Here is a 124,453-nt window from a genome sequence, read left to right as displayed (position 1 = left end):
TTTTACCATTTTATAATTCCATTTTTGCAATCCCGGTGGAAATGTTCAACTACGTGCACAGTACGATGCACAAAAATCATACAATTGCTAGCTGCCGTCGGGCTTATGCTTTGGTCAAAACTATGTTATACACGATACGTTCATTAGCAGTATCTGCACTTTCACTTTAGTAGTTAGTTCAGGGTTGAGTACGTCGGACTGTCATTGCAATTTGGGGAAAAATCAAACAATTATTCTGCTTTTTTTATATCGCGTGTTTCATTGGAATAGTTAATTGCAAATGTATCAGATTACGGAATAATCGAGTGTATCGTCGAATAGACGCTGGTAATGAATGTGTCCATGTGGCTTGTGTTTGCATTGTTATCGTTTCTAGGAAATGGTTATACATTTCAGCACCTGCCACCTGTCTTTCGTAAAACATTGAAAAACATTAACTGTTGTAACACTTAGCGCAGAGCGCGTACTATTTCCATCAACCGTGTTGTAAATGGCTTGCAATACGTCTAATAGCACACAAGTGTACACAAGCTTGCATACCTTCAGGCGCCTGAGCAAGTAGCTATTCATCCCGAACAGAACACAGAACTAGGTGTCGGTAGGTCGGCCTCTCACCACTACAAATGCTCTCATAATAAGCTTCCGCTGTTATGTTTAGCGTTGAACACTGCATTGGACAATCTCGCCATAGTGGCAACTTGTTCACAAGCACAATATTTGCTTTGCACTTAGCTTTAGCGCCGAAACAAACCCCATTCCTCAGTCGGATTAATTTATGCTGCAGCATAGTAGGCAAAAAACTAAAAACCAAAACAGATAACAAAACGCTCAAACACGGTTTCGAGTGATGCGTTTGGTAGTTATAATTTAAATACAGCACGAACTGGCCCACACCGGAGGCCAACCGCAAACGGCTGCCAGCGGCACGCCGGACGACGGCTGATAAATCAATCAGCACAACAACACGCACCATGTTTCTCACCTCATCACAGGCACGATCAACTGTGGTACATTTCGTCGCTACCGGTGCTGTGTTTTCCTCGTTTCCCCGGCGCTGCAGCAAGCAGCAGGATCATTCGGCAGCATTCCGGCCCGCACAGCACAAGTGGCATAATTAATTTCGATCACACGCTCGCTGCACTTCCGGTTTCAATCACGGGCGCTTTTCGAGCCCGTTCTTTAAGCTGCTGCTGCTCGCGTAATTGAATATTATGATAGCCCTGTAGCCCCCACCCGAAAGCAAACGATTATTTGCGATCGGCACAAATGGAGCTGCACGGCTGGCCCACTGCTCGTGTGTCGGTAAAAAGCAGCAAAAAGAAGCCGTACGCAAAGCGCGTGTAGTGCGAGGCAGCAAACTGCGTACCAGTGCGCGGCATGTGGTGCGTTAATGCTTAGCAAAGCCTAAAATATGTAAACACCTGGGATTAGCCGGCCTCGAAGCTGGCCAGGCGTCAACGCGTGGTGTCGTGGTTTTTGACGCGTTTTTACGCCTCATCACCATTTGCAGCGGTTGGGAACAGCGCGAACCGTGCGCCGTTTTGCGGCCGTTTGGGGGATGGCGGTAGCAGTCGCCTAGAAGAGCCTTCAAACACATACACCTGCACCAAAACACACACATACACACACGCTACTCATAGCAAACAGACGGCAACAAGCAGCGGCACCGTGTGTTCTCCGGCGCGGGCCTCGATAATCTGCCGGTAAAAAGTTGAGCTCGATTTAATTAAAAACGAAGTTTAATTAATTTTCAAAATCTATAAAGTGTCACTTGTCACGCGGTGCCGTTTCGGTTGGTGGGTTCGGAGGCGGTGGGTAACAGCACCGGTAGCATTTTAGTGTGTGCGGAACGGATGATAAACGGTCCGGGCGAGGTCACACGGTTGCCCACGGTCGGAGCGTGTGATTTTGACGCATGTCGTCTCGCTCCTTCCCGCAAACCGGTCAAAGTTTCCCGTCGTCCTGCACTTCCGGGCTGCACGTTGCCACATTCGTCCTGGGCTGGACCCCATTCGGGCAGGAAGTCAACCGTCGGGCCACCGTTTCGTCGCCCTAATCCCCCGACGCGGGTGGGTGTTGGAAAACTAACACAAACTGACCCTGTCTGCGCCCACACTTTCGCACCGTCCCGGGGTCTGTGGCTTGAAAAGTCTGTGCCGGGGAGATTTCCGGGGTGGATTGAAATTTGCGATTTCAATTAAATTATTCACCGACAGGCTGGGAATGTGTATGGGGACGGGCTGGACAGGCAGTGGCAGTTGTGCGTGACTTGCGGTGGCATAATTATTTCTGATTCGATGCTTAGTGCAATCCTCGGGTTGCCGGACTGATACTGCAAAGCAGAACTGTCGATTGGTGTGTGTGTGTGTGTATTTCGGCCTTTTTTATTTTGTATTTTCACTAGAAAACCAACCAACAGTTGTGCGTTTGCAGATTGTGCTATCTGCTTTTAATGGCGGTGACTTGTTGGAGTATAATGCGCTTCGGTTGGCTCATGGCATGACACAAAGCCCAGCCATTCGAACAAAGCGCTCGATTGTCCATCTCCCGTACCTGACAGTATGTAATGGTTCAACTGCAAAACTACCTCACCAGTGTTCGATATTTAGCCGCGAAATGCAACCTCTCAATGAGACCCCAACCTGCGGCACGAGAAAAACCTCAAAAATTCATTTGCCCCTACCTGGCCACTTCGGTCGCACGGCTCTTCCGTGAAAGCACAACATTTACACGTGCTTGTGACGCGAAAAACCGCATCAAACCAAAGCGTTTCGTGGGTTCGCTTGCAAAAGTTGACACCGGGGACTGAAGTGTAAGCGTTGTCCGAATTGCGGTCGGTTCGGCTAACGACGATTGCATCGCGGTTGCAGGTTAGCGCACTCGGGGTTTCGAGCATACAACGCTCTACGTTTCATTTTGTTTGATCTTTGGATATGGGACAAATCGAAGCATTTTGATCAACGCGCTGTGGTTGATGGTGGGAACAGTGTTTCCATTCTCAGCGTTCGTGGTACATGCTGGGTTGGGAAAACAATTGTGTGGTGGTTTTAGATCGATTTTGGTTACAAGAGTGCTGCAATATCAGGTCTCATGTAATAAGGATAAAAGCTATCATCTTTTATGCGTATTTAATTAGAAAGAGTTCCAATGGAACGAGTTAAAAATAAATTAACAATGCATTGAAAATTGCACAAAAAAATGTATAAAGTGCCTTCGAAACATTTGCTTTGCCTGGATGGTTTTACCTCTTTACTTCTTTACTTCGTTACTTCGTTACTTCTTTACTTCTTTACTTCTTTACTTCTTTACTTCTTTACTTCTTTACTTCTTTACTTCTTTACTTCTTTACTTCTTTACTTCTTTACTTCTTTACTTCTTTACTTCTTTACTTCTTTACTTCTTTACTTCTTTACTTCTTTACTTCTTTACTTCTTTACTTCTTTACTTCTTTACTTCTTTACTTCTTTACTTCTTTACTTCTTTACTTCTTTACTTCTTTACTTCTTTACTTCTTTACTTCTTTACTTCTTTACTTCTTTACTTCTTTACTTCTTTACTTCTTTACTTCTTTACTTCTTTACTTCTTTACTTCTTTACTTCTTTACTTCTTTACTTCTTTACTTCTTTACTTCTTTACTTCTTTACTTCTTTACTTCTTTACTTCTTTACTTCTTTACTTCTTTACTTCTTTACTTCTTTACTTCTTTACTTCTTTACTTCTTTACTTCTTTACTTCTTTACTTCTTTACTTCTTTACTTCTTTACTTCTTTACTTCTTTACTTCTTTACTTCTTTACTTCTTTACTTCTTTACTTATTTACTTCTTTACTTCTTTACTTCTTTACTTCTTTACTTCTTTACTTCTTTACTTCTTTACTTCTTTACTTCTTTACTTCTTTACTTCTTTACTTCTTTACTTCTTCACTTCTTTGCTTCTTTACTTCTTTACTTCTTTACTTCTTTACTTCTTTACTTCTTTACTTCTTTACTTCTTTACTTCTTTACTTCTTGTAAAATTCTATCTTGCCCTGAAACTGTTACTCTTTTTCGTTACGTCGAAATTATCTAACACGACAGTAAAGTTTATGCTCAACCGAAACAACACAACAAATCAAATAAATATACACAACTTCCAGCAGAGGTGGAATGAATTATTTTCCTACCCTTCTGCCACTTCCATCCTCATCCCACATGCTCGCCATCATCAGCCCAACCCTACACTCTCATTATATGAAGCACGATGGATGTTTGTTGATCCGGCTCTATTTGTTTTCCTGCTGGCGTCGACGTTGACCGACCGAAGGCTCGCAACCAAGCTGCAAACTGCAACCCCGGTCGGAACCACCGGAACCATGTGATAAATTTTATTAGCTCGTAATGAACAGAACCGTACCGCATAATCACCATCGAACAATCGGCCAATGGCGCCATCGGTAGGCAGAGCAGATGCCGATTCAAATCCCGCACTGCCGGCACGCAAAGGTCTGTGTGTGCGGGATTGTGTACCGATGTCATTCTTTTGTCCGTTCATCCAGCCATCCAGCGCAAGACAGATGACAGACCAAACCGGCTGCACTGAGCCCGTCTACGTTTTCCATTGCCATCGTTACGCAGCTCGGCGTCAGCACCTGCGTACGATTTTGCACCGGAGCTCCCGGGTGCAGGCCCGGATGGTGGATTGCGCATCCAATTAATCTGGGATTTCCTGTCGAACCCACGCGTACCCACCCACCCTTGTAGCCAGATTTTTCCTTTCGCAAACTCAGCATCAGCACGTCCATCTAGCGTGGACTACACGGCAATGACCAGTCCAGTCCCGCACGCACCGGCAAAGATGCAGCCTCCTGGCGCATAATCCCTCTGTTGCACCGCTGGGAACATGAACTCGGGAGTGAGTGGGTACAGCATACAGCCGTGCTCGGTGTTTCGGTTCGTTATTGCGCCCCACACACACACAGCGGCAACCATGCGGGTTGCGGGTGTGTGTGCAGGCGTGCATCCGTTATCAATTTCAAGCTATAATGATATTTATTCGCGTTATTTTATTATAATTAATTAATTTCACAAACTGCCCCGACATGGCGGCTTCCGCGAAACTCACACCAACTCACCCATAGGGCACACACACACACACACACACACACACACGGACATGGACATTTTCCATGCGGATGCACCCGGAATGCGGGTGCAAATGAAAACAACGACCACCGTGTCCCGCCAGCTCGCCAGTGTTGACGGTGTTTGGTTCGCGTGTTGACCTTCGTCCTTCTGCACGCTGCCCAGCGCCCGAGCTGACCGGGCTGGGCTGCGTCGGGCTGCGCGGGTTTCGATAAAAATGGAAAACAAAAGCCGTACCAGCTGGGAAATGATGGAAAACGGGGCTCATCATTTTCGTGCTGGCGCTAGCTAGCGGCGGGACGGCGGTCGGCCTGAGCATGACAGGATTATCGGGGACACAATTTTAATGAACGTCAGCCAGTGTCCGTGCCCCGCAATGCAAACAATCGGTTGTAATTAATGATTGTTCATTAAATGGAAAATGCAGATCGGGCTGTTGTTGTTGTTGTTGCACCTGAGCGTTCGGCGGTGGAAGCGAATTTTAGGTGAATTCAGTAACCATGAAACTTGTTATAAATGTTATAAAAGAATGTTTTTCAACCGATCAGTTGTGGTTTGTTCGGTGTTGTTGATTATTTAGTTTACTCATTTGTGAAGCTAATTGCATACCTTCAAGGGGTTTAAGGCCACGTTACGGGAAAAGCAAATTGATTTTGTACATCAAAAATTTGATGTTCAAGTCAAACTGTATGTGCATTTTGTTTGTTTGTCAACGCACGAATGTACCGTTTACCCTCACATTAAATTCCTCAAAATTCGGAGAAGAAGTAAAAACAACTTTACGCAAACCTGTTTGAATCCAAGTTGTGATTTCGTAGAAAATACTACCCGTAAAAATGTCTGTGCAAGTTTTTTTTTTAGTTTTTTTTTTTGTGAGAAATACGCCTTTGCACACTTTTTGCTGGCCTTGAAAGTTACTGTTTCTTGCGGTTGGTTCCAGGAATGGTCGTTTGCGGAAAAATGTGTACACGCTGTTTGAATACCGGGAATTCATGAATGAATCATGTGCGGAAAGAGAAACATTTGTATGAGATGTGTGGTTGTATGCCACACTTTATCTAACTTGTGTTAGATCATACTTTTTACCTGTAAGTCATTTTAGAGTAGAGTTCATATTGCGTTCGTAATTCATATTTTAGTTTATTTGACTCTGCAGTTACCTAAGCTCTGCCGTATTAGTTTTAAAACACAGCCTTACATTTTTTTTATGGGAAAGGTTTTATGTCTTTAAAGTCGTTAAGGTTTACTTTGGTTCAGCAAAATCACAGTAATATTTGGAAAATGGTGCTTGGTGCTCAATGTGCAACAAACACTGATTTGTTTTTATGTTTGTCATATGAAGACCATGCTTCTTAATCCTGCGGGGTATTTTCCCACTCCTTGCTCTCCCATCCACATCACGCGCTGATTGATAAAGCTGTCAACAAACGTATTAAACACTCACTCACGCACCCAAACGCACGACAAGCGCCGAAATTTACCACCCACTCGTCGCGGGAATTTAATTAACGTGTCAAGTGAGTTCGTAACCGCTTGTCTAACGATCTGTTTCGAGTTTAACGCGTCGGGGATGGTTGGGGAGCGGCGAAGGATGGCGAAGGTTTTTGTGTTCGTTCCTCCCCTCCCCGTTGAGGAAAATGGCAAACAAAAAACAAAACACACGCACCCCCCCCCCACCAAATCAACAAGTACCTTTCGAACAACAACACTTGACTCGGTGGATCGTTTCGAAATTGAAGCACCGTGTGCGGGCGAAAGGGCGGTCGTTGCGCGGCACAGGCGTGACTGCGGGTGCTTAAACCAACCAACTTAATGTCTGTTTTCGTTTTCATTATGCTGACTCTCGACGGCGCTTCCTTCGCACCATTTAGTTAGGGGCGGAACAAACGGGTGCCCGTTGCCTTAACTCATCCGCTACGGTTGCACATTATCGATAATAAAGGTTTTAATAAAAAGGCCCTCACCTCCAAAACGCTTCCGGAGCTGAAAGTTACGGTGCCGCACCAGTTATCTGCACACCCGTTTAGGTTCTTCGTCTGGCAACCATAACCATTTTCGGCGGACCACCGTCATCATCATCGGCACCATCGTCATGCTCGTGAGTCAAGTGAAGTGGTATTGTATGGAAAGAAATGTTTCCTTTTTTGTTGTTGCATTTTTTTTCTGTTAATTTCCCTGCGGCACCGATCGTCGAATCCATTTCGGTTCGTAAACGAACCAAAGAAAAAAACACATTCTCGGTGTCGTTTGGTTTTAAGCGAGAAATTTATACGAATCTTGCGAAAGGCACAGTGAATCGTTTGCGTTAATGGTCGGGGATAAAAATAAAGCATTTGCCGCATGCCACATGGGTTGTGGAGTTTTTTGTTTTGTTTTTGCCAGCCCCATTTTATTGAATGAGTTCTTGGTTCGTGATGGCTACCAGCAACCGAGGAACAGCGAACGCGTTTACTCACAATATAACGTGGTAGGTGAATTCGCACCTTGTCGTTTGTCAGATTCACAAAAGATTCTGAGTAAAAATTCATTTTCCAGCATTTCAAAGCACTTGAGAGTGTATAATACCTTCTCGATTTGTGCCGACTCATTCTGTGCGTGAGTTGCGGCCCACAGACACAATCAGCTTCCCGTTTGTCGTAATCGAGGTAGTAACTTTGCTCAGCAAGTTGATGGTATCGTTGCGAGGGGGGCACTAGTGAACTTTGATAAGGACATGATATAGATGCCCGAAAAACAATGCTGTGGAAAATGAAAAGCCGCTTGTTTGTATTGCTTCAGATTCATCGCAGGAGTGAGGTGGAGAATATTCATCTTGAACCCGATTGTAACAAAATGATAAGCAACAACCGCTTGCAGGTTGCCGTTTGATTCGTGCCGTGAGCTGTTACTTTGCTTAACCCTTTAGAAGGAAGCAGAATTAAGGCGAGTGGAAAATAGTGGAAAATATGTGCGTTTCCCAATAAGGGTCGAAATACTGTTGAATCAAAAGGTTAGGCACAAAAAAGCAAACCAATTACAACACCAGCTGTAGAGCTTTCAGCTTTGTGACATGCGGATTGCATACTGTAAGGCGGATACCTTTGTACAAGCAGTTACTTTTTATATTTGTCATATTTGCGCATGATTTCAGAACATTTAACGAAAAAAATATCATTCGAATAAAATTATAAACATCAGAAAAAATATTTTCTTAAAAAAAAAATACTTTCAACCAACGACACCGCACTCAACTACTGCCATAAGGGTTAACGTGACGCTTCAAAGATTGAAAAGGTACAAATAAGGGTCACTGGCTTTCACGGCAGGGCTGGGGAGGGTAGGGGAAGGGAAGAAGCAGCGCTAAAAAGCGATCCTCTCATAAAGCAAGAAAATCGCCGTGACGGAAACGACGTGCGGTGAAATACAAATAAGGAACTCGAGAGCGCTCGTTCCACAAGAATAGGCAACGATTTTCATCAAACCAGTCGGGGCAGCAAACAAAGAGGCACTGAGAGAGTGAATGAAAAAAAAAAAACACCACAAAAACAAATCATTCTCGAAACCGTTTCCAGCGCGGCGGGGGCAGGTTAACGTCAAACAGCTTGGGACACGCAATTTTAGGATTAATTTGTGTCAATCTACGGCAAACAAAAACAAAACTGCGGAAAATTGCGCCACCGCCACTCACATTCGCTGCCTCACGCACACACATACACTGCGTTACACGTGTGTGTGTGTGTGTGTATGTGAGTATGTTTGTGCGCACGATGAAAGCCGTTACAAATGGAACTCCACCAACACCCCCTGCCCCCCCAACATCAATGCGAGAAGCAACAATCCTTGAGAAAGGTCTTTATTTCGTCCTTCGTTCATCGTTTGAGGTTCTTTTTTTTCAGCTCAACTCGGGGTCGGCGTTTTTTCACTTACGTTGGCACTGTTATCGCTTTGCTTTGGTCGATGAGTTTCCTTCTTTCGTTTCATTATTTGCTTATGTCGCGGGAACGCACCTAGGCGGCGTGTGGCGCGTTTTTTTTATTATCATTCTTTCGTTCTCTTTGTTCAACCGTGGCAGCGGCGGGGCAACCGAGGCAATGCTGAACCCGCGCGTCACGGTGCCAGTGGAGGAGAAAGCTTTTTCAGCTTTCGGCTCAATAAAAAATATTGCCTCGTTTCGCATTCTACTTCGCGCCAAGCACTTGGCTTGATGCCTTTGCCGTTTGCTTTACGGTTTCCAGCGCGAGAGGTAGAGCGAGCGAACGATACGCCCTTTAGCGAGCGCGTTTGCGAAAGAAAGGGAAAATTATTTTTCCATTAGTCTGCCCATTAATAAACCGTTTGGATACTTTCGCTTTGTTTTTCGTCGGTGATGCTTTCGTAACCGTGCAAAGTTCACCATCGTCATTCAAGGGAGCGGGGCGCAGGTTCCTTCCCTATCCCTTTCGACTTCCGACTTTCATGTGTTTCGTGTGGAGGTGCGTTAGGGAGAAACGATAGAAAATTAGCTTGCGTCATATTTTCCACCAAAAACCGGGTCGTTTTTATTTGTTTTAAGTCATCCCTTTACTTCCCATTCGTTACCGTGAGCGGTAAACTCAACCTGGGGGGCGATATCGGAAGTTGTTCCCCCGCTACGTCCCGGAAAGGGACTGAAGGCACCGAAGGAAACGGAACACCACCGTCGCCGAAAAGTGGTGGAAAATTGAAACATCATCAAAGTGTTTGGTGTAGGGAGTCGAGGTGCGAGCGTGCACCATGGCTAGGGATGAATAGCACACGCTTTGCATGATTTGCCTTACGTTTCAGTTTTTTTTTAAGCTTCAGCACTCCACTCTTACCACAAAGGATGTAACAGTGGAAGTCAGAACGGGTGTCACGGTGACTTTTTACTTTTATTTTACAGTGTTTTTTTTTTCACCTGCTTTTAATCGGTCGCAAGATGGAAATTCTATACCATAGGGAATGATTGGGGAACGTATTTCGCTGAAAAAAAAGAACCATTGCTACCCTATCAAACACTGTAGACCCACAAAATAAAGCGAATGTGTTAGAGGATGGGATGATTTTTTGAGTGTGCATAGCAAAATCGTCCCCACGAACCGTTTCGAGTCAATAATGCACCAGTCAAAGGACCGCAAACAAACCATCCCCCCAGTACAATAACCCTCCTATCAGGAATAGGTAGACAACAACAAAAAAACAAAAACAAGATAAATGTGATATTTCTGTTTTATGTTCGGCTGGTTTGCTTTATTTCTGTTTGGTTGCAATTTTTTCTACCCCCAAACCAAACCGAACCCAATTTGACTTTGTATTTGAACGGCTATTTCTGGCTGCTGGTTGCCAACGGTGCGGGTCAATTGAATTTCTGCAACAAATTTGCGATGGGATCGGCTCGACCTTTTCACAAAACGCTGTGACAGTTGGGGGCAAACGCCGGAGCCCAAGGGTGGAGTTTGGTCAGGAGAGGTTAGGCCACTCCGCTTAAGGCGATTGCGGACGGTTACTGGGAATCGTTAATTTCATTAGGACCCGTGGCGTAACGGGTGCGTGGGAAAAAAGCGGATGGCAAGCGTTTCTTTGACTAGATACAAATTGATAGCAAACAAAGTTATTGACAAAGATTTCCGGGACCGTATTTGTCCATTGCAAATGGAGCGATTAGGGTTGAAGGAGGGGGTGCGATTGAGCGAAGGTATGCGAAGCGGACGCGTTTTAGTGGTTAAATATTTTGTACCTTTTTCAGAATACGCCAACGGTATCGCAATCAAGCATTTCGCTGGCAGTGAATTCATCTTAAAGTTACAAATTTAAATAAATCATCATTACTAATTGAAAATTGACTTTTTCAATAGTAGATTTTAACGTGGAGTAGTGTTTGAGAAAATGCTGCACTGAATTAAGCAACGCCTAAATGTAGATAAATCTTTGAAGCGTCATCGTTCTTTACAGCTCTAGGAAGCAAATATGATTAGGCTTATTGCATGCATTTGGGCGTTGAAAGTTAAATAAGTTTAAAATTTAAAGACATCAAAAACTTTAAACAATGTAAAACTCAAAACAATGTTCCTTACCAAACCCGTAACCATATCATTCTTTGTCTGCATACAGCCCATGCTTCAGCAACCTGTAGCCTACAATCAGCGCCGATGGAACCGATTGTTCACGTACACAGCTCCCACTCCGGCGGTCGAGTGTTACGATCTTTGAAACGCCAAATCAGCACTGCCATTCAACCACTCATAGCTTGTTCAATTTGCATGCCTTTTTTCCCTCAATCATACAGCATCAATTCTACTCTCTGCCCGTCCGGGGCCGGGTTGAGAAGAAGCTTGCCTTGAACGTGGATTGGAATTTCTTCCCAACCGCTCGCGGAGAGGTAGCAAAGGCAGGGCAACAAAAAGGAAAATCCCGTGTTCCAGCTAGCGCACAATAAATATCAAGAATGCATTTATTTCACCCACAAACTCCCTTGTGTGGAGATGAATCCGTATTTTTCCTGATCGGATGCTGATTGGATTTCCTTTCGATAGATGCCTTTGCTTGCAATTTCCGTACACTCCAGAAATAAGCAAAAAGAGAAACGGATGCACACGGCACATCCAGGCGAAGGTGATGGAAAGTATGAAAAATCATAGAATGTGCCAACTTCACACTCACATGCACTGCTGCAGCGCGGCTTTGGAAGAAAGAATGCATATGTAACAGTACTGTACCATCGCTAGGCCACCAAACGATGAAGGACTGTGCATCGATGGCCAATGAGGTGATATGGTATTGCGTTTTTTGGCCCTTGTGGTGTTTAGTTGTTTCCGACTCTTGCATTTCTTTTCGGAAAGAGTTGAATTTTCCATACACACTTATGATTGTGCAACGTGGTGTTGTCTAGGTTGGTCTTCAAATCAATCCAACGATATCAAACAGGATAAGCAAGAGAGTGAAAATAATGCTGCTGCGTAATGGATTTTTCATTCTTCTTAAAGAACGTTTGAAAGAGAACAAGAGTAATATTTGGGATTTTTTTTCTACTACAACCAATTTTTGCTTGCTACTTTCGAGAGATGCTGTTGGCATCTAGAATGTGCTAAACTCCAGCTGTATTTTTTCTATGATGGCTCCATTTTTTAGCTGTTTTGAAGCGGCAAAGCTGTTCCGAACGGTAACACTGCAGACATTTAGAGGGGAAATACTCAGCATCGACTACTTTTATGTGAGAACAGTCTGAGGAACAAGCGGTAAGATGGACAGGATTGTGCTCACGAGCTATCTTTCCCCGAACCGAGCTCACTTTCGCTTGATACCATGTGCTCGATGATCGGTCCGCCCGGTGGAATAGCATTTTTGCACCTTACCATTTTGCAAAAGATCGAACCGGTCCTCTGAACCAAGCACCGAGCCGTACACTCCGGAAGCGGAAGGAAGACTAGCGTCCTGCTATCGGCATGCACCAGCATGCTTCAAGCAAGCATCATTTCCTAACCGAACACCATCTTTGCACTTTTCTTGCGGAAACGGAACACACCGACATCGGTAATATTTGCTCCTTTGCGAGAAGGGCATGGGTCGCTACCTGTTCCCGATAGCAGAGCATCTGGCACGCCGGTGATAGCTTGTGCAATCGGAAAGAGTTTCACCGTACTGCAGCTGTTTCATTGACTGGAGAGGGTGAAAAATGCATTCGGATTAAAGCACTGGCTACAAATGGCTGATGAAGTCGATAAGCCGGCACCGGCAATTGAGGTGAGGTGAGGCGGGGATTTCTATTGCCAAATGGTTGATTTGTTTGCTGGCAAAACCGATTCGTCGAATCGATTTGCAGAGCTATTTGTTGCACAATGTGTGCACGATGTGTGCGCTGGGAAACTGGGAAAGGTAAACTTTAAATGTGCTTCCCGCTGTTTCTAGAGCTCTGTATCGAAAACAGTTGGCATGCATGTGTTGAAGTGTTATCTATTCAATTTTAATTTTAATTTTTGAAAATGAATCATGAGTTTGTAATCATCTGAATAGAAACTAGAAACAAATTTATTGAACGAACACAACATATAATGAGTCTAAGGCAATTATTAAGCACAAACTCAATAAAAGAATAAATTTGTCATGCAAATAGCATACTTTTAGGAGTAGTGTTGCTACTCTTCGGCAAGGATTTATTTTAATTAAATTACAATTTATCTAAGAAATGTTCGCAAGCTCTGTCGATTTGTTGCTTTACCATTAAAAATACACAATTGGACGCCATGTCATAAAAAAAAAAAAATATGATAAGAAACATTAATTAAACTGGGAAATAATCGCAAGTCTTTTTACTTTCCTTGCAGCGTCTTTGAATGAAAATGAGCAAAGTGTCCTCGGCGTGCTCAAAGCGTCGCCATACTTTTGCCACTGGTGCGGTGGCAAGTGACAGTGCTATTAGAAAGCCCGGTTTTATTTATTAGCCAAACGAAAAGATTCTGCTGGACAATTGGAAAAATAAATATTGCTGCAGCGTACTCAGATTGTACCATTCAGAAGCGGGGAAAACAAAATCCGCTCCGTTCGTCTTGCGAACGGGAAGGATATTATTTTTATCACCACCAGCACCCGTACCATGCCCGCTGGCGCTGGTACCATTGGCTGTTTATTGTCCGGCTAGCACGGGCCAGCCCTCAAATAAAACCAACCCGGCAACGGTCTAACCGTTGGCACCAGTCGAGCAACGAGAAGATGGTCACGGAGCACTGGAACGTTTCATGATTCATTTGACCGGTTCGTTATGTGTGTGTTTGTGTGTGTGTGTGTGTGTGTTTTTTACTCTTCTGATCTTGCTTCTTCTGTGTAGTGTGCTGTCTAGCAAACGTGAGCAACTTTACCACTACCGCGCGGCTGTCTTCGTACCGAGTTTTGCGCTGCAAACGCTCTCCGATGGAGCAGCCTGGTGTTTCACCGTGGTGAACATTTACCTCGAGCTGCATTCGGGTCGCTCTTTTCGTTCCGCTCGTTGCGGGGCAGGCGAGGGAGGAGGAAAGTGGCGAGCGAAAAAGAAAGAAAGAAAACTTGTTAAAAGTAAGCAAGTGTTCGTGCTAAAAGCTTTTCATTTCATTTCACGTTCCATTTCACTTGAGCTGTCCATGTCAGGGCCGGGCAGGGTTCTGCAATGGCGGATAAAGATGGCGCAAAAGTGACCTTCTACTAATGCCACACACAGACACACACTGTAACGTGTGGCATCGCGGCAGGAAGCATACAATGTCGAGGTGTAACCGATCTGTTTGAAGTCCTTTGGAAGCTCGAATTGAAAATGTAACAAATGAAATTTACAGTCCCATGTTTTTGATTTCGTAATAATATTCTCGCTTTGTGGTTTGACACTAACAAAATGAGACGGTCGCGTAATGGAATGATGCTTTAAAGAGTAGTAGCTATTTTAAAATAAAATTAATTAGACGTGTGTCTTACGGGCTCGCCCCATGCAAGACGCAAGGCAAGCCGCAGGACGGCGTTTACAAAAGCTGAAATGTGCAAACATCGTTGATGCACTCCATCCCACTGCAGCTCTCCACCACCTGCCGGGAAGCAAGCATCAGCGAACGACCTTCTGGACGGGGAAGCAATCTTTCGAGGTTTACTTTCCTTTCCACTGGGTAGGATGGGTCACCGTTTTTAAGTAGCGCTGCCACCATACATGCCCTGATTTTTGAGTTCGCTGGGTGTGTGAGTGTCTGGCAAGAGCCCTTTGAAATTGTAACAGAAACGCTGTTGCTTGCCTGGCCCGGTGCAAGGGAACGTCCGACAAGGTTCTAGCACCGGGCCCTGACGGTACCAGGATCCGGCAGCTCGTACCATTTTCACCACATGCTGAATTCCTTGACCCGATTGCGGCGGAACGGTACAGTGCGGTACACACCCACGGCATACACACAGTGCCGGGGACACACACTGTTTGCTGGCTGGCTTGTCGGACAGAGCAACATTAATTTAATGTTCACTACATTTCTCGTGCCTTCATCACGTTTTTCGCGCTGTGCACAAAGAACAGGACCTTTCTAGCTCCGTAGCGTACTCTCTTTTGTGTGTATATGTACCCCTATGTGTGTGTGTGTGTAGTTTGTGTTGTATTCTTTTCTCTCGCGTTCGCTACCTTACCAACGTGCGGCATCAAAGTTAATTTTTATTATTTTACACTATACTGGAGCGAGCAGCGCCACTCGCGCTCTTGCTGCTGCAGTGTTAGTGCAGCTTCGCTTCTAGTCGCCTGCGCGTGCAGCAAACCGAAACCCGACCAGCCGGGTGCATATTTGCTGTGAAAAACATCATTTGCTAGTGCGCGGTGATGCTGCAGCAACCACCAGGCGTGTTAGCGGGGTGAAGAAGAAGAAAAGGCGTAACCTTGTTGTTGCAGAAGCGTTGGTTTTTGTTGTGGAAGCGTTTGCTGTTATTTTTGCTCCCATCCCACACTGTGGCACTAGTTGTTACTGCTGTTACGCTACGATGCGCCCGGTATGTGTGTGTGTTTGTAGTGCTTTTCTTTCCTTGTTGTCTAACGCTTCCACAAGGCCAGCGGTGCCCCACCCTTCAAAGGTAAGGAAAGTTGAATTATGACCGTGCGTCTGGGTGGACGGACCAACCGATGCGCGTACTGCATAATGCATTTTCCGGCTGGCCATAGATTACGCGAGAGTCATAACGCGGCGTACCTTTTTCTTTAAATCATTAGCATGCCCGCTAGATAACACGGCACTGCTCTCGGGTTTCTCTCGCGCTCTCACCCTTGTGCCACCTGTAAATGTTCGTTATGACGCTACGCTGCCCTAGTTTGGGCGGGTTTGGGGCGCCAGGCTGTGGACACGTTGATGCCAACCGGATAGCGAAACAGCTGACATTTAATTAATGCTACACTGGCTACCACTGGCAACGCGGAATAACGCTGTCTGTTTTTGTTTATCACACCTTCTGTGCAGTGTTGCGGGAGATTAAGAAGGAATGGAAGAAGAAGAAACAAAATAATAATTGCGAGAAAAATGGAACATCTGTTTAATAATGGGTCGTTGGGAAAATATGACCACCGTGTATGTTACGCCAGGTTCTTCTCATTATCTACACCGCATAGCACCGTGCGGCAGATGTATTTGCCTTAGAGTATGCAATCTGTGTTACAAAAGGTTTGTTTAGTGTAATGCATTCGCTAGCTTTAGCACACATTGGAAACATTCATTTGTGTTGTAATGCATTCAATGAAAGCAAGAAGTACTGAAAACAGATTGCTGGATTGCTGGACTTTGCTAGTATTATCTATATTTTGAAAATGGTTTGCCAATACCGCAACATTAAATGTACTAAGCATTGTCTACATTTAGGCGAACTTGCTGCTTACGTTGACACGTGGCAAACGGTCAGATTTTAAGGAAAACCGGGGCAAAATGATTGGGTGGTGCGAAATAGTACCTTTATTATTTGTATTTTTTTTTTATATTTTTTTTATAGAGACTTAAACTAGAAAGAAAAGTTAAGCCTTCATTTCATAAGCCTATAAGAAGAAGTTTATATTAAGAATTTAGCCTATTATTTGATAAAAGAAAGCCCAATTTATAGATGATTCACGTGAAAAAGTAACTATTTCAATTCAAAGTGTTTATAGTTAAGGCTTGTAAAATGTTTCGCTTGGAGCAAAACGGACGGTATGTTTTGACAAGAGCAAAATATATAAGCACAAATCGCTACAATATATTTGCTTTACCCAAAGAAATTTAAGCTGTATGTAAACCCTATCGACAGGAATAATTACTGACAACACGTGTGTTACTAAAATTTTCCAGCGATGTACAAAACTATTTAACAAAACACTCTAATACAAAGCATACATCTCTACCCTTTTATTTATGCCTAGATGCAAGAGCTTAAACTAAAGCCTAAAGTCCAATGATGTGGTCCGTTTTGCCACTTCGTTTTGATGTTTTTTGACATTTTGTGAATAACCATGTTGCCTCATAGCGAAGCTATTTTACTATTGCAGTGTAAAGTAGTTTACCCAATGAGATACAGAGCAAAATCTTTAACAGTTCCATTTTGCTCGGATTCCCCCAACAAGATTAATGAACCTTTTTTTCTTACTAATTGTTCTTTACACGCAAAAAAGTCCTTTAAATTAACATGGAATGCTAAAGCTAGTGGATATTTCTTATTTAAAAATAACTGATGATTTCTATTGGATTTTACTTCATAAAACAGCGCTATATACTGTAACTCCAAAGTCACCACAAACACAAATCCTTCCGTTTACCTGCTGTATTTATGGCTCTCCATCATTCACCAGCGCTTGATGTAGCCTCGCAAACCCACACCGACTTTGAAGGGTCGATTTTCAATTAGTGTTAATTGAGAATTCTCACCCTGGGAGCTACACATTGCACCGTCGCCATGGTGGGAAAGCCCATTATCTATCCCATCATCGATCCCCTCCCTGGCAACGGGCTACTGTTACAACGCCCCGAACGCTCACACGTACCCGGCTGGTGCTATCTCGATCTTGAGATTAAACTATCATAAATTTAAAAATTTCCCCATTTTCCATACTAACCATGCCTTACCAGCTCCGAAAATCAATTAATAATACCACCGTTGTCAAGAAGAAGGCTCGTGTTTGAGAAGTTAATCGAAACGGCAACACTGGAACACACGAACCAACAGGACAGGCAGAATGGAGAGGAGAAGAGGAGAAAAAAAAACACGAACACAAGGCTAACTGCATCGAAAGGACCCGAATGCCCGACTGCCGGTTGAAGGAAGGAAAAATTAATCAAATAAATTATCGCATGCAATCTGCTCCCGGGTGGTGTCCCCGCTTGCCGCGTCCCACCGCACGCTTCCACGCAAAGTCGGAAAATCAGACACGCAGCGCACGGCAGCGCGGTGCGGTGCGAATGTGCATGTGTTGGAAAGAATTTCGTTCGTTTTTCCGCCCGAGCTCATCCGTTCAACGGGAACGAGATTGCTCATCCATGCACCAGAGCTGCCCATTGGCAGTAGCAGCAGCAGCAGCAGCCTGATCTTCACCCGGGGCAAGCAGTGTGTTCGCTTCGTCCTGTTCCGTAATGTCGTTTCATTGGAACGCCGGGGCAAGATGGCGTAAAAGTGTAAAAGAAAAACAGGGAAAATTGCACCGTGTCAGAAGGAAAGAAGCGACCGTTGAACGGCACACTCGGGCAGTGGAGTTGATGTTCGAGGCAAGATGAAAGGAAAATTATGTTTAGAAAGTGCACCAGTACCAGCGGGTGTGAGTGTGTCCATCACCATGTCACAGACAGTTTTATGCGCATACACAGTACAGGAAGCATTACGACGACAGTGGAGAAGTGGTAAAGCGGTTATTCGATAAATGTATGCCGTTGAAGAGACCATCGAAGATTTTCATCATCCTCGGGGCAGTTTTCACGTTCCAGATCTTGCATGGGGAGGAGCAGCAACGGGAGGGAAGGCAATCGGGCGTGGCAAGAAATTATGACCCTTCCTCGAGCTGGTATGCTGGCGCTGGTTGAGCACTGGCTCGATGGAAAACCATCCGACAAGCTGCACCAACTACCACCACCACCACCACCACCTGCTTGGATGAGAAATACTTTCTCCAGTGTGCGCAGCATGATTGAAAATTAGTTTCCGGTCAGTGAAGATTTATCGCAAATTGAGCCGCCACCGAAAAGTGTTTCCAGCCAAGTGTTGCGGAAATGGATTGGTCTTGGGTAGCGGAAGAAGCGGTGGGAGCGGCAACAGGCTTAACACTGCCAGCACACGATTATGCGATAAGAGTCTTTTTCTCCATTTTTTTTTTTGCTCACTTTAGAGAGTTCATGTTTAATTACCCACTTGGAGACTTTTTGAGCGTTTGGCTAACAATGGGTGCCATTTTGGGTGCAATCAACGTTGCTAAATTGGTAGAGATAAGTGTTTTAAGATAGTATTTGCTACTTTGGAGAGGTTTTTTCGAGAACAATTTATGAAGATTAATTACAAAACAAACATACCCTTAAAATATGTTTCCAAAAGGATGAAAAATATGAATCCATTTTTTTTTTACCTAGTTAGCCTTATATCCGCTTCATTTCCAACTGTTGATAAAGGGAAGACGTCATAAGAAAATAGATGTGACCAATCATAAGAAACTGAAAAAATTAAACCCGATATCATTGCGAATAGTGTTAATCATTAGTTTGGGAAACGTTTTGATGCTGCATCCTCGTGCTGTGTAGATTTGAAATAGAAACCATTGTCCTGCGTTAACTTTTCTAACTTGAAATAAACCAATTGGAAAATATGAGAAGTTCTGTATTATTTGTTTTGTTCTGTAATGCTCTCGTCGTACTTAAGCAACTAATCAGTTCATTGCGATTAATTTAATCCCAAGATTCTCATTGTCATCAGTAGAAATTAACATGTATAAAGTAAAAACCAGTGCATTTATGTGTTAATTTCCGTACTCTGCGTGCTTTCCAAATGCCACATGGTTTAATTCTGCATTTAACCGTTGATGGAATTGGGCTTTGTACCGAAAGAAGAAAAATAGAAACTTTGTTTTTACTGTTCAAAATCCCTGCCGAGTTAAAACCTGCCAACACATCGTGCACCTTCCCTCCCACCCTCCGAGATTTGCCACACCAAACTCTATCCAGCTCCGCTTACACAATCGATGGAAGAGTGTGGCGTTTGTTGGCTGATAAAACATGGCAGGAATATTTATGTCTCGCACAGTCAGCGCTGACCAAGCATCATCCCGTTTGGCAGACGATAAGCGATCCACCAGGACTCTTCACTTACCCCACCACCAAGAGAGTGTAAACCAAAGAGTGGACAGCTTCCAAAGTTCATATGGTGTGAGGGAGAGTGAGAGAGGGAAAGGGGGAAACGATGGACACAGCCACACACATACATGTACACACGTAACTACAAGCTTCTCGGAACAGCGGCCAACCAACCGACCTACACATGCTGGGAAACTTGTGCAAACGGACCAAACACGAAACATATTCTATCGGTTACAGACACACACACACACACACATGCACACACACATACTACATACACACATCGAGATACACACACACACTTACAACCATGCTCACCGAAATGCATGCAAACACCGGTTTGGCTAACATGGTTAAAGTTTTGGAAAAGTTCCGGCCAAGTTGGAGGTTTTACTTCCACCGCAATCCCGTTCCTTCCCTTACGCGCCATTCAGCGCTCGCCCCAGGAGGGTCTCCCGTTGCTCCTGCTGTTCATCTCACATTGTGCGTTTTTGTGTGTGTGTTTCGTTTCGCCCGCTACCCGTCTACCCCAAGAGTCAATGGTCCCTGGCCGGAATGGAGGCAGTTTTCAGGTTCAGTAATGATCAAAGGTGGTTTTAGTGGTTGGCTGCGTGTTTTCTGTGCGCACAAGGTGTGGGAGAGGGAAAACATTGCACACACACACACACACACACACACACTCACGCGCTTGCCTCCCGTTGCGCCCGTACGCTGTGGTGTCCGTCGTTATTTTCAATGGAAAAACTTTTCTCCAGCCGCCTCACCTTATGCCAGCCTCGCTCGCCTGTACGTATTACAGTAAATTGGGTATCCTTTGCGTTTGCTTCACTCGTTTTCGTGTGTGTGTGTGTGTGTGTGTGTGTGAGTGGTTTTTTTTCACCCAGCCCATCAGGGCTGAACATGAACCAACGGACGGAACGGGTTGGAACGAGCGGCTGCGGTTGGCAAGCGATACATCGGTGTGAATGGGTTTCACCCGCCCGCCGTCCCGTTTTTCTTTTTGGCCTGACCTGCGAGGTGAAGGTGATGAAAAAGTTTCACTGTCCAGTGATGTGGTCGTATGTGTGTGTGTGTGTGTGTGTGTGTGTGTGTGTGTGTGTGTGTGTGTGTGTGTGTGTGTGTGTGTGTGTGTGTGTGTGTGTGTGTGCAGAACTGATGAAAGCAGAACGACCACCGGACACAGACCGGTAGCGTTCAGTGATATGACCTTCCTTTGCTGGCTTGATCCCACCGGTCGCTATGAATTTCGGGATCTGGATTTTCTGCCATTTAGAAGCACATTCTTTCTTCTTCCTGGTGCATGGATGGGAAGATTTGAAAATTAAATAACGACAAACGTTCCCCCCCCCCCCCCCACTTCCTCCCAACGGTGGGAACAGATTTCTCAGTAGGAAAGTTTCAATTGAGTTACTATCACCGGTGGAGGTCGAGCAGGACATGCATGCGTGCGGGGCCATTATGTTTGACAACACGGGAGCAAACTTTTCCGTCTAGACACCCCCGGATGATGAATCAAAGGTTATGGCGAAGCTCGTGAAGCGTTAAAACTCACCGGTGCAGAGAGGTGTAAATTTGCCGGTTTGTGGTGCTCGTTGGAAAACCGTTGCAGTTAATTACAAGATGGAGCAATTTATTCCATCATTAGAGCCGTCGGTGCATTCAGGGAGAAAAGTATTTGTTGTGAAAAAGCTGTGATCATTTTCAAGATCATCGTGCCATAGAACTAGGGATGTCATAGCAATACCAGGTGTTTACTTGGCACCGGCAACAGTGTGGTTGCTGGTTGCTAACCGACCCGGGGGAAGCAGTTCACCAGTTAAAGATGCTGTCGCGACGGTCGCAGCTGAGACTGTAGCGTATCGTTATATTTTATATTTTATATATTTATTAGCCGCGTTCGAGAGGAAGATATTTGGAAGGGGTTTTCGATCCCCAATGGATGGAAAGAGTACGGAGAAGGCGCTAACAACGCTACTACGAACAATACGAGCAGTACTGTGATCTCACTGTCAGGTAGCGCATCAAGCTCACCATGTTCAGGAGGGCATGACATGGCCAGGAGAGCATGAAACAGGACAACTCATCCCGTAAGGTCTACAGGGACAAACGTGGTAGGTCACAAGATGAAGTGACAAAATGACGTCAAGGCGTACGCCATTGAGACCGGGCTAATGGATTGGCAGATACTCGTACAGCAGGTCAAGACCGCAAAGCGGTTCTAGTGCCGGATACGTAAGAATGTAAGTTTCCTATGGAGGTTTGTCGTATGAATGAAACAACATTGAATATGTGTATGTGTGTTTCACTTGGTGTGATGGATGTACTAAAGCTCGAACTTAATTTAATTTATATTAATGTTTTGACAATAAATAATAATTATAATAAATGGTGAAAATAAGATTCTACTTCTCAAGACATGCGACACTCAACTGTCTCAATGTTCTATGAAGGAAGGTTTACATTTACTATATGTTGCTCTTGCAGTATCGATTAGTTAGCAGTTCTTACCTGTTTTATAAAATTATCAAATTAAATTTGCACTGTTCCTATTTTGTTTTTTTTTTTGGAATATAACTCACTACACTTATCTTCACTGTTTAAAAAAACCGAAAACTGCACGCTTCCGGTAATTAATACAATGCTATGTAATTCTTCATCAAAAGCTCGTTGAAATGACGCACAGCAAACACTCCTACCTTCTTCTCACTGCCAAATGTGAAACCACACCAAAAATAAATTCACACCAATTATTCAATGTTCCAAGGATGTCCACGTGTTTGCATGCTGTTCGTTTGTGTTTTGCATTGGTTCGCTAAAAGCCGCAACTCTACAATGTTTGCCAGTAGCGCCGACTATGCATTTGTTTTATGTTGTTATGCTGCTATTTACCCGGCACAGGCACATGCCATGATCTCCCAGAACGAGGATGAAATTCAAGCGAACGAATTACGAATCACCCACCACCACCACCCTGCTCTGGTGGTCCACCCGACAGTTCAACACTTCCGGCACGGGTAAAACCACACCGCACTCTAGCACAACAACAACAATCACGCCTCACGTACGCGTTGCGAAGCGGCCAAACGAAACACGGAACGCACAGCACGGCGCAGGCACACGCAAAACTACGCGAGCAGACCACTCGAAACGGTACGGAATTACCATTCGAAGCACAAATTTTCCACTGACAGCACGGTCGGACACGTTCGCCGCCGGGACCGAGTGGGCACTTTTCGCGGCGCTTTTTCCGGCTCGCTTCGGGTGTTCCGGCGCCGCTTGGCTCGCACTCGAAGCGTACCGAACGAAATGTGCTGGCCGGCTTCGGCTGTGTTGTATTGCACACGCTCACACACACACACATATACGCATACAAATCTGCCGGGCTGTGTGTCCTGTGACGTGCGACAAGGTTGGAGCATGTTGCATTGTAGCACTGGAAGCCGTTACGGCTGCGTTACGGTGCGTTATGCGTTGCAAAGGATCTAACTTTCCCCCCCGAGGGAATGTTTCGCAAGGCGCTCAACCGTCGCACATGTTGCGCAATGCAATGCAAGAGCTGTTTTGTGCCGTTCTGCTGCTCTCGAGCGGAATTTCCCTCACTCTCTATTTGTGCATGCAAAAATACAGTTCGTGAAAATGAGCAGAACCCCTACTGTGGTGCGGGGAAATCAAACGATTCAACAAGTTGGAGAACGGTTCGCGTCGGAACGACCCTTCTCATCGCTGATCGGGAATGATAGGCGCTAGAGACATTATTAGCCACACACACACACACACGCATATCTACGGCAGCTGGCAAACAACGGTGATTTCGAAGAGAAAATTGATATATTACCAAACCGCCCAAGATGTGGGAAATGCTGGTACGACAAAAGGCAATGGTGCGTCTTTTTGTTTCCGCGCGGTAGAACAAACTGAAATCGAAACGAAGTTTGTTTGTAATTCCCGTCTGCAAACACAGCTGACAGATGATGCATTGGAAGCTGGCTACCAATGGAATGCCTAGAAATAGAACGAATGTCTTGTTTGACCACCGATATGTTACCAGTTGTGCCTGAAAGTCAGTAGCCCTGGACTTACAATTGCATGACTTCAACTCAAATCAGCTTCAACGGGTCTGTGCTTTAACTTTAATCGTTTAATGTTCGAAATCGTTTTTCTCTTCCTGTCCCTCCCGGCCACTAATTACAACCTTTTCGCTTAATGACTCCATCGAATGTCGCGCACGGAACCGTACCGTCCGCCCCGATTCAGTCACTGCTGCATTCAGCCAATTTCCTGTACACCGGACACCAATATTGGATCAATAATTGACCATAAAATGAATTAATTTCATGACACCAAGACAAAAGGTTTGGCTCGCCGAACCGGAACGCAACGAACTAATTTCATTTTATTCTCCTCCTTAATAAGGCGCTTCAATGTTTACTTTTCCATTAGGCTCTCGCCAAACGGACGCAAGCGGATCAACAAAGGGCACATTGTGGGTTGAGGCGCATGCTTCGGGTAGCGGCGGCGCTCCATCGACACGAAACCTCAAACCGAACCTTCTCCCCCGGCTATCATCTGCTTTATCGGCGGGACCACCATAATGATGCGTGTTATTGCGACGAGTCATCAAATTAATTTTATTGATCGAATACACCATTTCACCTGGCGCGCGCTTGCTGGGCCGAATGAGGCGGGGGGAGGGCTGGAGTTTGGGAAAAGCGAAAAGGGCAAAGCTAGAAGACGGCAGGACCTTTCGCAGTGCTCCAGAGTCGTCGGTCGCCTAGCAGTTTGGAGCAGTCGCTTTCGGGCGAAGGAAAAAAAAAGAAAAGATCACAGATACCAGAGTCGGAAGGAAGCAAAAGAATCCTCCGTACAATGCCGTACCCATCCATCAGTGTCAATCATTGCAAAGGCAAAGGCCGACCAAACGGCAGTGCGATTTTTCGTAAACGTGGAAGATACCGTGTGGTAACACCGTTCGCAGCACACCATCTTATCGTTGTCAATCACGGGCCATACCGATTCGCACCGGCCTTATGATTGGTGTGTCTAGGTTTCGGGTGAAAGCGGAATGAATCAGATTCCTGCAGGAGGCTCTCCCGAGACTGCAGAGCTGATTAATCGTAATGGATTTTGCATTGAGGGCAAACCGGGTGACGTGTGGCGTTACTGTTACTGCTTTCTCGGGAAAAGAAATGAACATCTCTCCGTGAATGGGCCGAGAAGCAATCACTTCGGAAGAATTCTGGTGTGGGGCTTTGGTTCTGATTGAGTGGAAAGGTGTTTACCGTGTATTTATATGGAGCTATACATGAAGCTATTTTTACCAACGTTATGAATTGAGAGCATTAATTAACCTGATGAACTATTTAGTGGCAAAATACTGGTTTGTGGAACTCATGGAGGTAATCCTCTTATGGAATATTCAACTACGACCTACAAACCGGGTATGGTAATTGAATAAAAATTATCCTACAACTGTGCACAGAAAGAGTTTCGTGAGAATAAACACAACAATTTTCATTTATAATATGAAAACGTTGTTTACAATATTTATGTCAATAAAACAAATTAAGTAGAATCGTGACGTCCATGATAAAAAAGTTGTTAATCTAAATCCAAATTGCCGTACTTGGCGTCATACCTGAAACAGGAAATGCTACACTTGAACACTTACAAAAATAAACATAAAAAGTCACTAAAGTCATTGAAAGGAATAAGTTATAAATGTTATAAGATGTCTGATTAATAAAATTGTTTGTTTACAGTACTTGCCGATCACGTTTTTCTTTTCCCAAAAGGTAATGTCCCGTCGTGTATATGTCCAATTCATGTTTAGTACAGTTATAGTTCATATAAGGAAAATAAAACGAGTCGTTAATGTACAATCCTTATCAGATCAAAAGAAAAAAAAAAACATTTTCAATGTAATATACAGGTCGATGCAAAACTCAATCTAACTCCACCAATTTAAAAAGTTTTTTTAATTCTTGATGGCGTAATTTTTGGTCGCCTAGAATTATTCTTCATTGCAAAATTTTTGGTTGCTGAATTGTTGATCGCATTATTCTTGGTCGCAAACATCGATCCATAGAACGCAGTAGAGACGGCTTTTATTTTTATTTTATTTTATTTTAACCTCTGTGTTATTATTTTCACCAAAATATGACGTACTTCTTTTGTCATACTGCCAGCAAGAGTTTGACATGCCTGGAGTACCGCGCCCTCTGTTGGCGTGTAGCGCAAGCCATGTTTTGAAAACGGGAAGGAAATCACCGTTTCGTTCGTGATGAGTATTTTGGAAACGTGATGTCGCATCGTCCTGCAACGCAGCTTCTTTTTGTGTGTGTTTCGGTTAAGAGATTTTTATACTCTCTTCAATGTTAAATGATAAATAAATGTCGAAAGATAGCTGATGATGTAACAAATCAATAAATAAAGGATTCAAAAGATAATACAATCAGTTCATCAGACATTGCAGTGTTACCTTGCGCACGCATTTCTTTTTAAAAAAATCATATTTTTATTTTGGACGTTTATCTTCAAGATTTAAATGCTGTAGCATCACCAATGTACGTTGAGATGCTAATTTTTAATTTTATTTAAATCTAACATTATTCATGTCGCATCCCAGCACTTGTTGATTCACCGGCACCTGTCAATGCAAACCATCCTTCACTTCTGCAGCAAACGCGACGTACTACACCTTCCCCATCGAATGCAACATCACACAGCGCAGTGAGTTCCCGCGTCCTTAAGCGCAGGAGAGAAACACTTCCACCACCGAGGAGCATCATCTATCTTAAGAGAGCAGAAGAGCTCTCGAAAAGCGTGCGTTTCGTACGAATAGAACGCCTATTAGCGCGAGATGAGGACGCCTCTCAAGAGATAAACTGCCACGTTCCCCAGTTTGCTCCTCACGCAAAGAGAACGCAGCCTCTCCCGGGGTCAGCTTGGCAGATGCTCTAGAAGCACACTGCCGCAGCTTCCTCGACTGGAGTGCGTACCGAGCTCGTACAGCAACGAGCTTCTCGAACGAGCGCGCACTGGCACCAAAAAACACACAAACATACTCTCGGCATCATCCTTCCGGAGCGCTCTCGTTCACCGAAGTGCCGAAGCAGAGCGTGCAGAGCACGAGGCAATCGCGCGCAGCCACGGCAGCACCGCAGCAAACGGCACGGCCAGCAGGACGCACAGGACACGGCCCGCAGAAAGCAGCCCGATACGCTCCCACGGTTCGCATCGTACGGTTCAGTACGGTACAGGCCGAAAGCGAACGAGGACGGTTTTGGACGTCGTGACCCCCGCCAATCCCTTGTGGTACAACGCTGGTGAGGTGAAAGCTTGTGGTGTGCTACGCGTACAGTCAGTGCTGCTAATACTGCCCCGGACTGTCTCGGTGGTGCGTAAGCGTTTTCCCCCTGTTCCCGGGGACGTGGGTGCGTACGCAATGGCTGCAAATCGTTGGTGCGTTGTGCGGTGTTTCTATCGATTGATGTGCATTTTTGATTACAGTGTGAGTGAAAGCTGTGCGCTGTGGGTGTAAGACGCACGGTGCGTAGTGGACGGTGCAAAGAAGGGTGCCAAAGCAGAAGGAAGTGAAGCAGCGAAGAAGGAAAAATACTTACACGAACGGGCTTGAATTATCTTAGTGCGACCACGTGGCTTCGCATCAGTTCGTTGCCATTACAATTTCCGTTCGGCCGCTCGGTTGTGCCCGTACATTGTTGCCGTCTGTGTGTACCACCACCACTGGGGGTGATATAGGCCCTGTTCCTCTCTGCCCGACGATTGAGCTGGTTCGGGCTGGTTTGTGTCGGGGAAAGTGGAAATGATTGCACTGATGGTGCCACTGATGGCGCAGACGATGGTACCGACGAGGCCGCTGCTGACGATGCAGTTTTGTGCATAATTTAAGTGAGTCCTCCAGAAACCCCACCCGCCATCCCCACTGGGTGTGTCGACGTCTGTGAGTGTGTTTGTCTCTGTGTGTGGCTGTGTACGTGTGTAAGGTGTACCGTGCCCTTGTACAGTGCTTACGGGCAATCCTTGTGATTGTTAACATCGTTGCTTGCGTCTTCAAATTACACTCTCGTCGAGTGCCGAGGTTTTGTGTGCCGAGGACCAGTAGTGGCAGCATGGCGGACAGGGGCACGGCCACGCAATCGTGATCGGTCGGTGAGCAGCAGAATTTACGGCCGATTCGTGCCTCGGCTCGCTGCTGATGGATTAGCTTCATTGTGTGAGTGTGTGTCGTCCCGGTCCCGGTTCGCAGTGTCGTCCTTTTTATTCACTCTTTCTGCACGGACGCAGCACGAGTTTGTTGCGAAAGCTGGCTGCACCACGCAAACCCACCCGCCATCCCGTCCCTGTCAACAGCGTGAGTGGGTGATGATGAGCTACTTTAAAGTGTGCTAAAGATAAAATTAAAGCAACAACAGCACCAGAGCAACAATAAAACACAGAGGAGAAGGAGAAAATAAAAACACAAGGGGCGTAGTTCGAGTGGGGTTTGACAGCACATCCAGCGCAACAGCGGGTCAAGTGTTGGGTGTTGAGTTTCGATACATCAAACTTTCAAACCCAGTGCCAACGATAGCGTCGCGCGTGTTTCCATCACACACAACCACACTGTCCGTCCAGATGTAATTTCACACTCCTCGACCCACGATCACTTGTTACCCTCCCCCCCCACCCTCGCCTGCCTGCCTTCTACACCGTTGAGTGTAAACGAGCTTCTTCAGAAAAAAACACAACAACAACAACTGCAGCAACAAACCAACACAAACACACCAAAGCACTCATAAAGCAGTGGGTAAGTAACGAACGGAGGTGATACATATAAAACTACTGATTACTTCACTTTTCTTTCTTTTTTGGTGCCTTTTCGTTGGTTTATGTGTACTGCACTGTAATTTACCGAAGCTCCATTTCGTAATTTAACTCACTCGCGAGATGGGACGGAACGGAGCGGTCCGGAGATGACACAATTTGCGGGGATTGGGTTTTGAGTGAATAGCTCACTGGTCTGGTTACGTACTTGTTATGATTGTCTGCTCCATGCTTCTCCTTAAAGGCTGGATTACAGCTCCAGTGGAATTGAACGAGAAATTTGTGTGTTGTTGGCAGTTTATTGCAGTTTATTAAATATTGATCAGAATATGGTTTACAAGGGTTACCAGGTCAACTTCCAACAAGAACTGATCACATGTTTATGACAATACTTATTTACTTATCTAACGCTACAACCACTTTGCTGTATTGGCCTGCCTCAGGAGTGTCCGAAATCGCTCATTCGGTCTCGTGCCTTCGTCTGCCAATCCGTTATCCCGGCATTAATGGTGGACGGCGCAACGCCATCTCGCGACCTCAGTTTGGGCCTTCCACGCCTCCTCTGTCCTTGTGGACGGCCTAAAAAGACTCATAAACGCGTGGACACTTGTTTATTGACCTGGTAAACCCTGTATTGTACACCAAAAGAAAGGAAATTCAATTCCCATAACTAGACTAGATTTAGACTATACAAAATATTGAAATAATGGATTAAATATATTTGCTTGTGAGTACCTACTTTGTGCATGGTGACAAAAATAATGGTCGTGCGGGGAATCACAAGAAAATTGCTTATTGCAACATGCTTTACAGTCTACATAGTTGGGAAATTGAATATCTTATCTTTTGGTGTACAGTACGCCTTATTCTGATCAATAGTCAACGAAATATAGCACAAAAAATAAACAAACTCACCTTTACTTTCACGCAAATTCAAAATCGACCTTAAGATGGTCGCCTAAGGGTCATGGAGCGGAGCATTGAATTGCATGCTGCACACTGGCCTTTCTTGGGCAGTTTAGTTTAGTGCAAAGTGAAACTTAAGCACAACATCTTCTAAACATTTCCACGAAAACCCGCCATTAAACATTAGCCCTATCGAGCAAACAAGTTTTAATGAAGTGTGGAGAAGAACGTTCAAAAATATGTTTTCTTCCTTTTAAAGGATAGGAGGGCAAAGGTTTTAGCTTAACAATCGAACCATTTATGAAGGCGTTTGTACATTGCTGGGCTTTTAGTGCACTTCTTTGTGAGGTTTCACAGGCAAAACTTTCTTCGGTGAGGATGAAAAAAAGGCTTCAAACAGCATTAAACTTGGGACACACTAATCACTTTACCCGGCTCGAATGCAATCGGTCAGGGTTGGCCCCATTCCCCCGGGTAGCCGGTGATTGAGTTGTCCGAACCCCCTTCTGTCTGGTGGCTTGAGCCAGTCCGGAGTAGAAAATACTTTTCACCGGTGCTGAAATTTCTACCGAAAGCATCCATCCAAAACGGCTTGGCCCCCTGCTATAACCCATCTCAATGCCATTAACGCTCAGTAATCGATGGATGCCAATCAAATGGGGGGTGGGCCGCTCGGATGGTGAAAGTTAATCGAATCTTTATCTTCATCATGTGGAGCGGAAAATAAATCCAGCCTTCTGTTCTGTGTGGGTGAGACAGCTGGAGGGGCAACAAAGGGACCGAGGAAACCCTTTTTCTTCGCTCGGCCTGATTTATCACGAAAAGGTGTTCTTTCAATATGGCCTTGTGAAGGAATGGAAAGAGTAGGTTTCTTTCTGTTTGCATCATAAGTAGAGAGTAAACTTGATTGAAATGTGTTGCGATTGGGGTGTAGAAATTCTTTGTTCAATCAAACGCGTTACCATTTGTTTAGCACACGCCACTACGTTAAAGCTTTAAATGGCAAACCCTGCGCGGCAGTTACGTTCGAACAAATTACATCCAGCAAACGGATCATCTTTAAAGGCCCGCATCCCGGCCGCCCGCCAATAAACCTGCCACCAAACGGTGGCCCCTGTATCCGGCGGCCTGCGAGTAAATGGTAGCGCAAACGTGGGGAGTTTATTTTCCCACCCAGCGCAATTTATCCACTCGCTTTACCCAGTTTGCCCACAGCGCCCAGAGTGGGCGCATCTAGGGCACGCTTTAAAAACAAGAGCTGTTTACCCAACGAGCTCCGCGTCGGGCCCACCTGGTGCACCCTTCGGTAAGCCACTCGAGCCGCCCCAATCCTCCAGCGGTCCCAGAAGGGCTCCTTGGGCGAGAGCCTCAGCACTGCTAAGCACTGCTCGGGGAGTATTCGTTGCTTCCGCATTCGTTGCTTGCCGCCCCGTTTGCACCATTCATTCCCGCGTCACCAAACGGCACGGCATGATCTTGAGGCGCCGTCACTGCCCGAACAAACACACACATAGCGGTGTTGAAATTCTCTTCACGTTCCAGCGTTTTCTCTCTCTCTCTCTCTCTCTCTCTCTCTCTCTCTCTCTCTCTCTCTTCTACTGTTTATTGCTTGCAATAGCTTCTACCCCTTCCCAGCCACTGGACTGGCCTCATCTTTTATCTTTATTATCGGCATCCTGCGGAAAGACTTTCGGGCAAGGTTTCACCTCCTGCGCGTTTCGCTGCCGGAATTTTGTCCCCACGGCTGGCGCTTCATCGCTATGAGGGTACGCTTTGGGGGGGGAGACTTTCATGCGGTGACCATTTCACATTCCAATATAGTGAGGAACGGTGCCACAAGGACAATCCTGGGCATGCGATTTGCCGTGAATCCGTTGCACCATTGGCCTGCTCGTTTTTTCCCCCTCTGCCACACTGATTATGAGCGAATCTCAGCGCAACGGAAGCCGAAATGAAGCAAAAAACCTCTGGCACACTTCCGAACGATGATGACAAACGGCATCAAATCAAGGACACGAAAACGATAGTCCCCTTACGCCCCACCATGCTGACCCCCGATTATCGACGGTGCGAGCAAAGCGATTCGTTTGCGGGAAGATGGTTTAAAGATTCCACCGGACGACTGGACGGCCCTTACGATGGCTTATGATTTTGTGATTTATTTGTCGCCCGGGTCAGGTGATGGAGCAAATTTTTGCAAACCATGTTTTTTGTGATCCATTCATCCCGCCCCTAGTGCCAGGGAGGCAGATAAGCTGAGACCGTGCCAGCGGGGCTGCGCACGAGAACGGCAATCAAGCCCGAAAGCGGCAAAGGATGTCCTTCGATGCAGACGAGACACCAAGCACCGTCGTTTCGGTCCCCTTTTTTTACATTCACCGCAAGCATTTCGAGCCACGAGGGCAAAAAGGTCCCCTTAATCGTCTTTCTCCAACCGGGTCCTTCCCGGCTTAAGCCTTCCGCTCCTCCGACCCGTTCCACTTCCCCCGCTGGATAGATTTAATCCGGAGCGGTTGGTTTTTGTATAACAACAGCGCCAAGCCACAGCAGCCGAGTTTGTTGTTGTTTGTTGGCCGAAGGGACGGGGAGCGGGCGAAGGACAAAAAAGGGGTTTTTCTCCCATTAAACTTTTTTATGTCAGCCTGCAAAACTCGCCCCCACCCGGATCGGACGACCGACGTTAACCGGACGACACTTTCCGGCTCTTTACGCTGATGGGGCCTGAAATAAAAATCAAATTACTACCCGTGCGCGTTTTCGGACAAACCTGGGCGGCGAGGTAGCCGCTTCCTCCTTTTTGCTGCCCCTGTTTGCCCAGGATAGCTCTTAAGCCATGGGGATCCCTGTTCCCTGTTGTTACTCTTCATCCCGCCCGGAAGCTCGCGCAGAAGCTCGGTCGGTATGCGGTAGGACAACCTTCGCAACGGAGAGAGAGAGAGAGAGCACTAAGCGCCGGGGTCGTCCTAACGCTGGTCGTAGAAATAGAAAATTATGATCGTCCTTGGCGTATGGCACTTTTCGTGGCGCTTTGTCTCCCGTTCTCTGCCGGCTTCAGCGCTTTACAGCGACCGGATGAACCGAGCGAAGGGGCTACCGTTTGTTTTGTGTCCATTTTGTGTCTGCGTCGGCGTGTGTGTGTGCGTCTCAGTGTGTGTTCGTGCGGTTGAGATTCCTCTCGAACTTCCAGGCCGAGACCCCCCCTGCAGCCGATTATAGTAAAGCGGTCGATGTTGTTTTTCGATTTAAGTAAAGTGCCACCCGGCCCGGGCCGGGGGTCGTGTCGTGCTGTCGGGAATATTTATATTTTAATACTTTAACTTTAACACGTCGTTACTGGCGGGCGGAACTCGCGCGTGGGGGATGGAACGGTGGGTTTTTGGTTCGGCGCTAAACCGGGCGGCACTTTAGCGGCAGTTCATTTTCGAGCTCGGTGAGGCTGCATAATAATTATTATGATGGGAGCGATGAAATTGAAAACAAACAACTTTGGTGGCTGTATTTGTGGTTTATTGACTGCAGTAAAGATTTAATATACACCTGGGTACATGCTAACCTGCCGTTGGTGCGTCGATCTTTTTAAAGCACTTCTCGCACCGCTATGTCCTGAAAGTGCCGAAAAGTATGCAATTGGTGTACATTTCGTGGTATGGCTACTACGACGTTTTTTTTACGCCTAAAGCTATGCAATATACTACACCGCTGGGTTCGGATTTCAATTTGGAAGCTCAAACATGATTCATGAGTTTACCTTTACCTTCACCAAGTCATCTATTTACTGAGTGCAACTTTATGAGATGGGTTTTTACAGGAGGAGTGGAGCAAGGTCCAAAACCCTGCAGGGGTTTTGCGTGTAAAACATTCAACATCATTAAACAAATTTAAATATTGTTCATCTTTTCCCCTTTTATGTGTGTATATAAATACTGTTTCGCTGGTTTCCTCCCACACTGCACAAGTAATCATTTTTCTCACTGGCTAACCTTCCCAGAAGGCTCACTACACAGGTTGCACTGAATACGGGTGTGCTACCTGTACGGTGCCGCAAACCCCGCAAACCGGCAACAGCTCGCCGGCCAGCTTTTAACATTCCACGGGCGAACCGTGCTGCTGTTCATAATGCATCCCACGTTCCTTCCCCTTCCCCTCCGCCCCCTCCCTCCTCCCTGCTGTGGACGGCCATCCGTGAATAATTAATGAACGATTTAATGTATCGAACACGGCAGCGATAATAAATTGAACATCATAAATCTCAACCTTTCACCGCTTGGCCAACCAAACACCGACCGATAAACGCGGACAGGCCAGTGTCGACATGCCCCGACGAAGCGTTCACGTGCCTCGTGCGTGGTTTTCAGTGTACGGTGCAACTCTCGGCGATCAGCTCGTTTGGGGATGCGACTTATTGCAAAAAAAAATCAACTTGCTTTGCTATCTCTCTCTCTCTCTCTCTCTCTAACTCTGTGGCACTCACTTCAACGTGTACAAGATTGCAGTGAGGTTAAAGAAAGCAAACAAATATAGTATCCTTTCTTACTTTCGATCCCCCCGGTCACACACACACACACCGGCAGATCGGGTGATCCATTATCTTTTTCTTGTACTGTCTGCAGCATAGGGAAAGCGCAGCAGCTGACTTTTCCCGACCTGAGCAACAAAATTCACCACCGGAAGGGACGCACCGGAATAGGGTGTGCCCTTTCATCTTACGGTGAGCGAAAATTAATACCTTTTCACACTTTCCACCGTTCGATTTATGATGACGCAGCTCGGAAGGTGATAAGGCAACGGTGAGCGAATGAGAGTAGCAAAAAAAAAAATGGGAAGCTCGCTATGGCTTGAAGGGATAGCTAATTTTATTCCTTTTTTTTGTTGGGTTACCTTTTTTTGGTGCTTGCGAGAAACCACTTTGGCTTTGTAGTAAAATCTGTTTTCCTATCGGCGCGCAGTGGCTTCGCGGAGGGTCGTATTATTTTGGGACGTTGCGAGCATATTCGTTAAAAGGATCATCTCATTCGATCCCCTCTTTCTCTCTCTCTCTCTCTCTCTCTCGCTCTCTCTCTCTCTCTCTCTCTCTCTCTCTCTCTCTCTCTCTCTCTTTCTCTCTCAAAATTCGTACTCGTTAGCCTTTTAAGAATGGGGACGCAGGGAACACGAGCCGCAAGAAAAAGGGTCCGCCGAGCCGAGGTTCGACCTTCTGCTTTCTTCTGGGGTCATGTTTTCTGGGCGAAATTAATCTCGCACACCGGCACCGCGCACGGTGTGTAATCATATTTCATTAACTTTTACCTCTAATTTTGCCAAATTCCATGTCCCGCCTCGGAGACGGACGGACCGGGTCGGAGCCATCGCCATCGTTAGCGGTGTAACCGGGCCATGACAAATGATTCCCTACTTTGGGCCTGTGGTCTGCGCTTTGGTGTCGTGCCCCTTTTTTTCCCCGGTTTTCTTCACCCCAACTGCGGGGCGCTTTTGGAAACCACGGCGTGAACAAACCGCAAATTTATCGCACTCGGCCCCTTAATGGCAGTTGGTGCACTAATTTTAACCACCGGCAAATGCAACCCTGGTCACACATTAAAAAAGCCACCGATCGGTGGTGCATCCCCCGGTGCCACCGTGCCCTGCATGTGGTTGGAACGCATCGATCAAAAATTGTGGAAAGTGGGTTTGCAAGCTTAGGGCTGTGCCGAAAGCGCACTGGGCCACAGTCCGGCGTCGGTGGACGGAGCAGTTATTTAATTTGGCAATCATCTATTTTACACACACTCCCACCGGTTGGTGCGGGGCGCGGTAAATAGGTGACCGGAAATGAAACTTAATTATCATGCTAATGCATGCAGCCCATACACAGACGCCGTTGTGTGCCAGTTTGTTTAGCGCACTTTTTAACGGGGCAGGATGTGGTAGGATTTTCAATCCCTAACAGGCAGGCTGATTAATAGACTGCATTAAGTGAATGGCCCTGGGTGGGGCCCATTTCATGTGGTTTGAAATGGGTTTTTAGGGTTGCTTTGTTTACCGAGCTTAGCGCTGGTATGATATTTCATCGATTTGCGGGTAATTTACCAAGAGTTTGGGAATGTGTGGTATTTACGTGTGAAATCATTGTTCAGCAGAAAATAGACTTAAAAGGAAAAAAAAACCAGCTCAACTCTTTCACTGCTTTTTAGTTCAATTTGATACTGTAAACATTCATTTATTGACAGAACAATACCACAGTTCAATTCATGGATATATTATCACAATAACCAAATGAGATACACGTTAGTATGCAATTCATCGACGTAAAAATAATTTAAAAAATGCAAGTCAATCAAACCAACATTACTACGTTCATCCATATGAGCGTTGTCGCTGGTTTTAATACATCACAAATTATGTATACGGTTTCACTCGGAATCCTGGCATCATTAAAACATGCAACAGTTTTGTTACTTTTAATGAGTTTCATGGAATGCTAATGCTTCTTGTTACTCATTCGGGGATGAAAATATCACGTTCCGCTGCCACCGATCTAATAGACATGCATGCTGCATTCAAATTAATGGATTGTAATGAGTAAATGCTCCAGAAAAAATGCTAGTGATTTATTAAAAGTTGCGAACAATTGTATACCTCTACGAGACTACTTGTATGCTATACATATAATCGGTTTGGATTAAAGTGGCACTTCCATGACGGCTGCCAGCAAAACATGAAGTAGGACAACTAGTATATTTTACAGCTGCAACGTTGGGTGGGATGCTAAATGGCATGAAGTTTAACAATGCTCAAAACGCAACCTTAAGAAGAGGATGCAGCATTTCATCAACACTATCAGCCTTACACCGGCTTCTTTCTTACAGTACGAGCAGCAGCTTTATTCAGCAGCTCTCATCAGTGATGCCAAAGTGTTGTGCTGAAACATTCTTCAAGCTGACTTTTTCCAGGCCCTCGAAGCAAAGCACGTGAAACCAATTACCCGGACGGAGCAAGTCTGTGACGCATATGAAAAGCATAAAAGCATGTGCAAAACATACAACATATGAGCAGAGCACACAGCCCAGCTTTCTCACACATTCGCGCGAAAGTCAGCAGGAAAGGGGTGGGGCGGGTGCAACTTTTTACCATCGCGAAACACTTTCCCCCTTTGTCAAACGGGGAGGGCGCATGGCCGGGCGAAAATGAAGCTAATTTGTAGCAGCAATGCGGCGTACTTTTCACACAAAAACCCAACCACCTCCCCAAGTACCCCAGTACTGCGAGGCCCTGCCCAGACAATGTGCTCTTCCGGCTCTTCAATTTATCAGCATTTTGTTAAATGTTGTTGAAACTATTCTTTTCCACTGCTTTACACTTGCCGTACGCGACCTGCAGCAAACGGCAGCAGCAGCAGCCCCGTTAAATGAACTAAGTAATTTGGCGACCCCGCGCCGCTGCAACCATCTCGGTCGCCACCGGTTGGCACGGCTCCAACCCATTCGCTTTGCAAGACGCTCGCCACTCGGCGAAGGCCGCAAAACATTGCAAATATCTTAATTTGTCTCGAAACGACAGCAGCTGCAGACACCAGGGCGCAAAGTTTTGATGCCGGTGCCCCGGCAAAAATTCGTTCCGCACAGCAAACCAACAGCAAGCCCGGGTTACGCAACCGCCCAGGGAGTGGGGAAAAGGGGTGCTTTCGCTTGAGACGCCGAATCGCGCGACTGTCTAACATTCTTAAGCCCCGACTCCACCGGTGCACGGTTGGCTTTTGTGTTACGGGTGCCACGGCTTCACAGCTTTCCACTCGGCCCAGAGCCGATCCGACGGTTCATTTACGCGTGGGAGCGCCCTGGTCGTCGTCGTCGAGGTGTGTGTGTGTGTGCGGGCGAGTGCGAAAAGTGTCAAACCTCGTGTAGCGCCGGTGGCTGCAACCTAACCTCCTGTGAAGGCTGCGGGTCGTCGTTAACAACATGCTCAAGTTTCGGTTGCCACCGCAGCAGCGCCTTCGACGAAAAGTTCTAGTTTCAAAAGTTGACGCTCGGAAGCTCTTTAACGGCGAAGATCTGCCTTTAAAATAGGCAAACACACACACAAACACACACACACACAACAAGGAAGAGAATGTTGGGTGCTTGTGTGAAAGCATTGCTGAAAAGCCCACACAGCAGCAGCGGAAAGCCATTCGTTAAAGAGGCTGGCATTGTTATTGTTGGTGAATTTTATTATTCAAATTATGACATTAAAACCACCCCAAACAAAGCATATCGTACCCGCCGTCTGTGTGTACCGTATGTGTGTGCGTCCGTGTGAGTGTTGGCGTGGGTAGCGTGGGAGCAGTGAAAAACGGCCGAAGCCTATACGCGAGTGCAGAAATGGAAATTACCAAGGAGAGTTTCCTCCCATCGGCTAAGCGTCACACATTAACATTGCCGCCCATGGCGCGGCGGGCCTGGGGACGAGCATAATCGTTCGTTACATAATGTCGTTAGCGCCAACGTTTATTGCGTTATGACACGCTCGATGCTGCGCTCCGATCCGGGACACACAGGCACACTAAGGGCCGGGCTCATGGCTGGTTTTGCTCTGCCAGTCTCACTCTCCGTTTCGCGGTTTCTCACTCGCAGTGTGGTTGGCGGCAGGGTGGACGGCAACCGGCTGACCTTTCTGTCCATTGTGCGGAGTGGTTTTTGTTTGCAGCATCTTAACGAGCTGTGCAGGAAGAGATTGAAGCGTTCTGAAGCGAGCTTGCAAATGGAGTGAAGGCTTCGACCGGATAGACTCGAGTAGTATCCGCTAGGCCCTGGAGGAGATCGACAATTGATCATTAATTTTATATCAAATTATCACTCGCCACTATGAAACCATTAGGATTGTCCGGGCGAGGTGCGGCTTAGTATAGCGATGCATAAGCTATCATTCAATTTGTGCTCTCATTGCAAATTCTGCATCGTGTTGTGTAAATGAATTGGCTGGAAAAAGGCGCCTAAATGTATGCAATATTACAGATAAACTCCTCAAGCAATGCATTCTGCATTACAATATCTTCGTTTTAGTTAAAGGATTAATGTTAAAGTTGAAAGAAACTAAAACCAAAGCAACAGATATTTATTTAATTAGAAAATAGCTCACGTTCAATTTAAAGTGAACTGTCACCACTATCCGGTGCGATGCACTTACAGACTCACAGCACCGTGCTGGATCCCGCGTTCAGCGTAGCGGTTTATGAACTTCCGTTGACCTACTTACCGTCCCGCCCCCTGAACGTCAATTTCCGCACTAAGCCCACTGTGAAAGGTAAGACAAATACATCAACCATCGCATCGATCCCAGCACTTCCGAGCGAACGAAACCAAGGGCTACACGGCTAACGGGCAACGGTGCTACACCGTCGTAAACAATCGAATGCAGCCTGCCGTTGCTGTCACGAAAGCTCTCTCCACCTACAAGTGGACCCGAAGCCTGGCCGTTGTTTATCTTTGAGAATTGCAACCAAATTGGTGCTTCAATCCGTCGGGCCCCATCAGCACGACCACCAGTTGCCCAAGAAGCGGTTGTATTTTCTTACGCTTGGCAAAGCTCTTGCGCCCCAACGAATCTGAGTTGCTGGGAAAATGGAGGCTAAATAATAATAAATAACAAAAAAACTACAAAATATTGTCTCCTCAAGCTCGAGGTGGTTTCTGGATGTTGATTTTGCTTCGATTGCTCGATCGCTCGCGGTGCTTTTGCATATACACGGTGTACGCGCACCGTAGAGTTTCTGTCGCCCTTTGCCGTGTGCGGTTTGCATACTAGGCTAGGCGCTTTCACTCCCCATCTTTACCGGTACCTTTTTCCTCCCCTGCTTACGGTGACAGGCAGCGAGGCAGCACTGTTTCTTCACAGCGACGTTTTCGCTTAGTCATCGAAATATTCCAACCTCTCGTGTCGTTTCGAAGCGTTTTCCACCGAAAACTCCGGATGGTGCGCGCGCGTTTCTAGCGCTGTTTATTTACACGCGGAGCACGCCGGGCGGAGGCCCGAAATCAGCCCGAAAGCAGTCCAACCATCGGTGCGGGGCTATTTGCTTTCCATCCCCGCCCCCTGCCGGGTGGGGCGGCTACGTTTGGTCGCACACGGAAGCTGATAATTTGTGTGTTCCTGTGGCGTTTTTCCACGAAAATGCTTCCATTTCCATTGTATCACCATGCCGTTTCAGTGTACAGCATTCCATCCACCCGAAGGACAAACCTGATGTGGTTTGTTTTTCTCTCTGGTTTTTTTTTTTGTTTTGGTTTTTTGCTCGCTCCTTATTTGTAGGCTCACAGTTCGCCGAGGTTGAGATGTCGTCCTTGGGAAAGGGAAAACATTAAACAAAGCAGCAATAGTAGAGGAAGTAAAGCAACAGCGCCTGCCTACTCCAGCTTGCTACTTCGAACGCGTACCACCGATGCGATTTTGCTTTCGGGGAATGCACGAAACGCAGAATCAAGTTCACCTCCCAACCCGGACGGTGGTGACGATGGTTGTGTTTTCTCTGTGTGTGTGTATTCGGTGATGTGGAAATCGTATTATGTGGATGATGAAATTGAAATATGTTTGCCAGAAACCCGCAAACATTCCCACACAATCCCACGGGTCCTTCCTTGGCCGGCTCGCTGCTGAGGCGAAGGGAGCGTGAACACACCAGCACGCCGCGAGACCCGAATTCGGTTGCGGCAAAGCAATTTTCCGTCACGCGGGCTAAGATGATTTATAAACTGCTGTGTGTGTGTCTGCCTGCACTTACTCTCCGAAGGGCGGGGCGGGGGGCGTCTGGTGACGTTCGGGGAAGCCACGTGGTCGGGGCAAAGGGATATCAAGGGAAGGGGACTATGGGGCGTTGAATGTGTGAACATTAGCGCTGTGTGACAACGTTTTATCCTTTGCCTAAGAAAATATCCTTCTGAAGGGTCTTGTTTGGGCAAGGAATTTGTGTCAGTGTTTTGGTTGATGAAGAGGAGGGATGTCGGGGGAAGAGGATGGGAGGGGTGATGGTTTTTGGGTTTGGGTTTGCAGTGTGTAGAGAAAAGGAACGGGCAGATGGAGCGCATGTTTGCTTGTCTTAAACGAGGAGTGCTCGTGTCTCGTGCAGCACACACAAGCACAAACCGGAGATGGATCTGTTACAACGGCAGTAGCGTTACAGCTAGTGAAAGAGAGAACGATGCTATTCCCGTTTTGGTAACATTATATGTGTACCTTTACCCAAATCTTGAGCGTTCGTAAGTCGGAAGGAAGCGGGCATATTGTGTAATTACTTAACAGCACGCCAGCAAGCTCAGCTTAGAAGACAGACCCACACAGAAACACACACACATGCAACCCATAGAACCCATACAAGGAACCCGGCCACGTGTCTTGATTAGGTGGTTGTATATCAAGGCGCAGATTTCAGTGTGGTGCGGTGTTTGAATGTTTGCGGATTGACTAAAAGAAGCATAATGGATTATTATCAGCTTCGTAAGTGTGTAAAAAGATGTTTTTAGAAAGATATAAAAAAGGAAACTAAGTACAATACAAGTATAGAGGGTTGTCGTGTAAGACATATAGCTTTCAAGTCTTAATTAATAATCAAAAGGATCGACAGCAGTTGTCAAATGCGAAGTCTGTTGCTGGAACATGAGTATGATAAAAAATTGTTTACACTTGATGAAGATTCGTTTAGTACTAAAACATGTATTTTGCAACTACACTTTATAAATCGGCATTTTCCTCTTTACATTGCGGCTGCTGCTTGTGGACAAGCATTAACAGCTGTTGTCAAACTGATGCTCTACATGACAACGAACCAGATGCTAGAAAGAAACCTCCTCTCTATTTCACCTTCATGCAAAGTCGCTTTGGTAATCAAATTACATATATTTAGGCGTAATTCAAATACGGATTGCATCACTAGAGTCCTAAGCAACGTCACTCTAAAGTATGCAATCCGCATTACAACATTCAGCGGGATACAAAGACTTTTTGGGTATTTGTAAAGCTATTAACGACTTCGAAAATTGAGGCTACCGTTGCTAAATGTTCCTTTTTGTGAGAATAGCTCATACAAACTTTTTCAACGAAATGTGTATGAATCATAGCGGAACCGAACCACATGAAACCACCCGCTCGCCAAAGACAAACGATGGGTTCTGCGATACACGATTCCTAGGAAATAGATCAAACTTCAGGGTATGCGTAGCAGCCGGCGGAAAGATAAACGATACCGGCTTTACTAACGATGTCCCCCAGACGCCAGTCCAGTCGATGTTGGCACTCTCTGCTTACACGCACCGCTCGTCCTCGTGGACTCACATGATTCACTCTACCTGATGCTGTCAAAATAAGCCAACATTTCAATCCAAGCTTCGGGAAAGCCCGCTTTCCAAATGTTCTGCAACCGTATCAGCACTACAAGGGCTACCCTTGGAAAAATCTCCCCCATCTACTGTACAAATGTTCGTTTGTGATGTGATATCTTCTGGTTCCGGTGGTGACGGTTTTTGATGCACCCACAAGAAGCCGTCCTCCGTGTGTGTGTGTGTGTGTGTGTGTGTGTGTCAGTGTGACACTCGTTACCCTCAATCCGCACTAAGGACGCATTGGCCGGACCTCGGAGTCACAGTCGGTCGGGCGGTTATGTCTTGCACTTCTTTGATATCCTGTTTCTCGTAACGCCCAGCTCATCACTCTGTAAGTGAGCATTGCGTCCTACTTTTTCCAGCACTCTCCGTTCCATCTCCGTTTTCTCGACCCCCACACACTTTTTCTCCAACTTTCCCCTCCCTCTCAGACCATACGGACTGTGAAGTGTGTTGCGAATGTTGCTGCAATGTACGATGGCATTTGCATTCCGCAAACGATCCAGTGCAGCACAAACACGCAGGCACGGGCTACACGCTCGCCTAATGGGTCCCCCGAGCATGGGGTATCCTTTTACCAGTGCTTCGGTTCTTCAATTCACACACATACATCAGTGACCCGATTACACACCATCTGGTTTGGGGCCATACCGTACCAGCACGCTCGGTTCGTACAAAAGTCCCCTCAATTAATGTCTACCGGCCCTACCCCACAGCTTCCCACGCAGTCCTTCAGTCCCTGGGCGAAGATTCACCCAGCGAGTGGAAAGCATTTGCATACATGCCAGAACCGTTAGCTTTCCATTTGTTATGTTGCGCCATGGTTTCGTCGTTCCCTTCGCAAAGGGAAAAGAACGTGTATCGAATGCACCGACCGCGTGTGTGTGTGTTCGTTACCCGTTCTCTACCAGGGGACGTAAGTGCGAGCAAGAGAGACACCGAAAGGCCGGTGTCCCATTAGGGTCCCCAAATTTCGTCTCCCCGGGTTACGGTTGCAATCGTCAATCCCGCCCGGAGCGACGGAAGAAGGCAGGAGTCAGCCGAGAAATAGTCTATTGCTTCATTATTTACTCACGCTTGGCACGCATTCGAATTGGTGCATCCTGGTAAGGACCACCCTGGTACGATGCAATAAAAAGGGGGAAGCAAGAGAAAAAAGGAGAGAAAAAGGGCAACCAACACGCTCGTCACGACCCGTAGCCATCGTTCTGGCGCCTCACGGCCTTACGATACGCTCGTTTTCACACACACAAACATACACACTGCCCCGAAGAATCATTGATGATTGCATTCAGCCACTTTTTGTTGTTGCTGTTGTTGTTGTTGCTACTGCTGAATGCATGCAGCAGTCGAGCATGGGGAAGGCAATACAGCGTCGGGCAACAGGAGCACAGTGACGATCGGTAACGGTGAAAGCGCTCAGCCCCGGGAAGCTGATCCGCAATGGTGCGATATTGCGAAATCCATGCGTCGTTTGTCGAGCAAGTGTCGCCCACTTAAGCACCCCCGAAAACCCGAGCCCGCGCTGTGGCGCACCGAGTACATTCTCTGGTCGGTGTGCATCGGTGCAGTCGGGGAGCGTGCTGTTAAGTAGATTGCTATTGAAAAGTGATATGTACCGGGTGCCGAGGCGTGCGTCCACTGCAAGGAAGCGGTTTTATTTTGCAACTCGAGCATGTTGAGACATTTTTTCTCCCTCCCCGGGAGCTTATCATGGGATCACGAACATCCTGGCGGTGACCTACATTTTGTTTTTCTTCGCCCTCAATTGTGTTTCCGTTATCTAGCGCTACTAAAACAAGGAATTATTTCTTGTAAAGAAAAAAAAGTTAAACCCATCATTCCCCTACCATATCAGTCGCTTTAATCGGCGGATCGTGCGCTGCTAAAGCCATCACCGTTTGTGCTTCCCCACTGCTAAGCGGATCGGTGTGCGGCAGGGCGTGAAAAACGCTTTCTATTTTTCCCACGTCCGGCAAACTGACAATCCCGAATGGGCGCCTTGGCATCCCGCCGCGGGCGTTACGCTTCGCAAAATTAATCGATTTATTGTCAAACATTTCGCATCCGCTACGCGCCCCGGCTCGGGACTTTTAGCAGCAAAACCTGACCTCCACGGGGTGCTGCTTCCTAGTACGTCTTCACACACACACATACACACACACACATACTGTCAATGATCGTCATGGGACACATTTTTCAATTCCCAGCGCCGTGTCGTGTTTTGCCGGCAGGGGAACGGGAAACGGGCCATTTTGTTTGACATTTTGACCACATTTTAAAGAACACAGGCCAAGTGGCAAAGCTCAGGCAGGAAGGTGGATGAACTTTCTTGCCATCACGCTGTCACTTTGCTGTGCTCGGCACTGGAAACACACATACACACGCACACATACAAACAGACTCACACATCGGGATAAAAATAGTAGCCTGAAGGTGAGAAGCGGAAAAGAAGACGGATGGAAACAAAATCAACACCTAAATGGATCAAATGCGATAATGTGTTTTTTGGATTTTGTGGTAAGGCTTCTATTTCTTTTTTAAGATACAGGCACGCACAAGGAAGCTGGTGGCTGCTGCCCACCCCCGTAAACACGGCTTAGGTGTCCGTGCGCTTGTTGGATGGGCAAGAGGAGGCGAAAAAGTGCAAAAAACGCAGAAAATAAAACGAATCGCTCCGTTTCGATGTGATGTGAAAATTGTGACCTCGGGCGGACATTCTTGTGCGCTACGAAATGGTGCCTTAACTGTGGGAATGATTTTTTATTCTTCGTCTTCTTCTTCACGCAATCATCATCTGGTCATGGTTCATCGCCTCCGGTCACACTTACAGTCGGGTGGATGATGGTTCCTGTTAGACCGTGGTCTGGTATAACTGTACACTTGGACGAAGCATGTAGATGGAGTGAAACTGTACCATTTAATTATCCGCTCTATACAAGGACCAGTTTGCCGCTTTGTATTTGTGGATAAATACTTGAATTGCGCCTAAATGTATGTAATTGTGAGCAAATTAAATGCATTCAACCATTTAAAGCAAAGAAAAGCATCACATTGTATACCTTTAGGCGTTAAAACACACTTTTCAATGCGACTAGTCTATTTCTACATGTATGATATGCAGAAACCCGTCACTTTGCCAACTGGTCACAAATGCATCACACAGAGCACTGCCTTAGCCTTGCTATCTGCGCTCGAAAAACACCAGAGATCGTTCCCAGCGGCTCCCCCATGCTGGTAGTCCACTGGTAGGACCGTCTTGCCAGCACGCCATCAGCATCTACCATGGTGTGCGAAGAGGTCCCGCGCAAACAACCGGAATCAATTGGATTAAGTGTTTTATGGGTTAATCGATTTTAAAATAGAAACTTGTCCGAACAGCCCACAGCAGCAGAATCGAGCAGTTGGTGCTGCTGCTGCTGCTGGCGTCTCTTGGCAAGACGAAGCCCGGAATTGCAATTTGGAACATCTTCAGCATCGTCAGCACCCAACGTGTGTGTGTGTGTTCGATGGCATTGATTGATTTCCTCATACCTCCTCATCTTTTCACACCACAACGTTTCACACGCTCGCACACACACACACACAGTCTTCCATCTTCTACGCCGAGTTCGTAGCCCGCAATCAACAATACATCGGACGCGTTTATGCCATTTCCCACTGACGATGGCACTTGAACGTTGATACCGTGCCGTTCTACAAGCTCCTCTTTCTTTCATCCAACGCTAGTTTCTCTTTCTCTCTCTCTCTCACACACACACACAGACATCCACAGAAAGGCACAATATTTTTTACCCATTTTGTATTGTGTATTACCCCTTTTTACGGGGCTCATCTGCGCTCCTCATCCAGCCAGCCAGCAAACCGGTTGGCCGCATTGCTCGAACCGCTCGAGCCGCTTGCGAACGGATAATTGGAAGGATTCCTTCTTTCCGGAAAATGATTCAATAAATTGTATGATGATTGAAATGATTGTCGCTGCAATTTTCATCAGCATCAACCGTCACTGGGATAGGGAGTGCAAGCCGGGGAGGAGAAGCAGATACTCACTCACAAAAAAGGGAGAAAAAAAATCCACACAGAAGAATTCGGCGTCAGGAATGAACGGCCGATGGCCCGAAATTGAATTATAGTTCGTAATGCAGAGTGCAGTTTGCCGCGCCTTTCCTTCCATTCGGAGCGTTTTTATTCGATTTCATTCACATTTCGCATGCCGCTGTGGATAATTTCAACGTTTGGCAGTGTGTGGGCGAAAGTGGTTTGCTTTTCGTTTCGCTATTTATTATTTGCTCGCATGATGAATGTTTGCCGGAGGGTTTATTTTATATGTGCGCGCAAAGTCAGTCGACTGTAGGCCATTATGAACAGGCAGGGAAAGCGTGAGCATTAAATGCTTTAAACATTAAATCGACCTCAATAAGGTAACTAGCTTTTCTCGATATGGATTTTGCCATTGAAGCTTTTACGTTCAACATGATGATGATGGTGTAGTTTATGAGTTGAAACATGCATAAGTATGTGAGATTAAAAAGGACACTAAATGAATGATCATCATATTCATCAGAAGCATCGTTCACATTCTAATGCTTTTTAGTGTATTAAGTACATTCATCTCATTCCATCATCTGTTCCCATCGGTCCCAGGCCCTACTGCTCTTGGTCCATTTCCGAAGCTATCGTTTTCATCGGCACCTCAAAGCATCGGTCAAATCTGCCCAACAATCGTTTATTTAAAAAGCAATGCGAATGAATGCAAACATATCCACTGTTTGACAATGTTTGGTTATTTTTGTGTCTCCCCTTTCCCACCTGTCCCAGCCCTGTGACAAACCCAGGGTTTCCTGGCAAAACCCGAAAACTAATCGTTACCTCGACCGTTGTGTGTGCCCAAAGTATCACCCTGACTCACAACGCTGTCCAAACAGAATCTCCAATCCGTAAGAAAAACATGATCCGTATGCTTACCGCAAGGGGGGTGGCTTACCCCCTTTGGGTGGGAGATGGGAAAATAGGAAAGCTATCCCCTCACACCGTTTAGCGCAACCCCAGGGGTGAGATGGATTAATCCAGCAGTGAGCCCACCCGCAACCAAAGCAAATGCTACCGGGAAAGAAAAAGAAACAACCCCTTGACTTGGGTTTTCCAATGGGCGGCAAATTCATTGGTGACGAAATGAAACGAACCATTTCAGCTGGAGGCTTTCCCCGCCCGGAGAAGGTCAACGGTGCGCGGAAGGACGCAAGGGAATGAATTTACTCATCCGTGCTCTTACCTTCTTTGGCCAGGCCAACCCTTCGCCCAACCGCACTGTCCGATAAAAGGGCAAGGGAAATGTGTTCCGGTCAAACAGTCAAAGGCCAACGGCAGACCCGAACGCTCAAGATTGGGGTTTTGTTTGAACGATTGAATCCCGGGCCCGGTACCGGCGGACATTGAGGTTTCGGCTCCCCGGGTGTTGAATTGGTTCGGTTTCGATGTTGATTTTCTCCCGTGCACATGTATACACAACCCTAGGAAAACTAGGAGGGCAAGGTCGGTGAGTATGCGAGGCTTGCGATTGCCGTTTCTTTCCTGTAGCTTCTGCCCTGTGATGTGGCTGGACTGGTGTTCTTCACCACACCCATATGGGATATGTTCAGATACGAAATAAGGACATATCAACATTAATGTGGGTTCAACCCTTGGCTGATAGAAGCTATGTCAGAGGATGCAATGTTTTGTACAGTTACACTTACCGACTTTTTTGCACCTTTGGGCGGACATTTGCAGATGTTTTGTTTACTCGCCATTTGCTGCGTATCACTTTTTCCATAGTGCCAAGTATGAATATGAATAAGCAGAGCAGCACAGTAGATATATTTTTAAGTCGTACGAGTTGACGACTCTACCACCAGACCCGCCAACTTTTTTACACTCTACTAAAACCTCCAGCATTGGCAAAGCATTTTTTGTATTTTAAATTCCATCAATTAAATATTAGGTTGCTTGAATGAAATTTAATAATGTTTAAAACACTGTTTCAGAAATCAGGTTGAATTTTGTTAACAAAACAATTGGCCTAAATTCAAACGTGTATGCCTTTCAGATAAGAATTGATGAGCACTGTAAACAATTGATGCCTTGGATGCCAAAACTGTGACACGCTGTCAAAAATGTGTGCCTAAGAGACAACAATAGGAGAGTTACGGCCAACATTTAGCGGCAACGACTGCAATAGGTATTTTTTGTTTAGCTGATTGCATACGTTTAGGAGATCAAATCATCGTTTCTGGTCGTCGTTCAGATCGTTTCTGGTCGTGCTATAATAATGCATACTTGCAGGCGTTTTTCGCTAAAATTTATTCAAACAATCAAAGGGCAAATCAAATCCGCTTAAAAAAAGGTTTCTCATCCGATTTCCAGCAAAATACCTTGAACTCCACAAAAATTTGACTGCCATTTCCCGTTCACGAGAAGTACCACATGCACAGCATGAAAATCACGTCATAAGTTTTCTTGGATGCATTTAAACATAATCCATAATGCGTCCCCTCCCGGGCTGTATTGAAAGCGGATAATCCTTTATCAACCATTATGGAAGCTATATTTTAATTCACGTCCCCCTCATTCTCGTTTCCATCCCACACGGTTGCTCCAGGAATGGAATGGATCGATGCCAATTCGGCACAGTGCTGTATCCTGCGGTATTCTGCTTCGTTTCTTCCCCACCAAGGGGCTGGCGCGCTCACACGATTCCCCCGAATTTGCTTCAATACCATCCATTACGAACCATTATGGTGTGCCCGGGTCCCGCCATCCTCCCCTAGCATGGCACCTCAACAATCGAAAATCGATCCTGGCTGATTGTCGGTGAATAAGAAGCAAAAAAAAAAAAAAACAACGCATAACCCTCATCCAGCCGCAACCCGCACCGTGAGCGAATGCGCTGCCAAGAAAGCAGCCACGAGCGCTGCCTCCAGCAGCGTCCGAATAGGCAGCACTCTTTGCGAACAATGAATAACTGCGTCTAGCTTTGACATCTAATGCATAACAGCATTATTTGAATCAGTGTGCGAAAAATTTGAATAATTTATGGCATACATTAGCTTATCCGTTACACTTGCGTGTCATATCGCGTGTGCTTTTGCGCGGGACGGTGGGGGTGGAAGTGCGCTAGGGGAAGTGCCAAATGCGAACCGCGTACGAGCCAAGGAAGACGAACGGACGCTTTCTGCAACAATATTTGGTACGATGGTGCTGCTTTTTCAGTCGCTCAACTTCCCCCGCCACGAAAAAGACGAACTCTCGGATCAAGTGTCGTTCGAACGAACGCTCCATAACGAGGCCATTATTTCTCGGAAAAAGCACTTTTCTCACACATTCACCTCGACCGGAGCGTTGTGTGTGTGCGCTGCCAGAGCCTACGCAGGGAAGGGAACGGCGGAGTGCCGGCAAAAGCCTTTGCCCAGGTCGGCAGGAATGTTTTGGGCTGGAATTTGACTCAACCATTGCCAAACCGTTCCCGCTGTCAGTCGGCCTTTCTCTCGTGCTCTCGTGGATGCTGCGCTACTGCGCTGCAACGTTATAGGGCACCAGCCAGGACCGACCCGTTTTCACAGGACACACAACAGCACGGGGGAAAATTGTTGCGGTGCTGCTGCTGTAGGTCGAATCGATCGGTACGAGAAAACGCAACTCAAAAGTAAAATTAATCAACAACACCAAAAAAGAAGACACTCCGGCCTAGTTGGAAACTCCGATTTCAAAGGGGGCCGATGAGTGCGAGACCGACGAGCTGGCACTGTAAAGCCTTGGCCAACCTCAACATAAAGGGTGTTAGTGCGTGGCTTTTCGATGGAATTGTGTGACTATTTCTGCCCGGCCGTGAGGCCGTGATTCGGTCGACTTTTCTTCCACCATGTTCTCTCGCCCTTTCCAATGCTCCCAAGCTCTTTTGAGGTAGGGATTTTCGGGCAAAGAGGATTTCGATAGTAGCACGGCCACGTTCCGCTCATAAAACGCCTACTTCCATGGCAATGGCTCTCGAGGTCCCGTGACAACCAATGGGTTGAGCAATGGTATGTACCTACCCACAGACACGGGCGAGAAAAAAAAACACTCTCACACACACACACACACTGTGTGCCGTATTGTATGGCGTGCACTCACACAGCTGCGCAAGGGATTACAAGTACGCGTGAGGATGAAAATCGAGCCACTGTCCCCGGCTAGGTTTGTTTCGGGGAAAAGAAAATCCTTCCATTTGGAATGCAATCACGAAATCCGCTCGTCCCGCCGTGCCCCGACCGAGGGGTGAGTGCTGACGTTGCCGTTCCCCGCAGCGTGAAGGGCTCTCACCCGTAGCTGGCTATTGCTGCCCTTGCTGCTGCTGCTGCTGCTGCTGCTGCTGCCATTACCATCTGTGCGTGATGTATTTATTCTCCATTTATGACAATCGATCGCTGATCTCTGCAATGAGCAAACCGAATGGGCAAGCAAATCCGGCGCCAAAGTACCAGCGGATCAACGGATTGATCCGTGTGTTTTTTTCGTCTTCTTTTTGCTCTGCGTCGCATTTATTTTCCATTCCCTTTTCCCACCAGACCAGCAGAGCAGACGCCCACAAAACACTTCCACCTCGTAAGCGGTGCGAAGCTGGGCGCACCTGCTGCCCATTGCGAGCGGTTCGCTTTTCCAATTTCGTTTGCGGCTGAGATTGCGACCGGGCACTAGAAAAGAACACCCAAATCCATAATCATAACAATAGTCATCAGCATCAGCTTCCCATCATCGTTCTCGTCATTCGTCGGGATCGGCCGTTGGGGCTCTCCAACCTCCGCGTGTCCCGGGCAATCGACAGGCTAAAGGACAAAAGTGCTTTAATGGCATCGTAACGGCCGGTTTGGGTTCGGTCCCAGGGCCATGGTACAGGTGGTTGACTGGTATCGGCTTTCCCACACGGGCTTGGGCACGCACACACACCGAAAAGCAAAAGGACACGGCAAAGCACCTCACTAACTGGCTGGCTAAACGAACGCCTACCGTAACTTGCGCTTGTGTGTGAAGGGCGATGAAATTCTTATGCCCAGCGTGCGTGACATGGGACGGTAATGGCGATACGCTCAGCACCGGTACCGCGCACCGTTCACCCCGAGATTGATTTCATTTGCCACAATTTGTAGCTCTCCCGTTGCGCTTTGCGTAAACGGCTGGTTGGAATCCATCAGGGGGAATTAATTTTCTTAGCCGGAGGCGGGGCGGCCAGATGAACATCTACCAACGGATCACAAGCAAATGATCTTTGGCTACGGTGAAAATGGAGCATAGACTTGGAGAATATCCTCAAGCAAGATGCTGCATATTAAACCCTGATGTTATTCATCGGAAAGCTTAACCATTTTCGCACGCAATCTGAGATAAATATTCGTTATGCTAAACATTAATAAATGCAAATGTTCATTTGAATGGTTCTTTAAGTTTTGCTTTTGCTTTAATGTTAAAAAGTATTTAATTTTAATCGTATGCTCGCAACAACTATAATTTGCACATCATTGAAGCAGTAAATTAAGAATTAAGAAAACCTGTGAGTTAAAGCTGTCCACAATGATCATGAGGAATAGCACTAATCGCCTAAATATAGGCAAAAGCAATCATTCAACTGCATACCTTCAGGCGTGAGCTTTTGAACAAGCATTCGTAGAACCGCCGAGTGCATTGCACAATGCCTATTAATGTCCTCTGCAAATACTAAACTAGCACCGTTTTCAAGTGTGTGCAATTTTTCTTGTAACAAGATACCATCACAACACTTTCCAAACAACAGCCAATCCACCTGACAATGTAATCAAAGCAAATCCCAGCTGCTAAACTGACGGAAGAACATTTTTCGTTCCAGGAAACGAGCCAAAGGACTACTTAATCACTCAACCGAATCCGGCCTGAGCACGACAAATTACAACCGGGTAAGTGGTAAGAAACATACACCTTCTACACGCGTGCGACGGCGTACGCTTACTGTTCGTTTTATTTGTTTTGTTTGCTTTCTCGTCACATTCCCCCATCGCCACGCTCAGCGACAAGCGGCGGCTTCACGGGCGAACTGATTTTGCATTTGACGCATTCAGTGTAATATGTTACACAAATTATCTCCGTTAAAGAAACATGAAAGCGCCCGGACCGATGACGGGGCGTTCGGATGTGTGGTCTGAAGCAGGCGGCAAAAAGCAGGTCATACACACTCACACTCACTTGATTGGCACACTTCATCAACCATGGCCCACGGGGGTGGAGTGAATTCTTCGACCCACACTGTACCGCTTCCTTGGCTTGTGAATGCGACGTTAAGAGCTGACGGGTGCCGTCGCCGCCACCAAGAAGAAGGACTCGTATCGTAAAAGGGCCGGGCTTCGGATGGAAATGACAGCATAATGGCACTCTAAATTGGCTCTTTCACGCATCGCAGAAAAAGCCGGAGCGCTTCTTGCTCGTGCTAGATGATGTGTCGGCTAGGCGAGGCGTCGCCGGGTGACAATTTTGAAGCCAAGCCGCACCAATATCGATGGGCGTGTGTGTGTGTGTGTGTGTGTGTGTGTGTGTGTGTGTGTGTTGGTTTCTACCAAGCAGCAAAGCTATGGCAGTGCAAGCTGCCTGCAAGGGGGAGCAAATTGATTGATAAATGAATCTAATGGAAGCTGTGCGTCACTGGCGCTGGTGTGTCTTGTCGTGTGTCTTACAGCCTTGGACGTGTGGCACGTTCTTGGCATATGCAAATATGAAGGACGCAGGGCTTGTGCAATGCATAAAAAGCGCTCGCTGCCACAAGAACGTAGATAGTGTGTCTTGTGTATTTTTGCGTTTTTTTTTGCCCTTCAAACTCAGAAGAGTAAAGTATTCCTTCGTGTTTTTTCTTTCAAGACAGCACACCGAACCCCTCGGTAGATGGAACTCTTTTTCCAGCGTCCCAGAGGGAAGCTTTTTCTTGGCAGCGTTTTTATTTTTGCTTTCTTCTGGTGCTCTTCCATCGCAACGCAACAAAAAAAACCATAAATCACCCAGGAAACGGCACAGGAGTCTGAGGACCTCACTACCCAAGGGCACTGCACACCAGTAAAAGATAAGCAAGGGGGGGGGGGGGGGTGAAAGTTTTCACCAAGGGCACCCGGACAGTTCCCCGGAAAAGCCTGGTCGATCGAGTTCAGTGCTGCAGCCACAGCAGCACGGTCCCATTGATCATGCCGATATGCGTGCGGTACATGGGTACAGCTTCGTCACTGTAACTTTCCATGCGAAGAACAGCCATAAAAAAGCTCGAATCCAACACACACACAAAACAGGTCAAAAAACCAACCACCAACACATCGCTATTGTTTTTGTTTGTTTGGGTCGGGTTTTGTTTTGCTACACGCCCGCTGGCAAACGGCACAACAACCGGGCGAACTTTCATTCCCATCCCTATTCGGTATGTGTGAGGATGCTGTGAGAGAGTTGCTTTTTTAGTGTATGCGTGTGTGTGTATATGTATATGCTTGTGTTAATGTGTATGTGTGTGTGCGTGTTTCCAGTGGGAATTGATGAAGAAGCCTACAGCGAAGTGATTTATCTGGTGCCAAATGGTGCCTGTTTTGTCCACTTTACCACCGATAAAACAACACAATATACAAAATAAAAACCAAACAACACACCATCGCTACAGTGTTCGTTACGCCTTTCTCTTTTGCAAAAAAAATGGACCCACTGCCGCAAGCCAATTAAGGATTGCTGACTTTGCCGGCTGTGTCATTTTGTAAACTCCGGCAAAATGGTTCGGAGCGAACGGAAACTGGTTGGCCGCAAAAAAAAACACGCAGAAAAACAAGGAAAACAACAGAACCTTTTTCATGAAAATATTTCCTCCCCGAAATGCAAACCATCAAAAAGACTGGCTGTCTGGCGTGTCGCAGGAACGGATTGATGAAGTGCATTTGTGGCCCCGTTTCGGCATTACTTGTTTGTTCAATGGATTGCTGTTTGCACAGGGAAGTGTTTCGACCGTTTACAGGTTGACGGATTGTTTGCGTTCTGTTGTCTGTGGCATGCTTAAGTACGGTACATTTTGTAGAGTTGTGGGAGTTTTTTACGTTTCCTTTTTTGAGCTTAAACCTTGAAAAAACGGTTAAACCATGTTTGTTTCATAAATACATTGAAATGGAGGCGCTTGGTACTTTGTAAAAGGATGCCCTTTCTCATGGGGGAACAACAGAGCTAAGCATAACACTTTTATTTCCAATAAAAAATAAACAATCAACACGTTGTCTAAACTTTTACAATCACTTTCGGTGGACTAAAACTATTGATCACTGCCATTCGTTTAACATTCTTCCCGAGTAATGCTCCTCCGTTTCGATACGTCTTGCACAAACACAAACAACAATCGCACACATACGCAATTTCCCTCCCAACACAAACATTCCTCCTAACTGTGCACAAACTTCTTCTCGCTGTCAATCACATGCGCTGACACAAATCGAATGCCGGACCCGACGCCAAAGCACAAAACGTCGAATGGATTGGACATGCTGTTTTGCTCATTAATTTCCCATGCTGGTAACGCGCGCGCGACATGCCTGTCAAATGAGCTTGCCGTATCGTTCAATAAGCCAAACAAAACCGCCAACGCAGGGGAGGAGTAAAACAACAACAACAACAACAACAACCACTGACAGCAAACAATTCAGAAACAAGATGTCCCTTGGGCCGGCAGGGCAGGGTTGTTCCGAAAACAGCGGATGAGGAACAAAAAAGGGCAACACAAAGATGGTCGAAACTTTTTCAATTATCACCATTAGACCTGCCAGCGGGAGCACGACAGGGACGCAGTTGCAATGCCATATATAGGGTCAGGGGGGGGGGGGGATGATGCGCGTGCCAGCTTCACACAAACACAGAAGCAAGCAAGTTAAGGGGTTTGTGCTTTTTTTCGCCTTCGCTTTCTCTCTGTAACGCACCTCGAGTCGATGATGAACTTTTTTTGGCGCACTCCCACGCTACACCCGTTTCGCTAATTGAGTGTCAGTCGCACGAAAAAAAAAACAGAGGGGAATGGGGGGAGTTTGGCGTGCCGTTCGCCACACGGAGGGAACATTATTTTGACACAACTTTCATTGCGGTTAAATCATGACCGCGCAAATTTGCCGAACCGGACTGTGCTGTGGGGGCAATGAATGGGGAAGGATTCAGAACGATTGGTTGGCTGGCCAAGAGGGTGGGTGAATGGGGCGTGAGGGTAAAATGAAGAATGGCGCACAAGTCCTAGAATCATTTTTCCCACGGGCCACGACAGTACAGGAGAAAAACTCGCCCACGGACTAACTTTTGACAATGATTGGTGGATTTTTCTATCAGCGTTTCGCGCCTGTACGACTGGCTGGACTGGTGCAGGGGAGGTGTGCCAGCAGCGCCAGCGGGATGTAGATGCCTATCAGCGGGTTGAAAAAGTGGCGCGTTTCTCGCCACAATCTTTCGAGATCAGAGTGTTGGTGAATAATGTTGGAAGACGTTTCCCCGTTTTCAACCTAATCGGAATCGCGCCCGGATAGGCTGCCTTTCCAGAGCTGAACTAACCCAAAAGCGCGTCTAAGGATGACCCTCACGATCTTTTTAACCCTCCGTCCGCTTCACCTTAACGTTGGTTTGCAAAGTTTTGATAAGATTTTGTTTCTGTGTTTTGGGTTGAACACAAAAAAAATGGAGCAAACGTGCGTGGAATACAGTTTTACGGTAGTGGTGGTGCAAGAGCTTCCTGGCCCACGGTGGGAGTGCAAATTTATGCTTCCCAGTTTTGCAACAAAGCCAGCAGCAGAACGGTGCGACTTGTGACGTAAAAGTTACTTAAGTATGCAGTTTTCCGACAAGAAACTCTTAATTAGCAAACGAATACAAAAGCGTCCAGAGTGGCGCTGGCTTCAAAGTGGTGGAAACGAGGGAGGGGGGGGATGCTTTTGTGACCCAAACCCACAAGTGATAGGGTGCGTGTGTAGGAACGCAAGAAGCTGAAATAGAGACAGTGAAAGAGAGAGAGAGAAAGGGAGAGATGGTTTACAAAAATTAAAAACCACAACAACCGGGAGCATAAATTGAAGTAATTATGAAAGGCTTTGTTCAGCGCAGTCAGTGTACTATAGCACAACAGCTCGTCTGGTGAAAAAGTTGATATTAGCATTTCGCTACGTTCGGGCACGGCGTTGAATAGCTGAGTTATGTTCGCGCCAGTGGTGTTGCAGCAGCAATTGCATTGAAATGCATCATGTAATTAAGTTTTCAAGCTTTTGCCTCACAATTAAGGTCTCAGGAAAGAAACAGGGGAAAGAGAAAGAGAGAGAGAGAGTGTGTGTGTGTGAGAGAGAGAGAGAGAGAGAGAGAGAGAGAGAAAGAAGAAAACAGGTAGAAGATGTTAATGTAGATGATATGTCTTATAACGAAACTGTGTTGAGTTTATTGCTGTTGCTGGGGCCCTTCACGATTCTGGTGTTTTAATTTATCCCAAAGTGCGTTAATGAGATCAGGTGGTTCTAGAATCTAGAATCTTAGTGTATATAGACTAGTTGGTTTCATAGCATTTTTTTATAACCAAATTTTAACGTCACTTTTTGACAGTACGGGTGAAAACTTTTGCTCAAACAGGCTTTCTGGTAACTTGACTAATGCACAAAACGTTTTTTGAACCTTCTTTCAGAAGTGGAAGCGATAATAATCAGGCATGCAAATGCATATACCTTGGGATAAGCCCACCTATATCTTTAACACTCTGGGCGCTGTGTGGCTCGCTTTGGAATCACAGCTTTGTTCACTCTCCTTCTCAGTGATTGGTCTCTCATGAACTCTCAGCAGAGCGTGTTGCAGCGGGAAGAATGAGAGAGCGCACATTGCCGAAGCGGCATCGTACGTGAGGATCGGAAAGAGAGTGAACGATCGTACGTCTATGAAACGCTCTCATCGCTCTCTTATCTTGTACTGTGTTCTCCACAGAAAGCTAATGCAAAATGCCAGCGCCCAGAGTGTTAACCAACTTTGACAGCTGCTCAAAAACTGCCTTACAATGCAAACAGTTGACAGGCTGAAATTTCACCTACGATCTAAAAACAGAAAGGAGCCCACTGCATGTTTAGCTGCCAACATGTTGAAGCGTACTTGTTGAAGAATCTAATAGAATCTTAATTCGTTTATTCACGATTAAACCTTATTTTCTATTAACCATGTTTTCAAGAAATATCAAGAAATGTTGCGTATGTGATTGTCACTATAACGAAAGGCCATCGTGCAAACGGTTCAGTAGCTGGTTTTATTTATTTTTGTAAAATAATTATATATTACAATTAATGTATTACAATTCGATTTTATTAAGATTTAATACTTTTCATAATACCCAGATACACGCCATCAATGCAGATCCAGGGCAAACCGCGATTTTATACCAAAACATAGCGAAATTTTCGCGTGTTTATGCTTTAGATGGCAGAGTTTTGCCACTACATTAATCATTTGATTCTGACTGAAGGTTACAGTTTTGAAGCTTTTTGAATAATGTTTAAAATTCGACCAAAAATGGAAAATATTTTGCATTTGGTAATTGATATATCAAACCAGTACAAATAACTCAAAGAACTATCAAATTTATAAAATCGCGTATTTGTGAATCCGCCTCTACAAGATATTGCATATTTTTGGAACTACCTGTAGTCACAACTTTATCCGTATTGAGCTTATTTCAAGAAAACCCCTACAAAAACCATATTGAATGGAAGTCAATGCTATAAACGTAAACATAAACAAGTCAACGCTTACTCAAAAGGCCAAATAATCTCTTTAGTTTAGCACAAATACTGATATTCTATGACCCGTCCCGCATCTACCATCATCCAACCAAATGGGCCCTAATTAACTGGAAGCTTTATGCTTTTTCCGCAAAAAGAAAACAACAAAGATGCTTTTGTCCACCAACTCGTTGAACGCAACTTTGTTCTCTGCTTTGTTCTTGGCGCGCACACACTCACACACGCACGGCCGAATATTGACTTGTTTGCTGTCGTATTGCTTTTCTAACATATTATCTCTGTTCTGTTTTTTACCCCCTGCCTGCCTCACTGGTCTATAGCACAAACACACACACATACACATACACATACGCACAAGACAGAGCAGGGGTGATTTCGCACAAATTCATTGTTTTGTTTGCTGTTTGGTGCACTAATTCCATTTTCATTACACCCAAACCAACAGCAAGCCAATGAGTGAACGTAACAACAAAAAACGTGTGTGTGTGAGAGAGAAAGAGAGGGCGGCAGAATGAGAAACACGAGTGGCAATAATTTATTGGTTATAAGTAGTTCTTTATGCGTGCCCGCGTGAAACTTGGTCCTCCGTTTCGATGCGTCCGAGCAGCAACCATACGATGGCCATATGATTACCGTCACCGGGCACCAGGCTGCTCCATCGCGTCGTGATCTTTGAGCAGAGCAACGAGCAACCCACCCAAGGGAAAGAAAGGGGAAAGCATTATGCCACATTCTGCCGACAGGCGGTCCCATTTCCACCTGCACGGTCAGTCAGTGCAGTGTATGCGTGTGTGTGTGTGTGTGTCCCCAATCCGCTGTCCGCTGGCTGGAGCGCGTTGATCGGCGCGAGGCAGCAGTCGGAAAACAGCAAAACTTTTGCTCTCCGATGGGTGAAACTTTCTCGTCGGCTCATCGGCCCCGCTAGCTCCGATATCGAGCGGCCAGATTGTGTGCGGTGGAATTTATTTTGCAAAAACCGAGGGCAAATCCCAGGAGAAGAGGTCAACGAGCGCCAGTGGGAGGATGGAAGGGAAAAACGATCTGTGGGAGAAGAAATTATGTTAATCCTATTGGATAAATTACGACGCTTTATTCGCTGTTATGTGATTATACGATGGGCAAAGAATCGGGCCAGAGATAAACCCGCATTCGTCCCTGAGGGGAGGCAAATGCGGACGGAGCGAGGAGGAGAAAGGAGGTTGATAGGAGGGTCGGGCTCGAGAGGGATTGAAACGTGAAAATCAGAACACAAATAGACTATGAGTGACGGTGGGATTATTTAATACAAGTCCAACGGTTTCAAATTGTTCTATGTTTTTGGGGGGGGGGGGGAAACGGTGCAAATTGAACTGAAAGCTATTCCAAAGCATATTTTCACTATTGTTCTTTGATTTAGAAATCGGCATCGGAAATCGGCACTGTTTGTGTCACTCATGTTGATAATTTCCAACCGTCAACTTTATAAAGTTTATAAAGTATTTCACAATTAAGTAAAAAAGATAACAAAAAAGTCATCCCAATTCCCACTGTGCCGTCGCCCCGTCACCATATAAGCATCCAATGCACGTGAAGTAAAGCAAATGGGGGAAAAATACATCTGCTAACGAATAAAAACAAGAGGATAAAAACGTTCCGTTGCTTCCATCCCCACCAAACCGTGGTGGCTTTTTGGTGCTGGCCGTTCTTTCAAACCACACACCAAACCAATGGGCGGAAGGAAGCGCTCGGAGGGGACAGGGATTCGATGAGGTTTGTGTTTCCCTGTGTGTATGTGTTTTCCCTCCTCTGCTGTTGTTGTCGATCTGTTAGCTCTCTGCGTTGGCTTTGGCCCCGGGAATTAATCGGATTTTCTTCGGCAACATTGTCATCGTCGCCACTGCCGCCCCCCCCAGTTGCCGCCAGCTCGATACATCTTTGTCTTGGTGATAGCGTTGCCCGGCCTCTGTCCTGCCCGGTGTTGATTTCATTTCCTGGCCTAGGCCTTTTGCAGGTCATCCCACCGAATCGGGACCTGGACGGTGCGACTGTCCGGACGGGCGAATGCGGCGTTGATCTGGTGTGGTGGTTTTTTTTTTGTGGGTGCTTTTTTGTTCCGAGGGCATTATCCTCTGCCTGGCCATTATTTATTACGGCCTGCTTACGGATCGCTGAACGCACATCCACTGTTGGGGACGAGAGCACGCGTGTGTGTTGGTGAAGAGAAGCGAGTGAGATGGTGCGGCGAGTGCGGCGGCGGTCGAATCCTTGTTTGGGTGTTTTTATTTTAATTTCTTCTGCTCTCGCCTTAATGTGCTCGTTCGTGGTCAGAGACGATTGGCTGACCGGCTGAATGGCTTAATCCCGGGGTTGGATTATGGAGCGGGCGATCACCGGGTGGTACAGCGGCGGAATCCAAAAGCAGCGCCGAGATCGGTTCGGTCGTAATCAAAAATAAAAGCCAACCAAACCCAGAGAAAGCCCCTGAAATGAAAAAGCATGCCCTCGTACACACACATACACACTCATAGACAGGCTCTAGCAGTCGTTGATATGGTTTTGGGTTTGGGAGAAATTAGATTTTCCATCGGCGTGAGCTCGGCGTTGCCCACCACGAAGGCGGTCGGGCGCAATCTTGCCGACGCAATCGAACGGCCGGTCGTAACTTTCAGTGGCCGTACTGGGCGATTGTGGCTTGTCCTCGAGAACGTGTCGCCGGCTTTCCGACCGCACGGGTTCGGGCCCAGCTTAAGATCTTAAACCCCGCCGCCGTAGCGGCAGGCTTTCGAAGAAGCCAAACTTTAAGCTACAGTACGCGATCGCTCGGAAAAGACCCGGCAAAGACTCTCAGGCCGAACCGGCTGACAAGCCGTCGATGCACACGGCTGTTAGCGTGCTTGTTTGTGTGCAAAGTTTTGCCCGCCGGGCTGGCTGGGGAGGAGCTAAACTTCATTAGACGGGAATTAGATTGTGATCACACTCGCGCCTCCACGCGGATTGTGTTAATGTGCCAACGCAAAGCGGACCGCGGCCCCTCACTGCTACGTACGGAGCGATTGGAAAAGATTACACACGGCCAATGATTGGCCGCTGCGAACCAGAACGTTACGCAGTACGCCCGGGCAGGGTGGGGTAGTGAAGCAAATGGGGGAGTTAATTAGCTGGAAGTTAGTGCCGTTGATGACACGTCTTGATGTAAGACGGGAACGCGATTATGATTTTGAACGGAGCGCAAGCAAAAGTGAATCGTTCTGCTTTGGGAGAGCGTTCCCGGGATTCATTTCCCGGAAAACAATCAAAATCCGAAATGAACAAAGTTAGTCGCAGGCGCTTTGCTGTAACAAGCAGTGGATTGCTTGTTAGCAGTTTAATTAGCGATTGCTCTCCGGGACCGGGCTTCGTAGTGCATAGCTCGATCAGTGCTAGGTGAAACTGGGAAGGAAATGGGACACTAGACTATGGTCGAGTTTATCGAAGATGGGTTTTGTGGTAATAATTATCACCCGAAATCAAAATGTAGCAAATGTAACAAAATGTAAAAATGTATTACCACAATCATGGGTTACGTCATGGGTTCAAGTCCCAAATGGACCGTGCCCCCTATAAGATGTAAGACTGACTATCTTGCTATGGTTATCAATAAGTCACTGAGAGCCAAGTTTCCCTAGTGGGTAGGCAAGCCTTGACCGACAACGGTTGTTGTGCCAAAGAAGAAGAAGAATTACCACAATACTTGCATTTCAATTGTTAAATTCCATGTTGTAACCACTATCATTCTGAAGCATGTAATGTAGTATCATGGTACATGGTATTTTCTACTCAGCGCCGTTGTTATTCGATTATGTTCTAAATTATCCTGTTTCGTATTGAGTTAGGAGCCCATTTGAATTCTAAGTACACTATTCAGAACGTTTTGTGTTCTGGTGATGTGTTAAGGTTGGATCAAAGCATTTCTTGCAATTTAAAAAATAGAAAGCAAAACTTTTATAGGTATTTCCCTTATAGGGTTTTCTTGTTGGAAAAGCGTATTTCTGATTGGCATAAACGAATATGACTGTAGCACATAAATCGGACTGTTTCTCGCCAATAGCTTCAGTTGTACTTAGTTTGAGGGCATCGGAGACTTGCTGGAATGAATCTGTAACTTTCGATAACCAAAGCCAGTGGGGGTTGAGTTTTTATCCAATCAGCTTACTAGGATTTCTTTACAGTCAAATCCTCTGAATATGATGACTCTAGTGGCGTTTGAAAGGGGGAAACGCTCGGAACATTGCTTCAAACCAACGCTGACATTTGTCTATGGGAGTAAGTTGCCAAATTGTTGTTTCAACAAGATCAATGCAAAACATCGCTCATATTTTCAAACATTCCGTAATCCCTTTCAAGCAAAAGTTTCCAAGTGTCCATTATTAAATTTGTTTTTATAATATCCATTTCGCACCCCTCCAAGCCGTACTGATCTATCGTTTAACAGAGTTTCTCCTTCACTCTGTCCTCCGTTTCGTACACCCATGCATTGCCAACGAACAGCGCTGCTTCCATCTCGAACCAGAAGGATGATCGCACCCAGGCACGGGTGCACCAGCCGGCACGCTCATTAGTCATGTATTCATAAGTTATGTGAGGCCACTTCACTTATCCGCAGCCAGCTGTCTAGGAAGCCGGCACGATGCAATTCCCCAAACACCAGAGGACGACGACGACGACAGCGACGATGTGGCGCACCATCTGCGCGCAACTGTATGAATGTCTCATTAGGCAATCAGAGAGGCATATTTTAATCTAGCTTCTGCAGTCCCTCCCGCTACATTCCGCAGTACAGAGAGGGCATCCAGTAGGAGCAACTCACCCAACTACTAAGATACGACAGCCTAGCGGCAAAACCGCGTTCGCTAGCAAACCGCGCCACATTCAATGCGCACAGATTGAAGCACAACATAAGTCTTTATCGCCCTTCCCGGAGTTCGCTTTTGACGACTTCATTTTTCGTATTAATTTTGCTCCACATTTTGTTCACCCCACTGGCACTGTGTGCAGCAAGAGCGGTGGGAAGCCCGTGTTTTTCGACCTCATCACTTAGCCAAAGATTTGTCACGCAAAGACGACGTGTCGGGATGGTTCCCGTCGTTTCACACGCGCCCTTTGCTGCGCGCAGGATTTTCGATTCGAGTTTTAATTGAAAAAGTTTCCACCCATTCCAGCCATTTCCTGTGCTGGAATGTGGTTGCCCTTGCCGGTACTTACCTATGTGTGTGTGTGTGCGTTTGCAAGAATTTAATGTGTGTGGATAAACCCCTTTCGCTTCTGCGTTGCTGTACGATCATTTTTGTCGTCGGTTTGTATGCTCGGTTTGTCATCGAATCGGTTTCAGGGGCAGAGCTGTACCGCACGCGGATGGTTGTGACAGGAGGTGGAATAAAACAGCAACCACCTACCAAGCGCTCCATCCATTTCAATCGTCTGCGGTTGCAACCTGCTCGCGCCGTGCCACTGGGAAAGGGGAGGGAGAAAGAAAGCAGAAAGCACACTCAATTTTAATCACACACACACACACATACACTCAAGCACCTTCTGGGTTTAATGTACCGGAAGGGCAACACAAACCGCCGGTTTGTTTGTATGTGCTCGGTGCAGTAAAGCTCTTCCGCTTCCCTGGTTCGGTCAAAGTAAGCGGCGCAGTGCCGTTTGCTATCGGGTTGCGGTTGTGGTTTTTCCGTAAAATTTTCTCCAGCAGACCCGGTACTGTTCCCTTGGATTCACGAAGCGAGACACACACACACACACACACACATACACACACACACTCACACACACTACCCTTTTTTGCAGACCAAATAGCCCCGAGGGGTAGCACACCTTTCTTGACCCAAGGTGTGAAATACCAAGAAGCTCCCGATGACAAACTTTTCCCGGGACATTGGTGTTACAATTTGCTACCAATGAAGAGGAAAAGGTGCAGATAATTCAAAACTCATCGGGTGATGGAAACGGGAATGGGACGAGAAGGGCAGGTAGTGGGAACGGTCCAGCATTCAGCAGGTGCGCCTTCATTCGCTTCAAAGTGTGCAAGAATGCACCGGAAAAATGGGTTGTCTTGCCGGCGGTAACCGGGGACTGTGGGAAGGTGATTGGACAAACCGTTCAACCTCGAAACAAACTTCCCTTCATGAAAGGAGCGCGATGGGACGAGGTAATGGTTTGTTGAAAGCACTAGCTCAGGGCAAGTTGTCCGATGACAACGCTCTAAACCGCTGATCGTCTGTTAGCAGGAATGCGAGTGTAGCGAACTGAATTTAATTTCATTAATGCTTGGTCCAACTTTTCATCGCAACTTGTCGAAATGTAGCTTGTGGCTGGTACTATTTTTGTAACTTCGGAGATACGAAAGCATACACGCTCAAATAGCTCTACAGAGCTTAACGCATACCAGTAGACACATAACAAATAAATCAAATTAATGTTTTTGATTTGAAACTGCCCAACAGAAATGAGCACCCCGAAAGGGACAATCGCAAAATGCAATTTCAACGCTTTCATGAGATTTCCTTTACACACACGCCACCCCTTTGCACTAGTATGCACTCGAGCAACCGAAACCCGTAGTGCAAACGCCGTACGACAAACGCAGACATTCGGGTCAATCAATGCAGGGCGATGTAGCTCGAATGACTCCCAACAGCGCATAAAAGGATCAATCAATCACTGACAGTGCGACCACCGGCAGGAAACGCGTCGCTTCCACACGCGCGTTGCCCACACAAATCGGCAGTGGTGATGGGGCGACTATCCTCGCAATCAAAAGAAACCCCATGAAATACATTCAACTACACCGTTTGGCCATGTGTTTGTGTGCGTTTCTTGGTACTGGAAGCTCAACTTCAGGTCCCGTGAAACGCCCCGCGTATGGGGGAAGATGAACACGTGTAAGCTCCAAACGTCAGTCGCAGGAACGGCTGAGCCATTTCAGTACCGGAATGCTCGGTAGTTTGCAGTGGGCATCATCATCATCGAGCATACGCGTACGAACAGACTGGCGGGTCTGGCTCTCCTTCTTTCTCTTTTTGTGTAGATTGAGCTGGAATGAACAACCTCTTGTTGGTTGGTTGTAGCACCAAACCATTGGAGAATCGGAGAGGTCAGCAGCTCAAATAGGTCGGGATGGAAAGTAAAACGGAGCAAAAGCCAGTGCTTAAACTCAAATGGTTGGAAAAATGCTACCACTCGCATTGCTGTGGTGGAGACTGTTCCTCCACTCCCTGCTACAACTGGAAAAAGGGGTGCAGGTATCTATTTGGGAGAATTATTAAACGTATCTTCCCCATCGTTGCGCAGGTACTCGGAACGATAAGATGAAAGGTAGTGTGGCTGGTGAAAAAAGCTCATCGTACGTTGCATGATGGAAACAGTTGTTCGGAATGGTCCAGCCGTCTGCCAATGGTTGGCAGTTGAAGGGTTTGATTTAAATTTGCAGACGAATTTCCGAATGAAAAGGTTTATTTTTGTGAACTGCTAGTTTAACCTCTTCCACAGATTGGGGTGGGTTTTAGCTAAAGTAAACAAAGGCCTGGTTGTGTGGTTTTGGGGGCTTGAAAGTGAACAATCCATAAAATTAAGCCAGAATAACTATAACATTTGAGTGCCATGTCGTGGAGTGATGGATTTAATACTACAGTATCGGACATTAAGATAGGACCCTTTTTTTTCAATGCACCGTGCACTTGTTTTGCCACGTTACTCGTGTTTGTGTGTGTGTATGTGTGTATGTGTGTGTATGTGTGTGTGTGTGTGTGTGTGTGTGTGTGTGTGTGTGTGTGTGTGTGTGTGTGTGTGTGTGTGTGTGTGTGTGTGATTGTGTGTGTGTGTGTGTGTGTGTGTGTGCATGTGTGTGTGTGTGTGTAGTAGTAGAAAGTGAGTGTGCTTTTTAATGTGTATTTGCAAGTGCGCGGGTTTGTGTCTGAAAAACATAGCTTGCCATGATGTCATATTGCGTTGAAATTATTCTTATTATGTGTGTTATCATGTGAAACATTGTGCGTTTACACTTGGATAAAAACTAAAGTTTGCATCGACAGCAGCCCTTGTTCCTCGGACGAAAACGCAGGTGTGCTGTTTCATGAATGTGAATGCGACACCGGTGCGAAATGGACACACGCACAATAGCAATGAACTCGGCATTCTCTCACAGGTGTTTCTCCAGTGCACGCCATTGAAAGGCCTTCGTGCATCTCTGCGTTGCACGTTGTGTGCGAATGGTAAACTTTGTGCGTGCATTGAGCTGGCGCGCAGTTGTTCTTTTCAATGGGCGTTTTGTTTCATGAGCGCGGCAGTATTCTGTTCTCGATTTTGAAGGGAAGACGCTTACTCGCGTACTCGTTGATAGTTTTTATCCATGCGATGTTTTCGCTGCTCGACAACGATGTAATTCATCGCGTATAGAAGTAGAACGCAGGCAGAGCACGGGAACAGCCGTGTCCAAGTTTTTAACCAGCGCGTTCTTGACGGTCCAAGCAAGCAATGTTAGTAACAATGGGTCGAGGTAAACGTTGTACCGATTATCAGCGCCATATGTAAAAGCGAATGGCTGCTGCTGGCATTAAGCGCAAAAGGATCGAGTTCGTAATGGAACGATCGCGCACTTTTGTGGCAAACGCGCTTCGGACAACCGAAACGTGCTTAGACAACTGAAACGCGCTTGGACAACCGAAACGCGCAAGTCAACCGGTCGTCCTCAGAAGACCACGGCGAAAGAAGACCGTAACATTGTTAATATATCGAAAACACACTGATCGTGAGGGCGGTGGTCCTGCTTATCACACCAAAAACCTAACCCAAAACACAAAAAAGCTACTTACAAATCTATCCGAAACGACCTACTTGTGAAACAAACACACACATCAATACACATTCAAACATACATCCACACACACACACACATGCACACACACATACACACACACACATACACACACATACACACACACAAACACAAACACATACAAACCACACATAAACTTGGCCCAACGGGTGCACGGTGCGTTAAAAACCCAATGCCCTATCTTTCTGTCCGATACTGTACATTTAAGTTAATTCAATTTGTTGCTACGCCTAAAAGTATGCAGAACGGAAAGCATTTACTTATTAGCGTATGCAACCCGCGGAGCAAATTCGTGTTTTAGTTAGCAACGGCTTTAAAGAATGAATGTAAAGCTATATTCCTTTGCAAAAACTAAAATGAAACTTTTTGTTTAATCCATGAAAAGTATTTCATTAACATTTTCTAAGGAAAACTCTAACACTACGCTACAAGCATTGGCGTAACTGTAACGTTCCCCGTGTTAAGCAATCAATTCACGGCACCATTTTTTAAAGATCCCAAAAACCAATTGTCACTCGTGTCTACCCACTCCCACCGTAATGAAACTTTGCAATTAAACCTTAACCTTTTTAAAGCCATCACCGAACCCGAAGGACAATGAATCCATCTCAACGGAAAGCAATCCGGATCCCGATGTCTGTCGCTGTCTGTTGCGAAAGCATAACAACAACAACACCAAAAGAACACCTCCGGTGGGTTGTTTTGAAGTGGGTTGAAACTTTACCGAAACAAGCAATCCGACCACGGTGAGAAGGAAGGAGGTGGGGAGGACATTTTAGTGCAAAGTTCACCCCGAACCGGCTTCACAAACGAGCGACAGGCTAGCCAGAAATGTGTTTGCCACGCAGGCGAAGGTAAAATAAGACTTAAGAAACTTTCCTTTAAGCGAGCGCATGCAGTTAAAAGGAAACTTCAACCAAGCACGGCACGGTAGGTTGGCATTATTGCGCCAACCTCCTCCGCTCCGCCGGAATGTCAGGCAAAACCCCTTAGCAAGCCGCAGTTTTGTACCGTAATTTGTACCGCTGTGTTTGCCAACCGGCCAAAATGGGGAAACAAAATATGAAAACTACTGCCGCAGCACTGGAATCCCTCCTCGATTCGGCCTTGATACGTCCCACGGTAACTACTCATCTCTCCCTCTCACCCCCCTGCCATATCCTCTCACAATTGAAACTCCAAAAAGTTGCTTCCCATCGGCTTACAATTTGTTATTTCCTTAACCAAATAGACTTCACCTGCCAGTTGTGGGGCCGGGGGGTTTTTCAAGGGGCAAAAGTTTCTCCTTCTTTTGCTGGTTTTGCTCAAAACTGATAGGACGGTATTACTAACGCAAGTACACACAAAAAACACGCTCACACACACACACCGAATAACACGAAAACGGAAGCAGTGAAAGCCGTAAGAAAGTAAGGCTACGACGAAAGGGGTTGCGCTCGAAACTGTTCAAACCCGAAACCATGGCGTAACAATCGCCTTCATGCAGCGCGCTGCTCGAAAGGCGGAAACGCTTGCATGGTAAGTGAGTTGCTTTCGGTGCGCTTTACTTTATTGAAATGACTCAAAACTTTCGCTCATTTGCTGCAGCAGGAAGCTCGGCGGTGGGAGACAGGTGGCGGCTGCTTCTTTAAAGTTTCCGAGCACCGAGGTAAAGTCAGAAGCCGAAACAAAAACACTTGTAAATATATTTCTCCATTACCAATAACAAAAGCGAAAACGCAATGAAGGGAAAGAATCGACCCCCTGTCCCCGCGTGCACCTCTTCCCGGACAATGCTTAAGCCAGGGCCATGATAGCACACACACAACAAGCAAAAAATGGGGCATTGCTCAGCGTTCGCTTCCGTTTATCTTTCCTTTCGCGCTTCAATGGAGTTCCTGGTTTCCTGATTGGCTGGCTGCTGGATGGTCTACGGTTATTCGCGCTGCTCACCCGTTCCCAGCAAGGCAAATGCCGCTACTCATCATCACATCGCCACAACACACCGGGAACACACTAACAGCACACACAGGCACACTTCAAACAAGGAGTGTTAAATAAGAAAGATGGGCAAAAACTTTGCCCACACAGTGAGCCCATTTTGAAGAACCGGGGCCCCCCGGGCTCCGGATGGTGGAAAAAAAATTAACAAGAAAATTATCTTCATTGCACTTTATTTAGCCGTAAATGGAAACGAATTAATAATGCTTTTAGCTCATCCGGCGCGATGCTGGGGCAAGGGTGCAAAGCTGAAGAACTTTAGCGCTCGGCTGCACCGGACAGGCGCTTCGGAATAATTGCATTTCGTTTGCACCGGCAACGGTGGACGATATAAAAGCGAGCGGGCCGAGCGATTTCTTGCCGGCACTCTAAGTGTTTTGCAGCTGCCAAGGGTGCATTCGCAGCGAGGGCAGCCGTGGTTCGTTTCAATGGTTCCGTGGTAATAATGCACCAATGGGAGAATGATTGCGCAAAGGTCAGGTGAGCGAGCTGTAATGCGCCGTAATGCAATATTTGCCTCTTTCAGCTTGAATAGGAAGACCTAGATGAGCAGTGTCTGTTTTTTTTTTTTGCATTTTTCTTGGCAATTACCTCACTGACGAGAAATTCCATCTATTGCTTGCTTTCGCAGTACTCAATGCCGATATTTTATTCATATTTCACCTTTGAAAGCATATAGTAACTCAAACCTCGTTCCATAATCTCTGTTGAATCACTTCAAACACGCACTGTAATAGCAGACATATCATATCCAAGTGATGATATCCTGCAAAGCTCGTCCTCCTTCCATCGGAAACAGCACAACGTTCAATTGCCAAGGGACACACAAAAAACAACTTCCCACACTTGGTGACGAAATGACGCTCTTCATACCGGCATTCCATCGCGGCGAAGGTTTGGTGGAATGTTGGGCCCCAAAAATGCTCCCCCTGAAGGGGAACTACCATTCCAACGCTCAGCTTCTAACGTCACCGAGGGATCAGATTTCTTACCCGCTTCGTCCATGGGATTCTCGGGCAGCCCGACAGGTAATCTTTGCTGTCTGCGCACGGTGCAAAGGTTCTGAACCTGGTGGGATGTTCGTGTCATTAAGCGCTCCGTCAAAGCTTGAGCCCGGATGATAGCCGGGTGACGATAGCACCAGCATCTCGGCCGAATAAACTGCTCCCCCCCCAAAACGGACCTCATCATCATCATCATCAGCAGCTGGTGATGCTGCTGCTTCGGCAAAGATTCCCTCATGGTTGGCCGAAAAGGGAGCGTCTTAATGAAATGCTGGCAGAGAAATGATCTGTGCTCCACCTTGGTCGGTTTACCTTGTGGATGGCGCGACCATCCCGGCACGCTCGAACGAAGGTTTGCGGGGGCTTGGCAGTTCAGCAGAACTTTTGCCAGCATTGGTGTATGTTGCGGAATGGTTTCCGGGCTGAGCGTCGTTGCCGTTGCGGATGTTTACCTGTTCGTACGACATTTGCAAAAGTTCCTCCAGTGAGTTTGTCTCGCCCCGTCCGTCCGCAGAAGTACAAGGGGCCGTCCCCTTCATTTCTTATGCAACTTATCGGACGGTCTTAAAATATCACAACGGCTGCCACAGCCGGCAAAGCCTTTCGCTTTTAATCTTCGTCATTTTGTCGTCAGAACGGTGGTATCTCGTTCGCCTGTGCCGACACTGTTAGTTAACTAATTTTCCGGGGTCTTAGCTGTAGCTGTGCTTTGCGTTGCTTTATTCCCTCCCGTGCCGTGTGTTTGTCGGCGCAACAAAACCAGGAATCATTTCACGTGAACGATACAGAACGGGGCCAAAGCAGCCCGGGACAGAGAGTAGAAAAAGTCAGATGAATCCTTCCAGGGGAGGGGGGGGGGGGGGGGGGTGTAGGGAAAAGGCAGTGAGGGAAGAAAGTTTTTGCATACCAGGCGATGAAAGTGTGCTACCATTTGCGCGACAACGCCAGCACGAGCTTGCCGTGACGGAGGGCGGTCCGTCATTGTCGACAGTTTTACGCCAGCCGCCTCAGCAGCGGCGCGAATCAAGCGCCCATCAAGGTGCGGGTGTGAAACAAGCCAAAGTTGATGTTTATGTGGTGGTTTAAATAATTAAGCAATGTCTGTTGATGGTATCGTAATTTGATAACTACATTGCAAAAGGGTAAACCCTGCGAAGGAGTGCGCTGTAAGTGAGCTTTTACATTTTCTAACGCCGGTATCGCCGCGTGCGGGTGGAGGAGTAGTTGAAGGATCGTACCATTTATCTCCCTAACCCACCGTGTGTGTGTGTGTGTAGGACGAAAACGTAATTTAATTTCATCCACTTTGGTTGAAAGACGACAACGGTGTCGACGATGCCAGGGCATGTGACGATATGCTGTTACCAAACATCCGCACAGGTGAAGTTAATTACCATGTGAAGGCATCGCCTGATACACCGGTGGTACCATCCACTACGCTCCGATGGTGCTGCTACACCGTACCCAGTTTTGCTGGTGGTAAGTTTTCGGTGCAACTTTCATCCGAAACATAAACTGTACCACGCATGCAGCCGCGACTGTTTAATCTTACCCGCTGCTACTCATAATTCAATTAATGTTCAAACAACAATATTAGCTCCGAAGATTGCGCTCCTTCGGCTTCATTTGTGGTACGGCGAGAGAAGGAGTGCGTGAAAGGTTCGGCGGTTTTTTGGTTCACTCCGCACGGTTAATCTGACACGGAAGTGAGCTTACAGAAAACTCAACAGTAATTTCACGCACAGTAATGCATGCTGTCACTGGTAATTTGTTAATGTGTGAGGTACTAAAAGCAGCTTTGCTGGAGAGTTGTTTTCTCTTAGCGCTTGCTATCATAATCGCCTAAAAGTATGCAATCTTCATTACAATCTTCTCATAATTATACTGTTTGCACGAACGTGTTGGTGCTATTGGTTTGATAGTTGATACTTTTACATGATTTGGAAGGAACAGCACCTCTGATAAACATTTACTTTTTGTAAAGAAAAAATAAAAAATAATAACGTACTATAATGACAAATCAAAGGAAATAAACTGCCACAAGGCACTGATCTTTAACCTACATTTTGGCTCATGAAATGTGCATGTATTCGTTGTTAATCAAGCGTTTCAAACTGTACTGATTAAGCACGATCATTGTTAATATTTATGTGCCTCCGCACTCTGCTTCTCCATATCGGATCAAATCACACTACCAATCGAACGCAAATTCTCCATAATTAAGTTTCAACGCTTCAATTTCCGGTCGCTTCCGGGCTATGGAATGGTTGGAACGTTGTCTCGCCTTCCACTGAACCTGCGCAAACCTCAAAACTTTCCGAACCACCCATCAAGCTACCCGTTAAACAGTGTGCGATGTGCGGTTCATCCCAACAGGCTTCCGGTTGTGAAGATCGATGCTGGCCAATCTGCCTCGACCTGCTCGAAATCCATCGCGATGTTGCGCATCACATTGCGAGCCTTTGCTACATTGCTGTATGGGTGTGGTTTTGCTTCATGAAAAATGTAAAACCTCTTTACCATTTTGCAAAACACTCTTGGGATCGGCAGTAACGCCCACGACACGCACAACTATTCGCCTTTCGAGAACGTTGCTGGTTTGGGAAATTAGTTTTACTTTTAATGTGCGTCGCTTTTACAGCTAATCAAAGTGCTATTCCCGCGAGGATGCGGCCGGTCTTTTCCATTATGCAGCAACTCCTTACCTTTTGGATGGACCAGTGCCAAGCAGTATCATTGGGTGAGTGGAGTAGAAAATAGATGCGAAGAAAAGCGTTCAAAGATGCTGTTTGTGTCTCAGGGAGCGTTCTTTAAATTATGTTCCTAGTTTCTTATCACTTGATATGAATTATGCTACCTTGATATTATCACTAGTATCATTTATGGGACGTTAGCTATCGCTCTATCCAAAATTTTTCACCCATAATGTTGCTGGTGTGCATTTCTTTTCTTGTAATTTTCATGTTGTGACAATTCCGGAAACCCGCATCGCAATACAAAACGAATTGAATGAAATGTCTGTTGTCAGCCTGGTGTCATTTTTCACACCACACAAACACGCTCGTTCTGGTGAGCGAAGGGACACGGTCTCATTTGAAGAGAAACTCTCGCAGCAGATGGAGATTGTGGTATGATGGCACATTATGCCACGGTAAAAACTCGTTGCAAACTCACCCTCCGGTACCCGTCCCGATCGATGAGTGGCCGGACAAACTTTTCTTTTATTCCACCCAGCCAAAGTTGGAATCATTTGTTTGTCAACGTCGGCGGCGCCCGTCGAGTGCCTAAAAATCCACCAACGCAGAACGCATACAGCACGGCTCCCCCCCCCCCCCCCCCATCCTTAAGATGACGATAATGATCCCGAGCGGTTTCGGTAGTGGTGACGTCTGCCAATGAGCGTGGAAAAAAACGACGAAAAAAAAAACTCCCCAAGAAGACAAACAAGGTGCCAACTGTGGCCGCGGGGTCAGATGGCGCTCGTTCGCGACGCCAAAATGTAATCATAACGACCATCATTACCGGCGGGTTCCACCTCCCGGCTCGGTGGGTCAGTCTGGCGGTGGGAAGCAGGAGCTGCGGCCGAACGGAATTGGGAGGAAATTACATCGACAGTAACTTTTAACGAGATGACTTTTTCAACAACTCTCGTTTGACGCTTTAAAGTTGTCGATTCGGTTTCGGGCGCAGAGGGATGTGCATTGAGGGGGGATGTTTCCAGCGTTTTCCCGTGCCAGCGTTTTGCTGTTTGTCAGCCTGTGCTTCCGGCTTGTGAGTAATTTTACAGATATGTGAAAAGCGGCCAACACGAACCCAGAGCGTGCTAGTTTCGCTTGCATCGGTAGGAGAAGTTTTTTCCTATTCTGCCCATATGGATGGCATTGTTGGGCAGGATGCATCGAGTTTGCTGCATACACAAGTGCAAGGAAGCCCTCTCATTAGCGCAGATTGAAGCACGGAAGTTGTGCTGCTGATCGTTTGAGTACGCGAATGAGGCGATTGCAATTTGAATGAAATGTTTGGTTTTTATTTTATGAAAATAAATTTCAATAGTTAACCTCTTCCTATCCATCACAAAATTGGATTGTAAAATTCAAATTTGAAATAATCTGAAAAGCATAAGCTCTGCCATTTATGACAAAACAGAGTGAATTAACAATGTCACTGTGAATCTTAACTCAATGTATGATTGATAAGAAGCACTAAAAGATTACAGTTTTCAATCAAATCGCTCTATCGAAATGGTTTCAATACTGCTGAAATAGTGTTTGCATGCATCAAAGAGTACAATCACCACAACTAATCCGACAACATGTCGTTATACGCTCTTTGCAAAATGTCGAGCCGTATACATGCACAGAAAAATTGAGCTCCGACTAAAAAGTTCTGCGTACAGTTTAAACTCCCACCAGCAATAACCATCATATATTTCCATCTGCCGCTCTATTTCATACAGTACGAACAAAAAAGCACCCCTTTCTCGCAATTGGTTTGCTTACGGGAAAAAACAGACAAACGCGCCTGTTATTAAAACCAATTAATATGAAATGGGTTCAACTCGTATAAATGGTGCACACGGATAAAAAGAGATCAGACTGGTAAAGCATAGCAACGAACAACAAAACAACCATTTAAAATGAACGAATCGAGGCTTGGCTAATATTGCTATGGAGCGATATTCGTTTTTGTCCCATTTCCTGTTAACCACAATTACCATTAAAGATCATTGCTGCACTCGGATAAATGCCGTAGCAAAAAACGAAACTCTAAATGAAAGAATAACACTGGCAAACGCATATCGATAACATTATGAAATTGTTCAACGGCTTTTCGGAAAACACACATCTGTTTTTTTCTTCTTTGCACCCACAAGCCAGCGTTGGTAGAAGTGGAAGTAGAAAACACCTCACAGCCACATCACAGGAATTCGAATGCTGCAAAACTGGTGACATGCAAACAGTTTTTCCTGTTTTGTGTACGTTTTTTTATACGTGTTATTTCAACCGATGTATGAGCGTGAGGGATCCATGACACTACTAGCGGAGCTGTGTAATGCTGCGTTGTTGGCGCCGGGAAAGAACATGGCCGCTCAAATGCGATCCGAACATAGCGCACCGGTTGCGTGCGGTTTCGCGTGTGGTGACAAACCAAAACCCAACCGAGCATGCATAATGAGCGTGTTAGCAAGTGTTAAAATGCGTTCGCCAACGGTCACCGGTTGGAGGTTGATTGGTGTTGGTTGGCGAGCTGGTTGTTGTTTTTATACCGGCAAGTGTACGTCAACCGGTGCATGAAATGTTTCGCACACGCACACACTAATTGTTTGCTTTGCATTGCGTGTCTAACACCGCCGGCAGGTTCCGGCATGGTTTTGCAGAGCGTATGGGAGGACTGGCGCGTCCCGGGAAACTATGGGTCGTTGAATGAAATAAAGGGAATTTTTAATTAAAATAAAAAAGATTATGACGTGAATATTAAAAGTATAAAGCGTTTCATATGTAATCACTTTATTTGTAATCACATTTATTTCCAAAATTACATCCATTTAGATCATAACAGGGAAAGATTGTACTGCAAATTGCCTACCTGCAGGCGTTTGCTAGGAACGCTCTTATCCGTTCATCAACAATTGTCTTTCAATGCTCAACCTAATTTAACAGCCATTGTCTAACGGATGTGTAAAACGCCTACACACACCGGCGCAAACCCATTGTGCCATTTTCAACCAACACGATTGCTGCGTGTCAAACGATCACAGCAAAGTTCGTGTCAAATAGAATAACAATTAATACTCCCCGCTCAATTCTAACCCCTCGACGCGTTGTTTTACCTCCCAAACAGGTGTTGCTTTCCACGGCACGGCACCACATTATTGTGCATTCACGTGTGCTTCCTACGTGCGGGGGAACCGTGCCGCCATCAATCGACAGCAACCGGCACGATCCACTTCCGATGGATAAAGGCAGGGTTAAACAAAGCACCAAATGATACGAGAAAAAAAAAACAAGCAAAACGAAACAAACACATCTGTCATCAGGCGGCCGGGCTGAGGCAGGGTAATTGGATTCCGTCTGTTTCGGAGCCACTCCAACCGGGTAGCTGCTGATCTGATTAAATCCATCATTAGCTTGCTAATGCCTCGTGTCATAAACATGACACGGTACTTTCCACCCACGGCGACACATGTAGAGCGTTGAGTGTGCAAAACGAGCAGATTATGTATCAAACAAAAGGATCAGCAGATTATAGCTGATGCTTTGAAGCGTGCCTTTTTTTTTGGGGTGTTGTTTCTCAACCCAGCATTACAGCTTCCGGCACACCAATCCTGCAAGTTGTTGCAGAAATCGAACGCAAATGGTTTTCATTACAATTTACGTGCCCCAGTGCGTGGGTATGGTGCCGTTCTTCGATTCTGCAGACCGCAACGTTTCCTTCAGACGCCCGGTGCTTCGACCTTTATCTAATTAAATGCATAGCCCGATTTCAATACACAACGAACCACAGTGCAGCGCAAGCTTGCGGTCGCACCGTGCGGAAGCATGACAATGGGGAGAAAAACCAGTTCCGGTTACATGACAATGAACCTTCCGGCTCTTTGCTAGCAGTGCTGCCAGTACCGTATTTGCTGCCAGTTACGAGCTGCTCATCTAGCCCGACACTTTGTGGTTTTCCAATTTTCGACATCGCAGATAAATCACGTAGCAATTTGAATAAAACAATCATGCCGTCCCGTCCGTTGCGCCCAGCACAAGCCAGCAGCTCTTCCGAACGGGCTCATGCTCGTGCGGTGCTTCCGACCCAAGCATTTCCGACTTCGATTGGCGAGAAAATGGCGACAGTAAGTACGGTTGTACGTTGGCACGACGTCTTGTCGCTGCGCCTGGCTCCGGTTCTGCGTTCTCTCCCTTACACGGAATGGTCTGCATGCGCTCTGCTACCGCAAACCAAGCATCGACCAGACTCCATCCATTGCTCGATACCTGTGTTGATGGATATTCTCGCAACATCTACCATCAGCTTGGGAGGTCCCCCCCCCCCCCCCCCGTACTGCTAACCTTCTCGTTCACCCTCCGAACCGAACGCTAAGTCAAATGGAAAAACATCCCGAGCATGAAGGCAAACGGAAATGTAATCGAAATGAGAAATCACTGCCCCGGACCGGGCACACCGGGCAAGCAGTGCCGACTGCCGAAACCGGAAGACGGTACACTAAAGGAGACTGTCTTTACCGACCGCCCTCTAACCGCCATCCCCCTGCTCGAACAATCGTACTGGGGCAGGCAGGCAGCGCCGGCATGCTCCCTTTGTTGCTCGGTTCTCGGAACTTGGGTTGTGGAAAATGTTCTGGCTGCTTCGGGATTGTACTTGTTATTTTGTCAGTAAAATCTCCGGCTGCTCCTTCTGCTGCTGTTGCTGTTGTGGTGAATTTGGTTCGATTTTAAACTGCCGTTGCGATCTGCCTCTGCGCACCTTACCCGCCCTGCGATGCATGTCGAACCGATCAATCGGTTTTCGGACGGAGCGTGGAGCTTGTGTTTTCAATGTTGTTTCTGTACACTTTTTGGCGACTGTGAGTTACGCTTTCGCTCCCAAGTCTATTCAATAAAACAAGTCACAAGAAATGAACGTCGAAACAAATAAATCACTTCAAACGAACTTCGATGCTTTCGAAGCTTTTTTCCCTGCTGCGCAACAAGTAGCGTAACGTGTGCGGGGGCCTTTTGCCCTCATCCCCCCCACCGTGTTGTCTTGATGGCAGTTGCTGGAGAGGGCGGACATGCTTTACATGCATGTGTGACAGAGTTTTTGTGCGGCAGCAGGGGCATGTTAAGACGAAAGCAAACGATTTAAATGAACGCTACCATGTCTCCGAAATGGCAAAACATGTTGAATTAAAAAGGAAAAACTGATCGGATTGATGGGATTTGCCGATACGGGAGGGTGGAAAACGATGTGGAAGAGTGGGGAGGGGAGGGGGGGGGGGGGCGAGCTGCCAAAGTATGCGTTCAGTTTTAGATACAGGTTTTTGTTTGGTGCCTTCAGCCGGGGAAGTAATGCTTGGGAGGAAACGCTGGAAATCAAAGGTTATTCGTGTGGAAAAAGTGCGCAAAGGGAACGGGCATTTTCTACAAGAGCAAACAATTTGCGAAAAGCATTTGTGCTGTTTCGTGTTTTTTTTTTCGTTCGCTGGGGTTTGCTTGGAATCAGGTTGATCTTTTTTGTTCTTTGTTCACAATACTTAAGGCAGAACTTTATTGTTGTAAGTTGTCTATCGATATTTGACAATTTTCTTGGTATTTTATTTATAGATTTAGATTTTCCAATGCAAAGTACCACTTCGAAGTTGTTAATTTGCGCGAAAAGAAACATCTTTTGCTTTATTTTGTGACTACAAAAGTTTGTAGACGTTTTTAAAAATTTCAAAAAAAAAGTAAATTTTGCAAGCAGTTTCTAAAGTCGACTCTTTGCATATGAAATATCATTTTTTCATCAAAACTCCTACATAAAGCTCATGCTATTCTGAGATGATGTATTCACACAACAAAATCAACTTGCAGCACATTCCCATTCAACTTAAGCGAACAATTTTCGCTACTTCTGATAGGCAAACAAATTTGGAAGTGCAAAAGCACAAACCCCACCCGCTCAGCGACTAAAACAACATGCTAAACATACTTTTAGTACGGCCGGCCGGCTAAAAGCCGACAACAGAAACCTGGGATGGCTAAAAATGCAAATAAAGGTATCTTTCGCTCGATATTTGCGGCGCTCCAGAAAAGAAGGACGCAAGAAAACAGACCCGACGAAAACAAAACATTTTCCTTGCGAGCTCGCAGAATGGGAGCAGAAACAAAAAAAAACCTTTTTCATCAAACCCGTTCCGGCCCGGGGGCTCATATTCGAGGGCCGGCACGGCGGTTGCCTCGTTGATTGAGATTCTTTGCCGAAACTTTCCGACAACCGGCCCTCGCGCTTGTGGATGTGGACCCCTTCCATTTCTCGATCACCTTCCTGATCCTGAGCGCTTGTTTGTGTATCTTTTCCAGCTCCAGTACCGGTACCACCAAGCCAGCAATTCCTTATTCCCCCGGTGGGTGGGTTTATGCTTTTTTGTGTGTGTACGGATGATCTTTTCCTTTGCCTGGTTCGTGCCGCTCCGTCGCGCGAAGATTATCTCCGGCCGGCAGAGGGAAAGAGACCGGAAGGGCGCGCGTCCAAGAACGTGAAGCTGATTTTTCCCGTGAGGTTTGAAATGTCCCGAAAAAGCGGTCCCGAATCGCTGATCGAATTTCCTCGTCTATTGTCTAGCACCGGAGGGCTGAAGGGTGAAGCCATTGGGTCTCTTAAACCATCCGGCCACCGAAATGAAGCGTCGGATCGTGATCAGCTGCTCGCCGTCTGTGTTGGAGTGCTTTAATTTCTTCCCTTCTTTTGCTTTCTGTGGCTTCTTCCCAATGTTTAACCTCCTGGCTCGACAGCAGGACACAATAAAACGGTAAACAACAATTGAGCACTACTTTTCTGCACTGACCTGCAACCGTACCTTATAAATGCAGCGGCTGAGGATCGGAGGGAAGAGGGAATACGAATTGACTTTCGCATTAGAACAGTCCAAAGCTCTTTCTCCCTCACGCAGGCCACAGCAGGGGAAAATGTTGCACTGTGATGGTGGGCAAAAATTGTGCCGGAAAGAAAACCGGTGCCGGTGCTGGTGGGATTGGGTTGAAAATTTCATTTTCGATGAACACGGAATTTCGGGCCCCTTCGCTTGCTGCACCCAGCAGGAAAACTTCCCACTTTATGAAGAAGCTTATCGGACAGCTTCGCTTCCGGTCCCAGTGCCGGTTTCCGTGCCTTTCCCTGGGTTATATCACACAACGTGGGATGAGGTGAAAATGGAGGGATGAGGAAGAACAAATCCTTTCGCCTTCGTGACAAATCCGAGTTTCGGGGGCGAAACCGTCTCAACAGCTTCGGGAAGGTACGGCACGATGGGCGACGCTGCTGGCGTGTACGCTCCCACCGGAGGATTCGTTATTCGTTGTTCGAATTCTGGATCCATGTTCTGTCCGTGTGGCTGTGAAAAGAAAGATACCACAGGCGGGAATAGCAAGGCACTATCCGGGTGTTTTTTTTGTGTGTGGAACGAAATGAGATGTTTACAGTTGACCGAATGACTTGAACAATTTTATTGGACTTGTGAGGATGAGATCGGAGGTTTTTTCCGCCCTGCTGTTGCCCTACATTTTCCCTCCACGGCCCGGTCGCGTCCATTGCTAATCGGTTTCGGTTCAGTTCAAGTTCATGGCACGATTGGTCTAGAAAAGGGTAGAAACGAGATCTGATGCTGACGACTGAAAATTGAGGGGCAACAAAGTTGAGCCAAGGTTCCCTGGATGATGTAACTTTTTTTTTTTCGTTTGTCTTGAGTGCTTCGATACCATTGGGATTTGCATGCAATAGAAGAGCTATCATATAAACTGGTCAAATGCTGCAAGATTTTCTGAAGTGTGTTTAATGTTTTCAAAACCCTTTTCTCTTTTTTTTTGTTTTAAATCAGTTAACTATTAACTGTTACATTTGTGTGCAGTCCAGAATGCTCCGCAACGTTAAAATACGATAGGAAAGAGTCTTATTTTGTTCAACATGTTGCAAACATTTAGGCTGATTAAAGCAACAAGCAAAGTGTGTTGCATACTTTAAGGCCATTTTGATATGAAAAGAAGTACCCTATCAACAAGCCATTATCGTTTTATTTTGTATTTTATGTGCGATCAATCGCACAGGCGCAACCACACTCAATGGTATTTTCCATTTGCTAGGTCAGTTCACGAGTAAGCAGGTGAGCATTTCGGCGACACACAGAAACACTTTTAGAGCCTCACTCTCCGCCCATGCGACCAGAATTATAATGTCATCGCGTTTGATACGTTCTTCACATAGCGGACGTATCACTAACCGTGGTGCGCGGCTACTCACACACTTTCACCGATCGACCTGCTACTCAAAACACGATTTTCCACGCCAGCTCGGCAAGTTCGCTTGCCCGGCGTCACGCAGCAGTTGGTTTCGAGTTGTGCAGCCGAACACCGAACAATGCGAGCGAGTGAAATTTAATATTCCACTGCGTTATTAAATGATTGAAATGTAAATGCTATTTGATTTGATATAAGTGATTCAATATTTGAACTTCGTTCCCTTTTATTCGGAATCACCCCCCCCCCCCCCCCTCCGTTTCAGATGCTACCGATCGACCTACTCGTATTTCCCGGCAGTCTCCAATACCTTGACGGCACACACAGTGTACGCTACACGTTGGCACGCACGCCAAGCACCGCACACGGTGAACATTGGCATGCAATTGTGGAGCGTAAAAGTAAGCGTAAAAATGTCCTTTACCCACCGTACCCACGCACCATGCTGCAGTGCACCACACATCCGGCTCAGTTATCGTCATCCATCCATCCGTCCTTCGCCCGTTTGGCGAACCCAGCCAACCGAACCGGAACCGATAGTATGCAATCAAATATTTGTACACGATAACGATCGGCCGCACGATGAGTGTGTGTGTGTGTGTGTGTGTGTGTCTGTTGGAGAGGCAACGAACCAGGTTGTGTGTGCATACGGTGGAAAACATTATCGTTCCGAAGATGTATGCTTACTGGAGCGCAAATCCGATTTTTCCGGACCGATCAGATCGTGGAAGGTTTTCACACTTTTTAACAGCTTTGGATATTGAAATCTCGATTGAGACCAAGGGAGAAACACCACGGATGGTGGCGTTGAGTGAAGGTGGAAAGCTGGAACGAGTGACCATTGATTGTTACTTTTTAATGCACTTCGAGCACGTACGTGTGTATTTACATTTCAATCAATCGAAATAATAAATAACCGCATTGTCGCAGTGTTTTATGTTTAAAACATGGAACTATGAGCAAGACTTCAGAAGGAATTATTTCAGGAATTAAGGAATTACGATTGAAGTAATAACAGAACTCCATTCAACGGAATCTGAATTAATTCCAACCAATGTACAGTGTAGCTGTCAGCGGTGTTAACACAAGACTATTTCAATGCAAGTTGCATACATTCAGGCGATTTCAATACAAGACTTAAAAATATCTAAACCAAATATTTGTGGTGCAGCAAAGAAGGCGACAGCAGTATGCGCACTGCCGACAGTACTTCAATAATCACAAGGATGCTAAAAGTACTCGTTCGACTCAGATCAATAATCTTGGGTCAGCAAAATTCGCAATATCGATAGCAAACGTGAAGATGATTCGTAAGTAAGCGGCCGTACGAAACTAATGCACACGATAATCTTCAGCAAAGCTAAGGTTCTTTCCTTCTCGGTAAGTGAGCTTACATATTCCGTACGTCAGACGTTTCAAAGTCATAAATTCCTACACAACAGCTACCACTTGGCACTGGATCCTGGGCCACTTAAAAGTCATGCCGACCGATGCACGGTTTCAGGTCGGTTTCGCCATACAAATCGCCGTGTGGTTGTAGAATCTATCCTCCGATTCGTTTTGCTTGCCCTAAGAGAAAGCTGCTTCACTTGAACGGATGCTGCTGTAGGATTCTTGCAGTTGGCCCGAAACCTCGTAGAAGCGTTACTAGCCATTGGAAGGGGCCAAACTGGGTGCCTGTAACAGCACAGACAACACACGCTCCGAACGCGCTTCAACTATTTGTGGTGTTTGCTCTGAACCTAGCGCTCAGCTCTCGTTTGCCTATTTGCCGAAGAAACCTTCGAGGCTTTTCGCTTCTCAAACTCCCTCCTTTTTCTCCCCGTGCGGGTGTTCAATTGGCTCTTTGTGCAATGAATTCACAGCAACGGGCATCATCATCATCATCATCTGCATTATTGTTATGATTATTATTATTCTCGCAACGTAACTGCCATATCCAACACGGGCGCAATGTTTGATACCCGTTGATACTGCACGCGCGTTTGTGCGCCTGCAATGCATCTGAGTGAATCCCGCTGCTTGCGGGGGCATTCATGGGCAAAAACGGTTTCAAAACTGACACGGGGTTGCCACACAGCCGCCGGGAGCTGCAGGAAGCTGGTTTATTGGTACAAGGGGCCGGAGCAGCTTAGGGGCCAACCCACCGGCCCTAAACCACACATCCCGTACGGCACACAACTTGCCGTCCAGCCACACTTATCGGGATGTTTATTGCAGTGCTCACCGGCGGCAAGGCCATAGTTCAGCCTGCACCCGCAAGCTGCACGGGCTCCGGGTACGCCAACACAAACGACGACGATGACGACGCCGATCGTTCCGGAAGTCGACGAGCAGTGTGTGCAGTTGGGCGTAAAAATAGCAACCAGCACTGCTACCTTTCACAAAATGCTTCACCTCGCACGAGCGGCCACGGAAGCACGGATGCACTTTTCTGCGTCAATCTGCATAATCGAACAAAACGATGGTACACCGGCTTAGGGGCTCCCGATTTCCCGTATGCAGTACCGGTCGTGTCGGTCGGATGTCGGAGTGCTTTGTAAAGGCAAACTCGGAGAGGATTTCCGGAACCATCGAGCCGAAACCGATCCCTGCATGGCACGGCACAAGAACATGCGGTACAATGTTTAAATAATGTCTTAAGCAGCATCACTTCCCGGCCTGTGTGTGTGAGTGTGTTTGTGTAGAAAGAGGATTGTTTGGACTGCAGCGAAAGGTTATCTCTAAATTAATTCATTGATTACAAACACTGGAGCTTTTGCTGCTTTCGTGCTGCTAAAGGCTGGATGGAATGCACTGCACTGCAGCTTTACTTTTGCAGGAGCGTGTAAGGCAAAGTCCTATTGCATTTGAAATTTGTAAGCCAATGCTATTGGATTTCAAGAAGACCAATGGAGTTATTTAATTTCGTTAAGCTTCACTTCGGATGCATGCGTGGGGAATATTTAACCCTTGGAATTGAACAATCTGAAGGATTTTTTTCTTAATCCTAGCAGAGCTTAAATTGCCTAGCCAACTCTTTCTGTCTCAAAGAGATTAAACCACTTGCAGTGAAGAATGGGATACTTCCTTCCCAACGTGTACTTTTCTATCGGTACAGTGTAAGCAATTTGTAAAGCCATACGCTACGTATTATTTAAAAAACCCTGTGACTCTGCGCCATTCAAAGTACGTTCCATTATTACAATACGCATAGTGGTGTAGAGCAAAATTCCCAGAAAACGATTAGCTTGCACCGCATGGGAAAAGGGAACATTTGCACTGACGATATGCTCAAAAGTGCAGTGTGGAAGCAAGAACAATTTAAACTATTCCCCGAACCAGATTAACGCTCCTCTCACTAACAGGACGAGAGCTTCTTTGTTTCCGATAAACTGCATCGTGAGGCGAATTGCGCCGGAGAGCAGCATGAAACACTGCAATTGGGAAATCTTTTACTCGCTTATCGAGCACACATGTCACGAATGATTTTAAGTGTGCTTCAAGAGTTCACATTCAACTTCAACAGCTTCGTGCAGCGTATTATCTCCTTTTGTCTGTTGACTTTTTTTTCGTGCACACAGCTCGGCACCCAGAGAGATCTAGCTCCCACCCGGATAAACTTCAAAAGCACACTTGCAAAGTTTTTAAAAAGTTGTTCTGCTTTAGTTTAGAGCGACTCTACCCGATCGGACGAAACAAAACTGTCAAAGATTAGCGAACGGTGTGTCCTCGTGACAGTCTCACTTCACCAAAACGGAGCACACAAACTCACACACACATACACACGCACATACACACACAAATTCACATGAAAGACTAAGTTTCCCCCGGCGCAACAAAGCATTTTCTCAGATTTGCTATAATCTGTTGTGCCTGCGAATCGCTTCAAAGCTGGCCGCGGAAAACCGTCAACCGTCAACCGGCGCACCAGCAAACGTTCTAAGTCAAAATGATTAGGAATGAGCAGTGCTGTGTCAGTGGTGGCGTAGCACGGGACAATCGTAACGTACCGCGGTGCGCATCATTGCACAAAGAAGGATCGTTTGACTTTAATCCCAAATTGCTTTCCCTGTGCAGCCCTACGCCTTGGCAACCCATCGCTGAGCAGAGTTCCATGTTTAGGACACAATTGGGCTAAGAAAAGGAACCCACAAGTACCTTTCGCGATATTGCCCACCACGACGGTGTCGGTTGTCGTTCCAGCTGAACCGCAACGCTTATTTGAAGTGAAAACACTGTGGCACGGTTGGCGTTTAAGTATGCACACGCCCGCGTTTGGAGTGGTATGTTAATCAAATTGAACGATACGGACGAAGGCGGTCGTGCTTTTACTGCGAATAGTTCGGATAAGATATCAGCACCACTTGCTCTCGGTGGTTGGTAAAAATTATCTACAATGTGCTCAACAATGGTTCCAAAGCTGTGAGATATTTCGCTTGAAAGTGATAATCAGTTATTAAGTAAAATGACGTTGGGTTGACATGACCATAGCGCCATTAATTAAATTCATTAGATAGTTGTTAGGTTTTGATGAAGTACATTTGAGTAGTTGAATAATAAAACGATAAAAAAGTTCCATCAGGAAAAATGAAACGAGTTCACTCTTTTTTAGGAATAAATACATTGTGTTGCATAATGCATACCTAAATCATTATCATACTAAGAATTACACAGGCAAACAAAGACCTAAACGCCAAAATGTATGCAATTTGTAAACATAGGCCAGTTAATTACTCCTTTCAATTTAAATTCTTTCAAAGTATTATGAAGAAAAATGCTCCGATGAATTAAATAAACCAGAGTAGGTTTCCACTACGAGTTGCCTTACGTTATAAACTATTATACATTCAGTTTTGGAAACCTTTCAATAACCCTATCGCACGTACCAGCACCCTCAAAGGCTTCAAGCTGCTTCGTGGACCCTGCAAAACTCAGGCAAGCATGTAAACGGCATCTGTTTTCGAGAACTTTTTCCCATTTTTTCGTCCTCCCTTTTTTCCACCCGTAAAGCCCGGATTAACCCGCGCCATGGTGAAGCTTTCACCGCGATCCGAAGCGAATTGTTTTCAAGGGCTTGTTGTTTTTCACTCTCCGGGCATTCGGTTCCGCTTACGCGGGAAAAAACCGGAAACGGGAGCGGTGCTTAAACAGATAATACGAGGCAATTTCCTACCAAACATGACAACGACAATGAGAAAATGGTGGAAAAATTCGAAAACGGCGAAAGGCACGCAAAGAAATGAATGAGAAGCGAAGAAATGGACTGAAAGCAACAACGAAAACAACGATAACACAAAAAAAAGCGGTACCGTTCTCATGCAATTTGAACGCAGCGATGGCACTCTGGAGGCGTAAGTGGCTTCATGCCTGCAGCCGTCCTTCACGAGGCACCGTTGCGTGAGCGACCTTAATCAGTGAGCGGAGCGGAATGGTCGCAGCAGAGTAGGAGATAAAGGAGTGGTTTGAAAAAAGCACTGAAATAAAAGCAAGAAACCCACCCGCAATGCAGGAACAGGGTCAGGGCGGGGTAGGGATGACGGGTGGAAAATAAAAATAAATATATATTACAGAACAAAGGATCCCGGCACCAGACAGGCACCCGTGCAATGCGATACGAGACTGTAGACAAGTGGTGGTGGCGGCGGCGGCACCGATGACGACGACGAGTACGATAAATGAAACTGACACTTAACACCACTCGCGTTGACGATAATTTTCTCGGGCGGTTTCCGTTTCCGTTCGCATTCGTCCACGTCAAGCGTTTGGGGGGGGGGGGGGGGGGGGGGTTAGGGGGGGCGGCTGTCTTTCTTCGCCTTCGCCCATTGGAGATTTGGACGCTCGTGTGCCGGTGCATTCTTCTCTTTGGCATTTCGTGTGAAATAGACACGGGTTTGAATTTTTGCCCATTGAGAGCTCCATGTGCGCTGGATGGCATCATAAAAATGATTTAGTTTAACAGCTTTAAATTGAATTTGCAAACAATGGGCGAAAATTCTTCTCGATTTGTGTGTTGAAATGAAAAAAACGCCAGTGTGAAGGAAAAATTCGTAATGCACACTTTTAGGATAACTTGTCGTAAGCTTCCTGAAATATTATTCAGTACAAAAATAAAACTATAATATTCTTTTTCGTCCTTAAAGGTTGCTGCACTTTGTGTAACTAAGATCGTTATGCTATTTTCTGCACTCTTTTCGTTTTTAATTTTTCAGGGTCCAGTTTCTACACTTTCGTTTGTACTTTTTGCAGTTCTGCTTCTTTCTTCAATGATTGCCGTTCGAAGAAAGAATTTTTAACCTTAAAAAACCTCCATAAACGAAAAAGTTTACTTCATAAGCCACTGAACTCTTTCCCAAACGTGCAAAAAATGTTTGATATTTGGAGAAGCAGTACAACATACAGAAGAGACGAAAAACGAAAAAAAAATCCTTAAACAAATTGGAACATCTTCTAACTTGGACATTGCCGTTTTACTTATTCACCTGCTTTCTCTCTGCCGCCTCATACACTGTACCGTTTGAAACCCTTTTCGCTCAATCTTCACCATACCGAGATACAACAAAAAAAGAGAAGCCCGCCAGCAAAGGATAACCATAACACTCGGTCAGAATGATCCTCGGCCGGCAGGAAGAACCCCGGTGAAGAATATCATCATAGACATATTTTCGGTCCTTTCCAAAGTTTTCGTACACAAAGCGACCTTTTGTCTGCCCCCTCCGCAAACACCGGCATGAGCAGGGCAATTTTTTGCTCCCGTCGCAACGCAACTTCCGAACCAAACCGGGCAGGCAGATAAAACCCGTCCCGGAGGAGGGTTTGTCGGTACTAAAAACACTTCACCTTCAAGTGATTATTTTCCATTTGACCTTCTTTTTTTCCTCCGCTACTTCCGCTATCTCTCTTTCGCTTTCGCCCTCTTCAGCACCAAACGGGTGCTTTGAGGAGACGCGGGTGCCGCGAAACAAGTTGCCACGATGAACGGTTATGGTATCATCTTCATTAATGTTCTCGCCTCGGTTATGACACCGGTTGTGACCCGTTCGTTCGTGTCCTGTCGTCCCGCGCATCGCCGTTCGCCCCCGCAATCTGCACCGCTTAGTGGCGCGAATCGGGCTAGAATTTTGGGGAAATTTATTCCTCACCAATCATTGGCAAACGGAGGCGCTTAGGGTTGTCTGCTAGAAACCCGGGCGAATAAAGTTAGAAGGCACTTCTTCGCCGCCCTCCCGCCAGGCACAAAATAAACACACTCCATCGAGCCTTTACGGGGGCAGCGCGTTTTCTATTCCGAGCTGGAAAGTCTTTCTCCAGCCGTAAGGAAGACGTTATCGTTTGCTAAGGGGTTTTCAAATAAGTTCTGATTATTATTTAAAATATTGATATTAGAAGCCGAACGCCCAAACGGGTGGGATGTGGTTTTATTTGGCAGAGGGCAGACTAAACGATGCCTCGTACCAAACTGCCGCTCCGCTCGCTTTCCTCGCTCGATGCCCATGCCAAACGTGGGGAAAACCTAATTGGGAAATGGAGCGATTTGGAAACGGTTCGGTGGACCGGGTTAGGCGGCCCACTGTGTCTTGCAAGGAAGCGCTTCCTCCCAGCTTCACCGAATACGCTTTGATACGAGACGACGAGTGGTTTTGAGCGGGAGGAAAAATGACTTTTAAACGGTTAAATTGCCCGAGCTTTTGCGAATGGTCCGGATGGGGTAGGAATTTTTAGAAAAGCTCCCTCTATAGCATCCCTCGAGCATCCTCCGAACGCATCCCGGCACCGCACCGCAACGAAACACTCGTGCGAAAAGTGTCTGATAGCATTATCCCGAGTAATGAGAGTTGATTGCTGTTTTTTTCGGGAGGGTGGGAAGGCGCGTCGGGTTTTTGTCGGTTGTCGTTACCAGTTGTTCCGACAAGCAGCTGGAACAAGATTGCCAATGTTTTGCCAGCGTGAGGGCCCTATAGGAAGAATAGGAAATGGGTGCCGATGTCGTTATCGCACTCACAGCTTATGTTGAATCATTTTTTTTTCTTTTTGTTTCGTTGTCTTCCCCCCTCAGACAAACCATAGCGTATCGTGGTTGTTGTGGTTTAGCGAATTGGTTTCCAGATGTTGCTGTTGGTTTTGGTGAAAAATGTGACAGCGAAGCGATTTGGAACAGTGTTTTTTTGTCGATGCAAATAGAAAACAAGAAGTTTCGGACAGAATGGAGAACAATAAAAAGCACTCAATTCTCATAGAGAAAGGATCCTTACGAAACCCCTACATACAAACTATCGAATCACTATCAAAAGACAGGTCAATCGAATTCTGTTGGATACCAGGGCATAAAGGAATCGCAGGAAACGAAGTAGCTGACCGTCTTGCGAATGAAGGTAGGATGATCAAAGATCATGTAGATGGAACTATCTCTAGAAGCGATGCATCCTTGTGGTGGAAAGGGGTAATAAATCAGAGCTGGCAAAACATTTGGAACAAATCACCCATTACCAACCTTAAAAAAATAAAACAAACCACGGCACCTTGGAACGATCCACTAGATCACAGTGATCAAAGAGTGGTAACAAGGTTGAGAATTGGACACACCCGACTTACACATACATACAAACTAAAAAAGGAATCACCGTTAATCTGCCCATTTTGTGGGTGTGATACAACGGTGGAACACATTTTAATTAATTGTTTTGGATATTCCGCAGAAAGGCAGAAACACAGACTTGGAGATCATTTGGATATTGTACTTTCCAACAATTACAAGGAAATTGAAAAACTTTTGAATTTTTTAAAGGAAACCAATCTCTACAAACAAGTATAGCAAATATGGATAAAAATATTTATAAAAACATAATTGAAATGAAAAAAGCACTAGAATTAACAAACATTTTCAACTTTCACCAGTACCATAATAACTCTTGTAATTTTTTCTTCTTTTTCTTGAACTTTTAATTTATTCTTTTTTTTGTATCTCAAATAGTATTAGCGATTTCTGAATTTTAAATTACGAGAGGCGAATGCTAAAAAGCCTCGTAAAAAAATAAAACAACAACAACAACAACTCAATTCTCAGCAAGCTACAGCGATGCAGCCAATACTTCTAGTAGAAACATTAATTATTCTTGCACGCACATCATCGATAATGTGTATGAAGTGTCATTGGACAGGGTGGAATGTAATGCTTCTCGATAATTGAAGTGCACATCATTGCGGCACAAAATGCTTGGTATGAAAAGAAATGTATTGTGTTCAAATCTGATGACCTTAGCCGTTTTTGTCAAGAATGTTTCATGGCGAGACCATTCTACATCACGAAAACTCAATGATCTCAATGAGTGGTTTTTGCCGTGATTCTTCTGATTAGTACATGTTTTTTGTTTGAAAACGTCTATTCAGCAAACTATGAGTTGGTCTCGTAAAAGAGACGCACATTGCCAACGGTCTATTGTTGTTTGAGGTACTCGAATTTACAAAACATGGATTGAATCATTCCTATATTAATTATTTACAACCTATTTCTATGATGATATCTATTTGCTATTTGCTCAGCTGCCTAATGATTTCGTTCATTTCCGTTATGTAAATTTCAGTATTTTTCTGAATAGAAAACAATTTCATCATCAACTCCAGTAATGTATCTGCTATAAACAGATTTAATGCTTGCCCAGAAATGTCCTATGAAATTTGTGTTTAATTAGTTCCGTTCTGTTGTAACTACAAAGGTATTAAAATGAGCTTATGCCTCAAAAGTGCATACTTTCAGGCGCATGATACATTGAAACACATACCACCGGCTGCGAGGATATGCAATATTCTCCCTACCCGCACCGTCAAACCCTTGCGATTGTCACACATTTAATTTTACGTCAGAATGAAGCTCCCCTCCATGGACGGGATTACGAGTACCACGAGCTGAAACGTATCTTTCGTCGAAATGAGAATTAAATCTAATGGAACGGATTAGCGAATCGGGTGAGAACATACAACCATCCGGGATGGAGCCACGGACACAAAAAAAAAACGACACATAGAACCAGTAATCACGCAATGCAGCAGCGTACCATTCACGTACCACACTCTTTGCGCTTGAAAGGAAACAAAGAAAGTACGGTGCAATATTCACCAGCGCTCCCGCACACGTCCGGAGGATTTATGCTTTGTTCAAGTGGGCACATTCTTTCGGTTGCGCTCGGTACCCAAAAAGCTGGCTGCCGCCGTTGCTGTGGTATGTGAAACCATGCAATCCAAAACGGAGTGTGCTCTCAGACAAAGAAAAAAGTCGATGAATTCTACGAGCTTTTCGGCATTTGGGCCGTTCGCCGCCTTTCCCTTTGCCGCTCGATTGCACACGCCTTTTCCCGTTTCTAATGTACGGAACGACGAGTATGAGTATATATGTGTGTGTGTTTGTGTGCTCGGTACTGATAGTCCCCAGCACCGCCGTCGCCATCATCGCCGTCTAAGACAATGAGTCAAAATCTGCACATCAACTTGCCTTGTGTGCAGACACGTGCGTTCCAATGGTGCGAGTGAGCCATGCATCGTTAAGCCCCGAGATCGACAAAGTCGTCGCAAGAAAAGACATCCTCTCGCCCGTCCTCCGCCCGTCTCCGCGTGTGCGAACGCCCTCGCCCATGGCAACGCCCGGCCGGTGCGTCGCTGGAGGGAGATAATGAATGGGCTCACGCTGGAATGGAGAGAATTAAAACATTACTCTTCCGGATGCAGTAATCCCCGAGAGCGGGCACCAGCAAACCCCGTTCCGCCGCGTTGGCTTGCATTCGTTCCGGTGTCGGGTGGCACTCAATTTCACTGCATAAACTCCCATCCCAGCACTGCTCACGCTTTCAAGACACTTTCTTTGTTGCTCGACCGGGCGGCTCCGTGTCGTCAGTGTGCTTACCGATCGGACTAACGCTTTCTTTTACCCCTTACCTGGCTCATTTCAGACATGTTAATTAACGCCAGCAAATCGGCAGAATCAATTACACGCTGAGCTTGCGAGACCGTTCGTTGTACGGTGTAGAAAGTTGCTGCTGCACAAGCGAGGAACAAAAAGAAAGAGAGAAAACAACACACCAAAGGTAAGTGACAGGCGCACAATGTTGCGAGGGTAGTATTAGGTTTTGAAAATTCCAATAATTTACCATCCCATTGAGCGAGAGACGTATCAATTCGTTTAAGTTTGCCGGCAAGAATGTATTTATTTTAGTTTAATGCATGGCAAAGCTTTACTATGCTGAACGAGGAGGTCACTCTGGTGTTTGGAATTTGCCCTATTCAAATTGTGTCACGTTTTGTGCTATCAAAGTATACATTTAGGCGTTTTTAAAGCAGCCCGGTATGCTTCTCAATACACGTAAAACACAACACATTTTCTACTTAACACTGATTACCTTTTAAAATACTTTGTATTCAAACAATATAAATTTATTATAAAAGGAAGTTAAACGGAACGATCTGTTCCACAAGTCAACTCAAGCCTGAATAAAGTGCATCACTTCGTATCCTCATCTAAAATCGCTCATAGCTGAAGCGTTATCTTTTCTGCGCGTCCTTCAAGCTCAGCTCCCTTCGCCATCCACCGATCGAATAAAGCATAACAAATCTGAATTAAATCTCCATCATCATAATGCCCGGTCTGTATCTGATGGTATCGCGATTACACGCTCGCGCTCTGCCCCAACCGTTCCCCCCTGCCCTCGGAAACGCTGGATCGCAGTCTGGGGGTCGGGCAATCAATTATGATTGATAAAAATGTCTTGTAACCGTCCATCTCATTTTGCACTCCCACCGCCTCCGGCCCACGCACGCACCGCTATGTCACCCCCCCCCCCCCCCCCCTCTCTGTATCGCTATCGCCGGTCTGTGGGTCGTTCATGCATCCGAAAGGACGGAAAATTATTGAAATTCAATAAAGCGATCAAAGCGTGACGGGTGGGTAGGAAATGGTACCGCCCCGGTAGAATGCTTGAGAGAAAATATAAACCCTCACCCGGCAAGCCACGGTTGAGCAGGACGGGCCCGGATCGTTTCTGGGCTGAAAGTAGAAAGAACATTACAAGAATTGCCTCCACTCTCGGCAGCCGCAAGATTCTATCGATCTATCCGAGCGAGAATGCTGCTACAGTAGCCACTCGCGACTCGCTGGAGCGGCAGGCAAAATCATAACCCCGAGGAAAGGTGCCTCGCTTCAAACGAAACATAATAGAATTACTCGCTAGCGGAACGAAGTCAACCTAGCGGCGGCCAAGGAGGCGGAAGCGATAAATTTCGGCACAAAAGTAGTCGATATCGCTTCCTACGCCTGTTTTGCAGGCGGGAGTGACGGTCTCCCAAAGGGACAGCCCCCATCTTCCCGAGCCGGGTTGAGGTGAATCAATTGGAAAGTTTTTGATGCAGAGAATCGCGACCACCCGTCAACGAGAGCCATCCCACCACTACGAGAGCAATTTCCGGTGTCCTCTGTTTCGCAAGCGCATCCCTACCCTGCCCACTGCTTCGCTTCAACATTATAATCTGGGCCGCACCCAAGCTCGCTGGAATGATATTTATGGAAAATGGTTATTGAGTCCGGTCCTGTCGTGGTGCGCGAAGCGTCGGCTCTTAATGCTTTCCGCCCGTTTCCATCTCGCCACCGCGACGGTACGACAGTACGACGGTGAATGTGCCTCAGGTGAGCAACGCAATCATAATCGCGCGAAAGTTTGTGGCGCGGTAGTGCGGGCCTACGGGGCACGGGCGAGGCGGGCCCACATTTTTCGGTCGGCAATTATTGTCTATGTTTGGCTAAGTTCCAGCACCTCCGACCGGTATCGTTCCCGGTGGGGCAACATTTTTAGCACAAATTGTCCTGCGGGACTGCGCGTGGATGGGATGGATGAGCATGCGGAGAAGCCATCATGCCATAAAAGCGTTCGCTGCCGCCCCTGCCCCTGCCCGCTGACCCTTCCGGCAGAGCAGAGTCTAAGCTAGCCACAAAAGTACCATAGCGCACCGGACGAAAGGCAATAAAATGAACGACTCACGGCGGCCATTAGTTTATGCGCTTTAGTGAAGCACACTGGCACATAGCGCTGCAATAAAGCGAGGAATGAATTGGAGAAAAAGAGAGAAGGAGAGGGAGAGGGAGAGAGAGAGTGGTTGGGAGAGAGCTTCCACGCTAACACAGTGCTTTCTGCTTACTTTTAGCTTTTCCTGTACACAAAGCGCAAATGCGATGGTGGGTCAAGCGGGAACGAGAAACGAAGAATGGCTCATCCTTTGAGGGCACAAAGGCACCAACGCGCTGACACTTCTGGTCGCACTGTAGTATTCTAAATGTATCTACGCTCGCTGATTGTGTGCCGCGTTCGAAATGGCGCTGAACGGTGGACAAAGTGAAAACGAAATGGAAACGGCATCACGCTGCTGCTTGCTAATGAATTAATACTCCGGAAAGGTTTAGATAAGCACGAAAGTACACGAGGGCCTCGTTTTAAAACGGTTAACACTTTACAAACGCATTACACTAATAATTTATAGTCAAAAATGTAGTTGTTCATGCTTTCATTAAAAGAGAAAAATATATATTAAATGATTTTTTGAATTGATAACCCCTGCAGATATGCAAAACCAATGGATGTACTACCAATGGATTGATGATTTTATTGATGCCATAACTTTGCCTACCTTTAGGCATTAGGCTCAACTTTGTTGAATCCCAATTTGAGCTTGAGTCACCTGAAAGTATGCAAACATTATTTCAAAATCATTTTAACAGTATCTGAACAACGCTTAGGCGCTTACAAGCGATTAAAAAGTACATATAGTTTTGCCAAACACTTCTTTCGTATACACGCGACACGTGTCAATCACAATTGCTGCCGAACGCATTTGAATTATTACATGCACACAAGTTATTCATTGCCTTCGCCGAAGTACACACCACCAAGTAACGTACAATTTTGTCGCCGGCATCAACAACCCACACCCAAGGGCCACACTCCTGCCCACGGCTGCATTCACGACATATTGGACAACCTATGAACCGCTGTCAAGTCGCAGCATGAAAAACATCCATTCCCACCCGGGGAGTCACCGGGTCATCGTTTATTACGATCAACTCTCCCCCCAAAGAGCGCCGGGCGCAAGAAATTACACTTTTCGGCTGCAGACATTTACAGGAGCGCACGTATTTTGGCACGGTTACTTGCACATCCACGGACGTGCGGGGCAGATCGTAAAAAAAAATCGCATCCCTTCCAAAATGGGACCGTTCCGGCGAGTGGATCGATGCCAAATTGCTTCGTAATTGTGTTTATGAAGTTTTGCAGGCGCAGCGCAGCGAACGCTCGCAAAGTGAAGTCATCATAAAAAAAGCATCGTTTTATCGGCGAAAGGAAAGTAATATGGCTTAGTGCCGAAAGTAGTCACATTTATTACCGCAGACGTTCGGTGCATTCTTTGTGTGGTGGAAAAGCAACCCCCTTAACAAGCGTTAAACCACTGTCCACTGGTAGGACAGTGCAATGCACAAGCTGGGCAAATGTGGATGCAAAGTTTGCTGCAAATCGTAGCGCCAAGCGTAATCGATATTTACTATTTTACAATCATTTCCCCCATGCAGCTTGTTTGCTTTGAGAAATAAATTCATTCCAACGACCAATGAATACCAATGGGAAGCACAGCGACTGCATAAATAAGACTGAACTAATTTCAATTCTAAATCGTTCCCATTATTGTACGGCGAAGCTTTACATCGTCGGCGCTCATCGTCTGCTGCGAAATTATAACAACATCAGCACCAATAATAATAATAATAACAATAAAACACTAATGATATGCCGCGCAGATTGATTTGCAACCATAATTTAATTAGTTTTCCACCTTCCTGCGTGTGATTAATTCAGTTCGTCTCGCCACCCCCTGACGACTGTTTGCGCGTTGGGGAGGGTAGTCTTCCAAGCGCAAACCGCAGTCAATGATGCTCCCCAGAGGTTTATCCTTATCAATCAACAATATCCATGTCGCTGCCGCTGCTCCATCCTTTTTTTGCGGCTCTTCCAGCGCGCACACACACACACAATCGCACCGTCCGCTGTTCGATTTCAAAAGCTTCACCAGAATGGCTTCATCAGGAAGAAAACAAAAGCAAGATGGGAAGGCAAAAAAACACACAACACAGCAAACAATCGACCGAAAACCGCATGCGGCAAATCGAACACTGGCTGGGCCCTCCGGGCTCGTACCCAGCGGAGGAAAAGCAGTAAAAGTCAAGACACCGGCCGTCAGACCGGCCGGAAATAAATCAATCCGAAATGGGCATGGGTCGGTCCGGCTCGGCCCCGGAGCTCTACCAGCAGACGGAAGATGGGCATCTCCGGCTCGATTGCTTCGCTCGTTCGTGTGCTTTCGTCGCCGACCTACGCTTTACCTTCCGTGCGTGCGGACACGCCAAAACGGAAGGAGCAATTTTATGCTCCATCATCGTTTGGCTGCTCATCTTACTAGCTGCTTTACCTTTTCTTGCAAAAATATTCATCACTCTAGCAGGCCAATCTATTCTGCCCAATTCGAGACCTGAAAATGATTTTGCAGAAGAAGGCAGGTTGAAAGATTCGAGCAGCCCAAGCAGCAGCCAACGCCGGCTCACAAGCCTTCTGCGGCGTCGGTGCGGTGCTAGCTCCATCAAATATTCCGATAATTCCTGGAAAAGACAGACGTAGCCCCGATGTTGGCCGGCGTTACGAGCTACCAGCATAACAAAGTAGACAAAGAGCTTCACGCGACGGGGATGGTGGCGGCTGGTGGGAAGGGATGTTTGTTTCCGACGCATCATCAACAACCCCGAAAGCGTTCGCCAACGCAATCCGGAAGCAGCAGAGTATTCCCGCGTCCGAACCAATGATAAATAAATGCTCACAAAGATGCGCACAACCGGCTCGTCCCGGGGAAAATCTCATCTCATCAATATGCCGTTTGCCGTACAGGAAAATTTCCGCCACCGCCGACGGAACGGTGCCAAACAAAGGTTTTTTTTTTCTTTTGGGCAAATTGGTGTTCCTTTTCCTAGGGTCCATTTTCGCCATTTTGTTCGCCATTGCCCCTGCCCAGACTCTGTTACATGCACACTTCTATCCGGTTGCTTTACATGCAAACGGAAGCGGAAGTGGCCGAAGGAAGCATCGGTTCCTCGGTTCTGCTGCACGTAATTGGAAGAGAATAAAGTGTAAACGAGCGCCAATATTTCAGCGAACGATCAAATTTCTCGCCGGGCGGTAGGATCGGGTAGGCGTCATTTAAATTTTATTACAATTTGATCTCCACCATTGTAATACAATTATTACCAATCTTTCCAGTGCCGTCACTTTGGCTGTTTTTGCTTTGGCGTTGGACGGGGTTGGTCATCTTACTCTGTTCATTCCGAGAAATTGATTCTTTCAAGGGATGATGGGAGATAATTTTTCTCTAGAAAATTTGAAGTTTATTTTACGCACGACGAAAGATTAGTTACTTACCTGTTTCAGACCACTTGAAATTCGAAATGATTACATTACTAATTTGTTTATCACTCTGTCAAACTGCATACTCATTGATCATACTAACGTTCCCATTAAAGCAATGCAAGTTCGGTTCTAGAGCTCGAGCAGTACAGACGTAGATGCAGAGTGCTCAGCAAAACAAAAAAAACTAAAGACAAGTGTGCGTTAAAAATACTAGCGTGTGGCAGACCGGCACCATGTCGGCAACGGGACAATCCAGCATCAAGTTGGACTTTTCTCATGTCCCAAACAAGCCAACAACTAATGAAGTGATTGACTTCATAACCGGGAAACTTGGAATTTCGATGATACAGGTGAACAGAATTCACCTCCGGACGTCGTCCGTTTCATGTCACGTAGACATCAAGGAGCAAAGTATTGCCTTGGACATCGTAGAAAAGAACGATGGCAAACACACTATTCAGTGTAAAGGTGTGGAATATCCCATACCAATTACTATGGACGATGGGTCAACGATCGTGAAGATTCACGACGCTTCAGCGCAAGTTACAAACACACACATAAAAAACCACATGCAGAGATACGGAGACGTTATCTGCGTTACCGAAGGTGTGTGGAGCGACGCCTTCGCATGTGCCGGTATTCCGAACGGATATCGCTACGTTAGGATGGTAATCAAGAAACAAATACCATCTTATATCCATATCAACGGTGAAACAACTCTCGCTACCCATAGAGGACAGCAGCACACATGTCGCAAATGCGATCATCCCGTACACCACGGAATGACCTGTTTGAGCAACAGAAAGCTCAACAGCCAAAAAACAAACCTAATGGATAGGCTAAAATCGTACGCAGACGTAACGACGAGTGGGATCCAACAGAAACAAAATACACTAAATACAACAACTACGACGAATACAATCCCAGTGGAACAACCACCACAACCTCAACCGGGGACATCGGGACTGAAATTTATACCAATAAAACAAACTGATGCAATGACGAACGATAACAGCACCGTCACAGAGACAGCGGTTAATTTGGAAACCAATAAGGGGTACAGGTCACGATCGCCTTCGGTGAAAAGACAAGCTGAAAAAAAACTGACTGACTTTATAACGGTAGAATCGAAACGATGGCGAACGAGGTATACGAAATCGGCTGAAGACAAAATTACAAAAGGTAGGAGACAATCTCGATAAATTATAATTACTAACACAGCTGAAAAAAAAACGATTCGACACATCGCAAAGTAAAAGATAATTTCGAAATGGCCAACACCACTACACATTCAAACATAACAGAATTCAAAAAATCCTATCGTATAGGAAGTATCAATATCTGCAATATATCTAACACAACCAAAACAGACGCTCTTATAGCCACAGTAAAAAAGCTAGATTTAGATATAATATGCATGCAAGAGGTCAATGATTCGTCATTGGAAATAATTCAAGGCTATGAATTAATAACAAACATAGATGAACGACAAAGAGGGACTGCAATAGCTTTGAAGCAAGACATTTCATTTACCCATGTAGAAAAAAGTTTAGACGGGAGAATTATATCCCTATGCTTTGGCAGAACAAAACTAATTAATATCTACGCACCATCTGGTAGCCAAAACAGAATACAAAGAGAACGTTTCTTTCAACAGTCGTTAGCATATCACTTAAGACATCCCGTTGAAAATATAATTATTGTAGGAGATTTCAACTGCATTATTGATAAAAAAGATGCACTTGGAACCTCGAACTATAGCCCAGCATTACGTAATGCAATTGATAATTTGAATTTAGTAGATACTTGGAATTTGTTAAAAAACGATCCAGAATTTACTTACATTACTTCAAACTCTGCTTCACGTATAGATAGGATCTATATATCACGTAATCTAAAAGAAAATCTCCGCTCGGTTGACATTCACAGCGTTTCGTTTAGCGATCACCGTGCTTATGTCATACGATTAGCACTGCCAAATAATAATCAACAAATAATAACAAGGCAAAAGCTATGGTCATATAGGAAATATATTACAACACAAGAAATTCAAAACGAATTCAAAGAAAACTGGATAAGATGGACCAGGCAAAAAAAACACTATGGAAACTGGTTAACATGGTGGATAAAATATGCAAAACCAAAAATCAAAAGTTTTTTCCTATGGAAAACTAAAATGCATTACAAAGAATATAATCAAACGCATGATAGGTTACAATCTAGATTAAATGAATCATATTCGAAGCTTGTAAATAATCCTGATGAAAAAATAACTATAAATCGTTTAAAAGCTGAAATGCTTACACTACAAAGGAAACTGACACAAAACTTTATCAAAGAAAACAATAACTACATTGCAGAAGAACCAATGTCTACTTTTCATCTATTTAAACGAAGGAAAAATCGTAATTTCATTAAAAAACTCCGTTTAAATAATCGAACATTAGAAAACGAAAAAGAGATACTCGACGCCATTCAGGAAAAATTCAAGCTACTCTTTTCAGGCAACGATAATTGTTTAAATTCAACTCCAATTATTCCCAGAAAAATACCTGAGGCATGTGAGCTCAATAATGATCTAACAAAAGAAATTGAAACTGTAGAAATATTTCATACCATTCGAACAGCAACTAAAAATCGTAGTCCAGGATTAGATGGTTTACCATATGAGTTCTATGAAACATTTTTTGATATTATTCATAAGGAACTTAATCTTATAATCAATGAAGCTCTTGATAATGATATTCCACCCGAATTTGTTGAAGGAATAATTGTTTTAATACCAAAAGATAATAATACCTTCGAAATCGAAAATTGGAGGCCTATAACACTGCTCAACGCAGATTATAAGATTTTTAGTCGAATTTTGAAATTCAGAATGAAAAATATCCTTGACACACACAATATCCTAACATCTTCTCAGAAATGTGGCAACGGAAAAAACAATATCTTTCAGGCACTTCTTTCGATTAAAGATAGAATTATGAACCTCAAGGAAAAGAAAATAGCAGGAAAACTCATCTCTTTTGACATGGAAAAGGCATTTGATCGAGTCGACCATACATATTTGTATAAAACCTTGACGGCAATTGGATTTAAAGAAAACTTTATAACGCTCATCAAAAAAATTTACTCAGTATCTACTTCAAGATTGTACATAAATGGATCCCTCCAAGAAAAACTTCATATAAAAAGATCGGTAAGGCAAGGAGACCCCATGGCAATGCATTTATTTACCTTGTATATACACCCGCTTCTATGCAAATTAGAAAACATATGCAACAGTCAGAATGATCTAGTCAACTGTTATGCAGATGACATTTCTATTATCACAACGGATCTTAATAAAATATTCAACATAAAAAAAGCATTCGAGGAATACGAAACTGAGTCAGGAGCAAAGCTTAACACAAACAAATCCCTGGCAATGGACATAGGAGTAGTCAATAATCAAAATAGAATCAACACAGAATGGATTGAAAACAGAGAAAAAATCAAAATCTTAGGGATTCTATTCACAAACTCATTTCGTTTGACGATGAAATTGAATTGGGAAGCGACAACACATAAGTTTGCTCAATTAGTAAGACAGCACAGAATGAGGGAGCTCAACATTCAGCAACGGGTTATACTAGCCAATACTTTCCTAACATCGAAATTGTGGTACATTGGATCAGTTATGACAATAAGCAAATACCATCTTGGGAGGCTTACATTCTATCTGGGAATATTCATATGGTCAAATGGAGGGCCAAGAGTAAAAATGCAACAACTTGCTCTAAACAAAGCCAAGGGAGGTCTTAACTTGCTAATACCAGAACTCAAACTTAAAACATTATTGATCAACCGACACCTAATTGAAAAACAACACATGCCATTTACAAAAAGCTTCTTGAATCAAATAGAAAATCCACCTAACATTAAAGATCTTCCATCATTCTATCCTTGTTTAGTGCCAATAAGAACTGAACTAGCCTATTTAAATGATAGATATAAAAATAATCCTTCAGCAAAAGAAATTTACAAAAAAGTTACGGATTCGCTTCCTCTACCACATATTCAATCTAAAACACCATCACTGCATTGGAACAAGATATGGCGTAATATTAATAATAACAAAATGAATTCAAAACAACGAAGCTACTATTATCTTTTGGTAAATGAAAAAATTATGACAGAAGAAATTAAATTTAAATTCGGAATGAAAACAAACCCGAACTGTGAGAAATGTGGAAATATCGAAGATCTCGAGCATAAGTTTAAAGATTGTAAAAATATTAAAAACATATGGATATTGTTTACACAAATAGTGAAGGACGAGTTGCATATAAAACCAAATTTTCATGAACTTATTAAACCAGATATGAATAATATAAAAAAAGAAAAAAGAGCTAAAATTATGTCATTATTTATCAATTATTTAATATTTATTTACAAAGAGAATTTCACCAATAGCATAGGCAAAAATCAATTGAAAAACATAATATGTTAAACAAGAATTATTATAGATTTAAGCTAGCGAATAAGAATTTTTTGTTATAAGTGTGAATAAACTGTTCTTTGTTTTATAAAAAAAAAAAAAAAAAATTGATCATACTAACGTTCCCATTAAAGCAATGCTTCAAGGAAGGAAACAGTGGAAGAATCCTTCGAATGCTTACCATACTTGTTCTATCGCTTTTAACATTCTTCCCAGTAAGACCGTTCCAGTTCCAGCGTTCCACGCAGTTCTTCCCGCCCTCAAACGCTGAAGCCTTTTCCATTTCCTGCGGAATAGTGCTGCACGCCACGCGCAGTACGTTCGCTGGCGCCGTTCGGTCTCGTGCCGGAAATTACTTTCATAATAAAGCTGTTCATTGGCTTTCTCTCCGTTTTGTGCGAGCATTTTCGGCACGACTGTTTTCCTCCGTGCCAAATACGCAAGCTGTTCCTTTTGCGGTTCGTTCCATCCCGTTCGTCCTTTCACACTTCACCGCTTGAACCCGGTACAGTTTTGCCGGGGGTGAACGTTTACGTTTTTTTTTTTTTGGTTTTTCTTTTGATAAACTGAAGAGGAAACTTTCTGGCACAGTCAATGTTTTGTCAACATTGATTTCTTATCGCTTGTTGCTCAATCGGCAAAATTTCTGATTTCGTCGGAATGTGAACTGCAAGCCAAGCATTGTCGTAGCACTTTATTTTCATTGCTGTTAGATGTTGGCGTTATGGACTACGAGATACTGTTGACCTGAATACTGCCACTGGAATGTTGATGCCATAGTTTAAAAGCTGTTTGCAGAAGAAGAACTGCTCCCGATGCACAAACAATCGACTAAAAGGTTCACAAGTAGGATAATTGGACGCTTCTAGATAATTAGTTTTGTGGCTTGCATATGTGTAGGTGTTTATATGAGAAAAAATGCTGTAATTACAGAAAAAACAACATTATAGTCAATTTATCAATGCTGGCTATTGCTGCACCTCGGATTTCGTTTGGTGACCTTTGCGATCCCGCTACTACGGTCCGAATAAACTACCCGAATCTGTATTACAAACCAATAACTTCAGCGTCTGTATAAGTATGAGAGCAGTTTCGAGTGGGCTTTGCAGTCCCTTAACGATAAACGTTGAACATTCTGAGCAATAATATTAAAACGGTGTAGGTGTTAAACTGTGAATCGTTCTCAAAACAACAATATAATCATTCTAATGAGACTTGCAACGCCCTCATTCTTCCCAGAAACCAATTGCACTCATTTCAACATGCACCAGCGCTTAGCAGCTCGGCAATTTTAACAAGCTACACTCCACAAACTACTCCAAAACATTGCACAAAACGCAGCTCGATGGTAGAACTGCGATAAACACGTTCATTAAATGTGCTCCTTTACCACTGCCAAATCCCAACCACTCATCAACCTTACCGAGAGCGTTACTTCACAATGCCATCAACGCATCGTGTGTTTGCAATTCGCTCAATACACACTACAACATCGCTTGTTTGTTCATCATTTCAATAAATTTCGGAGTGGCAATTTCGTTCCCCCCAAGCAACGACTCGCTATACCGAGCTCCGTATGGGATGGTAATTAATTTTAATTAGCCTTATCATGTGGCGATCGCTGCGCCCCGGAGGGCTAAAAGTTTGACATATGGCACACGCGTTAACCTTTCGATTTGTGGTGATTTCGTTTTCTAGACATAAACTTTTTCTGGCGCAACGAGCCAGCATCACCGGCACGATGGTATCGGCGACATATCAACACCTGACGCTGGCACTGCTGGTGCTGTGCATCGTTACCAGCCCGATCGAGAGCCGGTACCGGGAGAAGGATGCCAAAAAGGGCAAAGCACAGCCCATCCTACCGCAGATGATCGTACCGTCGCCGCTGATGAATCTCTGCTCGGGCGATCGGGAGATGAAGCTCGTCTGCCACTGCTCACCCGACGATCCGCACGTGAAGGCGCAGAAGGCAAACTGTTGGATCTTCAGCAAGGATCTGCCCCGCAAGGACGCCAACTGGCTGGCCTTCCAGACGCAGTCGACGCTGGAGCAGCTCAAGATCACGGTACAGAAGATAGGCAACCTGGCGTACATACCGTCGGACGTGCTGCACACGCTCAAGTACCTGAAGCAGCTCACAATCGAGTACGGCGTGATACCGGACCTGCTGAACTACGCGTTCGGCAATCTGACCGAGCTGCGCAATGTCACACTGCACAAGAACCAGATCCGCATCGTGCATCCGTTCGCGTTCGCTAACCACCCGTTCCTGGAGGAGATCAATCTGGAGCGCAACGAGATTCTCGAGCTGGACAAGGAGGCGCTCGTACATCTGCCGGCGCTCCGCAAGCTCAACCTTGACTTTAACAACCTCTCGATGCTGCACGACGACGTGTTCGCCTATCTGACCAGCCTGGACGAGCTGAAGCTCGAATCGAACCAGATCTCGGTGCTGACGCGCGAAATCTTCAAGGGTCTCGGCAACCTGCGACTGCTGAAGCTGACCGCCAACAGTCTAACCTTCATCGGGGACACCATCTTCGCGGAGCTGTGGAGCCTGCAGGAGCTGGATCTGGATCACAACCAGATCGAGGTAAGTGAAGAGTGGTACGGGTGGGTCGTTTGTACCGAATACAGGAGTATATTTCAAAATCTTTTCACTTTAATTGGGCTTATTTCTTACCTTTATTCCGTCTCTCTGCGCCTGCACAGAAACTATCCGCCCGTGCATTCGACGGCTTGAACAATCTGCGGAAGCTCAACCTGGAGAACAACCGGCTGAAGCGGCTCGAGCGTGGCATCTTTACCGGCGTACCGGCCGTCCTTAATCTCAACCTCAACGCCAATCAGCTGGAAACGATTACGTACAACAACTTCCTGCCACTAATGGACAACCTAGTCAACAGTACGGCCATTCTTCATCTCAAAGGTACGCTCGAAGCGGGTAAAGTTTTATATCTCAGACAATCGCTATCATTCGTGCCAGCTCGAGCGCACGAGGGCGAAAACCACACAAGCATGGCAGAGTCAGACGGGCCAGCCTGCAGCACAATACGTCCCCGGGCTTTGGAGCACACGTGCACAAATCTCAACCCAATTAGTGCCACAAAGGCGGTCGAGCCCAAGATGGGGCCCGAGCGTATGTCGCTCCGTGCCTTGTTTGGGTTTTGTTAGTGTGACCTTAAAAAAAGGGATCCTATCTTTTTTGTTTTACGACCACTTTGGGGTCACATCTGCCCGTTTCTGGCATGTCCCAGCTAGGATAGCTTTCGTACCGTTCTTCCGTGCTGAGCGCTGGAAGAAGGGAAATAAAATAAAGTAGATAGAGTACCTTTAAACGGTTGCCCCGCATGCCAGAATCCTGTGTCACCGGGCCTTCGGGAAAGGGTTGTACCGATGCATCCCAGGAGAAAGCTTAATGAAACTGATTTGCGTCATATTATTCTATGTTTTATTGTGTGCTGCCCAAGGGGATGAGAATGCTTTTGAGGAAGTTGGAGAATGAAAACAAAACGTTGACCTTGATATCATGTTTTACATCTATCATCTAAAATTATGCCAACATAAAACAGTTGTTAGTTAACCTGTTGTCTAGCCAAAATACTTTAGGAGCGAAAAAAAAATCGAGTAGAAAATAAAAAGGATGTACGTCAGTAACGCCTTCTTCTATGCAATCTTTTCCCCAAAAGCGCAGTGCCTTGAAGGTATTATTGTATTGAAAAAGTATTCCTTCAATCAAGTGCTTTACGACAAGAATATTTCAATATAGCCTACTCATACAAATAGGCGTATCCAACTTCGATTGCTGCTTGAGCTGATTCCAGCCCAACATGAAAGCTTCAATTCACCTGAACTGTTTCATTACATACCTGCTGTATGAGAATTCAAATAAGCCCTGCTCAAGTTTAATTATAAATCGAAAAACCCTCGGGCAATTACATGAGCCCATCCATGTGGCACTTGAGCTTTGCTCTTACGGAGTCCCACTTAATAAGTCCCGCCGACCCTATCTCTCTTTCTCCCATACACTCATTCTCCTTCTCTTCATCACAGTTTATTAATGCCGTCCCAAGTGTGCGCATTATTGCTCGCCCATAGCTCTTTCATAATCCCTTTGATCGGGTGTTCCGGAGATATTTAATAATATTCAACCTGCCCAATTTGAAACCGTCGATTGCATATGCTAATAGCAATGGGCTGTGAAGAAGTAATGAGAAAACTAATGAGAAACAATTGCAACAAAAAAACACAACCTGTATTTTATAACTCTTCCATCAGTATCGCTCGGACTGGCCACTTCCAAGCCGATCCTTGCCGGTGGTGTCGTTACGAGTGGCGCAAGATCAAAGTATTTCTGTTTTTGCTTTTGTTCACCTGTCAACGCGTTCAATTCCCATTTGGTTCCCTGTCCGGTAGGTCGGCAACCTGTCGACTGCTTTTTGGAACGTTGGAAATTCTTCAAAAGAAATGAACTTTCCAATATAGACAAACACACGCGCGCACCATATCGGTAGGCTGGAACCGGTTTGCTCTTAAGCTTGCTCTTTTTTCGGTCACGACATGCGTCCCATGCGTGGGCACAGTTTAATGCATAATTTTGAATTTAATTTAAATTTACCCATCATCAGTGCCATTTGCAATGGTAAGCGGTAAGTGGTTGACATCAGCAGCGTACGTTAAAGAATAATCAAGGCGAATGGGGAGAAACAGATGGGACGAAGATGGGTGGACCACCGAAAGAACACATTGCGATTGTTTTTTAATTAACAAAAATAACATTTTGTGCTGGAATGATGGTTTTTTTATTTTTTTTTTTTTTTTTGCCAAACACTAAAAAACAGGTAACGAACCGCTCATCATCTGGTATATGTTTATGCATGAATTTGCTTCTTGTTTTTGGTGGTTCAGTAGGTGCGTTAATTTCCCCGAGAGCTACCGTGTGCTGTTAAATTTGCCTCAAAATGTCTCCCTTTTTCTCCGTACACATGAACCAGACCCATTGTGTCATTGCGGTGAGATGGGTTTTTGGGGTTCGTGTTTTGGGCATTTTGGAAAAGTTTCAACCTCAACCCCGAAACAAAATCACCCGAAAGTGAGCGAGTAAACAAACAAAAACAAAAAAAATCACTCTAACCATCAATCACAATTACCAACTTCGGCGAGTTGATGGTGGAAAACTGTCACTCGTGTACAGGAAAATTGTTGGTTCCTGGAAGTGAAATTAAAAAAAAAAAACAAGTGATTTTGTTGGTTCTTTTAGCCGCCCGGTAAGTGACCACCGACGGGCGCATCGTGGTCGCACATTAGCAAACGGAGCACCGCTCGCTGTACCGTGTGTCGCCGGTCTGGTTCGTTGCCGCCCTCTGGGTAGCTTACCACCATCAATCATCGTTTTCATTAAACCATTGGAGTGTGGGAGATTTGCAAGCATTTCCCTGTGCCACTTTTCACCACTGCCTACCTGTACCCGGCTGGTCAGAACACAGTTTTGGAGTTCATTTAAATTTTCATTAGCCGTAAAAGCTAACTAAACTTTAGCAACTTCTCCCGCCATCCGGGGTGAATCATCAACCCAGCGTCAAATGGTACGTCACCCACACCCGGAGTAATTTAGCTTGTGCGCCCACCTTGGCTTTCTGACGAATGTCAGAAGTCCTCCGAAGGATATTGCCCCACGAGAGATGACGACGAGACCGGCGACAGCCGAAAACGCACAAATATCCTTTCGATAGGAAAATGAGTAAAACTTGATCGTTTCACGGTGAGCCGGTGACTTTGCTCACCACTGGCAGGTTCTGGAAACTCACTCGCCCGTTCTCAATTGACTTCCGAAAATCAACCATACCTTCGATTATGAAATAGTGACGCTACAGTGGTTGATTACTTTCCCCCAGCATTTCAGCTTAAACTTTGTCCGTATAATGCTGAGGCTGGTGTCCATTCCCTCCCGCTTTCCATTGAACTTTGCGAGCCCACTGTCGTGTCGGTCCCGCTTTGGCAATATTGATTTAATAAACGTACGCCAAGCACGGTGCACGCCTGACAGCTGAAATCAATCACCGCTCAATTGCCAACCGACCAACCCATCACCTGCCGTTGATACGCGGAAAAACTTACTCCTGCGATAGCGCGAAACGCGCCAACGGTTCAAACAGTTGCCGATGCTTCCGCAAAACGCCAACGTCTTTGACACGAGCTTAACCCAAACTTTGCCAACGGTGCGAACCTTTTTGCTGGCACAAAAACTTCTTCATCGATAATGCTGCAAAATAAAACAAAATCGTATAGTACATCGACCCAAAACAAAAACGCTGGCATCAAATCAAGGCGGGCCTTGTTGATGGATTTTTCCGGCCGCCAACGGTTCGCCGCACTTCGTGTACTGGTTGCAATAAATTCTTCCAAATTTCAACCTCAACCTCATGATGGACGGCTGTGCTTAGCCTGTTTGAGGGTTCATCGGAACATCGTTTTTACATTACACTGGCCCGCGCTGTGGCCATCTTATTGGCCACGTCCTGGCGTTCGCTTTAAACGATTGACTTTTGCACCTTTGCCTCGCCTTCACGGGGCAGCTAGCAAGTTCGCTAAAAAGAAAAGCGCAACCATCCATCGGAGGGCAAACTTCGAATGCTGTTTGTGGCCTGGCAACGTGCCAAAAAGTTAACAGACAGTATTGCCTCAACCCTCGCCCCACGTTTGCTGTGCATTTGGTAGGTCAGAGTTTATGATCGAATTTCGTTGTAGCGTGCGAAAACTGTCAAGAATGCAATCGGGTGGCGCAGTAACGTGACGGCACCCTGCGCGCTATGGTGTTGGTTGTTGCCCGCTAGTGTCGATGCTGGCACCTCGAACAATTTAAGATGCCACAGCATACGCGTACGGAGCATAAGATTGTGCTTTAAATTTTCCACATTACTCACAGCAGGTTCTAGCCGGTCTGGCCGTTCATGCATCTTCTCTTTGTTACACAGCACGCTCCTCCCGTCGCCTCTCTTACACTCTGTTTTCTTCACTCTCGTTTTCTCCGGCAGATAATCGGCTCCTGTGCGACTGCCGGCTGCTGTGGCTGTTCGATCTGCGCAACAACACCAAAAACGAGGACCTTCGGCAGGCGCTCCAGCAGGTGGAATGTTTGTACGACATCAAGGGCATCTACGGCCCGCCGGCGCTGGCACACGGTCAGCCGAAAGAGTACGGCCGCAGCCAGCCGCACGATACCGTCGTGTTCGACGAGGAGTACTACGACGACACCGGCCACCGAAAGCCGGGCGTAGTTCTGCAGCAGAAAAAGTACGGCCCGAGCCGTACCGGCCCGGACAGTGCCGGCCCGGACAAGGGCCAGCTGCAGCCCGTCACGCTGATGAAGCTGCGGAAGGACACGATTCTGCCCTGCCCGAAAGAGCTGGACGAACCGACGGAGCTGCCGCTGTCGCGTGAATCCATCGGACTGGACCTGGGCTGGCGTTCGTCGGTGACGGCCATGAGCGATAGTGCAACCTGCCTCCGGTCGATGCGGCTGCTGCTCGGTATGTGTTCCCTGCTCGCGCTCACCCGGCGAAGATGTTAGTTTTTGGACGCTGCCGACACTTATCACGATTAACGGCGACAGGATTACTTATGGCGGCAGGTTTAGGAAAGGGGAGTAAGGATGGGGAACCCGATGTGTTTGTGTGTATACCCTCTCGTAGCATGTTTTGTTTTATCTACCAGAAGATCTCAACCTTCACTGCTCTCGCATTGATGCTGTACTGTTTCGTTTGTGAAAGGCAGAGGGGAGAAAGAAAGAAAAACAAAACAAAAGTGGGAAATGCTATTTGCCCCGCACAGTGTAAATAATGGCGTTAGATCAGAGTGGCAAATCGCTGATTTGCCCGTAGCTAAATAATGGTAATTTAGATCGAAAACGAATTTATACGAATGCCAACGATGCTCTGCTGCTCGTACGGTGTCTCATAGGACAGCCGATAGAAAGGACAGTACAGGGAGCACACTCTAGAGCATTGCAACTGTAACTCTTACAGCCAACTACTGCCCGTTGGCATACGGCAGACGGATAAATGAAGTGCATCACACCTAGGGCGGTGTGGTCCATAGCGGCCTTGTACATACAACCTTTTCCTTCTACCCCTTTTCATCTGTTCAGACACTCTACCGTAACGTTTTTGGTACCTAAATGTGTGTCTCTGGCCCTCGCCCAGGTACGCAGAGATCGATCACTTAGTAACATACTGCACACACACACTTTAAATTCCACGCAGGTATCGGACTGGTTACGGAATGTACGTGTACATAGCAGCACTGAAAGAATAATATTACGTCTTACAACGCGTTCCGAGCGACCAGCACAGCAGCTTTTTCCTTCCCGGCACAGCATCGGTACAGCTTCGCTGAGTGTTTTTGCTCGATTAAGTAGCTCTAGCTTTGGTTGTCGTTTTATATTACTTGCTAGGAGCTAGTTATTTCAACATTCTTTTCATAAAATATCTTTAAGCCCCTGCAAATGGTCGTAGAAGCTTCTGTCAAAACTGCGATTAAATGCCTTTTGCTTTAAGAATTGCATACTTTTAGGCGTTTTGATTCAAACTGTACAGCCCGTTCACTGCTACATTTGGTATTAGCAGTTTAGCAGCATTACAGCAAAGGCATTATTTATTTTTCTCCAACATTTTACCATCATTCGGGGTGTTTTTTTTACGGTACAATTGTTGTTCATTTTAATTTAAATTAAGTCAACATTGGCACTAAAACTGGAAACTACCTACCCTACCTGTGCTTGTCAAATGCACACCATTAATTACACGATCCCCAATATTCAGCCCTATTTTTGAGTGCTCTTTTGCAAATGAGTTAATAAAGCACCGTTTTTGTAAAGCTACTTCTGAACAACCCCGGAACAGCAAGTGGCAGAAGCCTGATTGTGCGTTCCCTGAAACCCATTCGAAGCTCACAAAATGAGCCTGTTTGACACCTCATCAGGCAACGGTCGTCAGTTTCACGAGCGCACGTTAACGAGCCCATTACCCCAGTAAGTAACACCCCGCCGCCAGTTCCAATCTGGCTGGCTGGCAGTGCCATAAATGGACGTTTGCACCGTGTGCAGTTAGCGCAACGGAAGACGGAGCTGAATTTTTAAAGCAGCCTAAAACTCATACCATCAGCGTCATAATTTACATACCCTGACGTCGCCGGAGGTTGAAACATTAGACCATTTGTTGCGAGTCCCGTCGCTCCATGGCTGTCAAAAAACAGTACAGCCAAGAGTGATGGTTCGCTTACACTTCCCAAAGTCAGAAAACCACCACGCGACACTTGCTGGAAGGTGTGCGAAAATAGATGCTTACTGCCTGCTGGTACGCATCGCATAAAATGTGTCTGGAAATGGAAAAAGCTTCAAAGGAAGCTAAAACCAGACTCACATGATGCATCTAAACAGCCGCGCAAGACTAACAAACAAACCCGCCCAATGCCAGAACTGAGCTGTCTGAGTGTATGTATGTATTTGTGTTTGTTTGCAAACACAAGAGAAAACAATTGAAAAACAACAACCACGAAAAACCGACTACAACGCACGCTCCCGCACGAAAATGAACCGAAGGACGGAGGATAAAAAATGAAATGTTAATAAAATAACGAAGTACGTAAGCATACATTTACTGCCACCGTAAAAAGTGTAAAACGGGCGTACATAAACCATGGCACCCCTGGAAGGGGTATTTGCGATGGACCGGGTGGTGGCCCCGGCTATCGATGCCCAGCGTACGCCGGCGAGGGACCGAAAAGGGCTGTCGAAAGTTTATTTTTATTTCGTTTATTTTACAGTTTATTTTTTCTTTATTATACTAGCCGAACAAGCAACCGAACACATGCAACGCATTCTGTCGCCACACACCCGGGTTCGCGCTACGGGCGTGCAATGGGATGTTTTTCCCCCGAACACGTCTCGAAAGTCTGCTTCGTGACGCCTTTAAGGGAGAGAAGAGCAAGACAGAGCAAGAAAAACAACTTTGGTACAATTACGTTACTTCTATGTCTTTTTTCCTTGTTTTTCTCGCCCAAGCTGCCCTTTCTTTAGGCGCACCGTGGCGCAAACTTCTCGCAAGTCTGGGGACGCAGACAGGCAGAAGGGTGTCACGGAGCAGCCAAATTAATATTTAATGTACGCGCAGCCGATGCTCTACATCCGCGGAAGGTGAAGCTGTGAAAATAAAACCGAAACGAAGTTGCGGAATGTTAAAAACCAACCAAAATTGAACAAGCTCTTGGGGCGGCTAGAACGATCCACCAGACACGCACACACACACACACACACACACACACACACACACACACACACACACACACACACACACACACACACACACACAAATACACACACACGTACAGATGGCCGATCCATCGGGTGGCGGCAGCATAAACCCCGCGGGAAATGGGAAGTTGATTTTCTTTCGGCCCGGCTTCCTGGAGCGGAATTGGCAGCGTAGCCACCAGGCCGGGAAATGAGCACTAAAAACCCCGAATTGAACATCATGTCTAAGGCGTTTCGGCGGTGGGGTCGCACAAAACGTTCGACACTTAGGGGTGGGTGGCTGCTCGTAGTGGGTGATTGAGATTCTCCTGCAGGCACGAAACAGCAGCAAAAAAAAACAGAACCCACGATGCCAACAACAACGATGCGACTAACACACTTTTCTTGTTGGGTGTGAAACCATCTTCGAGAAGCGCACCGGAGAACATCATTGCAACATAAAACTAGCGGTACTAGCGCACCCAATTAGTAGTCGAATGTAATCTGCGTAATTGAGTGTAATCATGTTACGAAGCTTGCAATGGGGTAGCAAGCCGGAAGAGCTGAGGCAAAGTCGATGCAATCTACAGCTCGGGCAAACGCTTTTTTTTTTTGTTGCTTCCCCTTTATGCTGTTCGTTTCCTATGTTTAATGCTTTCGGATTTAGGGGAAAAGGTGTAAGAGAAAGAGAGGGGATGGAGAGAGTAGGTTAGTGCAAAGTTTTCGTTCCCTAACCGACTTACCGAGTGCCAGGGGAGGGATTAGAGCAGGATACTTGGAAAGTTCCCGTAACGAAGATTTACGAGCCGGGCCACTGCCGGGACATGCGGGCGCACGGGTAAAATTATGCACCCAAAAGCCTACAATAGCGCCAGTCTGAGGAAACGTACGGCCGTGTAGATGAATGTGGTTGTGCAGGGGCATGGGACTACGCGAAGTATGTGGTAGCACGCGGATAACGTGATTAGAAACGCCGCGTTGGTAGCTGTTACAAAAGGAGAAAGTCACGGAAAACTTACTGTACAACAGCAAGGATGTAAACTTAAGAGAAAAACACATACAACATACTTTTTTTTTTTGGTACAAAAAAAAATCATTGCAGGAAGGGGGAAGCTGTCAAAACTTCTGCTACAGCAAGTCGTATACAAACCATTGAAGTACTTTACATAGTTAAGATGAACGAGACAAACGGTGACATCAATGATTCGAATAGTAAATAGCATAGTCAATGCAAAAGAAACACACCTTACACAACTAAACACGTACAAGCCAGATTTTTCATCTGTAAATACTGTATAAATGTGACTCTAGATGTGCGACCCTAGCTACTCACTCACTACTCACTCCAGAGACACCCAGGCAGAAAGCAAAAACAGCCAAAACTGAGGGAAATTTAAAGGCAATAAGTCACAAATGGAAACAGTAAAACAGCAGAGCAAGGTGACTCCAAGCGAATGGGCCGCCACGTTCTAGCACACTGGAACAATTTATCTGCTCAGCAGGGGCAGAATAACACGCGGAAAATAAAACCAAAACAAACAGAGAGTAATATATGAACACTAATACAAACAGAAGCAAACCTATGAAAAACGCCCCTCACACTCACCCAACAAATCGTGAACGTATTGTGTTTGTTGCGTAGCAAGGATGAAGAAATAGTTTGATAGGCGTTTGTTTTTATGTCACTTGTGTTTGCCTTAAACGTCCATTTACGAATCGATTTTTATTCTAATCCGCAAAATCAGCGCAAACGCACATACTACGGTGCGTACACGATGGCACCCGTGGTAGGCCAGGGCAGATGTGAACAGGGTTCAACGTGACAGAGTTGAGCAAAGGAACGATAATGAAATGAACCCAGCAGCAGCCAAGCAAAGCGGACAGGATGAAGTGAAAAATGCATCCTTGTAACATTTTTTATGCTTCAGTGATGTCCCTAACTCGACTAGGATTAATAAACGTATGGAAAGTAAAAATAAAGAAAAACAACAACAAATCATAATTGATCTTGAAAACAGTAATGGTGGATATTTACTTGCGTTCCACGAACAAACTCAAATTGTGAAAGAAATAACCAATGCCCTAGTATTTACTGCGACTATTGTGAATATGATTGCATTAATGCGATTAAAACAAGGCGCGAATTTGTTGAAAGTATCACGTAAGTATTCGGCATTGCAGAACGCCTAAATGCATGCAAATCGCACGGCAATTTCACTTTACACTACATCTAGATGGAGTACCTTTTACGTAAAAGGATTTCGGTCCTAATGACGCTTCCCCACTGTACATCGTAACTCGATTGCTTCGCCTAATTGTTACCAACATCAAAAGACAATTACTCGATTTCTCATCGGCCATCGATCGAATCGACCCCTCCTCGAAGCAAAATCATGTTCGTCCCACTGAAAAACGTGCACCAGGCAAGTGTCGTTCGCGTAACTTTGGGCCCCCATCAGCCAGCCCCACCACCGAAATGGGGTGAGTAGAAAGAAAGATTAAAATTTATAATCCTCCCCAGGCCGGTAATTTACTCCCAGCCGTGATTCAATCCAACCCAGCCGGGGAGCTGGCCCGGCCCAGTTTGACCTTGTTTTCGGGGCGGTGGCAACCGGGCACAATGCGGCTTGATCGATGGTCCAGCACGACGCAGCACGTGGGGCCAACGTCGGGCAGCGACGGGACATGCTGGAGTTGAAAACTTTGCCGCAAACTTTTGCATCTCGTCCGCTTCATCGTCTTAAGCAGCATGTTAAGCAAATTAACCTCAAGCGATTGCCTGCAGCCTCGCAACCAGGGCGCCATTGTTGCAAGGGACGTGTTGCGGACGACGGACGGCTGCAGGAAGGTGATGAGTTGGGTTACATTACATTATCCTTCGGCCGAGACGATAAATATTGCTTGGAGGAAGGGAAAGATTTAAACCGCTTGTGCTGTTGCGGCCTTTTATCCGGTACGTGGCGTTAGCTCGTGACGCAGGGCTGGGTGGGTGGGACAATTTATAGCATCTTACTTGATGGGCGTGCGGGACAGGGGTGCGTAATGGTGTAGGTTGGTGGCTGGTTGCGAAGCAAAAATGATTGAATATGAATAATGAAGCTGGCGTGGATTGAATGGTTTTACAGAGGTGTAACAGCTTACGACAGGAAAATGCACATAATATTCAATCAGCCAGTGGCTCGCCACTTTTAAACGATCTTTACTAGCTAAGATCTACAGAGGTTTTTGCTGAAGGATTGATTTTTGTTCTGATTCACTAAACAGGTTCTCTTTTCATCATCGTGTTAGCTTTTAGCTTCAGACGTATTTCGTACAAAGTATCATTACATGATTTTTTTTCCAAATCAAAGACTGTATTTACATTTATGAACAAACTTAAAACTAACTTGACGATGATCAAAGGCATATTCGTCATTAAAAAAGATGAACTACGTTGCATCTCAACCATTGCGCAAAAACCATGCACTGGGCTAAGTACACACCATGTCACCTTACTGTTCGCAGCAAACTATCAAGAAAGAGCTCTATCATTTCAACAACGAACGCTTCCACACTATGCAATTATAGACGACATGAGTCAAAAGATCCGCCACCAGCTCCTGAAAGCAGCGTTGCAAAGCGTGTTCGTTCGGATACCCAATAGCGATTAAAGAAAAACAACATGCCTTGCTGCACTTTTTAATGATTGTGATATACTGCAAATGCACGGAAGCGCACATTTAATGGGCAAAAATAAGATTAAAATTAAATGCGCATGTACGACGTGAAGCTGGAACCGAGGAAAAATGGAATGCAAATAAATAACAAAAACACACAAAAAACGCATCAAACAAACCGAAAACTATTCACTCAAACACGAACTTTCAGGCGACGGTAAAATCAAAACCAAAAATATGTGGTACAAGTGACCAGGGGCAGGACGGGAAAGGAAGGAAAGTGTACAACATTTAAATAAATGTGTTCTAGCCCGCCGGGCAATGAAAGGCCCCGGTAGCACCGGTTACGTTCTTCGGTGTGCCTGAATGTTTGTTCGCTAGTGTGCTGGATTAACATAATTTGCTAAATGGAAAAAGTTTAAAAGCCAATTTAATTTTCACCCATATAATGTGTGTATGTGTGCCTCGGTGAGTCTGTCTGTGTTGGTGTTGAAGGAGTGACCGAAAGGAGTGACGCACGATACGTGCTCTTGTCGTTCTGCATTCGATCCCCCTTCGCCGGCAGCGGGACCGTTCCTCCAAAAATGTTGTTGAAACTTTTGCCACACCGAGCAAGACACAAAACAAAACCAAATGAGTCTAAAAAAAGCCCACCCTCTCCACCCCATCCAGAGCAGGATGGAGGTAGTTTGGTGCATATAGAATGACTCCAAAAAAAAAACCAAAACCCCCTCTACGTTGTGTTGCAAACCTGTGCAAACGAGCGAACTCCCCGCGGGACCATCGGTGACGAAGCAGCTGATGATGCGAACGATAATGATGATTATGTTGAGCGAAGCTAGCGCTGTGATAAGAAGTGCATCACGACCAACACACACACAGACACACGCGAACGCGCGCAGAGACAAAAATGTGCCACTGCAAGGATCAAGCGCTACCGGCAGTGGAATGAAGGAATGCAGCACCAGTGTTAAGAGCACACGAGGACACAGCTATGTACCTGCAGGCACCTCCGAAAACGCCACTGCCCGTACACTGACGTCAGTGCAGTGTGCATATTCGCGTTGTGCATGGTCTCGCTTTTTTTTTCACTCCACATTTCATGCTACTCACGCTCTTGCCGTTCCTGCCGCACACCGCGAAACCATTGAAAAGCAACGCAAAACTGCACCCACTGACCCGACCTGATATTGGGGGGGATATTGTATAGTGAAAAGGAAAATTCGTACCACAGAGCCCACGAACATCAAAGTAAAATGCTCCCGAAAGCTGTGCATATCCTTCGAAAGCACCGGGCAACGGGCAGTTCCCCTCCACCGCTCTCCTCGGTGAAAAGTCACAGAAGCGGTGGGTTGTTTCATTAGGTGGCACTATTTCTTTGCTTCCCCATTTTATGCTGGTGCGAGAATCGTTTGCCTAATTTTGGGAGTGGCATTTCATTAAAATCTGAGCTCGGGCCAAATGCTGCCAGTGACGTTGCAAGGAAAATAGAGCATGGAATTACTTGCTGGGGTTCCTTAACAGCAGCGTGCAGCTTTTGAATTATTGCCGAGCTTTATATCTATCTTCTAGTTCTGGGGAATTCCGTCTCTTTCTCTGAAACTTTTTCCTTTGCGGTTTGCTTTGAATGCTTTTAATGTTTTAATGAGTTATTTTGCAACTGTAAAAAAAAGCACAACGATACTAGTTATAGCTTCAACCAAAAGCTATATAGACAAGTTTAAAATGACTTTCCTATTTTCAGAAGGATGCAAATCTACATAAACAAAAGAGATATTAAAGCAGAACAAAATAGGAAAAATAAACATAACAAATAATGTTGTTACAACAAACACATAACTCGAAAATTATCACTCACATCACAAAGCGTCTCAATCATTAAATGACAGTTGCCAATAAATTGATACAACGCTACAAACCACCGCGCGACAGCACCACCCGCCAAGCCCATTATGGATTAATGGTCATTAATGCAGAAATGCATTTTATTTTAATTTCGTTTACGCTTCATTCCTTCCCACAGGCAACACATCTTCTTCAGGGGGCAAAACAACCGAAAACAACGACAACCACCACAAACAACCAACGACTACACGTGCTGCCCCGGGGCATCGGGCTCAAGCATAAATCATTGCCCTCCAGCAGGTCCAGCAGGTTTGGGCGCAGTAATAAATAAAAATAATTTGAATTATTCACTGGAAGCGCACGGTTTCTCCCTTCCCGATGGGTCCAGTTCGTTTCGCAGTTCGGTTTCTGGACCTATCGCAATGGCCCCTTAATGCGACCAGTCGATGCGGCCACAGCATTGACGAATTGTGCCGGAGATTCCCATCAGAGAGATGGGCTTTAGCAAGTATGGGGGAGAAGATTATTTATTATGACAGAAAATAAATTACACAAATTAATATATGTATTGCGTTACAATTCACTAAATGCAATCACTTGGAGTTGGTATGGGAGGAAATAAAAACATCATATTAAAGGGATAAGCTTAAGTTTCCTACTGGATCTAGGCTCTATTGCAAGGGAGTATGTCATTAAGACATGACGCAATAAAAAACAATCTTGAAATACAATTTAAAAATGCTGAAGCAGACGCTTATTTTGCTATTTATACCGTTGATACATGGATATCACTTATGCTATCCAAAAGTGTCATCGACTTACATGCATAGATAACATAGTCAAACAATATAATTTTATTATTGCCTCTCTATCCAAGGCGCACAAGTACAATCTAAATAAATATCTGTTCCATGTTCCGACACGACCACCACCGCTCACCAGCGCTCTGTCGCTAGAGTTCGGCCTCAAAGCCCGCCGCATAGAACTTCTCCTCATCCTCTTCATCATCTTCCTCCTCCTCATCCTCCTCCTCATAGCCCTCCTCATCTATCCTGTGGTAGCCATGGTGCGCATGATGGTGGTAGTGCTGCTTGTGGTGATGCTCCTTTTTGTTGCGCATCATAATGCGGGACCGCTTCAGACTGTAGTTGAGCCCGCGGAACTCCTTCCAGAAAATGCCTGACAGATCGTGCGAGTACTCCTTCCGATAGGCTCCGTTCAAATTTCTGTAAACATGCAATCATTGAAAGACACCAACACCGGTGTGTTAATCATGTACCATGTCAGTTGTGACAGCCGCCCACCCCACACCAGTAGCATAACACTCACGTATCACCGCACGCCTTGTACCACCAGCCACCGTGGTTCGCCTGCGCACAGTTCTCCGGCGACTTGTCGTTGTCCCGATCGTACGTCGAGAACTTCATGCCCTCGGCGTCCTGCAGCGAGTTGCCCGCATTGCCAATGTACCCGTGCAGCTTGGCCAGCCGGTAGTCGTCCTTCTCGCCGTCGATGCGGAAGTACTTGTACTTGGCGTACGCGAACTTCCCGTCAAAGTCCTCCAGCAGTATCAGCAGCTCGTGCTCGCGGCCCGCCATCATCGCGTAGATGTTGTCCAGCCCGAGCCAGTACTCGCCGTGCCCGAAGTACCCGAACCCGCGCTTGTAGTGGTTCCACGGCCGGAAGAACGTCTCCGACCCGTCGAACCGGTTCTGTATCACCGTCCACGCGTTCTGCCCAAAGTCCAGGCTGCACAGCACGTACATGCTGTTGGTCACGTTCGTGTACACCCGGTACACGCCCGTCTTGATGATGCGCCGATCCTGGCACGAGCTGTACACGATCTCGTCCAGCTCCTGCAGCGGCGGTGCCTCCGTGGACGATTTGACCGGCCCAAGCGCTTCGATGAGATTTTCCCTCGTCAGCAGCTGTACCGCACCTGCCTTGGCGCGGCTGCAATAAATGAAAGGGTGGAAAGCAAATACACATGAGCCGAAAAGTGGGGCACGCCGCAAACGGTGACAAACACGCTTCATCCATTACCTTAGCAGCATCGAAACCGCATGCGTCTGTTCCTCGAGGTACGCGATCTGGCTCTCGCTGTTCGACACGAACCCACCGAGCGCGGTCAGGCTCAGGTCGATGTTTTTCAGCAGGTTCTTGATGTTGCGCAGATCGACCTGCACCTTTAGCAGCTTGTCGAACGAGCTGACCACCAGCAGGACCTTCTCGCGCAGCTTCTTCATCTTCTGCGCGATCACGTTGCAGTTGCACTGGTCGCTCTCGTCCTGCAGCCACCGACCGTTCGACTCGAACGGATCGCCAAACCCGTACACCATGTTGTGGTGATGATGGCTACCGTGCTTCTTCTTGTGATGTGTATGGTGGTGATGCTGGTGGTGCCCGTGGCTGCTCGATTTGATCGGCTCCCCGTCCACGGTCAGTACGGCGACCGCCAGCAGCAGCAGGAAGGCTCCGAGCAGGAGCAGCTGTAGTTGCCTCATTTTCGGTTCAGTCCTAAAACGCGACTGGCGGATGCGCTGAACAGTCGCTAAACCCTAACCCAAGCGTTTGACTTTTCTCCCGGTCAGTGCTGTGTCATTAGCCGTTCAATAGGAGCTGCACAGCAAGAACCGTTAGCTGAAACCGCGCACAGACAGCCAAAGCTTTCTCAGAGAGCATCCCGAAACGGCGTTGAAAGCATCCCGAACTGGTTTGCGAACTCACTTGCTTTGGTTGGGGGCACACTTGACCCAAATAGCGCTCTGGTGCGTTTTGGCACTATCTCGACTAGTTAGCTCTCGTGCCAATACTTTCTCGATTGCTTTGTGCCGGAAACTGTTGGCAATTCGGCAGTGTGAATTAATTTCTAGATGCTACGATCCTTTTCTATCCCGCCGCAATCACCACCTGAGCAAGCAAGGTGTCGCTATGGGACCCGTTCCACCACTCTGGCGGTCTCACGCACGCAAGATCAAGGGGCTGCGATAAAAATAAACAAACGCTCCGCTCATACCCCCACCGGATGGTCGTAAAAGAAAGAGAAAGTAAGCGTATGCAGATGATTAAATAGTGTCAACCGCGGGCCGAAGCCTCTGGCCCAGCATCAACAACAATCTGCTGCGCTAATCTGGGATGTCCATCTACATATCACGGCGATGAAACTGGTTTTGGCGCATCCGAAATCAGTCTAACGTCAACAAGCAGCAAAAAGGTGACCAAAACAAAACGAAAAGAAAAGAAAAAGACAGCAAATAGCCCAACAACCGCTTGCTAATTCTCCTAGATTTGCCGTTGCGGATGTGAAGCTTTCGGGCACCAGAACACAACAAAAACCAGTTCTCCCTACGGTGACACCCAGCTGGTGGACAATTTATTATGTTTCCATCCCGGTGGAGAAACACAGCCGAACCGGGACCTGCTGATCTGCTGAGCGGTGGAACAATTTAATCACTCCGAAATGTAGATTGTTGTCGGTAGTTTACATCAATATGCAAATTGAGGCATAAGGCGCGGTCAGAAGATAGCAAAAACACACGCACACACACGGAGAAGAACGCGAATGACACACAAAACATTCAGCACAACAGTCGATTTGACGTCAGAGTACGGGATTTATAGCACGAGCGTTTGGCTTTTATTATAAATGGCTTTGATATTGAGAAATAGCGAAACTCCCGCAAGCCGTGGACAGCAGCACTAGCAACAGCAGCTTGCAAGAAAATAGAGCGTTTGCTTTTGCTTCCTTTGAGACGTCGGTTCCAGTGCACAGTGCTGCCGCTACATACCCCGAACCAGCCAGTCAGTTCGTTCTATACAAAAACCCGGTGCCATTATATTTACTTACTGCTAACGCTTGACAGATGTAACAGCACGAAAGTAAAGTAGCGTATCTTCGCTACAAAACCAACGTCCTCGCGGTGCCATCATGCTGATGAAATGCTAGACACAGATCCAGGGGCTGATATCAGCAGAAACCCGTTCCCCTAGCCGCAAAGCCGATGTTGCGATACGGAAGAACAGTGCACAAACGATGAAAGTACCACCGGCGGTATGTTTTCTTTCGCCAAATGCATTTAACGAATCAGTGCTAGTTTCTTACCGGTTCGATGAGTACCCTTTGATCAGATGTCATGGTACCTGTCGCCGGGCGATTGCCGTCCTTGCCTGTAGCCTGCCGGGAAATGGGAGCGCTCCCGGTGAAAGAAAACCTCCACGGTACAGCATATTTTTCGTGGCACCGCTCGCTACTCCACCGGAGGGAAGCGGAGGGTACATTCGGAAAAATTGATATGTCGTCTAATTTCCGGCCCTAGAGAAGACGCTACCTGTTGCCGATTCTGCTGCCCGCTTGATCAATTCCACTTTCGGTAATGGACAGTGGGCGCTGGGTGGTACCGTGCCCTTTTTGCGACAGAACACAGGTACAGGAATTTGGCGGAAAGGGCAGCAAAGGTTCCTTTCATCTATTCGATTGGCTGGATGATGTAAAGCAACCTTTTCCTTGTACTGGTTTTTGTAAATAACTTTGGTTTTACCGACAGTTCATAGAAAATGTTCGTTTACTGCTCCAGTCTTCTAGGCCCGAGGTTGAAATGTAACGTATGTAACGCACAGCGCAAATGTGATCCAATGATAACAAAAACGTTCTCAGAAGGAAGCTACAACGAAGGAAATGGTCCCGTTTCAAGAATTTAAATGTTTGTTACAGAACATCCTAAGGCAATTGTTACGAGCTCTAGTTCAACCAAACACTCTAAGGTCACCTTTCGATGCTCATACAGTCATAGTTCACACAACACCCCACCGCTTGTTGCATCGTTTCCTCCTCAAATATGCACTTTATCCCAGCATCCGGAGATGGAGCGCAACGGAAACGAATGACCACCGCCCAACGGAGGCAACTAATTAAACCCGAATATGCCCAAAAATTGGTACCGGCATGTGAAATATGTTCCCGCTTGAGCATCTTCCTACACGCCGTCATTAGGCAACCTCTAGCAGTGGGCAAGAGATGCGATAGGACCACTCACCGTCCGACACGGACAAGTACGGACCGTAGTTGTAGTCAGCCAACGAAAACTATTCGGCTCCAGCGCTGCAGTGTACCAAGGCAGCAGGTCAAAAGTGTCCATTCCCTTGCATGACGTAATTGAATCGCTTGCATCAAGGATTGCGCTTGCAGGAGCGAAACAGCGAACGTGAGTGAAACGGGCTCTCAAGGATGTGTTCAGAAATGGAGAGCCACCACCCGCACACAAGCGCACATGGAAGTTTTGGGAAGGGTGGAATAATTTATCGTGTCATAATAACTGTCGAAAACTGGACACTACCTTCGCTTTTTCCCGAAAAAGTCGCTCCCATTGGATGGTACCGAGTAGATGGTATGCTTCTCTGGATGGGCTCCAAGTATTTGAGCCACAGCAGCACTAGTAGCCATGTAACGAATTTGCATGTTCAGCATTCACCGGAAGTTGTTGCGCTGAATGTGGCCCATCCAGCAAGACGAAAATTAGGGGAGTAGGAGCAACGGGGTGACGGGTGCTAGGCAAGCTGGAAATGGTTGCTGCACCGTACAGTGTTGTAGAGTTTGACCAGTGTCTGGCCACTTGGTTCTTGGATGCCAAATGCATCGCCAAGGAAGTGCAATTTCATGCTCTCATGTCGATGTAACTCGCATTCATTTATGCCTTGAAAGCACAGGCACGTGAGATACGTAAAGTTTGTACGATCGAAGAGTTATTTCCGTTACAATATCTTATTTTAAGAATTTTAAAACAAGTTCCTTTCTCGTTTGCTTGTATAGTTACCTTAACATCCCTAGCAAAATCCTCTGCTTTGGCAAAGAATTAAACACGTTGAAACTTCAGAGACTTTGCAGAACGTGCACAATTCATAATACCTTCATATCGCACTAAAATATTCGTCCAATAATCCTGTTGGAAAGAGCACGCAATGCCAATGCCGTTCACTTTAAAACTGCCCACCGGATTGTTCAATCTAGCGTTAACATTCGATCCCATCAGTCAGTTCCATCGATAAAGCTTCGAATCGGCATATTTTTAACTCATAAGCTGTTACGAAACACTGCACACCTGCACACGAAGCTGCATTCCGCTACATTGTATCAAACGTGGTGCTTGGGAACCGGTACGATCACCTGCACCTTTCTTTTTAACTCGTAGGCACCTATCGGTCCCGTAATCGGTTGAGCTAGTGAGGGAGAGCTTTTGTTGCAGCAAAGTTTTCCCAATCGCATTACAAGCGCTAGGATGCAAAGTTCTTCGCAAGACCTGCGCGGGAAGATATGCTTCGTTCTCACTTTTTGTGTACCTCGGTCAATGTGCAAGTGCGGGCTGCACGTGAAAGAGAGAAGCGGAGAACATTTGTGAAAAGGAAATATCGATTCGAATCTCTGTTCTCGGAACACTCTCGTTTGCCCTATTAAACCGTAACCGTAGCTGCTCCGCGCGCGTTATGCACCGGGCGCCTTGGAAAATGATTACATAAAAGGATGTAAGTCACTAGTGCTAGAACTTTTTTTTGTTGGCGTACTAGCACTGACCAACCGTCCGCGGTCGGTTGTTTCTTTTTCCTTTTCCCCATTCTCGCGAACAAAGAACATCGTTGGAATTTAATCCATTCGGGGCACACGGGGTTCATCGCCGATGGCCGGCCTCAGATGCGGGAGCTGCAACGGTTTTCTGCAACAAGAAGCGTTTTCGAATGCCATTGCTCAGCTGGAACTTTGCTGCAAGAAAGCGCTCACCGTGAGTAAGATATCAATTTTTTACTACCACCTTTCGCTCCTCGCGCACCCCGTAGCCGCGGGACGGGACCGTTGCGCATTCCCGGGGGAAAGTTTTCCGACGACCTGCCATTGTCTGGCCGGTCTGCCACCACCTTATCTCGATGCTGGCGTCGTGGTCGATGACAAAAATGAAATCAACGTCCGGAGGTCCTCCGGGCTGCCGTCCTGCTCACTGTTCCCTGGAGCGCAACGCAAACGGTTCGGCTCGGACGGGGTCGTCCATCTTGGGAAATAATTTCTCCGTCCCGCACCGTATCCACCCAGCACGCAGCGTCTATGCAAAACAGCGCAGCGATTGCGCTTGCAGTGAAGCGATAAAGACGATGATACTGTTATTAGGGAAGCCTTCCTTCCACCTCCTAACGTGAAGAATGTAATGGGATAA

General features: G+C 46.0%; 2 protein-coding genes across 2 annotated transcripts; one reads left to right on the top strand and one right to left on the bottom strand.

The window, feature by feature from the left end:
- The first annotated feature begins 26,871 nt into the window (after nucleotides 1–26,871).
- On the top strand, nucleotides 26,872–113,777 carry LOC120949792 (connectin-like). The gene is made up of 6 exons (XM_040367305.2): nucleotides 26,872–28,680; nucleotides 51,804–51,870; nucleotides 91,448–91,582; nucleotides 103,164–104,061; nucleotides 104,181–104,397; nucleotides 108,503–113,777. The coding sequence occupies exons 4-6, from the start codon at nucleotides 103,207–103,209 to the stop codon at nucleotides 109,036–109,038; spliced, it is 1,608 nt and encodes a 535-aa protein (XP_040223239.2). The 5' UTR covers nucleotides 26,872–28,680; nucleotides 51,804–51,870; nucleotides 91,448–91,582; nucleotides 103,164–103,206; the 3' UTR covers nucleotides 109,039–113,777.
- Nucleotides 113,778–117,822: 4,045 nt separating this feature from the next.
- On the bottom strand, nucleotides 117,823–119,930 carry LOC120951786 (angiopoietin-related protein 1-like). Its single transcript, XM_040370708.2, has 3 exons — nucleotides 119,301–119,930; nucleotides 118,587–119,210; nucleotides 117,823–118,483 (listed from the first exon to the last, which is right to left on the bottom strand). The coding sequence occupies exons 1-3, from the start codon at nucleotides 119,759–119,761 to the stop codon at nucleotides 118,210–118,212; spliced, it is 1,359 nt and encodes a 452-aa protein (XP_040226642.2). The 5' UTR covers nucleotides 119,762–119,930; the 3' UTR covers nucleotides 117,823–118,209.
- Between the last annotated feature and the right edge of the window lie 4,523 nt (nucleotides 119,931–124,453).

Source organism: Anopheles coluzzii, chromosome 2, assembly GCF_943734685.1.
Source record: "Anopheles coluzzii chromosome 2, AcolN3, whole genome shotgun sequence".
In the NCBI taxonomy this organism is placed as follows: domain Eukaryota; kingdom Metazoa; phylum Arthropoda; class Insecta; order Diptera; family Culicidae; genus Anopheles; species Anopheles coluzzii.
This window is presented reverse-complemented; position numbering and strand designations above follow the sequence as displayed.

Coding starts and splice junctions, on each gene's coding strand:
- LOC120949792 (XM_040367305.2), top strand. CDS start 103,207: ATGGTATCGGCGACATATCAACACCTGACGCTGGCACTGCTGGTGCTG. Junction 104,062..104,180: donor TGGATCACAACCAGATCGAG/GTAAGTGAAGAG, acceptor GCGCCTGCACAG/AAACTATCCGCCCGTGCATT. Junction 104,398..108,502: donor GGCCATTCTTCATCTCAAAG/GTACGCTCGAAG, acceptor TTTCTCCGGCAG/ATAATCGGCTCCTGTGCGAC.
- LOC120951786 (XM_040370708.2), bottom strand. CDS start 119,761: ATGAGGCAACTACAGCTGCTCCTGCTCGGAGCCTTCCTGCTGCTGCTG. Junction 119,211..119,300: donor GCGGTTTCGATGCTGCTAAG/GTAATGGATGAA, acceptor CATTTATTGCAG/CCGCGCCAAGGCAGGTGCGG. Junction 118,484..118,586: donor TACAAGGCGTGCGGTGATAC/GTGAGTGTTATG, acceptor GCATGTTTACAG/AAATTTGAACGGAGCCTATC.